The 141,944-nt window shown below is 40.0% G+C and overlaps 15 protein-coding genes, 1 long non-coding RNA gene and 1 other non-coding gene across 21 annotated transcripts; 10 read left to right on the top strand and 7 right to left on the bottom strand.

Annotated features, from left to right (window-relative positions):
• Window positions 1-2,909: 2,909 nt before the first annotated feature.
• Window positions 2,910-2,991, bottom strand: TRNAS-AGA (transfer RNA serine (anticodon AGA)). Its single transcript has one exon. It is a non-coding gene; the product is annotated as a tRNA-Ser (tRNA).
• A 36,593-nt stretch (window positions 2,992-39,584) lies between these two features.
• Window positions 39,585-40,035, bottom strand: LOC108054543 (MICOS complex subunit Mic10). The gene has a single exon (XM_017137545.3). The coding sequence runs from the start codon at window positions 39,923-39,925 to the stop codon at window positions 39,701-39,703; it is 225 nt and encodes a 74-aa protein (XP_016993034.1). The 5' UTR covers window positions 39,926-40,035; the 3' UTR covers window positions 39,585-39,700.
• Window positions 40,036-52,966: 12,931 nt separating this feature from the next.
• LOC108054575 (uncharacterized) lies at window positions 52,967-54,616 on the top strand. Its single transcript, XM_070218747.1, is given in 2 exon segments — window positions 52,967-53,008; window positions 53,010-54,616. Coding segments are annotated over 2 exon segments (1,608 nt in total). The 3' UTR covers window positions 54,576-54,616.
• A 2,211-nt stretch (window positions 54,617-56,827) lies between these two features.
• Window positions 56,828-57,757, top strand: LOC108054579 (cuticle protein 16.5). The gene is made up of 2 exons (XM_017137621.3): window positions 56,828-56,933; window positions 57,065-57,757. Exons 1-2 carry the CDS (start codon window positions 56,931-56,933, stop codon window positions 57,644-57,646), a joined length of 585 nt encoding a protein of 194 aa, XP_016993110.1. The 5' UTR covers window positions 56,828-56,930; the 3' UTR covers window positions 57,647-57,757.
• A 1,617-nt stretch (window positions 57,758-59,374) lies between these two features.
• On the top strand, window positions 59,375-60,993 carry LOC108054577 (basic salivary proline-rich protein 1). Its single transcript, XM_017137619.3, has one exon. The coding sequence runs from the start codon at window positions 59,459-59,461 to the stop codon at window positions 60,464-60,466; it is 1,008 nt and encodes a 335-aa protein (XP_016993108.2). The 5' UTR covers window positions 59,375-59,458; the 3' UTR covers window positions 60,467-60,993.
• Window positions 60,994-64,176: 3,183 nt separating this feature from the next.
• LOC108054574 (calphotin) lies at window positions 64,177-66,703 on the top strand. Its single transcript, XM_070218762.1, has 3 exons — window positions 64,177-64,284; window positions 64,359-66,157; window positions 66,269-66,703. Exons 1-3 carry the CDS (start codon window positions 64,192-64,194, stop codon window positions 66,510-66,512), a joined length of 2,136 nt encoding a protein of 711 aa, XP_070074863.1. The 5' UTR covers window positions 64,177-64,191; the 3' UTR covers window positions 66,513-66,703.
• Window positions 66,704-70,989: 4,286 nt separating this feature from the next.
• Window positions 70,990-72,194, top strand: LOC108054576 (pupal cuticle protein G1A). The gene is made up of 2 exons (XM_017137618.3): window positions 70,990-71,042; window positions 71,104-72,194. The coding sequence occupies exons 1-2, from the start codon at window positions 71,040-71,042 to the stop codon at window positions 72,112-72,114; spliced, it is 1,014 nt and encodes a 337-aa protein (XP_016993107.2). The 5' UTR covers window positions 70,990-71,039; the 3' UTR covers window positions 72,115-72,194.
• Window positions 72,195-73,670: 1,476 nt separating this feature from the next.
• On the top strand, window positions 73,671-74,099 carry LOC138913791 (uncharacterized). Its single transcript, XM_070218543.1, has one exon. The coding sequence runs from the start codon at window positions 73,671-73,673 to the stop codon at window positions 74,097-74,099; it is 429 nt and encodes a 142-aa protein (XP_070074644.1).
• Window positions 74,100-74,577: 478 nt separating this feature from the next.
• LOC108054578 (sialidase) lies at window positions 74,578-77,534 on the top strand. Its single transcript, XM_070218542.1, has 3 exons — window positions 74,578-74,641; window positions 76,377-76,471; window positions 76,533-77,534. Exons 1-3 carry the CDS (start codon window positions 74,578-74,580, stop codon window positions 77,532-77,534), a joined length of 1,161 nt encoding a protein of 386 aa, XP_070074643.1.
• Window positions 77,535-78,106: 572 nt separating this feature from the next.
• Window positions 78,107-79,159, bottom strand: LOC108054580 (prisilkin-39). The gene is made up of 2 exons (XM_017137622.3): window positions 79,048-79,159; window positions 78,107-78,621 (listed from the first exon to the last, which is right to left on the bottom strand). The coding sequence occupies exons 1-2, from the start codon at window positions 79,048-79,050 to the stop codon at window positions 78,256-78,258; spliced, it is 369 nt and encodes a 122-aa protein (XP_016993111.2). The 5' UTR covers window positions 79,051-79,159; the 3' UTR covers window positions 78,107-78,255.
• Window positions 79,160-80,831: 1,672 nt separating this feature from the next.
• Window positions 80,832-81,476, top strand: LOC108054540 (divalent-cation tolerance protein CutA). The gene has a single exon (XM_017137542.3). The coding sequence runs from the start codon at window positions 80,942-80,944 to the stop codon at window positions 81,449-81,451; it is 510 nt and encodes a 169-aa protein (XP_016993031.2). The 5' UTR covers window positions 80,832-80,941; the 3' UTR covers window positions 81,452-81,476.
• Window positions 81,477-82,178: 702 nt separating this feature from the next.
• Window positions 82,179-107,162, top strand: Prp16 (ATP-dependent RNA helicase l(1)G0007). 2 transcript variants are annotated; one of them, XM_017137567.3, is made up of 5 exons: window positions 82,179-84,063; window positions 84,423-84,616; window positions 104,843-105,755; window positions 106,252-106,393; window positions 106,454-107,162. In XM_017137567.3, exons 1-5 carry the CDS (start codon window positions 82,281-82,283, stop codon window positions 107,049-107,051), a joined length of 3,630 nt encoding a protein of 1,209 aa, XP_016993056.2. In that variant the 5' UTR covers window positions 82,179-82,280; the 3' UTR covers window positions 107,052-107,162. The 2 variants fall into 2 exon arrangements, with proteins under 2 accessions (XP_016993056.2, XP_016993057.1); XM_017137568.3 differs by lacking the exons at window positions 82,179-84,063; window positions 84,423-84,616 and adding an exon at window positions 94,304-94,322.
• l(1)G0469 (lethal (1) G0469) lies at window positions 85,284-93,117 on the bottom strand. Of its 2 annotated transcripts, none has more exons than XM_070219258.1 (4): window positions 92,119-93,117; window positions 88,411-88,589; window positions 87,788-87,892; window positions 85,284-86,934 (listed from the first exon to the last, which is right to left on the bottom strand). In XM_070219258.1, exons 1-4 carry the CDS (start codon window positions 92,756-92,758, stop codon window positions 86,902-86,904), a joined length of 957 nt encoding a protein of 318 aa, XP_070075359.1. In that variant the 5' UTR covers window positions 92,759-93,117; the 3' UTR covers window positions 85,284-86,901. The 2 variants fall into 2 exon arrangements, with proteins under 2 accessions (XP_070075359.1, XP_016993058.2); XM_017137569.3 differs by having other exon boundaries at window positions 85,285-86,629.
• Window positions 107,059-109,624, bottom strand: LOC108054552 (tenascin). Its single transcript, XM_017137571.3, has 2 exons — window positions 109,105-109,624; window positions 107,059-107,666 (listed from the first exon to the last, which is right to left on the bottom strand). The coding sequence occupies exons 1-2, from the start codon at window positions 109,568-109,570 to the stop codon at window positions 107,134-107,136; spliced, it is 999 nt and encodes a 332-aa protein (XP_016993060.2). The 5' UTR covers window positions 109,571-109,624; the 3' UTR covers window positions 107,059-107,133.
• A 557-nt stretch (window positions 109,625-110,181) lies between these two features.
• Window positions 110,182-112,464, top strand: mRpL38 (mitochondrial ribosomal protein L38). Its single transcript, XM_017137604.3, has 5 exons — window positions 110,182-110,402; window positions 110,474-110,629; window positions 110,695-111,052; window positions 111,678-111,976; window positions 112,031-112,464. The coding sequence occupies exons 1-5, from the start codon at window positions 110,252-110,254 to the stop codon at window positions 112,315-112,317; spliced, it is 1,251 nt and encodes a 416-aa protein (XP_016993093.2). The 5' UTR covers window positions 110,182-110,251; the 3' UTR covers window positions 112,318-112,464.
• On the bottom strand, window positions 112,325-120,306 carry LOC108054567 (inositol polyphosphate-4-phosphatase type I A). 3 transcript variants are annotated; one of them, XM_070218374.1, is made up of 9 exons: window positions 119,993-120,306; window positions 119,699-119,824; window positions 118,719-118,877; window positions 118,372-118,665; window positions 117,444-117,983; window positions 116,159-116,708; window positions 114,844-116,101; window positions 113,305-114,038; window positions 112,325-112,715 (listed from the first exon to the last, which is right to left on the bottom strand). In XM_070218374.1, exons 2-9 carry the CDS (start codon window positions 119,817-119,819, stop codon window positions 112,583-112,585), a joined length of 3,789 nt encoding a protein of 1,262 aa, XP_070074475.1. In that variant the 5' UTR covers window positions 119,820-119,824; window positions 119,993-120,306; the 3' UTR covers window positions 112,325-112,582. The 3 variants fall into 3 exon arrangements, with proteins under 3 accessions (XP_070074475.1, XP_070074474.1, XP_070074476.1); XM_070218373.1 differs by having other exon boundaries at window positions 119,699-119,821; XM_070218375.1 differs by lacking the exons at window positions 112,325-112,715; window positions 113,305-114,038; window positions 114,844-116,101; window positions 116,159-116,708; window positions 117,444-117,983 and having other exon boundaries at window positions 118,063-118,665; window positions 119,699-119,821; window positions 119,993-120,296.
• Window positions 120,307-122,280: 1,974 nt separating this feature from the next.
• Window positions 122,281-123,731, bottom strand: LOC138913866 (uncharacterized). Its single transcript, XR_011419735.1, has 3 exons — window positions 123,089-123,731; window positions 122,631-122,976; window positions 122,281-122,564 (listed from the first exon to the last, which is right to left on the bottom strand). It is a non-coding gene; the product is annotated as an uncharacterized lncRNA (long non-coding RNA).
• Between the last annotated feature and the right edge of the window lie 18,213 nt (window positions 123,732-141,944).

Here is a 141,944-nt window from a genome sequence, read left to right as displayed (position 1 = left end):
CGTGCATAGAAACCGTTAGTCCGGCCCTCGGCAAAATACAAGTAAATATATCCCAAAAAAAGGAAAGAAATAAAAAAAATGGAAAAAGAGGAACCCGGCTCTCCGCCCCGAATGTTTGTACTTTAAATGACATTCCGCAGTAAATTTCACGTTTATAGCCGGCACACAACAAATAAATATCAGGCGTTCGGCGGCAAGGCGGCAAGGGCTGCCAAACAATTGAAAGTGGACGAAAGACGAAAAACGAATAACGCAAAAAGCGGATGAGAACGAGGATGAGGGAATCCTGCTGTCGTCCTGCTGCCACCAGCTCAGGATCAGCAGCTCCGACCAGCAAAACAATAAAAAATGATTGCACAAAATAATAAAATAGCGGCGGAGGACAAAGGAGCGGCAAGAGCCCTTCTCGGCGCTTCTCATAAATTGAAATGAGTGAGAGCCATCGTCGTAGGATGCCGGCAATTCGGAGCTCATGCCGAAAGCGGTTATAAATCCACGATATGTGCAATAAAAATGTTAGGAAAAGCTGAAGTTTTACTGGCAACTGGTAGTACTAGAATTTTACTAGATAAATAGTATAATTAAATATTGAAATTAAAATATATATGTATATGACTTGATATCTTAGTGGTTTTCGGGAATTCTTTCCCACCCATGGCCACACGCTTCCTCAATAACTCTGTGGGCCAACTGGGAGTCAGGGTGGGGCAATCAACTATTCGCTTGGCCACCGACTGAAGAACTGAAGAACTGAAGTCCTGAGACGAACGTATCAGTATCAGCGGCACTTCATCTTGATTGACATGCGCATTGAGAGCGTTGACATAATGATGGACAGACCTGATCGCCGGCTGGTCTGCGTTGCTTGATCTGGCCGCTGGATTCGGACTGGACCCAAAACTGGGAACTGGAATCTGGGAGTTGGGAGCTGGAAGTTGGGAGTCGGCGCTTGGAGTTCGATATGCGTAATGAGAGGAGCCGCGGCAGTCGCGATAGCGGTGATTGCGGCCTTTAAGATTTTCCACAATATCAATTTTCATTGTTTCGGAGGCCTGGGACCCCCGTTTTCAGCCCCCTCTTTTCGCTTTGTCACTCACGATCTGTTCCCGATCGGTGCGATCTGCCCTATCTGCGATGACATAAATAGACGCCAATTAAATGGGCCCTTGATGGGACACGTTTTTGGGGTCCTTAAACTTGCGAAAAGCTGACCAAAGTTTTAAGCCATTTTTGGGAAGCTATCTAGAGGTAAGAAATATTTCTAACAGCCTTAAATAATTTATGAAAATATTATAGAATTATAAAAATATAAGGTGAAAGCAAAGGCGAGCAAATATAATATTTAAAATAATATTTATTAAGCAGAATACTAAGTTTAATCTTTAAATTTTTAATATTTATCCAGTTCAGATTCACATAATTTTTTTATTTATGTAAGTATATAATAAATAGGTTTAATTAATTTTAAATATGTAGGTGGAAAAAATAAAACACTGAACTTGTAAAGTAGAAACATCAATTTCGTTTTTTCAGCTTTGTGGAACTTGAAAAAAAATCTGTTTTTGAGCTTACTGTTTGCTGTTTATTTTTTTTGTTTGTTTCGAGAACCGGAATTGTGGCAGCCACAAAGTAACAGCAAAACGGAAATAATTTTACAATAAATTATATCAAAACGAGTCGTCGTCGCACACCCACAGCCACGCAAATATGACACAGAAAGTTCTGAAAGGCGGTGGAAGAGAGGGAGAAGGGGAGAAAGGACGAGAGCGGGACAGAACCAGTTTCTTGAAACTTTGCGAGACATAACGGCGTCTGCCAAAAAGGAAGCAGACAAAGTCCAACAACAACCGAGGCCAAAAGCCACAGTCGTAGGCGGGAAAAGGGCAAAAAAGTTGGGGGAGGGGAGAGGGCGTGGCGAACCGAATTGAACAGAGGGAGGACCCTCGAGAACTTTTGTGGCGACAATTTCCACGACTTTTCATACCCTAGATTAATTGAGCATTCCGGCAACGAAAGTATTATAAAAATCCATTAATTAAAACTTATCCATTAAGTAAATATTGGGTAGAATAATAATAGTTTTATAGATATACAAGACTTTTACGTTTTATAAAAACTATTGATATCATTCCTGTAAATAATCTTATTTTTTAGAATGAGAGGTTAGGTGGGAGCCCTTCTCGGCGCTTCTCATAAATTGAAGTGAGTAAGAGCCATCGTCCTACGATGCCTTTGTAAATCCACCGAATAGAATTGAAATTGCTAATAAATATTTGAAATATTTTCCAAGGGAAAAGTAAGTCCCAAGGGTATTCGGCTGAAGTTTTCGAAGCCAAGCCGATTTTTTGCCTTGCTCATTTCAGTCTGTTTTTGTGACATTCGGCCTAAAATGCCGGGACCTGTCGAAAACTTTTTCATCGACTTGCCGGAATTGTGAGTGGGTGCCAAGGTAAGAGTTTTTCCGCTTATCGTCAACTGGCAGGGAATTCTTTGTTGTACTTTATTTTATTTTACTTATTTTTCGTATCGAATATCGAGGGATTTGATGATATGCAGGCAACCAGATGGTGTAGTATTTACACAAATCTAACATTTAATTGGCTGATAGTCAGGAAATAGAAAGAGATAGTTACTCGAAAATTAATAGATACTTTGTGTCGCGAATTAGAAAGAGAAAGATTCCAATGATCTATAAATAAAAATTGGGAATTATAATTTATAATAGTTCCCAGAATATGACTTCGCCCTGCTGAGAATTGAACCCTGAATTGCCGATCTATAAGCAGAACACTTAACCACTAGGCTATCCAGCACCATAGAACACGATTACATATTGTGTTCAACTTGAAGATTGCCGTTATATAAATAGATTATATAAATAGATCCCTAAAAAATAAATCTATTATGATCGCAGTCGGTAGGATTCGAACCTACGCTCCCAGAGGGAATCTGATTTCTAGTCAGACGCCTTAACCGCTCGGCCACGACTGCTTGGTGGGAGGGTGTCGCGAATAGAATCTCAAGAGGTGGCAGAAAGCTAACCGGCTTATAAAATCATTGCAAATAGTATCTGAGAGATACGTATTTTTTATTTATTCACCTGTTTCTTTTTGTCTGGTTTTCCCAAAGATATGGTTCTTAAGACCATTTATTTGCTTATTAATAACTGTTTCTAAAAATAAAGTTCCCAGTGATTGGCAAATACGATAATTTTATGATAAGATACAGCTGAATGAACTACTAGAGACTCGAACTTTATTTACTTATTTATTTCCTGATTATTTTTTAGCTATACCTACTTAAGCTACGTCTATTTTTCATAATCTACATTTATAATGTTTGTCATTTATGTGAGAATTAAATGTTTTTTGTATGGGAATCAAATCAGATTTAAATATAACCCTTTCCCGTTTTGGCAAACTTAATTCAAATTTATTGGTTTGCCATTAAAGTGGGATCGTAAACCTATTTCGTTAGCTTAGATATATGCATATCCCCCCAATTTGCCCCACCTATCAGCTGTCTTTCGATGTCTGGTGCTTTGTCAGATTTTCTTATTGCGTGCTCTTAATGACACGGCTCCAATTAAAGCGGCGCACATTGTCAAAACAGCCGCCAACGAATTGAAATCAAGACGGGGCCCCACAACACCAACAACAAAAACTACAGCAACAACGAACTGGCGCAAGTTGAAAGCTTCAATTTACCACCCATTGTGCCTTATGGCAACTCTGGCAGATCTTTGGCAGACCCAAAAGACAGAAAGGAGACCACGGCGCATGCGCCCAGTTCCCCTTTTCATTTTTATTTTTATTTCCATTTTTATTTGTATTTTATCCCCCAATTGGGATATGCAAAGATCGAGAGAGAGCACCTGTTGCGGGGTCCTGAGGGGATTAAGCCATAGGGATTGATGCACTAATAAAAATAACAAATATATTTTACATAAAAATAAATAATAATAAATAATAAAATAAATAATAAATAAATAAATAAATAAAAATAAAAATTTAAAAAGTCCACAAGCTCAGTAGTAAGTTTACGATTGCTTCAGAATAAATGTATAATTATTATGATTTATTTATAATGAAAACTTTAGAAATACACACATACTTTATTACGTCAAAATTAAAAATCTAAATAATTTGTGAAAATAATATTTCCAGATTTATTAAAATAGTTCTCTGAAATTGTTTTACTTTTTTTTTGGCAAGTGTATTTGCGAGTAGAGAGGGGTGTGGGGGTTGTATAAAGTTGGTGGCGCGTGGGTTAAGCAAATTTCTTGATTTACGTTTTGCGGTGGCCAGTTGACAGGCAACGCGAACCCCGAAAACACCAGAAACACCAAAGTCTCGAAGTCTCTGGAGGCCCCGAAGCGAAGACAGCGGTTCCCCTTGATCTGGATTTGGATGTGGATGCGGACTGAGAGGACTGGGGATCTGTTTATGGGTTACATGCATATGGGCGACCCCTGTTACAAATTTTACAGCTAAGCAAATCGCTGGAATTAATTGCCCTGCGATAAGCAGGTGCCCCTTCAACATTCAATTAAGTTGTTTGCCGGATTGCAGGTGCAAGATGGAAACCCTAATCCATTTTTTTCTCCCTGTCCCGAGAAGAAGGTGCGAAATCCACGGCACACGGCAGCCGAAAAATATAAAAAAAGCCCCTCTTATGTCCGTTACTCAGAGGCATATCCACATAAATCGAGAGCCGCCGGATCCCCCTGTACTTCGAGTGCCTGAAATCCAGGACAGCTGCCCCTTTGCCACTGAGGTAGTCGCATTACTGGCACATTTTGCCCAGGGGCCACGCAATTTATGGATGCGATTAAAGGGGGGATTTCGGGGTGCAGCACGCGTCCCTTTACTATATAGTATCCATATCGCTGGGGCTCTTAACATTCCCCGATATCATCCGGGCCACATTCCCCAGGTCATTCCCCTCGTTGTTACATCACTTTTTTGTCAGCATAAATCGATTTATTGGTCTCCTTTTCCCCCGAAATTGTTCACCTTTCATCATTAATTTGTGTTAACTCATTTTATCCAAAAATGTTTGATATCAATTTTTGATAAATCGTAAATCGTAAATCATATTATAATTTTTCATCTTTTTCTGTGTCTTTAACCTATAAGAATTAGTTTTAAATACAAAAATATTAAATTAAATTCCTATTTTTGTCAAAAACCAAAATCCCCAATTTAAAAAAGTTAACAGTTTTTTGACCGAAACAATGGAAATATTGATAATAATATGGATTGTCATACCTTTCGGACTTCGTTATTGAATTTCCTACCGATTGGCATTTAAGTCTTGACATTTTAATTATTTTTAATTTTCCGCAAAAAATCATGAGGTACCCCCTTACAAAAAAATTAAAAAATGGCGAAAATTTTATTTTTCGAAAATCACAAATAAAAAAATTAAATATTGGCAAAAATTGTATTTTTTTAGGATCACCCGGAGACTGTCATGGATTTATTTATTATTTTATTATCTGTTCAACACAGTATGTATGTTTGGTGTAAGACCATTTTTGGATAAGTTATACCAAAAAAAGCAAAAGATAAAATTCATACCTTGACTATCCTCGATTAAGATCCAACTATTTAACGGTTGAAGTGAATATTCTTGAATAGCAACGCAGATCCTTTCTCTTTCCACCTGTTTGACTTTCGCATTTTCCACGCAGACTGCCTTATCTCATCTGCATTTGGTTATCTTATCTCGAAGCCTAATTTGTGCTCCATTTTATCACCCTGCCGGCCTAGCAAATCATCTTCCAAGATTCCTCGCCCACAGGCTGCTGCGTCAGTGTTTTCCCCCGATTTTCCTTCCTCTTTTTTTTTACTGATTTTCCTATTTATTGAAGGCATCGACTGCCAGAATGTCAAATGCACGCAACACCAGCCAAATGCCATTAGCTTCTCCCCGAGTTTCGCCCACTTTCCGCTGGCCAACTTCACTCGGCCTTTCTCTTTCTCCGTCACCATCTCCATTTCTATCTCTGTCTCCGTCTCTTTCTCTGTCCCCATCTGCCGTCTCTTTCACGCGCCGCACGGCCCATTACGCTGTCCATTTGAGTGGTCATTATAGTAAATTTGATTTGGACTTGGCTGCCTTGCTCAAGCTGGAACACTTGGCCCGGCCGGATCTTCACTGGAAAAACTTCAAGGATCGTTTCATAACATATCTTATGGAACCCACAGGAACAACAAACTCAAGGTGACTTAAAATGATTTTTTAAATTAACATAGTAGAGTAGGAAAAATCGAATAAAATAAGAAAATAATAATAAAATGAAAAACTATTAAATACAAATTTGCAAACGAAACAAAATAGTTTATTTTATTTTGAAATAAATGCAATCTTACTATAAATAAAATGGAATAATAATATAAATATATACAAATCCCTGCTCACTGTAAAAAACATTGGAAAACTTAAGATAAAAATAATTACCATGTTAGAACGCATTTCTCGCAGTGTAGAACAGCCTGGGCCACATCATCAATAGCCAAGTGACACAGCTGGAGTGGCCAGGGGGAGTGGGGTGGAGCAGGGGCGCCTGGGCTGGGACATTGAGAGGGGGAACGGGGCTGCGGCTGAAATATCGAACACGTAGTTAATCAATCCATTGGTGGTCCGAAAACACGACGCGCCAGCAATTACTGTTAACTGGATTGTTGCTGTTACCATTCCTCAGCCTGCTGTACGCACTTATCACCATGGGCGGCGACGGAGGGTGGCGGAGGGGGGAAAGGGGCGACCCGGCGAATGGAATTGCCAACTGGCAACGTGGGCGGCAACATCTCTCACAGTTGGCAACATTCTATTTTCCAATTCTTCCGAAGACTTCGTCTTCCTCTTCTTTTTCCGAACCACTGCAATTAACAAAAGAGCTGCAATTAAAACGGTTTCTGGGCCACATTTCATTGATGACAAACGATTTCTTCGAAGTAATTATATTGTTACATTTAAAAGATCCAAATAAAAAGAGAAAATATAAGAATATTTTTGAATTTATATATTGTTAAGATCAAAAATGAGTAAATGTTGAGAAATATGATATACAGAAATTAATATTGTATTAATTAAGCTCTGTTCATAAGGGGTTATTACCGGGTATGTAGTTTTTTCCTCCACTACATACCTTCATATCTCATAGACTGCCCTGCGATTAGATTAGTTATGCCTGGCTAAGCAAAGACGCGGATTCCGATTCCGATTCCGAAGAGGCGGCACCTTGAAAAGGAAAGTGGGCGTGGCCAGGTGCACAACATAATTGCAGGGGCGTCGCGGGAGGGGGGTTTTAAACACTTTGCATACACACGAGCGACGGGCCTTTGACTGCTTTGTTGTCGCGTTTCGCATAATTACGCGCAAAGCTCAATTCTAGACTTAATTAAAATTATTAATACCAGAGGTGGCCCAAAGGGGGGTTGTTGGGGGGTTGTGGGCTGTGGGCTTGGCCATGGAGGCGCGCAGAAAATGCGTTCAGGCGGCCGGAACTAATAATGCCGTGCATGCAAAGCGGCTACTGCCCCGTCAGCGATGACTGCGTGAGTTGAATTCGTGCTAGAGATGGCACTGCTGCACCGAGAAAAAATCTGTTGTCTTTCCAAATATATGCATACTATTCTGTAAAGAAAAATGGCAAAAACTGCTTGAAATCTAGAGTTGCAATGGAGTATTTGTTAAAATTAAAATAGATTTTTAAAAGTTCATAATATTTGTGCTTTTTTTGTGTTTCAGTCATTTGCTTAGGTTTTAAAAATCTAATAAATACATTTAATATTTATTATTAAAATATTTTAATTAGTTTTCTTGATTTAAAGTTCTTAAACAAAATTAATGAATCTGTAAAAGGCTATTTACATATTAGGGCCAAAGTGTAGGTGTGATTAGTGTATTTGCTCAAGGGTAATTAAGAACTTCTTCTATAAGTCGAATATTACCAGGCCTTTTCCGCCCACATTTGCATGCCATCTTCAGGCCTTTCTTTCTCTCCACTCTTCTGCAGATCATTCTTCTGGCGAGTTGCAGGCTGCAGGTTGCAACCGGCAATCAGCACGCAATTGCGAAATGTTTGCCTAATAGAATCCCATGTGCGCATCGCAGCTCGCATGCAAATTGCGAACAATTATTCGAGGAAATATTTTTTGTGGCCAACAATTTAGGTTTAGATTTTCATATTTGTGCGGTGGGGCAGCTCACAGCTCGCACACATCGTTTTTATTTTTAATAGAAATAATTGCCAAGATTGGCAAGAGCAAGAAAGTGGTCAAGACTCGCACCTGGCGAAGATCGCAAATCGTCGAGATGTTCGCACTTCGTAATTTGCGGCTGTGTCGCCCCATAAATTTGATGCCCAATTATTGAAATTACATTAGATGTGTGCGTAATTGCCCGGCAACATTCACTTGCAGCAGTTTCGGTTGGAAAACGGAAAATGGAAAATGGACCCTGGCAACATCGGGTTCGCTTGTCCAATTAACACTTATGTCATCAGGATGGCCGGTGGATCGTTCGAAAGTGCGATTTTCGCCTTACTTACTGCCCGATAATTGCGCTGAGTGGGCGTGGCGGAATGCGTTTGCCAACCAGCAGTTAGCCACATTCAGTCGCAGATCGACTGCAATTTTCTGTAAAGTAAAACGGAAGTGTCGTACGAATAATGTTCGCACATTGCAAAAAATGTTAGTTTGGATTTTTACAAGTCAAATTATTTTTGGACTTAAAAAAAATATATAACGGCCAATAAAAATTTAAAATTGTTATGTTGATCGTTGAATAAAAGTTCTTAAAACAATAAAAAATTTTAACAATATGTTTAATATAGTTCAACGTCCCACCGTCAGGTGGCGTTCGCCCAGCCTACCATACAAAAAAGGAAAGAGAAAGACAACTCGAGCTTGTTTATTCATTAGGTTCTGCGGAAAAACGTGTTTAATTTGTGACAAAACGAAGCGAAAACGAAATCTCCCGACAACTGACTACAGACTACTGACTCATATCAGTATCGGTGGCATCTTCGACTCAGCCGCGGCGGAGGCCCAGCCTCCAATGGCATTTTATCCACGGTGGGGCAATAAAAATTTATGAAGCCAGCCAGGGAGAGAGGACAGGGTTCAAGCTTAACCCATTAAAGGCCAATGATCGTAATAAACGGGCAAGCCAAGAGCTACTTACCAAAGTAATTGCCCTGGGAGGCTTTTAATTTGTAATTATAAAGCCGAGTCGTCGTCTTCAGTCCTGTTAACTTTTTTATTTATCTGTTAGGGCTTTGGTTTAATTTAACTTACAATGAACATTTGCTAACAAATTTTAAAGTTGTTAGTGTGTATAAAAAAAAAATAAAAGGTTAAAAAAAATCATATTTTTTGTTGAACATTTTGAAACAGATCGTGTGATTTACGAACGATACTCAATGGGTTAAGCCTGCGGAGGGGGTGTTTTTGGGACTTCTTCGATGGTGCGTACAACTGCGTCAACTTCTGAGGCTGCTAAATTAATAAGAATCGGGCGCATGCATTGGAAACTCGTTTCTCAACACAGCCCACAGCCCGCCCCCCCAACCACCGGGATTCGGCGCCCCTGGCTTGAGCCTGATTCGAGTTTGAGCCTTGGCAGATGTCACGACGCGCATTGTCAAACAAGCCCGAAAAAAGTCCAAGCCAGGCCAAGAACAACAAAAGCAAAAAGACTCCAAAAATACAACAACAACACACACTCGTACACACAAAAGCTGAAAAACAAACGCAAAGTTTGGAACATTTTTTCGCTTGGCAGCCACCAAATTGTAACATAAATAGACTGGCAAAAGTTAGTTAGTGGAGTTGAGGTACACCGTTAAAAAAGGGGAAAATTAATGGACGTTTTTGTATATTTAATTTTAATTTATAACAATGCATACTGCTTTGTGAAGAATTTTAATCAACAAAATATAAGGTTTAATAAAATATTATTATTGGTTTGATAAGCCCATTTAATATTTGAATATTACAAAATTAAATGATAATTAAAAAATACGATTTTATGAAATATTTTTTTTTGTTTTTCATTATATTTAAGGATGACAAAATATAAGATCTTCTATAAAATATAATTGAAAATAAATTATATATTTTCCCCTGTGGATGAGTAAGCACTTCTAGGGAGAAGGAATAGTGCCAGGGACATGGGTGCGGGTGATGTTAAGGGGGGGTGTTGGAAAGGGGGGTTGTCTCCTCCAAATGCTGCTGCACATGCGCAACAGCAACAGCGACTGCTGCAACAGCAACAGCAACGTCGACGAGAAAAGTTCAACATAGCTTGTCGGTCTTTGTGGCGACCATGAAAAACGTGACATTTTTATGTTGCAAACTTTAAATCTTTCATATCAGAAAATGAAATGTTGCAATGCAATTGACTGCAACAGCAACAGGGGCAGCAGCAACAACAGCTCTGGCATTTCCAGTAACAACAACAGCAACAACCATTCATGTGCACATGTTTCTCAGTGCTTTGGCATTTTTTTGTTCTTCATCTTTGGTTTGGGATTTTCGTTGGCTGCAGGTTTTGCATTCTGCCGGAGCTTCATTCGAATTAATTTAGCAAAAGACAATTGTCAGTACTTTCCATCTCATTTTCAATGGAGATTGAAAAGGAAATAATTAAAGAAAGGTGAATCGATGTTTTAATTTTGGGATATTCGAAAAATCTTGACCGAAAAATCTATAAAGTAAAACATAAATTTGAAAATAATATTAATAATACGATTTAGAATAGCTTTTATTATTTAACGACTTGTTATTTATTAAATTCGAAAAAAGACAAGCATTTAAAACTATCAAGAAAGCTACCTCCAATCCAATACCAAAAAAACCTGTGGATTAAATGAAAGAAATGGAAGCAACACAAACACATCTTCCTTTGAGCTGTTATTAGTGCAGAAAAAGCGAAAAACGAAAGAGGCTTAAATCAAAGGTAAAGAGCGGATAAAGTTGGATCAAAAATGTGCACAGAGCCAGTGAAATTTGCTCCCTTTTCCGTTCACCTTCATCAACTTGCTGCATTGATTAGCAATTCAATGCAGATGAAAATTGGGAATCGATGGAGTGGGAAGCTGTGGGTTCAATTCGGGCTTTCCTCTGTCGGAGACATTTAAATTATGCTGGCTTTTTTCGTTTCCCTATTTTCTATTTTTTTTTTGTGTTGTTTATTGCGGTACATACATATGTATTTTTCGGTTTATATCCCGGGCCCCACGAGCTGTTCGATTTTGGTTGGTCAGCGCATCGACACGCATCTATATCCATATATCCATACATCCATATATCCATATGCATATGCAGTACACATACGCCCTGTGGGCCCACCATCCACCCTCGCCATACAGTTTCTGCTGATTTTTTTCGTATTTTCCTTTTTAATTACAAAGGGAAACAAGAAGGATGCAGCACTGTTTTCTCGCTCTCTGTATATATTTTCCGGTGGGTGGCTGCTTTCCTTCCTTCCTTTTTTTGGGGGGTTTCACTACTAGTTTTTGGGTGGTTTCCGCTCCTCTGCAGTGGCAATAATTCGATTAGTGCTCGTGTCTATTTTCAGCCTCCTCTTGCTGTCCATTTTTTATATTCCGAGCCCCCGTTTTCCTCCCATTTTTTTTGTTGTATTTTTTAGAATTTTCCCGGGAAGAGCTCTTGCTGCGCCCAACAGTTTTTCCAGCTTTCTGCTTGTTTTGCCATTTTGCCCACCCATATTTTGCCTTTGTTGCCCCGGCAAGGATGTTGCATTCTGCGCTGCAGGACTCTATCGAAGCGAGGACACCCGCGCCTGGACATTGGTCATCATTCATCAAAGTGAAATGTTGATTTAGTGCCCCGAGCTGATGCCACCAAAAAAATAGGAAAAATAGAAAAAAAAATGGAAAACAGAAAACAGAACGTTGCAAAAATGGGCAGCCACCAATGGATGTTGCACCTCCCTTTCTTTCTTTTTTTAGGGTGGCTTTTAGGGTGGCTGAGCCTGGTGGCGCCATTTTGTAGCCTGCCGCCGACTTTGTTGTTGCAGCATGTGATGAATTGGTGCTGTTTATTCGACTGCAAACATAACCAGCATGTGCAGCTGGGGGCGGAAGGGGCGGAAGAGGCTGAAAGGCGGGAAAAGCGGGGGGCGTGGCTGTGGGTGGGCCAGGCGGTTTAGCTGCTTCTTGTTATGCTTTTTGATTAGCAGCGAACAGAACAGAAAAAAGAAGAAATGGCACAAGAAATAGAAGAACTCGGAGTAGAAAGCAAAATTAAAATTTTCCAGGACATGTGTGTGTGTGATGTGATGTAAAAAATATGCAAAAATTGAAAATCAGTCGACGGGGAAATGCTCTTTGGAAAAATTAAGAAATTAGTAAATTTAAATAAATTATTAAAATATATATTCATTAGTATTTAAATATTTGAAGGGCAACATACACCTGGAAAAATATTTGTAGCATTTAATTAAAGCATTAAAAGAGTATGTAAATATTTGAAATACTGTGTGCGAATGGGAAATATTTGTAGCATATTATTAATGTCTGACTTTTAGGACGTATGACTTTAATTTCATTCTTCTAAACTAAAAAGCTTTTCTTACGTCCCTTTTTCTGATCCGCCGGTTAAATTTAAAGGTAGGTTTGAAATTTTAAAATGTCAGGGAATTTAGAGTTAAAAGCATTAAACCATTAGTAAATATTAAATTAAAATACATTTAAAATATTTTTAATTCTATGTTAACTCTTTGACTCAAAAACTGTAATCTCTTAATCCCCATGTTGTTTCGCCTTTTCAATGGACTCCCATGCGCCTGATACTCTGCAACACTGCCCCTATACTCTATATTTTTTTCGCAATGCAACAAATTTTTTCCCTCCATTTTCATTTTCATCCTTTCTTTGTCCACTTTTTTTTCGGTGTCCTGTTTTCCGAATACGTGTGTGCGGGCTCCCTCGCTCCTTCGCCGGCCAATCAGATCGGCGGAGGCGGCCGCATGTGAGGGCGTGGCAATGCAGGGCTATACCGATATCGAGCTATAGATGCCGCAGATGTTGGACCCCCTCGATGGGGTCCCTTGGGGAGAGGAGGGGGTTTAAAAAAAAGGAGAACCGATGACGAGATGCTGGACACATTTACATGGGAGTAGGGTAAAAAAGAGGAAGGGGGTTATTTGACAAGCTCCCTGGCATATTGATTGAACACTGCCCGCATCCACATCCGCATCCGCAGCCAGGTGAAGTCCACCTTTTTCGGATTTTCCACGGATTTCCCTTGTTTCATGTCCATGGCGAGTTCTTTTTAATTAACGCTAATTCCAATTACATATTTCGTTGTTTGATTTCGTCGGGTCACCGATTGTCGCTGCCAGGATTTAGATATACAAGTATTTCTGGTCAGGACAACAGGGAATTTTCCCAGATTTAAAGAGAAGAAAAAAATAGAACAGGAACGGTTAATCGCTGCTAAATTCCTAAAAAATCTAAAATAATTAAAATCATTATTTAAAATCATTTTTGCGAAAGATTCATATTTTTTTTTGAATTTTTCCCATTTTATTCGCTTTTCAGCAAGTTGTAGGCGCCATAAACTCGAGGATCGCTGGGGATCGGCGTGCAATGCGAATGACATTCGTTGCACTATTTTTTTGTTTTTTTTTTTTTGGTTGCGCTGCTCTTCTTCGCGTTGTTGTTATGCATTCCAATGGCACTGGGGATCGTCGAAAAATGCGCAGATTTTCGTTCAGGAGGGGGGTGGAGTTCTTCTCGGGGGGAAAAGGGGAAAAGGGGGTGCGGACAAAAAGCGCAGGCGGGTGGGCGCCGTTGGCCCCATCGCGAGAGCCAAGAACGTAAAGCATAATAAAAAGTCGTGCCTTACGTGCAGCAGTTGGGAACCCCCTCCCCTCTCTCGCCCACCGCCTTAACGCCCCTCCCACTTCGCCCCCGCCACCCCCTCATTCCACCCACTGCGACCTGAAAGCAGTTGCTGCACAGGGTATCAAGGGTATCTTCAATCCCAGTCTATTGTGTAAAATATAATATATATATAATATATAACATAAACTTCTTTGATTTATTTATTCTTTAAAATATTATATATAACCAATTGGAAAGGTGTTTCCTCATCGAAATTCTCATAAAACCTTCATAAATATTTTACGCGAATTCTTTAGCACTTTTTCCGGTAGGTTCATAATTTTAAAACTTTAAACAAATTTTATACAATACTTTTGAATTTAAGAAATTGATTTTAGCCATAGATATAATATTAATATATTAAAAGACACATTTTATAGGTATTTCCAAGTCGCTCGCTTTAATTTCTTCTATAATGCACTCTTTGCTGTTGTCTTTTTTGTTTTTTTTTTTTGGTTGCCTAAGCAAAACATTTTTAGTGGCTATGGCCAGAGCCCCCTCGCCCCTGCCCCGTGCGCCCCTGCCACCCCCTCTGCGATTTGCTGTTTTTCCGTTTTTTATGAGCGTCTTAAGGGCACGCACGATTTTTTGTGATTTTTGCGTGGCGCGTTTCACCGCGGCAATGGGCCTGGTTCTCAGTTGCAGTCCGCAATCGTTTTGGCCCCGACTTGGCCAAGGAAAAAATAACGAAAAACGAAAAAGAGGAAAACCCCCGACCGCCCCGCCCATGTGCGTTATGTGGCACTGATTACCGTTGGCTGCAAAAGCGAGCAAAAGGTCAGCGAAAAGCGCTTGAAAATGTTTCCTGGGCATCGCTTCGAACGCTCCGAACGCTTCGCAAAATTGAATTTAATTTATTTCGCAGTCGACGCTGGCAGCGCAATGATTACGATGATGGGCAGCGGATCGAGGGACTTTAATTAACCGAAATGCTTACAGCTTTCATAGCTTGCATCTCATTTCCCCGTATTTCTGTGGTGCTTTTAATGCAAAAACCATGTTTGGGTTCGGTCAGTCACTAGTTTTTCGTTCCTAGGTGATTGCACAGTCCCTGTAACATTTACTTCTTATTCCAAATAAATTCGACACTCGACAGCAGAACAAAAGTGTGGCTAAGGGAATTGGCTTAAAGGCAATCTATTATATATAACATGCGCGTATCCACGGGGGGTGATATGGGTGATATATTTTTGTCAAAAACCAAAATCCCGAATTTACATCGAAAAAAACAGTTTTTTGACCGAAACAATGGAAATATTGATCCAAATATACAATGTCAAACCTTTCTGAACTCGTTATTAAATTTCCAATCGATTGGCATTTAAACATTTGTGATTTTATTTATTTTTAATTTTTCGCAAAAAATCATGGGGTACCCCCTTATAAAATAAATCAAAAATTGGCAAAAATTTTATTTTTCCAAAATCACACTGAAAGTGTCATTAATTTAATTATTTTTTTCTTATATGTTCAAAACAGTATGTATTTTTTGTCTAAGACCATTTTTGCCAAAGTTACAGCAAAAAACAAAAAGAAAAAAAAAAAATTTTTTACCACATTTTTTTAATAATCTTTTATTTACTCGGAATAAAGCACTCAAATTTTTCTTAAAACTCGAATATCTTTACTAAAATGATGTCTTTAATATTATTTTTTAACAAACAAAGTCTAAATCTTACAAATTTTAATCAGCTTATATTAAGAGAAATGATTTGAGGCTTTCGAGTTTCGTTGGTCGAAATTGAAGGCCTTTGGGTCTCTGGTAATCCTGTTGGTACACCTGCCGGGGACAGAGTTGCTAAGAAGGTTTAGGATCTGTTTCAGGTGGGGAAGCTAAGGGAAGGGAATGTGGGCGGAATGTGTGTGTGGATGGGCCGTTTCAGTGCCGGTATCTGGGGGCTATACGACAGTACAGCAAATGTGAATTTAGTTGCCACCAAAACTGCAATAAGCCGGCTAAAGGGGAGCCAAGTTTCCAGGGGGAGAAGTGGCAGAAGGACTCCGAACAGGACAACGTCATTGCAGTCATTCGGTTGCCCTTACCGCTCACAGCTTTCCGCGTCTCTCTCATTTTCGACCACACGGAAAAAAAATATAAGGATAGCTATGTTACCTATTTCAAATTCATAGAAATAATGTTTATTTAAAAACCCATTTTACTGGAATATTTCTTTGATATTTTTGAGATCCTCAGATTAATGTCTATATAACTAAAACGTACGAGTAACTAAAAAGTACGAGTTTTATTAAACCGAAATTAAATACAAATTGTATTTTTAATTATTATTATTATTGTATTATAATTATTGTATTCACTGTCATAAAAAATCTAAGTTAATTACCAAAAAAAATGTATGTATCTTAACTAAAATACTTCACTTTTCTCAGTGAACAGGCATTGTTGGTCCTTCGAGCATTCTTGTAATCCTGTCAGAGCACGTGTGTGTCCCACCCACCCCTTCCTTGCTTCACCACCAAAGCGAAGCTGGAGTCCTTGCATTTTATTTTCGTTTATCATTTATTTACTACTCAATTTTTCTACTACTTTAGTCGCGTTGCTCTTCGGGGGAAAGGGGGTGGTGTGGCTGGGTGGGTGGTGCAAGGTGGGTGGTGCGGCCCAAGTTTATTTCGTATGCCAAGTAACGGCAGCTCAGTGCAGCTGTTGTTGCACGCGACTTTATCCTTCAAATGTCCTTGCGTGCGTTGCAAACGCCGACGACCATTTTACGTGCCACGGCTCCAGCCCCCCAAACCCCCGAACCCCCTCCCTTAGTGCCACCCCCTTGGCCTGTGGATTTTAATGGCTGCAGCAGCCCTCGGGGAGTCCCCGCAGTGTGCAGTGCATCCACATCCTTGCATTCGTGATGCGGCCGGCTTGGCCCACCGCCTTCTTGTGCCCTTTTGTCCCACAGCCCCACAAAATCCACGGGAAAAAATAAGAAAATTTCCAAAAAAATATATTATAGGATTTAAGCAACATTTCGTTACAATTGCTAGTAAAATAAAAAAATCAAGAAACAAATTTTAATTTAACATTTACATTTAAAAGAGAAGTCCTTGTTTTGGTCATGAAAAAATTATGTATACGACGAGGTGTCCACTACAAACTCGTAAACAAATTCCTGGACCAAAAAATAGTATATTTTACCAAGTATATTTTATTAAATATATTTGGTATATATTTTAAAAAGAATATTTTATAAAGCATACTTCATAAAGATATTTTTATAATGCATGTTTTATCAAATATATTTTATGAAACATATTTTAAAAAGTAAATTTTACTAGGTATTTTTAGGAAAAATATTTAATTTAATTTATGTTATAAAATATATTTAAATGAACTATTATTTTCTCCCTGTGTTGGCTCCTCGTCGCCATTTTAATTTTGCCTGCTGCACAACGTCGAATTTTCTAATCTTGTGCGGACTACGGCTCCCCAGTTGCTGCCTCGTCCTCGTCTGCGTCCTTCTCCTGCAGCTGCAGCTCCTTGTGGCTCCTCTTGTTTGTTGCTCTTCGGTTCGGGGGTCGCAGCATTTTGGCGCCAGAGGTCGTTTAGAGGACTTTTGCCGCAGGCCTTCTGCTCCCCGCCATCCCATTTCCCGAATGCCACCTCACCTCGCTCCCTTGCTTCCCTCTATGTGCGTGGCTCTCCCTCATCCTGCGTCCTTCGTCCTGCGTCCTTCATCCTCCGCCCAAGATGGATGACGTGTCAGTGGGAATTGATGATGCTGGGGCTGGCCAGAAAACAAAAATGGCGGCTTCCTGCAGGAGAAGCAGGGGGCGTCCCTCCACCTTCGTTCGGCCACGAGGCGTATGAGTGATGCAGCTCTGGCATCCAATCCCAATCCCCAATCCCCAGTCCTCCTGGCCACGATGTCACCCACAGCCGATAGCCGAGGGAATCTGGAAGGCAAAACTGCCACAAAATCCACATCCCAAATTGAAGGGGTTTCAATTAATCTTTAGAGTTTTAAAATACCAAATCGATCGAAGGAAATATTTTAAAGTTACCAAATATATTATGGATTAGACTTGTGATTTAAATACAAATTGAATAAATTTAATCTTAGTAAAATGCAAATAAAGATCCTTTATTTTAGCTTAGAAGCTGGATTAAATTCTATATTTGATCTATAAATTGTTAATTTGACAAATGGTGCCATTGGCAGATGATTTTTTCACAATCTTAAGACATTTATATTTGGACATCAAATTTCTCTTTTATTACCAAAAATTCTATCGCTCAAGATAAAACTGTAGAAACTGTCAGCAGAGGTTGACAGACCCGGGTCATCATTTTGGCCATCATCATCGTCCAACCTAGCAACCTACGAACACAGCTCCGTGGAAACTTTATGGCCAGGAAAACAATTTGACGATCGCCTAGACGGCCACGAAAAAAAGACTAAACACTGAACAGCAAGACTTTGCTAGCCGGCCACAAAATCCAATCACAAATTGCCAGCGTCGTTCAATGTTGTTGTCGTGGTCATGGGCACAGCAACAACAGCAGCAACAGCAACAGCAACATCGCTGCACAGCGACAACATGCGGCAAGATGTGCCAAAAGCTTTTTCGCCCAACTCTCTGGTCCGATTCGATTTCCCACTCGAGTGGTGGAGCGAAGCCCGCCCGTTGTTCAGTTCCTCGTCCTGTGTCCAATGTTGTTGCTGGACTCGCCATGGTGCCATCGTGTTGCTCCGGGGACAAAGCAGCAACAGCAACAGCAACAACAACGGCAACCTGCGATCATGGGGCTCATGTTGCGCGCGCGTTTCCACTCACCTGGCGAGATTTGTGCCAGCAGACAAGTGCGACATGATGTTATGTGTCAACAGCTTAATTCGCAGCGAGACGAGAGAGAGAAAAGTCGGGATCGGAATGGGTACTGGGCACTGGGAATGGTACTGTATACCATACAAATAAATATATATATATATATATATTTTGGAGGATAGAACGCGTCGTTGTCGTCGCCCCGTTGTCCAAGATCCCAATCTGAAATCTGAAAATCCCAGCGAACCGAAACAAATCCCAATTGCCAGCCCCGAAACGCACACAATTATTTATTATGCTCCGTTTCTCAAGGTGTCACCGCAGTCTCAGTCTCAGTCGCATCCCCAATCCCAATCTCATCCTCATCCTCATCCTCTTTCCATTTCTTCGGGAAAAACGTGGAAATACTGGGATGTGAGACAGGGGACATGGAACCGAGTGAACTACATGGAGTTCTCTTCTCGGCGAGGTGACAGCCCAGTCAGTTGGACAATGACAAGTTGGTCAGGAAAACATTTCCCCAGATTGTCTGACCCAAAAACAAACTTTATTTTAAAAATCTAATATTTTACCTTATATATGATATGCACAGCATACAAACGATTTTATTCATTTTATAGAGCTTTTTAAGAAAATCATCTTAAAAGTTAAAAGTAATAAAAAAATAAATTTTTACAAAATAGATAAAATAAATAATAATACAATTAAAATACTTTAAATTTAAATCATTAATATTCTGTTATAAATGCAATTAAACTTCCTTAGTTTACGATTCTTAGGTTTAGCAAAAAACCCATTTAAATTAAATTAAAACTCAACAACTTTAGACGGAGAATAAACAAGTAGTTTCAACCCAAATAAAGCAATAAAATGAATGGCAGTAGTTCCCCTGTTGGGGATCCAACATCATATACCAATGATCTTTGGGTCCTTTCCTCTCCTCCAGTATTTTACCTCATCTTTCCTTCCGAATCGCCATCCTTCCTGTCAATTGCCTAATTAGTTGGCAACATTTTTCCCACGCCCACGCAACTCGAACTGCTGAGCCACTTGTCTCCCACAAATCGCAATGATCTATGGGGAGAGAAAGAGAGGACCAATGGCCTGGCGAAAGAGACGGGGATAGGTCATGGACGGACCAAATTTGGCAGCTGAAAGGGGTGACAAGGAGGGAAGACATCAACATCGAGCCAATTGCTGGGGAAATCAAAGCACGCTACTTTTGAGCCAGGAAAAAAAAACAAAAAAAAAGAGTAGACAGAAGACTGCGCGAGAAGAAGGAAGAGAAGATCCGTGAAGAGCGGAGAATCGCGGAGAGCCAACAATAAAACTCATAAATCAAATAAGACAAAAGACTCGGGGCGAACGCAGGACACGAAAAACGAAAGCTGGCGTGCGTCGCTCGCTGCCACTCCCCCCAAGCCCCGTGCACTGAGAGAAAATCAGGGAAATCCAATATTCAATAGGAATAAAAAATTTGTTCATACAGTTACTATGAAAGAATATTTTATTTATTACTTTCTCAAGGCTTTTAATACATTAAATATTAATATAAAGATTTAAATTTGATTTAGTTTAAATAATAAAATATATCTAATATAATAATTCTTGGTCCTGGTTTTTTAAGAGATATTTGCTATCACTTGAAATAGATTAAATAATCATTAAAGGGTTAAAAAGTAATAAAATCATAGTCCAAGGGCTCTAAAAATATTTTTGTAATTTTAAAATATATTAAATAATCATAAAAGATTAAAAAGTGAAAAGGTTTCTTGGCCTCCTAATTTTTTTGCGACTGCACTTCATCGAAAAGGCAGAACAACGCAATATTGAGCCACGAACTGCGAACAATGGGAGCAAATAACTGGCAGGCATTTCGCAGTCGCAGTTGCACTCGCGATCCTAGTCCACATCCACATCCACATCCACATCCCCATCGAAAGCCAAGACGAGGCTAAAAGCTGGCGAAGAAGACAACATAGACGTAGACATGGACATAGATGGTCTCCAGATGAGTCTCCCAGCGATGAAACACGAAGCGGAGGAGCAACATCCATCGACCGCCGACCGCCAACCACCGACCACCGAGGCAGCAACAGTTGCTCCGAGTAGTCAGCGATTTTCAAGGTAAGACAAACACCTGGGAGAGGGATGGGGAGGAAGGGATTGACATGGCCAAAACGCCAAAACGGCAATGGGGAGCCCGATCAATCGAATATCACGAACTCTGGATACACTTGAGGTTGAAGTCTGAAAGGGAAGGAGCACGGTAGCTTGAAGTTTAGGTTCCGGTATCCCAAAGAAATTTTTGGAAATTTTCAGCAACACAATATTTAGTTATTTAGAAAGAGATATATTCATTAATTATATCCTTTTTTATCAGCAAAAATAATTCTTAAATGAACTATTAAAAAAATATTGTATACCTTATAATTCCAATAAGCTTTAGCATTACAAAAATTACACTATTACACAATTATTGCAATAAAGAACTATTCGAGCTATCTGTAAACCTAAAAAAAAAATCTTATTTGATTTTAATTTTATAATAATAATTAAAGATGTTCTTTAGAAGCGAGAATTAAGAAGGACTGTTGTGTTCATCAATATAGAAGCCCCGAACTCAAAGCTCATGTGCAATTCAAAGCAACCTCTGACATTTTAGAGAACAAAAGTCACCAAAATGATGCGCAAGTGTCGCCCCGAAACCCAGAGAAAGATCGAGGGCAGAGGACTATGGGAATGGGCATGGTAATGGTAATGGCAAGAGGAGGGGGAATCGGGATCGGTCTCGAAGGCAGGGTTTTCGGTGGATCCAGAGTCAAGGGCACTGGCACCGGCTGCGATTGCGATTCCGAGTGGCCAGCGACAAGATGAATTTCCAGCGTATTTCGCTTTGTTACTTTTTGGTTTCATTTCGGTCATGGGACCCAGCTAGATATATATATATATATAAATCTCTATATATATAGTAAATATATAGAAAGATTTTTTTGGGCGCTTCGTTACACAAAATCACGAAGCGGATCGTGCACGACTATTTTGCGTGAGCTGAGAGCATGATCAGCACTCGACTTGGGTCCTTTTAGTTGGCTTAGGCCCATGCAGCTGCGACCCGTTTGCCGTTTGCCCAACTTTAACTTCGATTCCCCCTAGAACCCCTTTACCCCAATATATGTATATCCCCCCAGCGATTCACACTCCTTCGCCTGCGGACTGGCACCTTTTGGGCTTTTGACAGTTTAAATGGCAAGAAATAGCAAAAACGAGAGCCACCAAATTGGTTCTGTAATTTGAACTGGCGAGGATTTCGGGTCGCCAACCTGGCACACGTTCAAAAAGCAGAAGAGGGCAGGGGTTATTTGGTTTATTATTAAGAAAAGAAACACAAAGATTTATAGAATTTAAAAACAAAAATTTAGCCAAATTGCGCATAAAATATATACTGCAGAGTAATTAATAGAAATTAAATTATAAAATATAATTGAAGAAATTCGAATAAAATACAACTTATGAAAAATCTATAATATATTGTTTACTATTTTATTTTTTGCAAACTATCTACACAGTTTTCTTTCACTTTTATTTTCTATTTAATATCGTTCCACATTATTTTTTATTTTATTAAAAAACTTTTAGATAGAAAAGCTTTCAGATAAAAAACTCGAATCTCGCCAAAATACAACACTTTGTTTTATTTCTCACGCCTTGAACTTGACCAGTGGCTTTGACCTTTCGCTGACACAGAGAACCCGGAGTCCCGATTTCAGTGGGGCTAATAAAAATAGCATCATGTTGCAGTTGCAGTTGCAATGGATGTTGCTGATGTTGCTGCTGCTGCTGCAACAAGAACTTGACACGACGACACAAGTGCCAGGCAGCGCAGTTCGCGTCGGCAGAGTTAATGAACATAAGAAATTCGTTTACATTTTTGCCATTTGTGCGAATTAGAGACAGGGCGACAAGGCAACTGTGCTTCTGCTTCTGCACTTTTATTACAGCCAACTAACTAGAAAACAACAGTGGCAACAACAACAAAAACAACAACTACGACCTGAACAACTTGCGCTTGTCAACGGAATTTCAGTTACCAACATCCTATTCTCTTGACTTGACTTTAAGTGTGGCCATATCAGAAACGCATAATTGAAATAATTTTGCAAATAATTATTAAAACTTTTTAGATATTTAATAAAAATATACTTATTATTTTTGTTGTTATTTATTTATAAAAATTAAAACATTTTTCGTTATTTCATGAACAAATCCTTCCTGCTTATGATTTTCTCTTTGGTTTAGTGTGACCATATGGATCCAATATAAAGAACTGCTCCGTTATTTTTGTTAAACACTTTCCGTTCAAAGAGGTACAAAAGGCACTTCAGTTTATAGAGAAGAAATATGTTTAGAAAAAATGTTCACCTGGGGCGGGCCACCCAAAATCGAAGTGCCCTTTTCGAGCCCACCTTCACACCCAGTACATCGATATACGTGAAACGGGAAGCGAGATACAAAAAATTAGAAGCCTTGCGCCTGTCCTGTCTGCAAAAATGCTGACTGAGGCAGAAGAACAAAGGCGATTTCGGATTCTGGCCAGGAGATGTCGGCAGGTGCCGAAATGGGGGCTCAGTGGCATGTATTGGGGGATGGGTGGCGGTGGCGAGGCTCCACTGTATGTGCAAGTGTTTTCCAGTTGATGTAACATTACTTTGAAATCTTTTGCCGGGCAGCCAAATGAAAAGCAAAGAGAAGATGTTTGCCGCAGCCCAAAAGAAGCAAAAGCCCAGATCGGCCAACAAGGGACTCCTAGGCGATTAACCCACTAAGTGCCAAGTGTTCCTAATTTACTTTTAAATTAAACGTAAACATAACATGATATACATCAGAAACTGCTACTATATAACCAATCTTACTAGGTTATTTGTAGTCATATATTAAAAGATTGAAAAGTGTGGTTAAGTGGAACGCTTCCTCGAAATATTTCCGAATATCGGTTTTTGTTTTTAGATATTTAAGTTAGCCCGTTTTGACAGCTGCTTGAACTTGCCGTTTAAAATGGGCTTTATTTTATAATTATTAGATTAAGCATTGAATACAAAATTAAATATCTACACCAGTTATTTGATCGGCTTTTCGACCATCGGTGCTTAATGGGTTAAGAGGGGCCTTCGAGTGGGGTTTTTTTTCAAGGGGGAGTGACGGCAGTTGAGACAACGGATATGGATACTCGGCTTAATTTCACCAGCGCTCTGTTGGTCAACTGGCCAAACAAAGTTTGCCTTCCTTTTTTTTCTGTGCTGCGGGGGTTAAGGGGGGCCAAGGGGGTCAAGGGGGCGGCCGAGAAAAAGGGGTGTGGCCGGGGGAGGCCTGGGCGATGCACGCGAAACGCTTCGCTGGACAATGAACAAGCGAAATTAGAGAATGTAAACAGCGAATTTTATCCTGTTCGCTGCTTTGCCAACACCAGCAGCCCCAATAACAACACAGTCGAGGTCAATTTGATAGCAGCTATTGGTAAAAAAGATATTATTTTAAAATCTATTGTATTAAATTATAAATGATAAAGTAAAAAAAAAATAATAAAAGTTTTTTTTGTATTAATTGATTTATTTAAAATACGCACAGTGTATCTTTAAAAAACCTGTATTAATTAGTTTAAAATAAGTTTAGATGCATATTAGATTGTTATTAGATTATTATATATTTTGGAGATAAACCCTTGACCTGGGGTGTGGCTATGTGTGTGCCACAACAAGATGAACAAGGCTCCAATGAAACGTGGACCATTTTTCTTTGTCCTGAGCCTGGGGACCTGTCCGAGGAGTGAAAGAGAGGGTGAGTGAGGGGGAGAGGGAGAGGAAGACAGCAACAACGGCGCCAGTTGACACGTCTTTTTCCTTTGACAAACATTTAAACAGGCGCTGCTGCTGCGGCGAGCAACAAAAACGAAAACAATTACAAGCAATTCAAGTTCCACCTTAACCTTCGACTTAACCTCCGGCTATAAAACAGCACACAACAGCAAGAAATGCACTCTCTAACGTCATAACAGTAAATTAGCAGGAGCCTTGAAAATGCGGGGGAGTGCGTGGTTAATACAAAATGGGTAATTCTAATTCCAAGAAGTCGTGCTTTTCCTAGAATCTTTTATATAGCCTTTTTTTGTAGAGAGGCTATGTGTCTTGAAGAGGTTGAAGCAATTGAGTAATTAATAGTAGAGTTGGTAAAACGATCAATAGCGTAATCGATATTATCGATACTATCGATTTCTTAAAAATTTAATAAACATCGCTGGTTTAAGCCCATTATCGATAGTATCTAACTATTATGTTTATAATTTTCGATAGTATCGATAATATCGATAGTAGCCACTATCACAACCCCAATTAATTGCTATAAAAATACTACAAATAATTAAAGCCCAAGATGAACTATCTATATGCATATACGATGGCCCATGTTTAATTGCTATAGACTATTTTGTCCTTTGAGGATGGGTGATATTTTCTTTGGGGCCGTGTGTTTATAGAAATCCCTGACTAGACATAAAATCCAACGTATATAGAGCGAACGGCAGACAGGACCGAATAACGAAAGCATTTCGGAAGGAAATCGAGGGAGGAGGGGATAGGGGGCAAGGACGAGGCCATTGTTAGCGGTTTCCAAAAGCCACCCACCACCCACTCATCTGTCCGCATTACGTCTAACGGTTTGTCGGTCTGCTGCCGCTTCATCAATTCAGTCCATGTCCAACCAACAGAAACAAAACAGGAGTGGCCCAAAGGATCGGAGATTCGAGATTCGAAATTGGAGATGGAAATGGAGATGGAAATGGAAAAGGAGGGCGGACGACATTTCCACATTTCCATTTGAATAATTTAGACATTTTCGTTGATGAATAACCGAAAGCACATTGATAGATATTCGCTACACTCCTCCATCGCCTCCATCTGCCCATCTTCCCATCCGTCCAACCTGAACGAGACCATATATCCATATCCCCTATATACACACACGACTGTCTGTCTGGAGTCAAGTGGTTTCGGGAGGGAGTATGGGGTTGGGACTCTCGAATACTCGAATACTATCCCATTCTATATACAAATATACCTACGCCTTTGTGTCCAACTTCTTATTTCTCGTTTTGGTCAACTTTCGGCGCTTAAAGCCATCTCCAAATGAATTTTCCGATGTGAGGCAACTATTTAAAGTCGAGACGGTCATGTTTTCAATTAATATTCAGTTATTGAGTTTATAGAGCGGAAATTGTTGGAGTTAATCAAAAATTGCGGGCCAAAAAATCAAAACTAACTAAAATTGTAATTATTATTCGGTTATAAGTTAGATGAGTGGGATAAATTGGAAATTAAGTTGGAAAAAATCCACATGTAATCTACGTTTTAATTTCACATTTGCCGTTGTTCAGAAAAACAAAAAACATACACCACCCACTTTTCACACTCTCCGCATTTTTCATCACGATGGATTTATGAGACATTGTCTTGTTGAACAACGGCATTCGGCAAATTGTGGCCAACTTGATTGTGAAATATGTGTGTTTATGTTGTTGTGTTTATGCCCAGATCGGTTAAGTTGGTAAATTAGTGCGCCTAGTTACATGTTCTGGGAATCCAATGTTCTGGGTGGGGTGTTTGGCTTGTAATGAGCCAGCGCTAATTAATTTGTATAATGTGCTGACTGAGAGACGACCACTGATAAGTGGCCGCAAACATACGAAGGCACCTCCCACCCCCCTCGACACCACTGACCAGTCGCCTTACCTATTCAGAATTACACAGAAAATAAAGGAGAATTTTTTAGGACTTAAAAAGGTAAGTACAACAAAGAAATCATAGTTAAAAATATACTAGATACCAGATTTAATAATAAATTATATAAAATCTTTACTTTGTAGTATTCATTCAATACTATATTTTTTCAATAGTTAAAATTTAATACTCATCTTAATCTTAATGTTCATTTTAATATATAGATACGGGTTTCGTTTCTAAGACACATTTTCTTATCGGAGTATTTTTTAGTTTTGATTTCATAAAAAAAAAACGGATATAAAAAACACCAGAAAATAATACCAGAAATAGACGATTTTCTTTACTATCAAATATTAACTTTAAAATTAAATAAACTCTTCAAGCACCCATTTATTCTCAGTGTGGCGACCAATCAATTAGAGGACCCAAACACCCGACTGCCCCTCGAGGTTCGCGTGGTGCGAAGAGTAAAACGTTTATAGTGCGTGTAATCAGCTCTTAACTATAATTTATAAAACTGCATTTCTTGCACCCGACTTCAGCCCCGCTCCTCCCCTGCCCATCATTCCCGCCGGGTTAGTTCGCAGTTTAGCGCGAAAAATGGGGGAAAATAACGCATCGGCACGACGGAAGCAATAAACTTCTGTATAATTAAATAAAATAAAATTAAAAATGTTAATGAGCTCCGGCTGAAAGAAGAAAGAGCCGTAGAGCCGTAGAAGGGCAAAAGAAGAGAGCCCACCACACACCTCACTCTATAATCATGGGCAGCTCTTCGGATCCGAACGCACCGCTTCTCCAGTCCCCCGTATTCCCCAGTTCCCCCAACCATCCACCATCCAGCAAACAATTTAGCGTGTCTCTTCATATTATATCATTAAAATTAATACGAGTTTAGCGTGCCGCAAGTTATTCACTTTGGGCCGCTGTCAAAGTGCGTCTACCAATGCGATCCATTGGCCCTTACCATTCCCATTCCCATTTCATTCGGCTACTTACTATTACCACAAGAGCCCCATTTTTCGCCACTGCGTGTTGCCTAACTAATGGCAGTGACTGTGTCTAACTAGCTGATTGCAACAGACAACGATCGGATTAACACGCCAATTATTCAAACTAAAAATTGAAAAGCGAATCGCTTAGAATCACTGTCGAATTACATAATCACTTAATATGCAAAGTAAAGTTATTCTTAAAAAAATAATTATTTTGGAATAGTCCGAATTGAAGTATATTTTTATTTACTAGGGATTAAACCTCGGACACACATCTTTAAAAATTAAGAAGTACTAGTGGTAGTATTAGTATAAATATTTTATTTCCCAATCCCCTTATAGTTAATCATTTATTTATTATTTCCTATATGTACTTTCCTCGACTCCCGGCCACACTAAACTGGAATAAAGCGATGATCGTCAGTTATGCAAATCAGAAACTGTCCACAACTTACCGTCTTATCCTCTTTATATGTTTTTCACCTGGCGGGCATTGTTGTGGTTATTTTTTCGGTTTTTCTCCTTCTTTTACTTGTGGCCTAACACGACACTGACAAATGTTAATCCATTAAGGCCCTGTCAATGGGAAAATCTGTCACAACAGCGAAGAAATTGGAGGGGGGTCTCAGCGATGGCAAAGCGTATTAGTTACGAGTCCTGAGAGTGCATCTTAATTGGTGCAAGGTGCACATCCCCTTCCATCCCAATTTTTAGCGTTCTTTCTGCACAGGAAAAAAGTCAAAAATCCATATACTGAAGATTATTTACTTAAAGAAAGTTAAGAAAATATACTGTAAAATATAGCATATTTTAATAAAAAATAATACATTAAATACCAAATTTCCCCCAAAAGATATGGTCTATGTACCACTAAATTAATTAGCTCATTAAAAAAAATCCGAAATAATATTTAATTTTTCTCTGTGCGGGATTTACAGAGACAAATGCGAATGCTAAACTTGGCCAACAACAAATTGGCAATCAGGCCGCTTTCCATCGCTTTGCCCACTGGGCAGGTGTTGGACAACTTAATGCGAAAAGGCGAGTGAGTGAGCTTGGTGTGGAGCACTAGGGTGGAGTGAAGTGGAGTGGAGTGGAGGGAAGCTGGCTAGGAGCTGCGTAGAGCGCGTGCCGTGTAAAATTTTTTAAGTGCCTGCTCATTAATCGTAATCGTCTGAGGCCCTGACCCCTTCTACTCGGCTTGTGTCTCTGCTTGGAGCTCTGGTCCAGCTCCTTTGACGGCTGCCGCTCCTGTTTCCCATCGGCCAAGTTCTCGAAATCGCTTATTTTGGCTATCCCAATTCAACTGAATTGCAACACGTTTTTATAGCGAAATAATAGTTGAAATGTATATAATAAAAAAAATATAAGATCATCAAAGGTAAAACCTTGTAAGTCAACCCATAAGTGTGCTACTAAGCATTGAATTAAACGCGAATTCTTCAGTTTGCATTTTTCAAAGTATGAAGAAAAATAAAAAAGTTAGTATTTTTTAAACAAATAATGTCAAAATGATACGATTTCAAAAAAATATTATATCGACCAGCCATTTAAAACTATATAATAAATTAAGATTACATTTTGCAAGTCTACCAATCTTTGGAGCAAACGTGAATTCTTTAGTTCTGCATGTACCGAAATAAACTCCACTTATGAAATTATTTATCCGAATGATAAGGACCTACATTTAAATCCATTGGAAAATAAAGGGGTATTAAATTACAACTCTCATATAAGTACATTTTACGAAAGTGTAACTCAGAATGAGTTCTTAAGTTACTTGGCTGAGCTTAAGCCAGCTATTTTTGCATGTTCGGATCGCCGGTTGACAAAAATGGGAGGGGGGTTCGGGATGGAGGCACCTTGTCTAATTGCGAACTGGATAAACACCAAGCTGCCAGCTACGCCTCTTTGTCATTTGTCAGCGTTCGTTTTTAGGTGTAAATATGTTAATGAGTGTGAGTAATTTCCTAGAATTTCCTGCCACTCGATTGTCGATAGGCAAAAGGCGATAGGCAGGCGCAGGTCTTAATTGGAATTGGAATTGCCGGGTGGCGTATGACGTATGCCGGCGATTAATTTCGCTCTGTGCGTAATCAAGTCGAAAATTTATTGAAGTTGCAATAATTGCGCCAGCGGCGAAGGAATTGTCGGCATCGGCGCCACAGGGTTAAGGGGGGCTTACGTGGGGCCAAGGGGGGTGGCTTAGGGTTAACGCAGTAGCGATGCTCATTAGAAAAGCTTGAAAAGCTTTCGCCTGCGTGCGTTTGATTTGAGCCGCAGACGATGACGATAAAGCTTCCAACACTATCACAAATCGGGAGGAAAAGTCCTTAAAATATGATATTTCTAAAAAAGAAAAGAAGTAGTAATAAAAGCCAGGAAAATCTGAATTTAACTAATATATTTGATAAAATAATTCATAAATTCATATTTATTTTCTTTTTTTATTAATTGTATTTAAGTAACTAATTCTACAATTTTAAAAAATAAAGACACCGCACATTTTCCTCACTGTACATCCACTTCGCACTGCTTAGTGCTCAGTTAAACACCATCAGGCGTTTGTAAGCCCCCCTTCACCCCGTCTGTGGTTTTTTGGTGGGTCGGGGAAAGGGGCAGATGTCATGTTTCATGCATGAATTGTAGCATAACTTTTGTTGTTCTTGTGCAATCGAGTCAAGTGGCACACAGTCGCGCTAAAATATGCCGCATTTTGTGTTTGGGGCTTTCAATCAGGATCAGAAAACCCCCCTTAGGCCCCGCCCCTTTTACACCACAACCACCGCAATACGCACTTGTGTGCTTCTTCTGATTGCCAGCGAACTTTAATTGGGATTTAATCCTTTAATTTAAGGTCTAGCAATTGTAGTTTGAAATACTACTAATAATTTTTTTTAATTTTGAAAACAAATTATTTTGTATTTATTTCCTCTATTAGAAATTACTTAAATTCAAATTAAATTCTTATATTATTTTTAGAATTACTTTTCCGACCAAATTTATTACAATCTTGACTTGTTTTGGAGAAACCTGACCTGTGATATCAAGACCTTCAGCTTCAATGGAAAATACTTATAAACCGCCAAAGCCAAGGTCCCGCTTGCCATTATATATTTTCCTTATTTTTTTCGGCTGAGCTAGGTCAGTGATGCATTTCCAATAGCCTGGGGGGCCAGCAGTTTGTCTGGACTTCCCCCACCGATTTCCAGGCCTGGCGTTAAATTTATTACACGAAAAAGGGGACCCAAAAAATAAAACGAAAAAATAAACCCAGAACCACTTGAAGAGGAATTAAAACAATTGCATGCTTTGCATAATTTTTGTAAACAAAGTGGCGGCTCAAGAACGGCGAAAAATAAATGGGATGGGGGGCTTGATTTCTAAGGGGGGAGTTCCTGGGGGGTGGATCACCTTAAGCTGCCAAGAAACGCGCGAAAATGCGAATTAATCCACAGCCCGACTTTTGCTTTGTTTAAGCTTCGCTGATTTGGATTTTAGCCACTTTGGAGTTCAAGCCCCCTTCCCCGATTTTCCCCTTTTCAGACTCGCTATCGATTTACCAAATCAGCTAAGCCACCCGCCAGCAGTAACTGAAAATCCACGAGGCCCTCTCCCTTGACTCCGTCAGTTATTCAATTTTTGCCATTTTATCGCTTCAACATGGAAAACCTTTTAAAATCACACACTGCGAGAAAGGAGGTGCACTTTTGGGAGGTGGGGATGAACACTGGAAAATAATTAAGTTAGGGTACCCACCTTTAAAAGAAATTACAAAATCAAAGTATTGAATATTGATAGGGAAATATTAAATACAATAGTGCACTAGTATTGTAAAAATAATAATTATTTTAAAATCGAAAAACTTATAAAAAAAATAAATATGTAATATGTTTTGTATTATTTTTTGGTAATTAGGTTTAACGAACATACGATTTACATATGCAGATATTTATTGTTATTTTATCATATATTTTTCATTGTAAGCATTAAGTTTCAATTTCTTTTAGTGCAGGGCACACATGGCCTGTCAGTGGGTGGTTGTGTGGGCTGAGCCTCTTATCAACTGTTATCGATAGGCCAGAAACTGAAACCGAAACCGAAGTCACAATCCACAGCAGCCGAAACTGAGCCAGGAAGTAAGACTTGTCCAGAATCCAGAAGTTGGGCCTGAAAAGCCTTCCTCCTGCCACAAACACACACACACTCACACGTTGGCAGCACACACACTTTGACAACTATAATTGGCTATAAAACATTTTGGAGAACCGTTGACTGACATTTCAATAGACTGAAGAACTGGCTAAAAAGCCAACCGACAGAACCAAAAATTTTGCGATCTGGGAACGAGGAAGGTGGAAAAACATAAAAAAACAGGAAAATAGGAATTACCTAAGGATCCACAAAAAAATGTGTTTAAAAGGCTAAAAAAAGTTGTCAGTTTCTTTTGTAATTTTTTACAATTATATAAAAATAATATATATTTAAAAAAATATATATAAAAAAAAATATAATTCAGTTTTCTAGAATAGCACACTTAAAATATTCCCTACCCACCTTATGTTTTGTTCACACTTTACTCTGTTCAAAGGACACGCACTGTCACGCACCCTTAAAAACTAAGGCCCAGCCCCCTGCTCAAATTGCCCCCTCTACTGCCATGCCCCTTTAATTTCCCATTGATGCACCATTATTTTGGTGAAAACTTTTCAATTAAATGTTAATTATACGAAATTGACATTGACCATTATGACAGGTTGCGGGTAGTTTTGATACCCCCCCTTTGGCCCAACGCCCCTGGCGGCCACTTGAAAACTGCAAATTTAATTTAATTGCATTTCATACGCCCATTTGGCTGCCACTTTGAGGTTCCTCGCGTTGCTGTCTGTGCAACACTTGACTTATTTAGGCACCGAAACGCTGAAACGCCGAGAAAGAGACAGCGACACGTCGCCGAGAAAGAGAAGGAGATGGAGACGAAAGGCGAGGAGGACCCCTGTTCGCTTTTTGTTTGGCGCAAAATTTTAATTGCCTTGCAACTGGAAACTGAAAGCAGAAAACTAAAAAAAAAAGTTAAAAGAAAACTGAAAACAGAAAACTGGCTACTTGCGACGCGCTCGGGCTAAATTTGGTTACCTTTTTTTGTTGGTTCTCAGCGAAAAAGCGGCTTGCTTTAAGCGTTTTGCCGCTGCGCTTCGCTGACTAGGTAAAAAATAAGAAAATAATAGTTTTCCAGCAACAGAAACATAAAAGAAAATAAGTGGTCAATCTTACTATAATAAAACTTATAAGAATTAGATAATATTCTTCATATCCTTATCCTGAATTCAATAGGTATTATCTATAAATTTATAATTTTATCATCAAAAGAACAAAGTACAAAAGAAAAATTCCTTAAAGTGTATTATAATAATATTATTACTATAATAATATTTATCAAATAAAATAGATAATATCGTTAGATTGCTCATTAAAAGAAGGATCAGTTAGAGTTAAATTATTCATAATTAGTGTGCTCTTTAAAAGAAGTAATGAGAGAATTTAATTCTATGAGTGTTAATTGCACAACATTACTAAAATAAAACTTACCAAATAAAGTTATAATTTCCTTAATTTTCTCATTAATCAATTTTGATTTAATTCCCTTAAATATTTAGTAAAATGATTTAAAATATGTAGGAAATCCCCGCAGTTTGTTTTGTAATATTTGTAGCCCCGCACTGAAAACCTAAAGAAAACGGAAGGCCCAAATTCAAAGGCAGCAAACGCAACAAATTGCGTCTGAAAAAGGTGCGACAATTTAGACGTTGTCGGGGTCACCAATTAAATAGGATGCCTGGGTCCTTGCCACTGTCATTTCCAATTCCCATTCACATTCTCCGCCCATTTAAACCGATTGTCACTTGATGCAATAAATTGAAATTGACCAAAAGCGTGCGGCAATGTGCTGTGTGCAACTTGCAACTCGCAATGTGCAACGTGCGACGCGTATCTTGTTGCAACTCCGCTGCAAGTGTCGCTCGTTTCGTTTCGTATCGTTTTGGTGTGGCTTTTTTTATGCTGCCGGGAATTCGGTTTCTGTTTCGGTTTCGGAACTCGCTCTCAGTCGCCTTTTTTTGGGGCTCGGCTTGACAATAAATGTCAACACTTGGTGGTCGCTAATTTATTTGCGCGCCCGATGCGTTCACCACATGAGGTGCTTTCCCATGGTGACTCCATCGATTCGGGGCATCCAGGGTTATTCTGCTGGAAAAAGAGTTCCAGACAAAATTACCCTGAATTTTAGATATTTAATATCTCAGCCCTACAAGTTTTATTTATTTTTTAATTAGCTAGTTATAAATCAAATTTAGAATTATTTATTCAAAATAAATTTAAAAAAAAATATCATAAATACAATTATGCCTATTAGGATTATAAACCAATTTTATCTTCTAATGTTCTCTACATATCTAAATAACTAAATGCTGTGCGCCCCCAACGGTTTGGTTTTTTTTTTTTTTTTTTTAAAGTTTAGGACTTTGGTTTTTTCACAAAAATAGCAATTTTTCCTGTTTGTTTTTTGCTGTAACTTGGTAAAAAAATGGTCCAACGCCAAAAATACATACTGTTTTGAACAGATAACAAAATAATAAATAAATCCATGACACTTTCCGGGTGATCTTAAAAAAATAAAATTTTCTCCAATTTTTAATCATGATTTTTTGCGAAAAATGGCCAAAAAATAAAATGTCCAGGTTTAAATGCCAATCGATTGGAAATTTAATAACGAGTTCGGATCCATATTTGGATCAATATATCCGTTGTGTCGGCCAAGAAACTGTCATCATTTAATATTTTGAAACAAGCATATTTTATCGTTTATATTTTCCAAATAATATATTTCGCTTGTCTAACATTAAAGCAAGGAGCAAAGGGTTTGTTGCGCGTCTCTTTCCCTCCGCCCCCTTGCCTACGCACCGTCTCTTTTGCACTCCCGCCTGCCGTCTCTTTCCCTGGAGACTCGCCCACCTTTATGATGAAGGCCAAACAAGTTGAGGTAGGTTAATTTTATTGGCCAAATAAGTGGGTATCAAATTTAATGGACAACAGCGCTCGGTGAAGCAAAAGGCAGGGATTGGGGTTTTCGGTTTTTAGGTTTTTGTTTCGGGGTTGAGGATGTAGAGCCATCTGGAAAGTGGAGAGAGGAAAACGCGCAGTGCATAAAGCGTAAAAATGAGCCAAAATAAATAAGAAAGCCGCCAACGGAGCCACCAAGAAGTGGAAAAACTTATTTTGCCGCCGCCGAAAGAGACAACAAGGGGGCAATAGAAAGAGACTGAGAGAGTGAAGTTGACGGCCCTTTGATTGATTGGTTGGCAGCGGAAGCGTGACGTCACAGACAGCACATACCATATATTTTCACTATCCGGAAAATGGAAAATCCACAAACAAATTAAAATGGCAAAATGTTAATATGAATTTAGGGTCTAAAAAATTTAAATATTCCATTTTAGCCTAGAAAGAATGAGTTACTTACTTTATTATATCTTTTACAAAATAAAAAAAATATTTGAATAAACTTGTTTAATATAAATGTTAGTAAAAACAAATAGTTCAAGGTTCGCATACATTTTTGTTCATGCAAATAATATTTTGTGTGCCGAAAAAAATCTATAAATCGGTTTCAATAACAAAGGATGAAAGAAATGGCCAACTACAGTGATTTTCTCACTGCAATCGCGGCAATTCGCAAAATTCGTTTGCCATATGTTTGTGTGTGCTGGGAATTACCTTAACCCACTTTCCACCCCCTTTTTGTTTTTTTTTGCAGCTCCTTTCAACCACTTCCCCCACTGATTGCTGGCCAATTGCCTTTGGACCTGGCTCAATGTTGGTTTACTTTACTTTAGTTCAGTTTAGTTTATATAGTTTGGCTTTGGCTTTGGTTTGCTGGGCTGCCATCTACTAACAAGCCGCCTCACGAAATTCTTCCGCAATTTTCACATAACTCAACGGGGGCAGTGGGACGGGAGAAGGGGGAAAAGGGGAGGCTGGCAATTTTCACGCTGATTTCTCCTCAGGTTTTCCACTCTGCGTATCAGGATCGTGTGATCTGGCCCCTCGGAGACGAGACGCATGATCACGTTGGGCTTACGCATCATTTAATGGGTTCGTGAAGTGAACTTGTTGTTGATGGAAAAGCCAAGCTCCGAGTTCCACGTTCCGAACTAGAGAGGGATCCTAAGCTTTATGGCAGCAGAAGAAGCCGAAGAAGCTGAAGAAGAGTGCTCGGGCACCCACCAACTGGGCATACAACTTTATCACTTGCCCACAAAATATCTTCAATTGGTTCCATTAAACTTAAGCTGCGATCCCTGAGCACGTTTCTGCAAACTCGGCTCCATGACCGCCACCTAACCTCCTGCCCATCCACTCGGGCTACACTGGAAATAAAATATTTCCTAAAAGGAAATAAAATTACTAAAATAAATATGACCCCTAATTTTAAACATAAAACTGGAAAAATAAAATATTAATAAAAATAAAGCTAGAAATGTTCTTTATGTAAGGATACCTAGTTGTAATATTAAATATAAATATTCCATGGGATTCCCTTACTGTATGTTTTGTGTCATTATATTAACAGACAAAATATTATTATTACATATAATAAATATAAAAATTCCTAGAACTACTTTTTAAATTTATATACCAATTTAGGGTTTTGTTAATTAAGTAAAAAAATTTCTCCAAAAATCAGAGCCAATTATTTTCGTTGGTGGACTTTAGCCGTCCTTTAACCCCGCACTTTTTGGCAGTGCACATGGTGCGGCTTCCTTCGTGCGTTGCCATCATCATCGTCATCGTCATCCACATGGCCGTGGTCGTGCCCAAAATTAACCTGACCAGGGCATGATCATGAAAAAAAAGAAAAAAAGGAAAAACAGGGGGGGAAAAAGAGGAAAACGCAGTCCGAAGCTCGCTATAAATTCTATTGGCGTATCTATCTACACTATTTCTAATTTGGGACTCCCCGTGAGGAGTGAGGGGTGAGGGGGCCTTTGTGGGATCTCGACTGGATTAGCTCGCAGCTCGGTTTGGCCAATTTAAGTTTAAGTGCTTTGGTAACAGTTTCGCGCTTTCGAAACTTGAGTCGTGATTTATTTTCCGCTCGGCCTCCTCCGCCTCCTCCTCCGATGGTGAGGAATGCCTCCTACTCCTCACTCCAATCCGAATCCTATGAAAATGCTCCTCGCGTTCTGTGGGTTTTCCTCAAGTGCCGTTTTTCACGCCACGACACGCAATCGCCGCGGCCCGGGTAAATTAGGAAAATTGATCTAAATTTTCTTGGGAACCTTTGCCATTCCGGTTCGGTTGGGTTCGCAACAAAAGGGTCGCTGGTAATCAGGCATATGCTGCTTACCAATTTTCTTACCGCTTTTTTTGTTTTTTAGGGGGGTCCCCACTGCTCATCAACATTTTGACCAATTAAAATTCAATAAAAGTCCAGGCAATTCCTGCGAAATGCGAAATGCGAAAATGAACTGCGGTCTTATCACTAAATTGCGAATCTCCCGAACCAAATCCAAATCCAAATCGGGGGCATGACTAGGAGCAATCAGTACAGGTTCCATGTAAACAGTATCGGCATCAGGGAGCCGGGGAACTGGCAACAAGTCGCAGTTAAAATCTTTGCCGGGTCAGCGACAAAGTCAAGTGCAAGTCGCAGTCAAAAAGCTCCAAGCAGGCGGCTCCTTCGGCTGGAATACACTTGAAGAAAAATCACTAGGCGTCAGCTTCGCCTAAAAGATCCACTTTAAAAATATATACACTTTTTTTGACAGCTTACAAAAGGTAAATATAAATATTAGGTAATTGCTAACTAATGCTTAACTTAAACTTTATTTTCAAAGTTCATATTCCAAAAAAAAAGAACATCATTTTGTAAATAATAATGCATTAATTGATCAAAACAATAATTTATATTTCCTGCAAGAAATCTGTAATTTCGTTTTGAAATGATTTTCGCCCAGTGTATCAGTAGCCAGGCAGCTATGGTGCAGTGTGGCATGCAACCTGAACTTGCAGCTCGTTCGGTCGTCACATAATCTGCTCCAAATCAAAATTGCTTATTAAACGTGGAGAGCGCGAGAGCTTCGAGTCCCAAGAAATGGTCTTGGCCACTTGGTCTAGGCCTAGGTTTTTGCGGGCTGGGAATGGGATTGGGAATGGGTAGATAGACCTGGTCATATGCGATCTGGGAACTAGTTCTTATGGAATTTTGTAGAAAATAACTGAACTGAGCTATTAAATCATAATTTTATACCTACTTAATTACTGTAGAATATTAACCTATTTATGTAAAATTCTAAAATATTTAAAAAAGCCCCTAAGCCCACTGATAACTTTTTAAATATTTTGAAAAAAAATAAACAAATTACTACAAATCATATAATTATAATAAATGTGTTTGGTATGTTTTTTTTAGTTTTTAATTTTATTTTATAACTTTTGGGTTCACAAAAACTGAACCGAGATGATCTGCTGCAGACTGCGTAGCTGCCAAAACGAATCTGTCGCCGAATCGGATATCGTGTATGTCGTATATATATATGGCCAAGGTAGTGGAAAAGGTGGAAAAGGAACGGCAATGAAAAATTGCTGCCGAATTCTGAGCTGCGGCGAGTGGAAGCCACGGACAGAATCCAGTATCCAGAATGCAGAAGACAGAATACAGAGTTCGAGTCGATCACGATTGCCACTCGAATCGAGGATCGGGGACTGAGGATCGGGATTGTGGGGATTGGGGAGTGGGGAATGGAGGGACAGGGACTCGATGGAGGCAATGGGTCTTCGACTATCTTGATGGGCATGGGATGCGATGCGATGCGGCGCTACAGGCTCAACTGAGCTGAATTGAGCATTGATCGACGATGACGATGTCGACAGGAACAGTGCTGACAATTCAGCCATTTAATTTAACCAAAAATTGTAAAATTGGAATTAAATAAATCGATTTAAGAATTAAATGTCTCCTATGGCCACTTTTTTCTATTGTTAAATTTTTTACCACAATAAATATAAAAATGAAATAAAAGAAAAGGAAAAGAATTATGTAAAAATATATAATCTCTTCCTTAAACTTACCAAAAAAAATGTTATACTTTTCAGATTAATATATTTTAATTTGAAATATATTTTTTGGTTTAAAATTATTCACTCATTATATGTTAAATATTTATTTGAAGTAATGGATAAAATCCTAGTTTAAAATTCTCGTCGAATATATTTTTTAGCAAATTTACTAATAGCGGAATTTACTTTGAAATATAATTTTGCAGCACCTTTTCGGCTGCACTAAAAAAAGGCTTGCAGATGGGTTTTTGGCGTGAGGCAACGTGCAAAGCTGCCAATGAACCACATCCAGCCTGTGGCCGCGGATCTATCTCAATTTCTACATTTGACCTGTGAACCGTAATGGATTTTGTATATATTATAATTGCCGACCGTGCTACACAATCTCTCCTCCGGTTTTTGACTTCTCCTTGGCCGATTGGCCGATCGTCCGATTGCCTCGGAAGCAGCCCGAATTCGAAGCGCTGCCCTCCTCGACTGTAGGATATCTTGGCAAATGGATCGCGAATAGCGATCTTTCCGAGAAGAAGGCCAGTTAGTTGGTGGAGTGCCGGGGGTGCAGGGAGGGAATTCCGGTGGACTTGTCGCATTAGCACCAGCCAGCAAACGGGACTAGACTAGATTTATTGGGCCCTTGAACGATCGCCAGATCGGTGAACATGAAAGAGCAGCTTAAGATGACCAAAAAGTAAAGGAAAACCCAGGTGTTGAATGCCACGAAGATTGGCTTACACATATCACTTGTTCCAGATCGCAAGAGGATCATGATTAGACTGTTTTAAGGCTTTGTAAATGATGGTAAACCTTATATATATTATTTTACTGTATATTTATTTATTTATATATTTATTTTATTTGATTACTTTTTTTTTACCTATTTATTTTATTTTCTTATTTATTTTTTAAATTATTTCTCGTTTCCTTTAGTTATTTGATTAATTATTTCTTATTAATTCACTTTTTACTGCTCTAATTTAATCCCACATCCCCAATAAAAAAATGGGTTTCCCTTCATTCATTTACTCAAATCGTTCCACATTCCAAAACAAACGCAAGGGATTAAACCGTATTTGAGCATTCGTAAAATCCATTGTCCACTTCTTTGCTCGCCATCACTTCTGCGGGTCAAAGGTCACCTCGTTGAGCTCCTTCTCACAGCCCCGGTAGGCCATGCCCACGCCGAATCCGGTGCCCAGCCAGACGGGCCAAATGCGCCTCCGGAAGAAGAGCAGGGTGACCACCGATCCGATCACCAGGCCTCCGAATCCCTTCACCAGGGAGTCCGACAGACAGCGGTTGAGGTTCTCGCGCAAACGATCTTCGGGGGCCGTCGACATATCCACTCTACTTCACTGCTGCCGATAATAGTTAATAGATAATTTATGAATTTTTGTTTTTTGTTTCGCTGCCAGATATTGCGACAATAACCAAATCGAATTGACAATTGACAAGTACTGAAATGTCAGGGAGCACTGCGATGATTACAATTTAAATTCGAAAAGCCTGGCAAAAAGGCCACCTTAAATCCATGCAGAAATCGAACTAAATTCCTGTTGCCACATTAACAGCTCAGATGAAGAAAATCCGGGATTATAGTTCCCCTTTGCCACCCTGCAGGCACTTAACCTTGTTCAAGCAGCCCAGCATCAATCGATCACGATCGATTTCGGCCAAAATAGATAATAATCGATACACACTCTCCAGCTCAATCTTCGATCGATGGCCACCTTATCGATCTATATGGGCATGCAACATGCGAGTCCCAATCCCATTTTCAATTTTTCCGAGTAAGCACACAGAGAAAAAAGTTATTAATATAGTTCTTTATTTTTTGAAAGAAAAAAAGGGTTAATTGTGATTTATTATGGAAAAACTACATATAAGTTGGGACTTATATTATATTTTTGTTAATAACAAATGTGGTTTGCTATTGTACTTTTTTCTGAGTGTGCAGCTTAACTTGCACCTACAATCAACCATTGGAGTTTATCCCCGACTTTGAAATTTGGCCTCAGTTTCTGCCTCGGTTTTCAGCTGGTTAGCTGGGTAATCATGTCAGCATAAGGCAGAATACCGCAACATTGTTTTTATCGATATGGCCCAAACACTGGGTAAATGCGGAAAAGTAAGGGAAGCGATGGAGGTTCCTCCTTTAACAAGTTCCATTCTATAGAAAAATAATATGATATCATGAGAGATGATATGATATATATAGGTAGATGTCAAGACATTTAAAATTAATATAAAATACAAATTTTACTAAAACTTTTAACATTTAAAATTCTGTGAATTTCATTTCGCCACAAAACAATGCAATAAAATATTTAATGAATTAAAGACAATTATATTCATCACAAATTGAATACCTAAAATTCTTTCTTTATTTTAAAATTAACTTATGTTCAATTTTCAATCAATTTTACTCAATTAAAACAAACGCTATTACTTTTTCCATTAATATTATTTACTTTTATGGAGTAGCGTATCGCAGCGACTCCCACCAAAAACAGAAATGCCGCCGACTGCTTGGGAAAACACAGCGCCGGCAACCGTGTTGACGTGTTAAGTGCTTTTGGCCAAGAGATGGCCCCGAAAAAGCTGAAAAGGCTGAAAAAAAGAAAAGGCAGCAATTGGAAAAAAGACGACGACTGAAACTCCGTCTGGTCTTCCACTTGCCTGGGCTTAGGCTATAATTTCAGCTCACCGCCCACCACTTTTTTTCTTTTCGCCGAGGCGTTTTTGGGGGCGCAACGGAGCTTAACTCGAAAATTGCAAATTCGGGTGTTCAATCGAGTCAAATCCTTTTCTATTACCAACTCAGCCGCTGCGCTGCGCTCTGTGTTTAAAGAAATTGTCGGCCTCATGAGCAATTTAATGCCTGATTTGCCTTTGCCTTTGCCTTCGCCTTTCCTTGGGTGCGATTTTGGTTGCATTTCTCCCAGCCACGTAGGTGATTCCCCTGTTTTGGGTGTTGGCACAGTTTTTCACCCGCAAATTTTCCCCCAGGAAGGACGTAAATATTCCAACTGACCAACAGAGTTAAGTGTTCTTATTAATGGGGTAAACCATCATTGAAAATATAATTTTTCTTTTAATTATATTACCAATTTAATATATGAGAAATATTCGTAATAGAGCTTAAAAAAATATAAAATATATTAAAAATATTCTGTTCCAAAACTCCTTATTTAATTATACTGAATTATACTGATAACCTTATTTAATACTCTTCATCTTACAGCCGAAATCTGTTTAAAATCCTCGATTTTCTGCGTTGGTCAGTTGCTCCCCAGCAAATTGGCCAAACTACTCAAGATCATAATGAAGACATTTATGGACCCGCGAACGGATTCAATTGTGCGGCATTCAACAATTTTTGCAATCAATGCGAATCGAACTAGGAACGGGAATAATGCGATGGCCCCAGGGCACTGGGCGCATCTGTGCGTACACCTGCAGTCACAATAATAGCAGAGTTCCTAAAACAAAAGAGTTTTAAAAGCTTTTAAAATGTTTAAAGTAATTTACTTGTTTTTTAAAACTAAAACTAAAATAAAATAACTTATTTATTCTAATAATTAAAATAAACAATGAATGAATATTTTCCAATTAAAAAAAGACTATTTTAAGATAGTTTTTAAATGTACATTAATTTGAATCGATTCTTGTAATGTTTTTAAAATAGTTCACTTTGGCAACTCTTCGGAAATTCTTTTTTAAATATTTTTAAAATACTTCTATGATTTTCGTTGATTATTTTGATCCTACCTGTAGACCAATATGTGTGTGCGTTGGGTGGGTGTCCCTACAGCCGATCGTGCTCCCCAAGAACGGAGAATAGGGGGGGTTATCCTCCACACAGAACAACTCAATGAGGCACATGCAAGTCAAAACATCGGAACCCAGTCTGGGTTTTCAGTTTTGGGTCCAAGCCCCAGCCCGCTGGGCATATGGTTGCCCGCTCTCATCAATTCCGACTCGGGGGCCTGTTTTCTTCATTTTCTTCCTCTTTTTTCCTTTAAGCCCAGTATCTGAGTTTGGTCCACGTTCGACTGGGCTCATTATAGATGCAGCGCCGATTTGTTTTGTTGTCCCCCCATTTGACTTTGAATTGATAGCATCAGGCAGCGTCCAACGTCCAACGTCCAGCATCCGACTCCCTGCCCAGTTTTCCCTCTCCAGCTGGATTTTCCTTTTCGCCTTTCCTGCCTTTAAGATATATAAATGTATTTGAACAATTGAGTGTGCTGCGCATGCGCTTGCCCAGTGCAAATATTTTAGATTCGCATAAACTTTGCATAGTTTTTGCCAGCTTTTTTTTACGCCTGCACAGTGGTTGGAGGTGGGGCAAAAACGATACATGATTTAATTAGTTCGAGGGGAAAATAAGACAAACGAAAATTAAAATCAAAGAGCTTAGCAAACTGAAGAGCTAAATATAATTTTTAAAATATATTCCTTGAGCTTGAAATATTTGGGTAAGATTTTTTTTTTAATATTCAATTTTAATTTAACACAAACAAAAAACTTTAATTATTTTAACATTTAAAAATAGACTTTACCTTATATTAAACATTTATTTTTAAATTTTATTAAGTTTATTAGATTCACTGAAAAACTATTTTTGAAATAATTAAAAAAGCAATAAACATTTACATTTACATTTATTGTAAAGATGTGCATTTATATCTACCTTTTTATTTATTTTAATCATTATCCCACACTATTTAATTGGATAATAAACGTTAACGAGTTGCAATTTAGTTTTGAGCAAAGAAAATCAAGTATTTAGGGGAATTCGCATTCGCGACCACTGTTTTTATGACTGCGTATGCCGAGAGTTGTCCACGCACTCTTTGCACTCACTGTGGCTGCAGTTGTTCCCGTCCCTGTTCCCCGTTCTCCGTCCCCCTGTCCGTTTTCGTTGTCTTCACTGTGGTGCGGTGCCTTGGGCTGCTTAGCTGCGCATTTTTATTTAACATATCATTTAAAATTCATGTAAAACACATGTAGCTGGGCTGCGGGCTGCTTTGCATACGGTGGGCATAAAGTACGAGCCGGCGGACAAAACGGACAAGCGGACAAGTACAGGGGAAAAAATAATTGAAAATATATATAAATATTAAAGAAAAATAAGCAAACAAATAAATATTTTCACTAAAGTGTAATTTATTTAAAATAAACATTAACATTTTACAAAAATATTGGTTTTACAAAATACAATTTGAAGATGCCCAAAGAAATTAAATTAAAGGTTTCAGAATAGGAAAAAATTATTTAAAATATCGCTGATTACTTTTCTCTCAGTGTACGGACGGACGGACCGGAGGACAGTGCAACGGACACATCACACCCAAGCGCCAGGAGGGATCGCTTTGATCGGGTGGGTGAAGGGGGTGAAGGGGGGTGCATGTAGGTCTGGCCAGCGAATTCATAAGCAAAAGGCTTGTATCTGAAGTCGCATATCTGGATAGGCGAGGATATAGAGCTATGGGTTCCTTGGGCTTGGGTTCCTTCGACTCCTTGGTTGCTTGGCCGCGATGAAGATGTCGCTTGTTGCTTGTTGCATGCTGCATTTAATTTGTAAACAAAGTCTTTAGTTTATGACTTGAAGTTTTATTTTAGCATATCTAGGCTCCTCCCGCTAGCATTTTGTTGGAAAATTTGTAAACAATTCGGAATTCCAGAACGCATCATTGCCAGCGCGATTTGCATATATGTATGTTAAGATCTGAGCAGTGGGATCTTTTAGCCCTGGTATACCATACCATACCATGCTATATCTGCAGCTATTCCAGAAGCCATTGTTAAGGCCTGGAGGTTGACCTTTTGGCCCCCTCCGCCGTTAGCCGTGGCAGCCGTAACAAATCAGCAATGACGTGGCCCGACACTAAATGCAATTTATAACACTTTTTTCCCTGCTTTTTCCCTGACTTCACTGGCTTGGCTGGCTGCTTCTTCCTGCGAAGATTGTCAAACAACTTGACTTAAAGGCAACTTAACGAGCAGCCCCGCGATGAACGATGAACGATGAACGACGAACGAGGAAAGACAACTTCATCATGGGGTCGACGTGGTCGCTTCAGCTCTTCAGCTCCTCAGCTCCTCGGATGCTGTCATCAGCATCAACACACGATGGACCCGTGGTCTCATGGACACGAGGAGAAAAGAGCGAAGGACGGAGGAGCCCGAAAAAAGCCATCAAAAGCGTTCAGCCAGCGAACTTGAAAGGCAACCAAAGAGGAAAGAGGCTTTCACTTGCGAAACTCTAAAACAAATTGAATGCTCTTTATTTATGCTAAATAATTAGGGTGTTGATAAGGTAACTTTAGATTAAATTAAATTAAAAAAAAATTGTAAACTGGAATCTAATTTAATAATAGTTTCAGAAAACGTTTAACCTTTGGTTATTCAAAGAAAAACATTTTTAAACTGAAATCTAAAATATTATAGTTTCAAAAAACGTTTAACCTATTATTTATTTTTATTTCGATTTTGTATTTATGTTTACGGAATAAATCATAAAGTTTTGAACGCAGACATTTTCCAGATCACTTGTGCTCTTTATTCGATTTTAAGACAAGTGTTACTTTATAATTAGGGCTATATTTCTTAGTTCTTCCCACTGCACATAACCCAGAGTGCACTGCGGGAATATCAACCGATTATTGCTTGACTATATATAGGGTATAAATGGGTATATCTCCGCCCCACCCCTTTTATACCCTTGCACAGAGCCTCCCACGACAGCGAACTGCACTTGTCTGGGGCTTGGTTTTTATGAACGCTTGGGCTTTAAAATAAAACTACCGCGACTTTCTCGTCTCTTTCCCCCTCATTTCACCTCTCACTCCCCCACGGCTTTCTCTGCCAAGCACATGAATAATGCAAATGCCCGAGAATGCGAGAGGAGTTCAGATATCGACCCAAAAAAAAAAGAGAAAAGATATAGCCTTTACACACATATACAGTTAGGGGAAAAAATTCATATTATTTGTAGTATTTTTTAGTATTTTTGTAGCATGTTGATAGTATTTTTCTAGTATATTTTGTATTTATAATGTTATTTTATTTTTCCTTCATACAAAAACTATATACATAAATATAATAAATAAATTTAAAATTAATCTAAAATATTACAAATATGTATTTCTAATTTGATTTATTTTTTTAAGGTTTAACAAACTGGCTTTAACTTAATGATATTTTTTTACAGTGTGGTCGCAGCTGGGCTTAATGCGCCATAACTCGCCAACACCCACACACTAACATACACACACCAACACTCACAGGACACAACCAACACAAGGACATCGCATCTCATCTAATATGACCGCCCGTCACTCATTAAGCCATCGCTGTCGTCCGCTCTTTATTGTTGTTTATATTCCTATATAGAAAATGTTCGTAGCCGGCGGTTATCTGGGCCCAGGAAATTGCGATTTTTCATTTCAGTATTTTGCTTTTTATTTTCGGCGAAAATATCTAGAAAACGAGGGGGTGTGTGGGCGATGTGAGCGCATCAAATTTTGTCAAATTTTTCGTTGCCAGTCTTGCATTATTTTAGCAAAATAATTAACACGAACCATCCATCCAGCCATCAGTCAGTTTGCTTCAGAGATGGCTGATTTATAAAGACGGCAAAAGTCCTTGAAACTGTATTTTCTTTATGATGCATTTTTTTAATAATATATTTTGTATACTAAAAAAACTAATTATTTCACTTATTTTTATTTGTGTAATAATAGAGAAACATTGCGATAGTTATAACTCAAATCTTTAAATAGGCACCTATAATAATATTAATAATATATTTTTAAAATTAATATTAACTAAATTTAATATTATATTTATTTATATTTGCATCCTAAATTATGGCAGCACTGTTTTATGGTCCCCACCATCCTGGTTTCTCTGCCTTGAGGCCTTTATTTATGGTCCTTCCTAAGCAGCCGCATTATATGCAACATTTTGTCGCCTTGTGATTATTTTTGGCATTCGGTGGTCGGAGGGTGGGGGGCGTGGCAACTGCACCTCATTTCACTTGATTGCTTTTGGGCTCGAGGCTTTTGCCAAGTTGATTTTTTATTTCTGCCTGTCGCCGTTTCAAGCCATCATCATCATCATCTTAGGACCTGTCTTGTCTCCGGATCCAAAGAGATGAGCTGAGATGGGACCACATGTGCACGTAATATTTTAGTGTCCTTTTACTTATGCACCACCCACAACCGCACTATTTCCCCCTTTTTGTCCCTTTGATATTTGCTTAATTTTTAATGGGCCAGCCTGTAAGTAGGCAGCCATATTTTTTTTTATTTTACAACCTCAGCCACTTGGTTTAATTGAAAGGCGGGGGCCTTCTTCCAAGATAGCAAAGTCGCCAGTCCAAGGCAAACAATTTGCTTTAGTGCATCGAAGAGATGACGAAATCCTGAAAAGTCAGGCTCAACAATAAATTACCTACTTTTAGGCTGCATTTCGAAATTAGCCAAGAGAAATTATGTCATCTTATGGGCGGCCCACTAAAACCAAACTGGTTTCTAAATAACTGGTGGCTAAATAATAATAAACTTGTTCAATAAATATATAAAATTATCTTTGTATAATAATATGTTTATTTTATTCAAATGTTTATATTTACAATGCATTTAATTGATTACATATATTTAACACGACTGCCTTTGCTTTGATAAGTACCTTTTGACAGTTTAGAAAATTAATTTCTATTTACAAAATTTATTTATATTTTACAATTCAATTATTCAGATAAATATAATTTTAAAAAAAAAACTCTTTAAAAGCTAAGCAAATGTATTACTTAATCTTACATTCAAATATGCATGGCCAAATTCAATTACATAACTTAAAAAAGGGCATTAAAATATATTGTACTTAATAATAAAATCATAAATACGGTTTTCCACTGGCGAACAACCACAACACGACTTTAAATTGGATCCGCTCCACATCCATTTCCAATTATCTCAACACATCTAAAAAATAAAGCATTCATAAATTAATTAGACATAAGCCACAGAGGTTTTCCGAGAATTTCTGCAGAGAAACAAATTGATTACCAGCGTGTGTTGCTCAAAAAATTATATAATTAAAGCAAAATTATGCTAATAACCGATGGCACAAGAACACGGGCTTATGGAGGTTACCTCAGTGGGATTCCCCGCACAAAACGAGTGACCAACGAAGACTAAGCCGCCTTCATAAATCATAATGATAAATACTTGGCGAATTTTCAAGTGTGTGAACACAAGTGTCGGAAAAAGGTAGGGAATCGAAAGCATCTTTTCAATATCGAAGAGTGAATGCTCTTTCAAATTTTAAACTACTTTTTATTTAATAATGAAGAATTTAAATATGAGGACAAAAAATATTACAGAAATTTAATAACAATCAAATAAAATTGAGTCACAAAAACAATAAATTATTAAAGATAAAAGATATAAATAAAATTGGGACTGAGACAATATCTTTAAAAACAAATAATTAAAAAAGAATAAAAATATTAAAAGGTGTTTACAAAAATACATGAAAAGTAGGATATTCAGACAACAGCTTTAAGGTATAATAAATAAAAATAACAACAAATATTAGTTTTGCGATCTTGGGCCAAACTTATGCAGTCATCTATGACTACATTCAGTGTCCCAAGCTAATAAGCTCTTTTTGTGGTTTTTGGGGGAAAAATAAAACACCAAAAAATCCCCAAAATTGCAAAGTTAGAAAATCAATATATAAATAAATAATAAAATCCATAGTCTATATGTAAGAATAGCTCTTAAAATCTATTTGCTTCGGTTTCCCACAGCTGCCAATCATTTTCCGATTCGACTCACCCAATTGCGCAGATCTCTCGCAGAGCGATCGTAAAATCATTTGACAAATTGAATGACATTTCGCGACACAATCACCGATGACAGCAGAAATGCCACTAATTATGCCAATCAGGGGGCATCTCAAGTGTCGCATGGTAAACTTGATTTTGTAATTACGGGCGAATTACGCGATCGCAAAAGTGGTTTTTCACTTCCATAACTTGTTTCGGGGTCCAGTTTCAAGATCCCCTTAGTTTATGGAAGATGTCACCATGATGGCTTTATTGGGCGGGCAAATCAAATATATCTTGCCGCCAAGAAAGAAGTTTCTTTGTTCGAAGTGCGAACTGTGCACAACACAATTGTGGGCTAATTTCGCTTTCAATACGAATTTAATTTTAATTAGCGCGCTCTGGTCGTAAAGCTACCACCTACTATCTACTATTTACCCATTTGACTGATCTCAGCAGACGACTTCCTTCGATCGCCCTTCACTTTCGCGCGATTATGGCCGTAAAAACAATGATTAAAATTTTAATTCCATTTCGTCTTGGACTCTGACACGTTTCGCACTTGGCGAGAAGGTCAGGGTCTGCGAACCGAATTTAACCACCTCATTTTTTGGCAAGTAATCAAACAAGTAATAAGATCTCGCCGGCCATAAAGCCTTCGCCTTCGATTGATCGCCGTCGTTTTTGAAGTAGTATTTGGAAATTTAATTAAGTAGCATCCCAAAAACATCAGCACAACTGTGACTGAGTTTCCCGGTTTTGGATTTTCTGAGCCTCAGCACATTTTCCACACCCGAAAGGCGGTCACCGCGAATGACAAACGCTTAACAAATTGCGAGCGCCGTTCTATGCGCTTCTCATTGTGTTTACCTGTTTACCTGGCTAATTAAGCCGTGAAGCTGTTTGCCTTTCGGCAAATCTCTGGGAATTTACGGAACAAATAATGCGTCTTACATTCATGCTGATCTAACATTGAGTTTTCAACATATATTTGCAATGCCTCAGAAAATGCTAGAATTTGACAAACAGTGGAGCAACTTGAGTTGAGTGGCGGAATTATGAATGCTAATGTAGGGGCGCAGTCGCCACTTGAAATGCTTTCGATACGGTGAGCCACAAAGGGAAGTTAGGGTTTATTTACTTGATATTATTAATATATAATATATTAACCAAAAATAGTAATATAAATAAATCTTATAAATAATCATTTTTCACACCGAAGTGCTGACAATATTATTATTAATTAATTAACTTCATATGGTGTGGGCCATTAGATTAATGTTCTTTTCCACTTATAAATTTGCAATGCCAACTTATGATTTACGGATCAGATTGAAGATTCTGATGCGGGCTTTATACACGCCCACGTCCGAAGATCGCCAAATGGGAGTTGCCCAAGAGCATCTGCACAACATGCAAATAGCGTTTTACAAAATCCTAAACAGAAATGCAATTTGGCAAACGTTATTTAAGAGCTCACCGTGCCTGTCTTATTTAAGCGTCGTATTTTTGCTCATAACGATCGCTGGCGGCTAAAAAGACTCAAGACGTGGCCAAAATACATGGCAAATAAGTGTGTACTACATGCATGTGTACCCCCGAAAGGGGGGAGGGGGTTTCGAGGTGTAAAAGGGGTCCAGCCTCTGTTCGCAGTGTTGTTGCTGTTGGGCCAAACAATTTGTCGCTTTTGTCGCTGGTTCCGCAATTGTTTTTTGGCCGCTGCCGAGGGCCGAGACGAGACCCCGGGCAAACGTTTGCCATCCTCAAACAAGCGAGCTGCACAAATATTTGAAAAGCCCCGGCGGCTACCAGAGAAGAATCAACTATATCAGAGTTGAAACCGAAAGTGTGTGGAACATATACCTAGTACAGAGGAAAAAATGACAAAAAAAAATTTTTTAACTGTAATGACATCTTATTACAAATATATCTCAAATTTAATTTTTTTTTTTTTAATTTTGAAGTTGTTTTACAAATTAAGTCTGAAAACTGAAAAACTACAAACTGTTTTTATTTAAACGATTTTTTTTTGTAGGTGTAGGTTTTTCTTTTTCTACAATCGAAAATAATTGAGGGCTAAGATCTCCCATCTGATGAGATCCACACCCCTGTTAAGTCACCAACAAGTTTGACTCACCAATGCTTAATCAATATCAATAAATGTACATAAGTATACCTACATAAAGACATTCGTTCAAACTTGATCTATTGTTTGGCAACAAAAGAGAAAGAACGAAAACAAATATATATATCCAAGAATATAAACTTAAAATCTAGCCATAATTATAAATCTTTAGTCGCTCAACCTGATTTTCGGACAGACTCTGACATTTGTTTTACATAAAGGCCATAAATATATATTTAAAGCTTGTATTTTATTGTGTTCTTCTTTTTTAATTACAGCACTCAAAGCATAAATTTTCATAATTAAACCGACGTAAAGCCAACAAAGCAAATAAAAACTGGACTCCAGACAAGGCAAAGACTATTTTCAGGCCTACTGTTAATGTTCAAAACAAGTTTGGCAGTCGCCGAAGATTCTCCGCCACTTTGGGTGATTCACACTTAATTCGGTCTGAACAGACAGTCGGTTTTTGGCCAAAAACATTGGCCAGACCTACAAAATTTGCATTCTCTAAAAATATAATTCCAGATATTTTAGAGCTAAAAGTTGGACGTCAAAGGATGAGGGTCTGTAAAAAAAAATCTGATCAAAACAAAGCTCTTCAAAATAACCCGAATAAATTTGTAAAAATAAGAAAAGAAATGCTAAGAAACAGGCTAAAAAAGTTATGCTAATTTTACATTTATTTAAATAAGAAGCCTTAATTAAGTTAATCTTTATAGGCAATCATGTTTTTATCACAATCACTATAGATTTTGTGTATAAATTCAATTAATTTCTGGAAAGTTTCTTAATTTAATGTTATAAATACCAAAAAAAGAATTTTTCTAAGTTCATCTAAATTTACCCACAGATACATATATATTATTATCATAAATAAACTTCAATCAAAATATTTGAAAAGCAGTTCACTCATTAGCATAGGTATGCAAATTATGACTACGAATTAATTATATTAACAATTTCAAGTCACTCAAATGGTGCAAATTGATTGCAACTATATGGGATAACCCTTGATATACATAGATATTTGATTTATTATTTTTTGATAATTTTGAAACACTTTATTTAATTGATATTACTTATAATAACTAATTAAGGAATTATATTATTAGCATTTATATAGCGCCACCATTAATAACTTCAAACATATTTATTTGGTCATTTTTCATACAATTAAGTTATAAGCTCCATTGACAGACCATCTATTTTCATCTTTTTTGACAAAACAAATCAGTAAACAAAAATCCGATTTGGCATAAACGAGTTTTGAATGCTTCCACCCAGTTCAATGTTCCTTAATTATTCTAGATTTCCGTGAGTGGTCAAATGAGGCAGCAAGCAACCACTAAAAACCCATTGAAATGCTCCACTTCTGCTGATCTTGGCTGCAGATTTTGCACGTCCATTATGAATATCAGTAAATTTATTAAGCCAAGCTAATTTCACCGAATGATAGCCATAAAATCAGCCGAACTCTTTTTTAAGCGCATAAATTCATCCATAAAATGTAAGCTGAAACTTTATATAAAGGTTGTTTTTGATAATTCATTCAGCACGGTTGCCCAAAGTTGGCGTAACTAATTATAAACTGGATATATTTAGTTGGCACACTGAATCACTTAAAATGAATTAAAATGATACCCACTTTATTTTGGCTTTATTACTTGACTTTTGCGGGGTATGCAACGAGTCCGTTCTCGTGCCGTAAAAAGCCAAAAGTGGTAGTATTTTGATCGAGCATCTCCTAATAGGCGGCATCAGTGCGAGTTTAAGCATCCATCGATTGATTTCCCCAAGCCCAATTAGCAGATTCATTGGCAGATTTAAGACTCTTGGCCAAAGACGGCAAACTGGTTGCCGGACCAAGCCGATTATGACACCACCCCAGTGAACTTGTCAGGCGCTAATCAATAACTCCATTTAGCGAGCCATTGGAAGGATGGAGTCCTACACAGGCAGAAAAAATAGTGTCTTATGATAAAAATAAAATTCTATTGCCTGGAAACGCTCATAAAACTTTTTAAAGCAACCAAGAACATTTTATAAGTTTATTATATAATAATTATATAATTATTCAGTGACGGTTAGTAATATTTTTCTCGCTGTGTACCAGCCAGACGACAGTTTAATTGACGGTAAGGCCAAGGCGCTCGAACCCTCCGAGGTTCTAATCAAGTTGATAAGATCGGCACTTTTGTTATGCTACCTATGCAAATTTGCAAACCCAAAAAAAAATAAATAAAAAATATAAAATATAGAAAAAAACAGGCAGATGGGCAGACAGAAATTTCGGTTGGAACCAAATCAAGCGGAGATCAAAACAAAACTCCAATTAGCATAGGCCCATAATCTTTTGTGGGTATAAAAACCTGAAACGTCCCTCTTCAGATCAACAGACTCGTTTCAAACATGGTAAGTTTAGGTTCTAGGGGGAACCACCTGAATACTTCCTTCACCGCACCCATCTCACCCTCTAATCCCTATCTACTTGCTCCGCCTGCAGAAGTTCTACGTCTTTGCTTTGGCCTTTGTCGGCCTCGTCGCCGCTGACGTCAGTCACCTCAAGTTGGGCCTGTCCGCCGATGGAGGCTATGGACTCTCCGCCTCTTCGTCCGCATCCTCCTCTTCATCTTCTTCCTCGGAAGTAGTGCCAGGTGGTGATGCTAGCTCCTACCAACCCGCTGAATACACTCCCGAGCACTTGAAGGCTGCTGAGGTTGTTCCTGGAGGCGACGCTAGTTCCTACCAACCCGCTGAATACACTCCCGCCCATCTCAAGGCTGCAGAGGTCGTCCCTGGAGGTGATTCCAGCTCCTACCAGCCTGCTGAATACACTCCCGAGCACTTGAAATCGGCTGAGGTCATCCCAGGAGGTGATTCTAGCTCCTATCAACCCGCTGAATACACTCCTGCCTATCTGAAGCAGTCCTCTTCTGGCACTTTTTCTGCTGAGGATGCTCCTGGTGCAGACTCAAGCTCTTACCAACCCGCTGAATACACTCCCGAGCACTTGAAGGCTGCTGAGGTTGTTCCTGGTGGCGACGCTAGCTCCTATCAGCCCGCTGAATATACTCCCGCCCACCTCAAGGCCGCTGAGGTCGTCCCTGGAGGAGATTCTAGTTCCTACCAACCCGCTGAATACACTCCCGAGCACTTGAAGGCTGCTGAGGTTGTTCCTGGTGGCGACGATAGTTCCTACCAACCCGCTGAATACACTTCCGCCCATCTCAAGACTGCTGAAATCATCCCTGGAGGTGATTCTAGTTCCTACCAACCCGCTGAATACACTCCTGCCTATCTGAAGCAGTCCTCTTCTGGCGCTGTTGCTGCTGAGGTTGTTCCTGGTGGCGACGCTAGCTCCTATCAGCCCGCTGAATACACTCCCACCCATCTCAAGGCCGCTGAGGTCGTCCCTGGAGGTGATTCTAGTTCCTACCAACCCGCTGAATACACTCCTGCTTATCTCAAGCAGTCCTCTTCTGCCGCTGTTGCTGCTGAAGTGGTACCTGGTGGAGATTCGAGCTCCTATCAACTTGCTGAATACACTCCCGTTCATCTTAAGGCCTCTGTTCCAGCTGCGATTGGAGCCAATACTTATGCACCAGTTCCTGCTGCTATTGGCGCTGATAGCTACACCCCCGAGAAGTTTATTCCCCAGGCCGATCGAGAGGCGCACTACAAGTACGTCCAGGAGCAGCAGCAGCAGCAGCAGGAGACAGTTGTTCCCGGAGGAGATTCAAGCTCTTATCAGCCCGCTGAATACCAGTCCGTTGTTGTCCAAGGCCACCAGCCCGCCAATTTGATCGCCGCCTACGTCCAGGGACAGGCGCCCACCGTCATTGGAGCCAACACTATCACTCCTGCCCATCTCTACGAGGAGCCCGCCTCTAATGGCATCGAGGAGTTCAATCCCGAGACCCATGTGCCCGTGGCCATTGGTGCGGACACCATCACGCCTGCCCATTTACTGGGAGGTCAGGATACCCAGTACGCCTCTAACGGAGGTTATGTCTACTAAGCTTAGTTATTAAGAGCCCCAGAATCTATTTACTATAAATATATATGTATTTTTTTTAAAAACATGGTATCTACTAATATTTATATTTTTCTGGGAAATATCTGAGCATTTAATAGTTGCCTTTAAGCCCGTTAGTTTCCTTTTAACTGTTTCGAAATACCTGCTTTGGGGTCATCATTTCCCGCAATTTGTAGTTCTCGGAATGGTCATGTTGAATTCCCCAACTGCAGTCCATTAACTCTTAAACTTGCATCAACTTGTCGTCATGCTTGGCGTTGCCGGCCTTTTAAGACTTGATTTACGGCCACACTGAAAAATAATTCAGCATATGAAGGTAATTCAGCATTTGGAATCTGTATTGTATATAAAAATGGATTTTAACTGTGGACCGGTTATAAATTTCCGCTATGATCTGTAAAGTATTTATGCTGTATAGTTACAAAGTTGTTGATGATTTTCGCTTAAGAATGATTAATTCAGCAATTGGAAGTTTACCGTTTCCAAGTACCGCAATTTATTGTTATTACTGTGCTGAAATATTGATATACGATTTTTCTGGGTGCACCTTTCGTGCGTTAATGATCGCTGCATTTCAATTCAAGTTCAGGGTTGCCCCCTGGCGGACGCAAGATGTGGCATGGCATCGGGAGTAAAAGTTGTTGCTTATTATGTAAAGACCGCTCGGGAACTCGTAACTCTACGTCGGCTCTGTTCTCAAGGCCGTCTTCTGCCGGCTTCTCAGATGGCTTTAAGTATATGTTTATGGCTTTTTAGAAAGTGCGAGTGGTGGATCTGTTTCCGAACACACGACATTCTGTGGGGGCCATCAATCTAGACGAGTGTCTCGGACGAGGCCAGAGATCTGAGACCAGAGATCTGAGAAATGGATCTCTTTCTGGCCCATTTCTGCGGTTAACTTTAACGCTTAACCACCGCAATGTGGCTAAAACGAGAAAAGGTTGCGTTGCCTATAATGTGTTAAATTGAATGTTAATTAGTGGAACCCCCAGTCTTTGTTCCCCTCGGGAAGCTTGATTGAAGACCCCACGAAAAAGGTGTCCCAAAGTAGTTCACCCGCCGACGAAAACCAAAACCCGTTGCGTCGATGGAAAAATAATATAGGTATAAGTATAAGTATTGTAAATGAGACAAACCCGTTTTGCGTGTGCGATTTCGTTTGGTTTTATGTTAAATTTAATTTTTATGTCATTTTCCGTTTGCTAGCTTTGCTTTATATATTTTTTTTACCCCCGCCCCGATTAGTGTTGCCCTTTTAGCCATTTTATTGCCAAATTCCAGTAAAACAATGTGGGTGGATTGGAGTGTAAATTATTAATTAATTATTGTTTTCAATCTCCCAAAAATATGGTTATTATTATTTTAACGAGCCTTTGTGCCACATGCATATTTAAAACGATAGAGAATTGTGTCATATTTTTGGCTTGTGTGAAAAGGTCAAAATGGCACTTACATAATTAACTTTAAATACTAACCGAAAAGTCATTTTTACTTTAAATATTATTTATTAGGTTTTTTTTTTTAAACTAAAATTATTTGTATGCCATCTTGACCTTTGCACACTAAATATGAAAATATTAGAGTTTTCGCCAATGATTTGTTTTGTTTTTTTATATTCAATAAAATTTTAATATTTTGTTCGCCTTATGTAAATATTAAACTTTAAATATTAAACTGACAAACAAATTATAGAGTTTTGTACTTTAAATTTAAATTCTAGTTTTATAAAATATGAAAAATTGCTAAACAAACAAATTGTGTTTAAATTAAGGTATATCAAATTAGGCACATTTTTTTTTCATCGCCCTATTGAAATATTTAATATTTAAATACATAACATAAATTGTATATTCCTCCAAGATGTGTAAAATTTAGAATTTTTTATGCAAAAAAATTTTACATAAATGAATTTAGTATTTACTTTGATTGCATATATTTTACATATTTTTCTGCATTTGCTTGAAATATTTTCTACCACTTTTCTAATTTGTTAGAATTTAAAAATTGTGGTTTACAAACAAGTTAGCTGTCAAATTGTGTCTGAACTTCAGGCACCTCTGGGGCCCCGCCCGCTGCTGTTTGTCTTGAATTTATGGTGGCGACTTCTTCTTCTTGGTCCGCTGGTGGTTTCAGCCTCCTCCTTGCCGTCTTACCGCCTTACCGTCTTCCCATCTTCACCATCTGCCGCTGCAGCTGAGCCCAGCTGAGCTCAGAAACCGGGGCTTTTCTTTGGACCGGCCGGCCGCTATAAATTGAAAGCCCGCTCTAGGGACCGGCATCAGTCGCAGCCTCTAGCTCATCCAGCACAGTCGCTTCAAAAATCCACTTTCAATCAACATGGTCAGTGAAGGATTATATAACTAAAAAAAAAAAAGAAATATCAAAAAAAAAATACGTATAATATTATTTGAATTTTTTGCTTGTGCCCTATAATGTGTTAATGTGAATTGTGTGTTATATCCTACTTGCAGAAATTCCTCGTTGCCTTCGCCCTGTTCGCCTGCGTGGCCGCCGATGTGAGCCACCTGAGCAACGAGTACCTGCCGCCCCTCCAGAACTCCTACGCCGCCCCCTCGGTGAGCTACTCCGCCCCTGCCGTCCAGCAGACCTACTCCGCCCCTGCCATCCAGCAGACCTACTCGGCCCCCAGCAGCGAGTACCTGCCGCCCGTGCAGACCTACTCCGCTCCTGCCGTCCAGAGGACTTACTCCGCCCCGGCCGTCCAGAGGACCTACTCCGCCCCCTCGGTCAGCTACTCCGCCCCCTCGGTTAGCTACTCTGCCCCCTCGGTTAGCTATTCCGCTCCTGCTGTCCAGCAGACCTACGCCGCTCCCTCGGTCAGCTACTCCGCTCCCTCGGTCAGCTACTCCGCCCCTGCCGTCCAGCAGACCTACGCCGCCCCCTCGGTGAGCTACTCCGCCCCTGCTGTCCAGCAGTCGTACGCCGCCCCTGCCGTCAGCTACGCCGCCCCCTCGGTGAGCTACTCCGCTCCTGCCTCCGTGGATGTGGGCACCCAGTACGCCTCCAACGGCGGCTATGTCTACAGGAAGTAAGCGACTCGAAATCGAAATCAGAGGATGCTGAACTGAATACGAAACAGTGTAAATAACTACATACTGCCCCCAAAATTCACCATCAATATTTTTTTTTCGTATTGTAAACTTTGTTAACAATGAAAATTAAAAGAAAAAACAATAATCCAAAGAAATATGTATTTGAAATAAGGGTTGGGAATTGATGAAGTCGACACTTAACAAATAGTAACCAAGATAATAGTTTTTTTCCATTTTTTAATTATTTGGTTCATCATTTTTAGCGAAAAGTGGTCATATATAAAAGGTTTCCGGTTTGAATGCCAATCGATTGGGAATTTAATAACGAGCTCATCGAGTCATGACACTCCATATTGGGATCTTTATTTCCATTGTTACGACCAAAGAACTGATATTTAAGGGTGAAAAATATGGATTCGAAGTTTCGACAAAAAAAAGTCCTTTTTTATGGTTTTTAAGTCGTAGCTTGGACAATTCAAGGTCTACAGCTAAAAGACCAACTGTTTTGAACAGCTAACGACCTGTACTAACGAATCCCATCACTTTCTTGGAAATTAATTTTTTGACCAATTTTCGCATTTTTGATAAGGGGTTACTCACAATTTTTTGCAAAAAATGACAACATTTAAAAATTTCTAGGTTTGAATGCCAATCGTTAGGGAATTAAATCACGAGTTCAACAAGGTACGACATTCCATATTTGGATCATTACTTTCTTTGTTACCGATATTTTAGGATGGAAAATACGGATTTGAATTTTAGACAAAAATAAACTATTTTATGCGGTTTGGCTTGCCAAATATATTTTCTATTCTTGTTTTGGTTTTGTTTTGTTCTTACTTCTTCCTTAGTCACAGCAGACCATAAACATTAAATCATTGTCCAAAATAGCTCTTACTTCTTAAGCTAGCTTAAACTGAAACCAATAAAACAAGTACATATTCTTTCGAGTGGCATCAATAACTAATGTAATATTTAAGTGTTTCTTTGAGTCCATTATTTTCCTTCTTGCATTCAGCGTACTCAGCTGTGTTGTAGACGAACGCCAACAACACTGAAATTTGGTGTTATCTATGGCTTAATATCAAATGTAACGCAAAGCTTTGATTAACCCATTGTGCTTTCTCTTAGAGCTTTGATTAAACTTGGAAGTTGATACTAACTTATTTCGCAGCTTTTCTGCTAATTTTAAAAAAAGCTTTAATTAAATAAAGCTTATTAGCTTATTTGCTTCAATCTGACTTATTCAACACCGTTATTCCCAATTCATAGATTCCACATTATATTTTTTTTAAATAATCCATACCTAAACTAATTTTATTCCCCTTTCAGTTACTAAATATTGTGCCAGTTTTTCGGTGTTTTTCTTGTGCCTAATCAACACTGACAAATGCTTTAAAGTTGTCATTTGTTTTCGACTAAGAGTTCATGGGTTCACCATCACTGAATTGTAACCTGTAAATAATCGTATATTTGTGTTTCTTTCTTTCGCACCTTTTCAATGCTAAATTTGGCACTCCGATATCGGTGTCTTATTTTATTTATGTAAAATCCGGCCGCCAAATTAATTTTTATAGTTCAATTTTGGCACTTCCCCTCGCACCTTCGATCCACAGATCGGCGACTATTTATGGAACCTTTTGTGCTGTGATGCAAAGTCAATTTCCGTTCGTCGAATGGGAAAGTGAAATGAGCGGGCCGCGATTTATATAATCAGCTGTCTTATAAGTGCGGATTTCGGGGCCCGTGGCCACATAGTTACCGTGGAAGCCGTGGAAGCTCCCAGAGATAAAGCCGGACCACCACCTCGAGATGATGCAGCTATGGGCTTTTTTGGTCCTACTTCTGCCCCTTGCAAACGGGGATGTGAGTCACCTGCTGCCCAAGGATTACATACCGCCCAGTGCGGCGAAACAGGCGGATGAGGCCCAGGAGATCCAAAAGGATCCCTCTGGCTTCTATCCCTCGAATGGTTTGCCCCTGCCACCGGGCTATGCCATTCCCACGGGCAGCAATGTTCCACCACCGCCCGTCCAGCCACCCAACTTCCCCCTGCCCATCTACCCGCCATTCTTTGGCTTCGGTGGCGCTGTTCCTGGTGAGGGAGTGGGTCCAGGAATCGGTGGAGGAGGAGCAGGAGGACCTTTCCCGGGTGGCCCACCGAATGCCGCTTTCCAACTGCCTCCAGGTGGCGCTTTTCCCGGAGGTTCTTTCGGTCCTCAGGCGGGCTTTCCACCTCAGGGAGCAGGCTTTCCACCACAGGGAGCAGGCTTTCCACCACAGGAAGGAGGCTTTCCACCTCAGGGAGCAGGCTTTCCACCCCAAGGAGCAGGTTTTGGCCCACAAGGACCTGGCTTTCCACCACAGGGAGCAGGCTTTCCACCACAAGGAGCAGGCTTTCCACCACAGGGCGCAAGCTTCCAGCCCGGAAATGGCTTTCCACCTCAAGGACCTCCCTTTGCGCCCCAGCCAGGACCTTTTCCACCACAAGGAGTACCCGGAAACGGCTTCCCGGAATTCCTGACCAACCAGGGACTTCCGCTGACCAATGCCCAGGGTCCACCGTTCCAGGGATTCAATGTGCCGCAGGGCTTCGGAGGACCTTCAGTGCCCGGAAATCCCCAGAATCCCTATCAGCAATTTGGACCTGGCTTTGGAGGACCCGCTCCACCGGGCTACTCCGATGAGGAGCATCCGCCAAAGGAGGAGGAGCCCCAAAAGGAGCATCCCCATCCTCATCCGTTGGCCGATGATCCCAAGAGCATGGCGGATACCGTCTATGCACCGAATGGCGGCTATGTCTACAAGAGGGCCAAGTAATCCCAGAGGGCTTTATAGCCCTATGGGAGGTGCATCAACAACATGTTCATTATAAATTATCATCCATTTTTTTGTCTTGTATTTTTCCGCTTGTGTTTTTATTTATTTATTTGCTTTGTGGCCATAAAAACCGACGACAAGCAGACAGACAAAACGTTTGTCTTTATGCTAATCGAAGTCAAAGACTTTGCCAAAAAGTCTGACTGATAACCATAAACGAGACAATCTATCGCCGTGATTGATACACATACACGTATGTCTTATGTTTTTTGTTTTATGCATATCCCAAAGCGGCCAGACATCTGTTCCATAAATTATGATGTCTTCAAAAGACTTAAAAACGAATAAAACCTGATGATTGGGTTGGGTGTGGACCAAAAGCTTAGTCCTAGGGTAATTATGCACAGCTTATTTATGATCTACAGCCTGCATCCCTAAAGGTTTATTGAACTTCGGACATTTGTTGTGTCTTAAGAGCAGATTAAAATAGAATTAATCGATTGTTAGATTGGGCATAATAATAGGGATTAAACAAATGATACAGCAACAAAAATGATTATACTTTTCAATTAAAATTTGATAACATATCGGTTTTTTTTTATTAACTTACAATATATATATAAGTGCTAAATATTCCACCTTTAAAATGTTTTGAGAACTATGCATAAGAACCTAACTCAGTTTAGTGATGATGGAAATAATAGTTAAATTCATTCTGGAACAAAAAATAATAAATAAATAAAATATTAAATATATATATATATATTCATACTAAGGTAAAAAGTATAAGTAGTATATCTATCAAAATATACCTTCTTTGTAGAAAAAAACAAACAACTCGAAAAGATTGTATCGTGCTAAAACCTTGTAATCATTTTGTAACCCCAAAAGAACATACAATTTAGTAATCGATTAATTAACTGCCTTTCAACAGAGGTTCATTACAAATTGACGTCACAGAATGGCGTAGAAAAAGAAGTAGAAAACCAAAAGCTGACCTCTCAAAGGGCGAACATAATCGACTTAAATTAATGATAGCTGTAAAGTCTGCAAAATTCTAAGAATCGTCTCGTTTATTTTTAGATTCTCGGTTTTTGGTTTGGCCAAACTAGTTTCTGACGTCAATGAGTTTCCCTTACAGAACATCTATAAATTCTAATTCTTATTTTCTAACATGGGAATTAAAAAGGGGAATTTTTCCATCGCTTTAATGCAGAGCTATTCAATTCCCAAGTTTAGGCATTCATTTCAAAAGACATTCAAAAATTATAACAAAAAATACGATTTAGACTTGAGCCAGCTCGAATTGATTTCTATTCATCTTTTTTTTATGTCTTCACTGAATTATTTATATGTGCTTTTGGCTATGTTGTTGTTGTGGTTTGAGATTCGGTAAACACATTTAAAAGCTTTTATGCCATCTTTTTCATGAGTGTTTGGAATACTTTTGGCAAAAAGAAGAAAATTACTTTTGCTCTTTTGTCCGGGAACGAAGGTGGGAGATCTTTTGTCAGCTATTTTGTTAACACGGTCTTACATCAGTGGGGGAATTAATTTATTAAAGGGTCGCCCACTAAGATGATAATTGTTTTTAAAAATTGTGCAATCTTTTTGTACCTTTCCAGCTTTAAATAAAACGATTTTTTGCTAATCTAACAATTATTTAATAATAATAATACATTATCAAAAACTTATAAATCCAATAGAATATATTTATAAAGATATTGGTTTGGTATTTACTGGTTTGGCCATTGCATTCAACCTTTAAATTTTAGGTGTAGTTATTTATAGGTATATAGTTAGAAGATATACAATAGTTCTAAGAAAAATCTATTAAATAAATATTAAATTATTTTAAGTTTAAGTTACCCAATATTATAAGAACTTCTTATTGTTATAATTATTTTAGTATAGCTAACTAGGAATCGCCGATCTCGAGTTCCATAAAGCGTTTTTGCAGCTTTTAACCTTAAGCCATTTGTTGTTTTTATGCAAATCGAGCTGGGCTTTCGGATGTTACCCCCGTTGGCATATCCAATTGGATTTAGCCAGCAGCTTGTTGCAATTTTCGCCGGACTCCACTTGAATATTCATCGGCGAGCTATAGCCATTCGGATATAGAGGTTGTTCGCACAGCAATTAGTCATAATTAAGCCAACACTGTGCCCGCGGTTGTCGGGGGCCCTCAACTTGACATTTTCTTTTGTGGACCTGAACCTTGTTTTCAATTTGTCACTTTTCTGGGCTCTTTATTTTCGTGAGGCGCGTGCGACAGCTGCAGAAGTTCGCATTCAGATGTGGCCTCCGAAGATCCGCATTATTTAATATTTTTATGCCTCGCTTGTAAGACCATAAAATACGCTTATCATAATCTCCGCGACACACGCCTACGAGATAATATAATATATCCATATCCATATGGAGATCGGAGATGGGATATCCCTCGGAATCGAACAATCGGTGGCCACTGATTACCAATAACTTATGGCCCATTGAAAACGTCCGAAGGTTGGACACATGTCTGCCACCGAGTGAGATCTCACTGGTTGGGTTGTGGTTGGGAAATCATCGGCCTGCCTCTGAATGGTGGGCCCATAACCGATTAACATCTTGTCATAAATTTCAACCCGAGGGCTAAGACAATGGACGAAAGTGCAAGCCATTTGGGAGAATCACAGCTTCTATTTGGACAAGAAAACAAATAATAAATTAAATTTCTTAATTTTATTTATATTATGCTGAAGTAAGAAAATGAACCATAAATTGTACTCATGCAAATGCTGAGCAAGCAAATATTAATCATTTTATTCATTATTATTATATTTTCCATGCAAAGTCAAAAATCTACTGTAAAATTTATTATTTTTTTATCATTTTTGCAGATCAATTGGACAAATTTAAAACATTTTTAAACACTTCGGTATAAAACACTTTTTCGTGAAACATTTTTCGTGAAACATATTTAAGAACCACAAATATTTCTTATTTAAAGAGTATAAAAATAATTTTTTTTTTGCTTAAAAATAGTTTTATTATTGAAATAGTTATTTTACAAAACAATAAAAATAAATTAAATAAATAAATTAAAATATTTAACAACGCCTTTAGTCTTACACTTAACTGTAATGTAAAAATCTAACAATCTCACCAGATAATGCACCTTATATCACCTATTGAAAACACAAGTCAATGCACTCAAGTTGAAGTGCCTCAGGTGTCAATTGGCCAAATGGACACAATCCATGTCAACTGGTGTTTGATAAATATTTGAACAATTCGAACACACTTTGTTTTTGACTTGGATGCACTGAAAGAAAGAAGTAATTAAAAAATAATTCCTGCAACCATAAGTTGTACCTCTTAATTCAATGAAATTGGTGTCGCTTTTTACGGACTTTCAGTTTGAAATTTATATAATTTTCGTGTGGAATTTCCAGGCTAAGAGTCCTCAGAAAAAAAGCAGAAAACCAAATACACATTAAATTTTAATGTGTAACCCATAGTCGGTCGTTTGGTGGGCTGTTTGTTATCAAACGGAGTCTCTTGGCGAGTCGTGCTTTTGGCCATATAATAATCCGCACCGAAATGAGATGTGTTTTGCATGATTTTTTCATTGTTGGCCATCTGCATTAGCATTCCCCCCGCTTTTGGCCATCTGGTATTTGGTATTTGGTATCTGTTGGCTCGGGCATCGCACCAATTAAGGGGAGAGCAGCCAACTATAAATGCAGAAGGCATCTCCAAGATGGTCATCAGTTAATCGGTTGCGTTCGCTCGGTGCACTTCTCCCTTTGATTTTTGTGACCCCAGTGAAGATGGTAAGTGGCCATCTCAAGATCCCAATTTTTTGTTCAAGTGATTTGTGATATGTGATATATGTTTTTGTTCCCAGAAACCCTTTGCCTTTGTCGTTGTGGCTGCCCTCAGCCTGTTGTCCGCTGTCCAGGGACGTCCGGGTGCCAGTGGATATCTGCCACCCCTTCCGGTCAAGGAGGTGTCTTCCGCCGCCCCCAACTTCCAGCAGCTCATCCAGTCGCAGATCCAAACGCAGCTGCCCCACATCCAGACGCACGTGGAGTCCATCCAGGCCTCCATTCCGCTGGCCAGCTTCACCATCCAGTCGGGCGGCCAGCAGAGCTACCAGCAGAGTGCTCCTGTCTCGGTTTCGATCCCAGCTGCCGCTGCTCCTGTCTCGGTTTCGATCCCTGCTCCTGCCCCTGTTCCCGTGGAGCAGCCCCTGCCTGCTCCGCAGGTGATCTACGAACCACCCAAGCCCATTGTGGCCACGCAGACGGCGGTGAGGAACGCCTATCTGCCACCCACTCCAGCGGTCCAACAGCAGTTTGTGCCCTCTCCGGAACCAGTGGTCGAGACCGTTGCCCCACAGCAGGAAACCATCACCACCACTTACTCTGCTCCCGCTCCAGTTTTAGTTCCAGCTGTCCATGAACAGCATCAGGTGATCCAGCAGTCTTACTCTGCTCCTGCTCCTATCACTCAGCAAACTTACTCTGCGCCTGCTCCTGCACCTGCTCCTGTTTCTGTTCCGGTTTCTGCTCCAGTGGTTCAGGAACAATTCTACAGTGGTCCTGCTTCTGCTCCAGTTGCTCAGCAAACTTATTCTGCTCCTGCTTCTGCTCCAGTTGCTCAGCAAACTTATTCTGCTCCTGCTTCTGCTCCAGTTGCTCAGCAAACTTACTCTGCTCCTGCTCCTATCACTCAGCAAACTTACTCTGCGCCTGCTCCTGCACCTGCTCCTGTTTCTGTTCCGGTTTCTGCTCCAGTGGTTCAAGAACAATTCTACAGTGCTCCTACTTCTGCTCCAGTTGCTCAGCAAACTTATTCTGCTCCTGCTTCTGCTCCAGTTGCTCAGCAAACTTACTCTGCTCCTGCTCCTATCACCCAGCAAACTTACTCTGCGCCTGCTCCTGCACCTGCTCCTGTTTCTGTTCCGGTTTCTGCTCCAGTGGTTCAGGAACAATTCTACAGTGGTCCTGCTTCTGCTCCAGTTGCTCAGCAAACTTATTCTGCTCCTGCTTCTGCTCCAGTTGCTCAGCAAACTTATTCTGCTCCTGCTTCTGCTCCAGTTGCTCAGCAAACTTACTCTGCTCCTGCTCCTGCTCCAATCACTCAGCAAACTTACTCTGCGCCTGCTCCTGTTCCTGTTCCTGTTCCGGTTTCTGCTCCAGTGGTTCAGGAACAATTCTACAGTGCTCCTGCTTCTGCTCCAGTTGCTCAGCAAACTTATTCTGCTCCTGCTTCTGCTCCAGTTGCTCAGCAAACTTATTCTGCTCCTGCTTCTGCTCCAGTTGCTCAGCAAACTTACTCTGCTCCTGCTCCTATCACTCAGCAAACTTACTCTGCGCCTGCTCCTGCACCTGCTCCTGTTTCTGTTCCGGTTTCTGCTCCAGTGGTTCAAGAACAATTCTACAGTGCTCCTACTTCTGCTCCAGTTGCTCAGCAAACTTATTCTGCTCCTGCTTCTGCTCCAGTTGCTCAGCAAACTTACTCTGCTCCTGCTCCTATCACCCAGCAAACTTACTCTGCGCCTGCTCCTGCACCTGCTCCTGTTTCTGTTCCGGTTTCTGCTCCAGTGGTTCAGGAACAATTCTACAGTGCTCCTGCTTCTGCTCCAGTTGCTCAGCAAACTTATTCTGCTCCTGCTTCTGCTCCAGTTGCTCAGCAAACTTATTCTGCTCCTGCTTCTGCTCCAGTTGCTCAGCAAACTTACTCTGTGCCTGCTCCTGCACCTGCTCCTGTTTCTGTTCCGGTTCCTGCTCCAGTGGTTCAGGAACAATTCTACTCTGCTCCTGCTCCTGCTCCAGTGCAGCTGCAGCAATCCTTTGTGCCAGCACCACCTGCACCTATTCAACATGTCCAGCAGCCATCCCAACCCATTGTGCAGTACTCCCCACCGGCGGTGCAACAGCAGGTGACCTACACCCAAACCGCTCCTGCTCCCATTTCAGTTCAAGTTCCAGTTCCGGTTCAGAAAGCCGAGATCGGAACCCATTACGCCGCCAACGGTGGTTACCTGTACAAGTAGGATGCTTGTGAACGGACCCCAGCGGAGGTCCGAACTCGCATCGAGTTGAGGATCGAACGTTAATCGCTGATGTGTTCATCTGAACTTAGTGTTACGTAGCCAATTTCTAGCACATTTTTTTATGGTTATACAATTTTTGATGTTACGCTTTTGTTAATCAATAAACTGTTTTTGTTATATAAAAAAATAAATATTTGAATATTTTATTGATAAGGAAGTGGTGAAGCAATCGAATGACAGTGGCTATAATAAATTCATCTAATTTAGTAGGCTAGCTAATGGGATTTGCATTTGTGTTCCATTTAAAGTACCTACTATTTAATAAATGTAAGTATTTCTCTTAATTTTTAGTTAAATTATTACAAGTGATATTTACAACATGGTTAATAAATCGCTAAATTCCTGAAATTCCAGTACCAATCGTGAAACTCCATCTTATAATGAGAGACTTAAGTTATGACAATATCACAAAACGGTAAGATCCAAATTATAAATCACCTCAAAGCGGTTTTTTGTTATAATAAATTCTCAAGTACACCCAAAAATATGCGAGGCACGAATGATATACATATGTATGTGCGTATGTAAGCACTATAGAAATAGTAAACACCGTTATAGTGGATTCCATTAAGCAATTATTCTTAGATAAATTACCCAAAAAGTTTCAATCTCAAACTAATTCTTTTTTAAATTTTTGTTTCAGACCGTTTAGTATCATTAACAAGGACCGCCCATTCACTTACACATCTTATCGGATGGAACCCAGTTAGTACGAGTAAAATTGTGATGACTATTTTTTTTTTGGGTGGGATACGGTTGGCTGCTACCGCCACCGCCAGCGGGGGTGCAACAGCCGGTGCAACGGGCTGGCAGAATAATACTACCATGGCCAGAAATAATGCTACAGGCTGCTCGACAGGCTGCACAACAGGCTGTTGCAGCCCTGGCGGCTCAACACGCTGATTTTCTAGAACTTGGCGGCGCAGAATACGGTGGTAACAGTGGCAGTGTTGCAAACCAAAATTCGAATGCAAACATGCTACTGCGCCCAAGTGGAAGGGCCGATGGAGAGTTTTCTTCAGCTGGATTTAATTTAGCTAAAGAAATGTTGATGGATTTCTCGGAAAAAATTCCGATTCGATCGTGGATATCCCAATGGGATAATATATCCGCGGGATAAACTTCCGTTTAGCTCCTACGCCCAATTTTGTTCAAACTTTCCATATTGACGTGTTTTTGGGTCCTGATTACGGGATTGGGATATCTCAAAGTCAAGACGGCCGAGTTGTAACAGGCTAGGTGTAATATAATGTAACATGCTGTTTGTATTATTGTACTTTATATAAATGCTAGCTTTAGTTGTAATATTAATGTTGTTATACATAAGTTTATATGAACAGGGCAAGGAAGACAGTGTAAACCGATTTTGAACTTTAAAAAGGCAAAATAAAGAACTTGTGAAATAATTAATAAAACATCCTGATACAAACGCACTGCCTTTAAGTTTGCTGATCAGCAAAACTCTGCGCTGGGTGTCCGACAAGTTGTACAACGCGGATATATTATCCCATTGGGATATCCATGATCAAATCGGAATTTTTCCGAGAAATCGATCAACATTTCTTTAGCTAAATTAAATCCAGCTGAAGAACGTTGGCTGGGAAATGTATAAAAAAAGTATCTTTAAAAACTTCTTAGCCAGAGGATGAAAATAGATATTGTAAAATTATACCTACTAATTATCCTACACATAAATTATTTTTTTTGGAAATCATGCAGCCCGGGCATCGATGGATATTGGTTGGCTGCAGCACCCAATGCCGCCAGGGCCAGAACTGCCGCCAGGGCCAGGGCAACAGGCAGTGGCAGGGCAACAGCCAGGGCCAGGGCAGCCGGTGCAACGGGTTGCCCGAATAATTCCCATATGGCCAGAGGAAATCCTACAGGCTGCTCAACAGGCTGCTCGACGGGCTGCACAACAGGCTGCTCGACCGGCTGCTCAACCGGCTGTTGCAGCGCTGGCTGCTCAACACGCTCAAGAGGATGCTCAAGAGGATGCTCAAGAGGATGCTCAACAGGATGCTCAACAGGATGCTCAAGAACAGGCTGTTGCTCCTGCGACTGGATCTTCTTCTTCTCGGCCTCCTGCTGATCCTGGAACATCTGCTTGAGCTTGGCATTGGCACCCTCGTTCTTGGCCTGCAACTCCTGCTTCTTGACGGCCAGCGACTTTTGCATCTCCTCCACCTGCTCCACAGTTTCAGCGATCTTATTCAAACCCACATTGAGATGCAGCTGCTGCTCCTCGAGATCGCCAGTCGCCCCGGAAGTCCCTGAGATAAGGGGTTTTAGCCAAATGTGGTAAGTGTATTTTAATTTATAAATTTATTTCTCAACTGGCACACGCGGCGTATAAAGGTCTAAAGCTGAAAATATTTTGTATTATAATGATAAACTTTTATTTTGCAGAGCCAAAATGGCCTGCCCTGCAGCGCACCATAATCCTGGGAGAGGAAATGATTGACTCCCGCCGCTACCATACCATTGTCACTGGTAGCGGGTAGCGGAAGGTTAAAGAGTCACATGCTTTCAATTAAAGACGTTCCACAATTTGTCCTCCATGATGAGCGGCATTGGTGCTGGAGCTCTGGCTTACGTTCTTTTTTTTGTACTTTTGAAGAGTGGTTAATATTTAAATTTACATCCATTTCACCTGACTTATTTTAAAATCGGTCGAATTTCTTTTCTATTTATCCCAGAGCCTTTGCTCACCATCTTTATGGCCACAAGGACTTTATCCGTAAAATAGTATGTCATTTTTGTACTTTGTGTTTAGCTCTTTTTATATGTTTATGAATTAATATTACGAAAAATTATGCATTTAGTTGAACGATACGGAAACGAGAACAGAGACTTGGGGAATTGTAAAACAATTAAGCACTCCTAAAAACCCCAAACATTTATATATAGTACAAATGCATAAACACGAACTTTGCCTTACAAATCATCATTGCCAGATCGCTAGAAATTGAAGGCCTTTTATAGGCTATTTCTCTAATCAGTGGTATTAAAAATGAGAAATTTTTACCGGTCCGGCATCCCAAACAGCTGAGAGTGAATAAATGCATGAATTCTCGGCTGTCGTATAAACAGGGGTTATTTCTATTTTGCGCTTTCAAGAAATCGTGATTGCTATCGTATAAACATAGTATATGATTTTCTTAAGAAAACTATGCCGCATTGTGCGAAAAATATAACCCTAATGATCGGTTCATCTGAACTTAGTGTTACATAGCCAATTTCTAGCACATTTTTTCATCGCTATACAATTTTTGATGTTACGCTTTTGTTAATCAATAAACTGCTTTTGTTATATAAAAAAATAAGTATTTGAATATTTTATTGATAAGGAAGTGGGGAAGCAATCGAATGACAGTGGCTATAATAAATTCATCTAACTTAGCTGACACATTTAGTTGTGTTCCATTTAAATATTTTTCAATCATAAATAAATAAAATAAAATAATCTTTATGTAAATTATTACAAGTGATATTTAAAATATGGTTAACAAATCGCTAAATTCCTGAAATTCCAGTACCTATCGTGAAACTCAATCTTCTAATGTGAGACTTGAGTTATGGCAATTTCACAAAACGGTAAGCAGCCAAATTATAAATCACCTCAAAGCGGTTTTTTGTTATAATAAATTCTCAAGTAGAAACATTATCATCTAATAGCTAAATTGAATTTCAATACTGCTGATATTTATTGATGCTGCTGTAGGGAATAAATTAAGAGTGATTACTGAACTCCAGCCAGAGTGTAATAAGGAGATTAATTACTTTAGCATGGGAAAGGCCCAAAAAATATATCATTGGGTTTTTGTAAGGGTTACAAACTGCACTATGGAATATATATAAGAAATGAAATCTCAAGGATGCTCAAAACTCCGGGCGACATGTAAGCCATTGTTTTCCAGGTAAATCCCCAGCAATGATTAATGGCCTAACTGTTCAGAACTCGGCTCGTATTGCTCTTCTTCGAGGGCTTTTGTCTGTGGACTGTAGCTTTTCGATTCCGCCTTGACGGACGATGAGTAAGTGACGGAACCAAGCGACTTATGAATGGAGTTCAATAACGAGTTTCGCACAGCCCGTGTTTGCAATTTCTCATGTACACCATTTCTACCCCTTTATCAACGCCATCATCTCCGATTCGCGAACAAAATTGGATTCAGATTGAGAATCAAAATAAGAATCAGAATCAGCAGGGGAGTGGAGAAAAGTCGGAATATTATGGCCGACTAATGAGCTCCGCTGGACGAAATGCCTCATTATTATGGCTCTTTTATTTTCGAATAGACGATATAGTTTGTGTGGCGGTGCTTTCGGTGTGCGTTTGTTCTGGTTTTCGTAGCGCCTTTTGACATTCGTGTATCAAGTTGGCCAGACATTTTCGGCGACTATAAATAGGCGGCTTAATGGTGGAGAAGGTACTAGTGTTCTCACAACTTCGGTCCCAGCAACATGGTGAGCTCTCCAGAGATCCTCAAATTAATTCCAAATATTAATAATAATATTTGTATTCTAGAAATTCTTCGCCGTCCTCTCGCTCGCCCTCCTGGCTGTGGCCTCGGCCGATGTCAGCCACCTGACCAGCAACACCTACCTGCCTCCCCACGCGGCCGCCGCCTCCAGCAGCTACGAGTCCTACCAGGCTGCCCCGGCTGCCGAGACCTACGAAGCTCCCGCCGCCGCCTCCACCTACGAAAGCGAGTCCTATGCCGCCCCAGCCGCCTCCTTTACCAGCGAGTCCTATGCCGCCCCGGCTGAGACTGCCTCCTACGCCAACGAGGGAGCCGCCGAGGAGACCTACGAGCAGCCCGCTGCCACCTACGTCGCCCCAGTGGTGACCAAGTCGTATGCCGCCCCCGCCGCCGCCTCCTACTCCTCCTACTCCGCCCCCGCTGTGGTGAAGACCTACTCCGCCCCAGCTGTGTCCTCTTACTCCGCCCCCGCTGTGGTCAAGACCTACACCGCTCCCGTGGTGACCAAGGCCTACACCGCCCCCGCTGTTGTGAAGACCTATTCCGCCCCAGCTGTGTCCAGCTACACTCAGGCTTACACCGCACCCGCCGTGGTCAAGAGCTACTCGGCCCCAGCTGTCTCCAGCTACACTGCTCCTGCCGTGACCACCTATGCCGCCAAGACCTACACCGCCCCCGCTGTGTCTAGCTACACCGCCCCCGCTGTTGTGAAGACCTACTCCGCCCCAGCTGTGTCCACCTACACTGCTCCTGTGGTGACCAAGGCTTACACCGCTCCTGTGGTGACCAAGACCTACACCGCCCCCGTGGTGGCTAAGACCTACACTGCTCCCGCTGTGGCCAAGACCTACACTGCTCCCGCTGTGGTGAAGACCTACACCGCCCCGGCTGTGTCCACCTACACCGCCCCCGCTGTGTCCTCTTACTCCGCCCCCGCTGTTGTGAAGACCTATTCCGCCCCGGCTGTGTCCAGCTACTCCGCCCCTGCTGTGGTCAGCAGCTACTCCGGATCCTCGGGCACCGTCTACGGCTCCAACGGTGGATACGTCTACTAAAGACTGCGTCCCGAAACGAAAGTGATCATGCGACGAAACCTTTTTTTTTCTTACAATAAATCGAATGTAATGTGCTAAAACAGAGAAGGCTTTTTATTTAGATCAGCGGCTTAGATGGGGAATGTATCTGCCCCTCTTACGGATGAGCTATCTAAAATAATCTTTACTGCGTACGTGTGCGTCGAAACGCTAGCAGCGCAACGGCAGAGAAACTGCCTATTCCGTGGTGGCCACCACTGATATAAACCAAAAAGCGATGGAAATATGAAATATTATAAATAATTCGTATTACCTGGAAATTTGTGGTTGCATATTAAGTAAGTAATAAAAAAGTTATTTTCATAATTTAATGCATTAGTCACCATACAGAATAGATCTTATTTTATTCCTGACTAATCCTAGTTGGTTGAGATAGAAGTTCTGGTTTGGCCAGTTCTAAGATGATAGTCATGCGGGGATGTCCCAAGTGACTTACTCGATTTAGCATATGTACATCCGGGAGTAAACAAAGACATCTTTTATTCTCTACAGACAAAAGCCTTGTTTATAGATTGAGCATATTATCTTCTGCTTTGGGGAACCCAGTGGTCTAACAATTTAATTTAAATTCATGATTAACTTAGTAAGGATTTATTTATTTATTTGTTTAAGATAAAGTTAAAAATTGGAGTGTTACGATTGTTATTTAAGAATAGGTTTAATCTATTAAATCCTTATGATCAAAGTTAATAGCACAGCTTCCAACTATTGAACATTAAACTGGTATTAAAGAAACGCAGAACAAAAGCTGCTTTTATTTCACTTCGCCTCCTTTAAATCTAATAAAAGTGTCATTAAATCGCAATATCATAGTCAATTAATCCGAAAAACCACCTCTCCAAATCTTCCACCAAACAAGCCCACGAAAATGTGCTAGAAAAATGTTATACAAATCTAAAACCATTGCGATAATGAGTTGAACGAAACAAATCAAGAGGCCATAAAATACGAATATCGAGCAACATGATAAATAAATGCGTCTAGCAAACATTTATTTGCCATTAAAAGCGGAGCTTATTAATTATACGGATCCGAAATCCAAACCGAAATCGTGCAACTGACGACGTGAATTTATGTCTGTCGTCGGGCGAGTCCCACTCTATACACTTTATAAACTCTACACCCTATACGGATATATATGCCCATGCCCATATGGCGAATTGTATGTCCGAATCTGAATTTGCATTTTCTGTTTGCCTTTTCCTCAGCCGTTTCTCTTGTGAATGGACCAAAGTGGTATATATATATATATACAAATATATATAAGCTCAGTTCGAGTGCGAAATCGAAATCGGGTTAATGTCCAAAAACTTGTTATGCAGCAAGCGAAAAAAGGAAGGAAGAAAAAACAATGTTTCCAGCGAGCAAAACAATTGAGGAGCTCGCCAAGAATCAGGCCATTATTCTGGGAGGAGAGAGCCTTTCCCGCAGCTCAGAATCCCAGCTGAGGATATAAAAGAATGCCGCAAGGCAGGAATCGGAACTCAGAATCGAATCGATCGAGTCATAAGTCAGTCATGTCGACCAGGTCAAGTCATCATCTTGTCATCTTTGCCTTGGCGCTGCTAGCTGCTAGAAGTGGCGCCCAACCGGTGAAAAAAGGAGTGGAAATGGAGCTGCTAAGTGGAAAGGAAACAGAAGCAACAACCACTGAGCGACCCCATCTCGTCATCGAGGAGTTGGAACCGATGAGGTATCACTTTGTCACCGAGCATCGACCCACTTCTATGGGGCAGAACTACTATCTAAAACCCGGGCAGTTGGTGGGAAGCGTAGTCCTGGACTCGGACAGCCTGCAGGTGCGACACGAACAGGACGATGGCAAACCGGTGGCCAGCAAGCACAACATCCTCTATGTGGCCTATGCCAAGGATCTGGTCGAAGGACCAGGCGTTAATAATATTACGGTTACTAATAATAATAACGGTACTGTTATTAATAATTAACATGTTCTTGAAGGGAACTTTTGTAAATTGAAATAAATGTTATGTGATTACAGTATACAGACTTTATAATAATGGTAAAAACCTTTATGGTTTTTCTCAATGGTACATTTTATATAGAGCCTCAAGAAAAAGTGATCAAAAACTATAATATTTTTGCCATTTAGATATTTTTAAATATTTATAACATACTTTCCTTGAATTGAGAAAACACCCACTTGTTATACACTCTCTGATTGAATAACATTCAAAATATATAAACTAATTTTTTTTTAAATACAATGATCGCTCTAACACACCTCCTTTATGCTGTTATTCCACTACATTGTTCGGCTCATTCATTAGAACAATTTTTTCTCAGCCTATACGATTTTACGTAAGTGCGAGCAAGACAGATATATGTCAGCTGCAATGACCAATTAATGAGCAAAATTGTAAAAACCGAAGGCCACCATTTTTTTTTTTTTTTTGTATGAGCAAAATGGAATCTAAAAAGTACAATTTTGCTCATTTATTAGAGCTACTGCTCTACTGCTCGCACCTACGTAAAATCGTATGGGCTGAATTGCTCTAATGAATGAGCCGAACATTTAACACATATGTATATTAAACATATTAGATTGAAATTAACCGACTATCTGCACGAAGATAACTTGATCCAAAAGAATCTCTGTTAAAAATGAACCCCCACTGACTATTCACCCTATCCAAGTACGCACATCAGAGCCAAAAATTAATTACTATGTTTTTTTATATATTTTTTTACCCTAAGACAAACGGGTATGTTGACTTTGAGTTAGAAGTAATTATATTTATTGACTCGAATTTAGAAAGATTATATAAAAATTATAGTAAATTCCAATTATAATTTTTTGGTACTTAAAATTCATATTTTACCAATAAAAAGCTCTCATATTTTCATACTTTTTTTTATTTCTCATAATCGCATTAAGAAACAAAAAAAAACAGGTAGTAAATTAAGTGCTTATGATAACAACTCAGCTTCTTTAACAGTTATGGCGATAAATTGTTCAACAATAAATTCCCCCCAATGACTCTGACAATTTTATGCAAATTGCATGACCATATAGACCTACAAGGGTATTTTTAACATCTACAATCATCTTATCGCCATGTTTTTGTTTAAGTTTTGACCGATTTTTTGTTTGTTGTTAATTTCAGCGCTCTTTGCATTTAGTTTTAATTATATAAACGCACGCAAAAGACATAAACACTTGGGTACAAGCAAAAAGGTGCCTTTGACCATTAAGCCCGATTCCGATTTTCATTTCGAAATGTGTGGAATATAATTAATGTGTGTGCGGTGAGTAATCGTTGCTTTAGGACGCGGGCTGTCATTGCATGGGGGCTCTCGATTCGGAATACGAATTCGAAATTCAAAATTCGAAACCAATACAATCCAATACGATCCCCAGGTCTCTCAGGAACCCAAGGTGTCTGGCCTCTCTTTTTTTCGGCTTAGATTGGATTAGCTTGGATTGGATTACCTCCAGCCACGAACTTCTCACCCGCGGCACATCGCATCATTAATTACTCTCGGCGACTTCCGAAATGGACAGGGCTAAAAATAAACGGTCAAATAAATAGAGTCTACGACATCCTCCAAACGCGCTATTCTTAATTGGCACTCAGCAACAGGGTTGGGAATTTGGGAATATAATCCTCAATCCATTTTAATCTAAATGAAAGAAGCCTATAACGTATATAGAATAAATAATTATTTTATTTAAACCCAAAAAAAAGTTTAAGCTATAAACCGCATGTCTATTTGGAAAATTACTGAATATTTCATGTTAAAGTATGTAAAAAATATATTATAGTAACTGTAAGCAAATAAATATAGAATAATTACAAAAAAATATATTAGACTTAAACTGTTTAAAACCTTTTTTTAGTTAAACATACGCTCGAGAAAAAGATTTAACTTAAGGTTTGTGTTATAAATTAAAAATATAAAGAAAAAATATAGTAACTCATTTAGCATAGCATTTTTTTATTTTTTTAGCTGTACTATTTTGTGTAGACCAGTGTTTTTTTGGACCAACAGCAGCCAGCGAAACTACGATCATCGGAAAGACCAAAACCATTGCGTTCTAATACTACTAAGTATTGCTTTATTTTTTGCGCTTCACTTCTTTTTTTCTTCGTTTCTGTTTTTATTTTCGTCTATTTTGTGTGTGCGTCTTTCGGGGATTGAAAGATTTGTACTCACCTGCACACCCATTGTTCGGAGGTAAGATACCAATTCTCCTATAAAAGTGTGGGCTCGAGTCTACGGAGGCATCAGTTCCAAGTTCCCAACGAGCTGGAACAGCAGCTATCCAACGCTTGAGAACCAAGAATCCATTAAGATGGTAAGTTTTTAATAGTGACTATTAATTTTTGGTATTCACACTCTTAATATTTTCCTTGCAGCGCTCCTTTGCAGTTGTGATCTTCACCCTGGCCTCTGTGGTTTTGGGCACTCCGCTTAGTAACTCCTATCTGCCCCCGAAAGTGGGCGCCCAAAGTGGCTACAACGCGGCGGCCTCCAGTTCCTTGGGATCGTATGCAGCTCCTTCGGGAGCCTCCTTTGCCCGCAGGACTCACTCGGTGGTTTCAGCTGCAGCTCCTTCCAGGCAGTACTTAGCTCCAGCTGCTTCCGCATCCCATGGATCCTACTCCTCACCATCCGTATCCCATGGATCTTACTCTGCTCCATCTGTATCCCATGGATCCTACTCCTCACCATCCGTTTCTCATGGATCTTACGCCTCACCATCTGTTTCTCATGGATCCTACGCCTCACCATCTGCATCCCATGGATCTTACTCCTCACCTTCTGTATCTCATGGATCTTACTCCTCACCATCTGCATCCCATGGATCTTACGCCTCAACATCTGTATCCCATGGATCCTACGCCTCTCCAGCTGTTTCTGCATCCCATGGATCCTACTCCTCTGCCTCCCACACCAGTTACTCCGCTCCGGTGGCCGCTCCCTCCAGGAAGTATTTAGCTCCGGCAGCCTCATCCCATAGCAGTTACTCCGCTCCCGTGGCCACCGCCCACAAGAGCTATGCTGCAGTTGCTCCAGCCGTTGCCCATGGAGGTTCATCTCATTCCCAAGGCTCCTACGCTGCTCCATCGGCTTCTTATAGCTCCTATTCCGCTCCAGTTGCAGCTCCTTCCAGGCAATATTTGGCCCCCGCTGCCTCGCAAAGGAGTTACAGCTCCGTGGGATCTGCAGCCTCATCCTCCCATGGCACATATGCCGCTCCAGCTGCCGTCTCCCATGTGAGTTTCTCCAATGGCTCGAGCCAGGGATCTAGCCATGGATCTGGCCACGTCGTTCTCCAAGGATCTGGTCTGCGATCTGGCCACAAATCGGGCTCCTACGCTTCCAACGGCGGCTATGAGTACCGCCTGAGGCATTGAAAAGGGATCTCTTCGAAAATAATATCGATTCAATTACATTTTGTACCTACAATTTTTTTTTTACTATCGAAATAAAGCTTAAAATGCATGAAACAAAGATTTTAGATTTGACTGAAAGAGGGAATATTTCGAAAGCTATATATCCATATATACTTCAAAGGATAATTAAAAACCAAAAAAAAAATTTTTATTCAACGATTGTGTCAAATTGCGTTCCTAAGTTATTAGCACTTCTTAAGGGAAAAATGTATATCTTCAAATTTGTTTGATTTCTTTGCTCACAAAATATTTTAAATTTCAGAATTGAAAGATATTAAATAACACCTTGAATATCAGAAATACTGAACAAAAAATTACAAATAAAATTGTTTTGTAATTACTAGAATTTGTTTCTAGGATTTGCTTAGAGTGTAGAAATTAGTTAATTTTCTTAACCGAATTCTTAAATATTTTTATATTTCGAAAATTTTATCTGCGAGATATTCCTCTTTTGTGATAGAGGATTTACGGTGAATACCCTTCTATAAATCCAATTCCGCCCAAATTAATACACTGCACAATGTATATGTTAATCACTGTATAAAGCATTCAAAAGTATTAATAGCCATAAATTGCACAAAAAAAGTTGCTTAGCCAAGGCAAAAAAAAAATGTAGATATAGGAATATATAGTTGTCCGCTTGCTCCATTGTTGCTGGCCTCCCAGGATGGGTGGACATGGCCTAGTAGACGTAGCCGCCGTTGCTGCCGTACTTGGTGTCCAGGCCATTGTATCCGGAGTATCCCGAGTATCCAGAGTAGCCCGTGTCCGCTGGCAAATAGGTGCGCGAGGGCGTCGAATAGGTGGTGTACTGTGGCACCGCGTAGCTCTTGTAGGACGAAGAGACGATCGGCGAGGCGTAGCTGCCGACGCCGCCCGAATAATATCCAGAGCCACTGGAGTACGATGGATATCCGGAGGAGTAGCCGGAGGAGTACCCGGAATAGGCGCCGCTCACGGGGGGCAGGTAGCTGCGCGACAAGTGCGACACATCGCCAGCACAGAAGGCCAACGAGGCGGCCAGGATTGCGAGGACGGTCATGGAGTTCTGTGGAGGAAAAGTCATTGGATTAAAAAAACAACATCCAGAAAAATTAAGAACAAACAAATGCCAAGATTTATTTAAAAATTCATATTCTCACTTTTTTAAGAAGAAAAGTTCTTGAAATCAAGACGAAACTTCTCTCGAGTAAAGTGATCTTGATTTTAAGAAGAAAGTAGTCTTTTCCCATTTTCAAGAAGAAAAGTTCTTGAAATCAAGGCGAAACATCCCTCGATGAGATGCATTTTTTGCAAATTCGAAAGTCTGGTTTCATTGCATACTTTTAGCGATTTTTATAATTATTTGAATATTTTCAAATATTTTTAAATATTGTCCGGCTCTCGATATTTTTAAATACAGAAATATTTTTGGTAAACTATTGGATCTTCTTTATATTTCGAAATAGTTTTAAGTCCTGCCACGATCACTTACCATTTTGAGAATGTTTTGAGACAGATACTGTTTGTTTCTTGAAAGGATTGAGGCTTCTATAGCTTCTATGTTTGCACCGATTGGACGCCGACGATCAACTGTTGCTGATCCATGGGCCGGCTCTAGTTTTTATACGCTTCTAAGCGCGAATCGCGATGTGCACCCCAGATACTTTACAACTGATTTTAACGCCTTGGCGCGGACATGTCGGCGGACAGAGCCCATTACTCAACGGGCAGGGCAGCAGGCAGCAGGCAGCCGGACAGAAGACAGAAGACTGGAGTATAGAGTCCCAGCAGATCCGAAAAGTTCGTCATGTTCGCGCTGTCAGCTCGCCGCGCGTTCGATGTCCCACGACTCATCCGGCAGAGAAGCCCCCGAAATTGTCTGGCCGTGGAAAAACCACGTTCGCCTTATAGAGTGCATACACTGGGAGAAATTTGATATTGCTATTATTTTTTCATCATACTGGGAGACTAGATTTCTTCGATTTTACTTTTATTACTTGGAATTAATAGAATCTAAATTATTTATATAATTATCTTTTTAATTATGTTTGAGTATTTATACAATATTTCACTTACAAATTTTATTCATAGCTTATACCAAAATAGATAAATAAATCAAAAATATAATATCAAATAATTAAAAATTAAAACAAAATTCAGAGATCAATGTTGATTTTTCTTAGAATTAAAAAAAAAAAATAATGTATCATTTTTTTAAGGATATTATAGATACCAAAATATATCCAATAAATTAAATCTGATAAATTGCATAATTAAAAAACGATGAAATTATGTTAAAATTTTTTCAAATATACCACTTTTTTTAAATCTATCGATTTTCTCCGAGTGTACTCCCAGTTTTGGGTTTGGCATTGCGTTAGTTTTGTTTTTACGAGTGCGGCACGCCCCCTACGGCGTGTGAAGTCGAACTCGCACTCGCTCCTTTCCTTAATTATACAATTTGTGAGTGCTCTTCTGGTTTCTAAGCAATTCGGGTTTTGTCTCTGATTTTTTATGACATTTCGCGGTTGAGTTTAGCTGAACTGAGCTGAGCTGTGTAGACGGCTAAAGCGCTTTGGTCTTGTTTATATGTCGTCGTTCATAAATCTCGCGGCATAACCGTTATTAATTGTTGCAATGGGTCATCCAAATGGGCAGATGTTTCTGTTTCGGTTTCGGATCCCGCGGTTTCCCACTGCAGTATTTTTTGGCCCGGAATTTCTCGACACCGCTGACATCATGGCCAGCCAATTAATCACTCTGTATTTGGTGCAATCCTTTTGCGATATTCAACAGATATTTGATGGTCGAGTTTTTAAAATTTGAATTGATAGTCGCCCAGGCTGATAAAAAAAGTTCGGATCCATGCACCTAGAAAAATTTGTTTTCTTTCTGTGGGCTTTTTAGAGTAAACTCATTTTTTATACCCTCTTGATTATAATTTTGTGATTTAAGTATTTAAAATTGAATAGTCATAGTAGTGAGTAAAAAATACGTATTGATTAATTTATTTTTATTATTTATTTTTAAAATAGCATTTTCAATATTTCATGAGTGCAATCTATATTGCATAACAAAAATTTGTAGAATTTCTTAATTTTGCCGGTAAATGTTGGGACCTGCGTACTAACTTATTTTATTTTCTTATGTATATAACATATATCTTAAAGATGAATTTATTTTTTTTTTAACTTTTAAAATTTACTCGTGCAAAGGGACCCTAAGGGTTTTTAAAACTCCCCCTGTTTGGCTTGAAAATAGCTATCCGCCAGATGGCCGCAGTCTGGCAACGCCAGGCCTTGACACACGTCGCCTTGTTTGTTATTTTGATTGCATTTCGGCAATCTTATTGCAATTTCGCCTTCGTTTCGTGCCGAACAAAGTGCATGTGGTGGCTGCAATATCGCAGCTGTGCAAGGTTCTTGCCCTTTCGCTGGTCGTTGGTGCGCAACCTGTTGATCGCGGCCAGCGTCACGAGCGTCGTCACAATCCGCCCGGCATTTGCCTCGAGCAGTTCAGCCTCCTCCAAAATGAGCGAATCAGGGGAATCCTACGTAGCGGGCAGCAGTTCGGTGGCCTTCGTCACTACGCCGGATCGCGAATCGGCCAGGAAGCTGGCCCGCAGCCTCGTGGAACAGAAACTGGCCGCCTGCGTGAACATCGTGCCCCACATCGAGTCCATCTACATGTGGGAGGGCAAGGTCACCGAGGACAGCGAGTTCCTGATGATGGTCAAGACGCGCACCAGCCGCATCGACGAGCTGAGCAAGTTCGTCCGCGAGAATCATCCCTACAGCGTCGCCGAGGTCATCGCCCTGCCCATCCAGAATGGCAACCCGCCCTATCTGGACTGGATCGCCCAGACGGTGGCGGAGAAGGCGGACAAATCAGAGTAAAATCAATTAAATGCAAATAAAGAACTTGAGCAATATGTTTTTTTCGATTTTTAAAACTCTTTTTAGGCGCCAAATAGCTAAAATATGATTTAAATTGGGCTCTATATTTTTGTAGCAGTCCGGCATCTCTGGCTTAAAGCTGGACAAATTCTGGCCTATATTAAATTTCAATGAAATACGATTTATTTCGTCTTCTATATAAAACCATTAATCAATACAAATTGTGTAAAAAGAAAACAAATTTATTTATTCTGAATATTCCAATATGATTAACAGTTTTGGGAGCCACAGAAATTGCTTTAAATTCCATGTTACCTAAAATAAAATCACAATCTATTTTAAGTCTGTACTTAAGCTTCTTTATAAAACTTTTAAAAATACAAATTGCTTAAAAAATAAAGCAAATTTAGTTATTCTGAAATAATAAGCAAATATTTAAGCGTTCAATCCAATATGATTAACAGTTTTGGGAGCCACAAAAATTATTTTAAAGAATATGTTACACAAAATAAAATCACAAAATATATTTTTAGTTTGTATTTAAGCTAAGTTATGAGCCAATGGTGATCCTAAAAAATAAATTTTAAAAAATTATTATTTAACAGGTCTAAAACCAGCATAACGAAAGCTGTGACTAAAGAATTTTCTAGCAATTTCTAGTTAGACTGGCTGCACCGAATTCCCGCAGGGTGGCAGCTTTGGCGATCAGCTGTTAGCCGGCAACGCCAACGCGAGTGAATTGAGTGGTCTTCTTATTTTAGGGAAACGAGGAAAACTTTGCAAATAAATCCAGCTAAGAGCAATTGGAGGAGAAAACCCACTAGCAAGGATGCCCTCCGACGACGAGGAGGCCGGCGTCCACCGGCTGGAGGGCACCGTGGGCCAGGAGGCGCGCGGCGGCCTGGTGATCCGGAAGCCGAAGGACGCGGACCACAAAACCAGGTCAACTGGTGGCTTCAAGGTGCCGCAGGGATCGCTGCTGGGCCTGGACAAGCTGGCGGCCAAGCGGCGCGCGGAGAAGGAGCGCTCGGAGCGGCTGATTTCGTTCCAGGACAGCGAGTATGATGATGGAGGAGGAGGAGGAGGCTCCACTCCCCAGGGATCAGGAGGCTCCTCCACCAGCGAGTTTGCCTTCAAGAAGCCGGACACCAAGAGCTTCGAGAAGCTGCGCGGCCAGCTGCGCGAGCACAAGGACGAGACGCCCTCGCACACGGGCGGCGTTTCGGAGAAGGCCAGGGAACGCTTGAGGGAGCACATCCGGCGGGACAGGGATCGCGGTCGCCCAGTGGCGGCCAGCAGCTCCTCCTCGGAGGGCAGAGAGCGGGACAGGGATCGGGACAGGCGGGAGCGGGACAGGCGGCGCCAGCGGGACAGAGGAAGAGATCGAGATCGAGATCGGGATAGAGATCGCCGGAGCAGCCGTAGCAGCCGGGATCGCTCCATGTCCGAGCGCAGCGTGCACACGCCACGGGAACCGGGCACTCCAGGCGGCAGCAGCAGCGGCGGCGTCTCGAACAGCTCCTGGGACGAGGAGGAGGAGGGAGGCCACCGGAAGAGCTCCTCCTCCTCCGACTGGGACATGCCCACGCCGAGATCGCGTCATGGCAGCCAGTCGCGCGACTGGTCGGCGCGTCCCACGCCGGCGCATCGCTACAATCAGTGGGCCCACGACCGCAAGCGCAGCGGAGCGACGCCGTGGGGCGAGGATCCCGAATCGCTGGACCTTTGGGAGGAGGAGCAGCGGCGCCTGGATCGCGAGTGGTACAACATAGACGAGGGCTACGACGACGAGAACAATCCCTTTGGCGGCGGGGCCAATTCCGAGTATTTCCGCAAGCGCGAGGAGCAGCTGGAGCAGAAGCGAACCAAGAGAATCAGCGCCCAACAGCGGCAGAATAATCGGGACAACGAGCTGTGGGAGCGCAACAGGATGCTCACCTCGGGCGTGGTCACCTCGATCAGCGTGAACGACGATTTCGATGAGGAGGCGCTGGAGCGAGTGCATCTGCTGGTGCACCACATCATACCTCCGTTTCTCGACGGGCGGATTGTCTTTACCAAGCAGCCGGAGCCTGTGGTGCCCGTCAAGGATCCCACTTCGGATATGGCGCTGCTGGCGCGGAAGGGCAGCGCCTTGGTGCGCACTTATCGCGAGCAAAAGGAGCGCAGGAAGGCGCAGAAGAAACACTGGGAGCTGGGCGGCACCAAGCTGGGCAACATCATGGGCGTCCAGCGGCCGCAGGACGACGAGGACGCGCGCTTCGACAAGGACAACGACACGGCCGACTATCGCAAGGACCAGAAGTTCGCCGACCATATGCGCGACCAGGAGACGGGCGGCACCAGCGACTTCTCGCGCAAGAAGACCATCGCCGAGCAGCGCCGCTTCCTGCCCGTGTTCGCCTCGCGCCAGGAGCTGCTCAACGTCATCCGCGAGAACTCGGTCATCATCATTGTCGGCGAGACGGGCAGCGGCAAGACGACGCAGCTGACGCAGTACCTCCACGAGGACGGCTACAGCCGGCGCGGCATGATCGGCTGCACGCAGCCGCGTCGCGTGGCCGCCATGTCGGTGGCCAAGCGCGTCTCCGACGAGATGGACACCCAGCTGGGTAGGAGAACTGCACTCATTATAGGATAGGATTGATTATAGATACAAAGAATCTATATTTTTTTAAACTTAAATCTTATTTTGTATTTTATAGAACCATTTCTTATTGATCAAAGTTCGCTAAGCATCCAATTTAAGTAAGAATTTTGTATAACAATTTATTTTTAATCCAAATTCGCCAAGAATCCAATGCCTAAAATACGTTTTTGCATATCATCAGATAATTTTCTTTTTTAAATCCTGTCTCTATTTGGTTTTAAACTTGTCCCTCTGTCTATATAATAGTACAATATTACTTTTGTTTTAAAATTAAGCTCCTTAATTGTTTCCTATAATAATCCCCACTCGTTTCTCTTTCAGGCGAGGACGTGGGCTATGCCATTCGATTCGAGGACTGCACCTCGGAGCGCACGGTCATCAAGTACATGACTGACGGTATCCTTTTGAGGGAGAGTCTGCGCGATCCGGAATTGGACAGCTACTCGGCGATCATAATGGACGAGGCCCACGAGAGATCCCTCTCCACGGACGTGCTTTTCGGACTGCTGCGAGAGGTGAGTGTTCAAGAAATCAAAAGATAAGAATATAGTATGTCTGATTTGGATGAAAAGGTCCCTCTAAAATAAGGCTAAAACTTCAAGCAAAACCCCCTCAAAATAGAGCCTAAAAATTATGGATTTTAGTGATATTTTCACAAAATTTATTCAATAATATCGATGATTTTAAGTGAAAACACCCACTAATAATCGAGAAATAGCAAACTGTCGATATTTTTCAAGCTCTTACTTAAAACGTTAATTAAAGTCCACTAATTTAAAAATATTGAAATTTTGTATATAGAAAGTTTAGGTTTTAAAATCACAGCTACATGTTTATATTATTTAAAAATCATAGCCCTACTTTATTTTCTGGCTTAACTTCACATTCGCTTATCTTCAAAGGGTAGAAAAATGATAAAAATGAAAATGGGTCGGTCAGAAACTGAGCAATTCAATTAACGTTGAAGGTGATACTTTTATCTACTCGATTAATAGAGGTACATTTACTATCGCTAGCAATGTCAAGGTGTGTACCGAAGTATCATTTAATAATTCTGAAGCGATCCATTTAATAGCTCGTTAAAGTATTATTAAAGAAATAAACACAGATCCTTAAACTTGAGACTTACGTTGCATATTTACCTGCTATTCCTTAACAGGATGCCCAATTTTTCCAAAGAACTCGTTTCATTTTGTTTTATCCGTTGGTAAACATTTAATAATAATATAATAATATCAATATAAAGCATTTTACAAACGTTTCATATTCAAATTTCCTCACATTGTCGAAATGTATATAAGACTACCATAAATATTTTATAAATTGCTTAAAAAAGACAAAACTTAAACAAAATAAGTAATAATGTATATATAGCTTACGAACTACCGTTTTTTACTTTACTTTTTTTATATTTTCTTTTGTAATTTTGTAAACGTTTTTCTCATTTGATTTTCGTACTGTAAGAGTTCGTCGTTTTTTTCAGTCCAGTTTCCCTATGTACAAAAATATTTTTGTAATTTTTGCTTGGGTATTCTGTTTTTCTGATTTTCTGTTTCGGTTCTGAGTCGTCGTCTTGGGGTTTGTCGGTCATAAAGAGCTAAATACATAACGAAACATTTCGAATGTTTTGATTGTTTTACAATGCTAAATTATTATGCTGGCTACGTAGAGTTTTCGCTTGATTTTCGCCCTTTTTGATTCGGGCTTGCATATATGGTATATAATAGATCTCTTAATTACGCTTAAATAACAAAGAAAACAAAAATGTTGCCTTGCAATATATATATATGTATGTATATGCTTGCCATTCACAATGTATAAATATATATAATAATGTATACGTATTTAATCACATGGGAAAAAAAAACAAAAAATTAGGACAAAAAAAACAAACAAATATTTAATAAGTCTTTTCGAATTTCACAGTGTGTGTTGTGTGTCTCTCTCTCTCGTTCTGTGTCATAAATAGACAATTGTAAATACAAAAGTATTTGATAAATTGTAGCTCGAATTGTGGCTCGAGTTGCAGCAGCTTTACAATCATGGGCGGGACTGTAGTAGTGTTGTGACGTATGACGCATGTTTTGGATTTCTTGCTTTGCTCTGCTTTTCTTTTAAATATTTTAATTGAATTTTTTTCGTTTCAATAATTAATACTGCCAAAAAAGCCCTCCGTCGCCCTGATCTAAATTTTCTTGGCTATCTTTGCACTTAATACGTATATTTGCATTTGGTTTTTTCCACTGCCCTTGGCGTTCTTAAGCCATAAATTATCTTATCATCCGAATTTACTTTAATACTTGTTTGCTGTAGAAAATCGTTCTGTGGTCTCTACTCTATATAATATATATTATATATATAGGCATAGGTATAGGTATATATGCTTGAAATGGAAAATCAAGAGGGGCTTTCTAGTTGGAGAGTTACTAGAGTTACTTGGAGTGGGAATAGCATTTCTGCCGATTATTGAGCACCAACAGCATGCCCGCATTCATGCCCACGCTGCCCCATTTCACGCACTCCGACATCTGCAATATAGATTCGATTGTAAGACACAGAGTACAAACAGAAATACGTACGTATTCTCAGCTTGGCGATATATATATGTATATATATGGTATGATGAAGAGAAGGCTTGGCCGGAATTAAAGTGCCGGAAGAATCGAAAAACAGAGAGATCGATCTCGAGCCCCATTCCGAAATTCACTTTCGCCAATTTGCAATTTCTTTCCTTTCCGCCAGATAATCCAGTACAATTTACCCAAAACATCGAGCTTGCTTAGAACACACACACAAGGTCTCAACGTATGTGGGCTCCTTGAATCCGGAAAATCTAAATGAAAGAAAATCAAGAAGAAAAATATCTCTCTTTTGACGAAAATCGAAAATCGCAGAAAGCAGGCCCAAGATTTTTCGCTAGTAACATTAAATGGGCAGTTTGCAGTCTCACAGAAATATATAGGTATATAAAAAGATATATACATAATACAAAAAGTAATGCTTTTTCAGTACTGTAGCAAGATGATCGATCGTTTCTCTAACGAAATGTGGGGAAAGTGTGTGTGTGGGTGGTGTTGGTGTTGTGGATGCATTTTTCAGAGTTTCTACGGGTTAAATTGTGGAAATTCTCATCTAGGGTTAGCATCTCTCTTTCTTTTTGTTTCTGGCGAATATACATAAATGTATGAGCAAAGCAAGCATGATTTCCAAAGAGTCGCGGTGATGATGGTGCCCTAGTTTCCTCAATGCGTTCTTTTTAGTCCGTCTTTTTTTCTCACAGTGCATGCAGAGTGTTCTGAGTGTATGGTTTTGGTCAGTATGTTTGGTTTTTGTGTTTTTACATAGCTCTTTTCTTTTTTTTCTAGGTTTTTCATCTGTTTTTCATAGCTTTTAGCTGCTGCAACTACAACAATCAATGCATGTGGTTGGTTGGTGGCTTTTTGGGGGGTTTTTTGTGGCTTTTTTTGGAGGTAGTGGAGGATCAGGAGTAGCAGGAGGATCAGGAGTAGCAGGAAGAGGAGCAGGAGGAGGTGGTTGTGGCAAATTTTGGTTTCTGTGTCGGCGTTTCATTAGCATTTCATTTTCTTTTCTTTTTTTTGCTCCGGGCCTTTTGCTTTTTTATCGCCGGCTGGCTCCGCTTATCAATTGATCAGGTGCAGCAGCACGTGATTGGCACTCGTCGTTACCTGTCGCTTCCGCAGATCCTGCTGACGACTTCCGTATCGACACCAGTAGACGAAATGCTTGTTATTGTTCCACAGACTCTGCTTGGCCTTGCGCGCCACCGACACCTGAAAATAAGATTCAAAAAGGGTTAATCAGCTGATTTTTTAATTAAGAATTTTAAAAGAAATCTATAAAAAATCTAAACTGCTTTTTAGAAATGCAATTATTTCAAAGGGATAAATCATCTGTTTTTGGCATAAGAATTTAAAATAAATTTTTTTGAAAAAATATAATATAAAATGTAATATATAACAAAAATTTAAGTAAATATATTAAATTTAAACACGATATAAGTAATGGAGTAATTATGACAGGTCGATTCCATATTGCACACATAACTTTTAAAATTGTATTCATATCATTAAAAAAAAAATATTTTTAAAATTTGTTTAATATTTCCATTTGTTTTAGTAATTTACTAATTTGGTTTTGTTCTACCAATTAATTACTTTACATTTTCCCTTAAAAAATAGGTTTAAAAACCTTATAACATAATTGTAATCCCTTGGCTTAAATTTAAATTTATTTTAAAATAATTTACTTAGTTTTTTAAGGTTTTTTTTTTTTAATATTCCAAACCCACCTGATTGCGAATGTCCTTTTCGTTGTGCGGCACCTTCTCCTTGTCGGCGAAGTTATTGATGCGCAACTCCCATCCGTGGCTCCAAATGTCCGCCAGCTGCATCTTGATTAGTTTGTATGTGCCATTCTCGCGTATTTTCACAGAAAATATCTCAATGGTCTCGGGCTTGGGTTTATTGTCTGCAATCGAATGGGATTAGGAGAAATAAACATTAATTTAGGCAATTTGGGATTTCAATTTCCCTGGCAATTTACCAGAAACCCCAGAGAACAGGTGCATCTGCTTGCAATTGCAATATTTTGTGAATGTGTATGCATAAATGCCCCAACTCAATTCAGTTAATATTAAAATCAATTGATTTCAATTATCGATCATCAGTCGAAAGATTTTTCACAGACCTGCCAAGAATATTGATAAACTGTGAGCGACAAGGTGAAAAAATATTTAAACCATATATGGTTATGAAATTTTCTCGTAAACAAGGTTTTGGTTTTTCCTGGTATTATATGTAGCTTTAGGAACTCCTCATTCCGAATTCGGGTGACATAATGGCACACATCACAGGCAACCAGGATGATGATCATGGGGTGCTTAACTCTTTTGCTCAAATTGCTGATTACACAATTCGTTATAGCGTTTGTGATTTAACTGTCATGCAATAATTAGCACTCCTTAGTATTTTACACTCAGCCGCCTCTGCTTCTTCCTGCTCTAATGGCATTTTTCGGCTTAATACTATTATATGTTGACGTTCATTTGTAGCCATGTCCATCCAATTTGCAGGCATTTAAAGCTGTTTAGATCATTCAGTGGGTGGCTGACTGAATGAGTTGTTTGATTGTTGTTCGTTCGCAGTATTTTCGAAAGCGAATTCCCATAATTCCCATTATCTTACTAATTACACTCCATCAAAAACAGATAGAAAGGTTTGGATTTGGGTCGAAAAAAAATGGTAATGCATTTTCAGTGAGCTCATCTTAAATTATAATAACTTTTGAATGGTGTACAGTAAAAAAGTTTCTTTTAAATCACAATAAAAGTTGAAATTATAATGAATGGTAGCAGTTTTTGTAATTAAAGTGATCACTGTAAAAAAAGAAGCCCTGTCACCTGAGCCCCTCAATATATTTACGGATTTAATGCATGTTTGCCTTTGAATAATGCTCTCTAATGCAAGATAATCAATCAAACTTGATACTGCCCGTCAGATTCGAAAGAAAGGGTTGGTGAAGTGGTGTGGTTGGGGTAGGAGTCTTTTTGTCATATGTATGGGGCCATTGTAAATATCGTTGATAAGCACGCATGCGCAATTTAGAGCTTCGATTCGTGGACTCTTTAGCTCGTATATATAGTATAAATTACTATAATAGTAATCGGACAAGTGCGGGCAATTTGCCTTTGGACAATAATCAGTGGCTGGCCAAGTGCCATGGAAACCCACCGATTAGCGCCAGAATGCAGCGTTTTATTGATTGGACAAACAGCACTGCACTACTGAGCTCTTCGGTTGTCCAGAAAAGCCCCATTATCACGAATATTTACATATGCACATATTTGTCACATACAAATCAGGTTAAAATAATGGTTTCCAGGCACGGTCAGTCATTATCTTCAAGGTGAATCGAACAACGCACATGGCAACCTAAATTCTTAGACCCATTATAAAGGAATCAATCAAATCAAATCAATCTATCATTGTCTCTTTTGGTATTATTTTTTCGGTTAATTTGCAGGTGCAAAATTTAATATAAAAATAATAAATATTTGTTATATTTAAAATTGTTATTTGTTATTTTATCATTTAAAAAAAAAAAATTTTTTTTTAATATTATAATCTATATTTTATATCTTTAAATTATGTGCTATTTTTGTGACCCTGGCTGTTGCATATATTTATGCCAATGCACAACTCTTTCTCTCTCGTTCGCCGCACGTGTGGTGGGTTATAGGCCGGCTCACGAGATGCAACAATCGTGTGGGCGTGGTGGGTTATAGATGTGGCTGTGCAGCCAACTCACCACTTGCCACCCAACTCACGCACACAGTGAAGACCCGGCTGCGCAACCACACATACATAAATACATATATCCATAATCATAATCTCGCTCGCTTTCAACTTTTCACCTTCCCCTCCTTTCCCTCCTTCACTTCACAGTTTTTGTTGCTTTAACCACTTATCAGTTGTAGCGCGTCTCCACTGTACTCCACTGTGGGTGCTTTTAGTACAGTGGGAAATGTGCGTGACTTCAGGCACATGATGCAAAAGTGTTTACATTTTTCGAACTCTTTTTTGTTGCCTTTATTTCTTACTTTTTTTCCGTTTCTTTTGTTTAAACTTCGTTTTCATTTTCTCTTTTTTTTTGCTGAAAAGTTTGGAATGTTCTAGCATCTGTCGGCGCAGCATTGTGAATGCCCTCTGCCGACGCCGACTGCGCTGCCAGCGTCACATTTGATAAGCTCCTTGTTGTTATTGTTGTTCTTGGATTCTCTTTGCGATTAGATAATATACAGCCATGTTTGTAGGTGTGTGTGATGTTTGTTTATTGAATGACATTCTACAATTCCAACATTCTCACCCAAAAACCCATAGATTAGCTTAATGACTCTCTGACGTCTGAAGTTTTGTGATTAATCATCAGGTAAAAAGTTTGGTAGGTTTTCTTGAAGAAGAAACTACAGTGAGGCCTCAACTAGTTAAAAATAAAACCCAAAATTATTGGGGATTATCGGGAGAATTCTGTATGGAACATTTTAAAACCCTATATCATTTACGTGGGGGATTAACATTTTTGTTTCTGCAACTCCATACACAATTGCCTTTGCATTAGTCAAGCCATGATAATAAAAGATAACGAAAGAAATTCACAAAGAAATAATAAATCCCAGTAAAAATGCATGTGATCAGGGGAGTTTAAACTAAGGCTATTTGCACCTACTGATTTAGTACTTGGCTAAGTGGATGGATTGCATATGTATTTAGCTAATAGATAACTCTACTACAGATGCGGATTTCGTCAGAGTACGTAAGCGTAAACATTTTTACCCCTTTTTCTCGTATCTCAAATATACGACCGTTTTACCTTGCCCTTACCTCAACCTAAAATCGTAAAGTCGCGATTATTTTCCCTTAGCTAAGAGTTCATAGTTTTATACAAATTCTTGAAGAATTAAAAAATTACTAAATACTTTAACAAAGTTATACACCTTTTGTCACTTAATCATAAAATGATCTCTGTATAGTAAAAAATTAAATTTTTTATGAAAATTAAAAAAAAAAGCTTTTTTAACCTATTTTTTGTTTTGTTTTGTTGTTAATGGCATTTTAACCAAATTTTTGGTTGATTTAATAGTAGTTACTTATTAAATAGATATGGATTTGATTAACCTGCGCATTTAATTTTTAATGGAATATTATTTACTTATCAAAAAGATATGAGAAGTGTAAATATGCAATTGACCTGCGCATTTAGTTTATGGTTGAATATTATTTTCATATCAAAAAGATATGAAGAACTGTAGTTGATTTTTTTCCGGGTGTTTCTGTTGATGTTTTTTTTCTCTAGTTGATTTTTTCTGAGTGTTTCTGTTGATGTTTCTTTTTCTCGCTCAAAGAGTAGGTTCTGTTTGAACTTTTTTTTGTGTATTTCTGTAGGTTGTTTCTCCTTGATTTTTTTCTGTATTTTTTTTCCCCCCACACTTTGCACTCACCTTTGGCCACCTTGCAGAGGACGATGCCGTACCAGGAGGCGACTGGCGTCTCGTTCTCGTCCTGCGTCTCCAGGAAGCTGCTGCCGTTGCGCGGGATGACCAGCCGCGGTTTCGGGCTGTGGTTCTGGATGTGGATTGGTGGGGTGGTGGTGCTCATGGTGGCGATGGTGGGCAGGGGCGGTGCGCAGTCGAGCTCCTCCAGGGCGTCGACGTCGCCGTCGTCGCGGTCGGCGGCTGCTGCGGCCGCTGCTGCTGCACTGGCCGCCGCTGCCTCCGCGGCGGCGCTGCTGCGGATCTCGACGACGAAGCCGCACTCGACGACGGCGCAGAAGATGCGCTGCTCCTCGGGCTTGAACCACTTGGATTCGCGCAGCTTCTGGACGGCCACGCTGCTGCCGAAGGTGACGCCGGCGACCTTCTGGTGGGCGGTGGGCGGCAGCAGCAGCCGCTGGCCTGTGGTGGGATTCTGGTGCTGCTGCAGTGGCGGCGGCCAGTTGGAGGTGGGCGAGCTGGGCGCCGATTGGGAGTACCCGCCGCCGCCGCCGCCGGTAGGTGGAGCCACCGCTGCCGCCGGCTGGTTGTTGTGCCCCTGGAGGGGCCACCATTTCAGGGAGCTCACAAAGCTGTTCGAACGGTTCATTTTGTGGGTTTGTGGGCGCAGGTGGGCGTGGGCCCCCAAACTTTCACTCGACCAATGAATAAAAAAAATTGAAATTCACTTTTCCGCGCGTTTTCCGGAAAAACCTCTTTTTGGCGTTCGCTTTAATTTGTCTCTGTTTATTTACGCTTCGATTCGCTTCTTTTTCTGTGCTTCTGTTTCTTTTGCTTTTTCTCGGCTTTCAGTTTTCAGTTTTCAGCCACACTGCACGAAGTTCGAGTTGTTTCGGTTTTTGGGTTTTGGCTTCTGTTTCTGGCTTTTCGTGTTTTTCGCTGCTGCTTTTCTGGTATTTCGCCTTATCCGCTCGTCGGTTTGCTTTTTACAAATACAAATGTTTTCGGGCCACTCGCTTTATATTGCTCTGCCCGAGCTCTGCCCGCCGCTCTGCCGACTGCGCTCTCTCGCTCCGCTGCATTCCGCTCTCGGCTTCGCTACGCTCTCTTTACGTTAACAGTGCGAGAGAGAGCACGCTGTAATGTTGGATTTCCTACAGCATAGTGGGCACAATTATTTTTTCTGGTTTTGAAAACAAGCCTTATGGGGTAAAAAGTTAAATAGTAACAAAAAATGTACTTCTATCACTAAAAATACTTAACCACAAATGTTACTAGAGAAATCGGTGTGGAACAAAAATAATAATAACTAAATACTACTATTAGCAACATTTAAAACTACTATAAATTCCAATTTGATATGGACAACAACTACTGTTCGCTGTAACAGCCCATTCGCATTACAGCCCATCGAAGACGGCAAAAATAAACATGAAATTCGTGCTTACATCGCCACCTTATTAATGTCTTCTTTTACACAAATTGTAAATAAACCAGCATGGATCAGTTTTTCATTTATTGTAATGTTGTACTGGCAAAATATAAGTTTTCTGAAAAAATATCTTTAACATTTTTACCTTTTCCAATTATTATGCTGTAAATCTTTTTATTTTGTGGCTATTTATTAAAATCCTTGATTTTCAATCAGAAATGATTCACACAGATTGCATTGCAGAAAAGTATCCACAAAATAAAACCGTTCTCAATGCTATTTATTTTAACCGCAACTGTATTGTTTATTGCGGATTTTGTGAATAATAAAATAACATAAATACGAATAGTTATAAGATTCAGACACCCGAGGGACTTGGTCTAAAGATAAATAAACGGAGAGCGGAATTATTTATAACCGAAGCCGGTTTATTTCGGAGAGAAATCTCGTTTTGGGGCTCTCGCTCCTGCTCCTCTCTCGCGTCTTCTTGAACCGTGGTGAGTATGGGAGCTCTTTTCGCACAATGTGCATTGCAAATTATCTAGACAATTATCTATTTCACGGCGATTGAGCTCATATTTCGATCCTTGTTGGGATCGTGGGGGCTATATCGGTATCCTTCGTGAGGCTGATTTATGGTACTTTCGGGTACCGCGATTGTAATCATTATTAGTTTGGTTTTGCTAACGTCGCAGTTGATTGTCACGAACCAACAGAACCATCACTGAACCCCACTTCAAGCACCCATTGAACCGATTCGCCAATACGTCACACAAACCAGGTAAATTGATTGATGTGAGGGTTTATGGCTTATTGGTTAATGGTTTGTTTTCGACATTGCTTATTGGGCAGATCCCGAGTCCCGGGATCCCAGCTGGGACATGTGATCAGAAGCACAGGTTCTTACAAACACTGGAAAAAAAAATGCCTGTCAATTGGCATTTTCTTTACACAGTCAGAATAATATGGTATTTGGTCTCGATTATATCAAATAACAAGATGGAAACCCCAGGTCGCTTTTGCCCCACCCTTGCCTAGAAACAAATTTTTTCTACACAAAATTCGAAATCATTTTCTTTACCTTCCGGCTTCCGCTATTTACATACATAGCTTTCTCACTTATACTAAAAGTGAAAATATAGTAGTTCCATTGTTGATTTTCTTTGCGAAATTGCAGAGAACCAAGAGAAATGATTGATACAAAAATCGCAAGTTTCGGAGCACCTAAAAATAAAATTGCCCGCTTTGAAAATGGGAGCACAGATGATATTTATATTTATAGCAACGCTAGAATATTTCGCTTGTGCAAATATTTAATAGTGACGTGTTTGGTTGTCGGTCATATTAAATTCACTGTTCACAACTCGAAGATAAATTTAGTGAACCTTTTTCTACTACTTTCTGGGACCAAGAGAAAACTTTAGGTTACAAATGCAAATAGAAAAAAAAACGTAATTTCCAGAGTAATTGGACCTGTTCGCAACTGACACATAATTACCTTGAAATTTCTGCAGTAATTAAACGCAGCCAGAGTCAACAACCACGCACATTAGTTAACGAGCTTTTCCCCACCCAAGTTCTCTTGATTTTTCCTATTTTTTTTTTTGCAATTTCAAACAATGCAGTGCTTCACAACAGGCTAATCGTATTATCAGATGGCCAAAGACCCCGTGTGCCCCCTCATAAACTATCGCGGCCCTTAAGTAGTGCAACTACAACACAAAAGAGAAAATGTGGAATTTTTATACCCATTGATAGTTGACTAGGCGGGGTGTATTGCATTCGAGCGATATTATGTGTAGGTTTAACTAGAAGTCAAAATATATTTAAACTAATTAAAAAAAAGCTTTCTCGTCATTCTTGACTAGTTACAGATGATACATATATTTACTTATGTTATAACTTATAACAAATATAAAAAAAAACTACCTTATGAAAAAAAATTTTTTTCTCATCTGATGATTTTTAGAAAAGTTAAGATGGGTAATCTTTTTCTAAGAGTTCCGTAAGTAAATGATTTTCTTTTTTAAAAAAATTACTCTTAAAAGTACAAACATATATTAAGATATCATAGTTTCGAATTGAGGATTTTCCAATAATATTTTTCTCTGTGCAATGCTACAAAACGCTGCATCCAGTGGATCGATATCGAGGATGGGGGAAAAGCGACGAGTTTGAAACTTTTCGTAGTGACGTAGTCGCAGTCGCCAAGTTTGATTTCTCAAGAGTGCGTGTGAGTGTTTTTTGTTGTATTATTTTCGGTTATTTTTTTCTCGCAGAGGAGAGTGCGTGTGTGCGTTGTCACGTACAAACATCGGAATCGGTTCCATTCGACTTTGGGAGGGGGTCTCCGAGGGGAGAGAAGACCGAACACCCGACTAATTTGACCCATTACCGCGGCTGCCAAAGCTTTAAACTGGGCCAAAACAGCAAAACAGCCAGCTGAGGCAACAGAATCGAGAAAATGTTTCGGGTCAGCGTCTTTTCATCGGTTTTTTTCTTTGGGTTTACTAATTTATTATACCTTATTCTTTGTGAGATACATGGTAAATATCGCAAGTGGTTGGTAATTTAATGCTATTACAAGCCCAATTAAATACCTAGACATTTATCGGCCAAGGATATCGCTTTATGGTATGCAAATGCTATTTATTATTCCTAGCAAACAAACAAATTTGATAGATTCTGTGATAATGAGTAATTTTATGCCTGCTAAAAATATGAATGAAATCTATTCTATGTATAGCGCAGCTATCTTTAAATTGTTTGCCAAAGAACTTATCATTCGTGGTTATTTAATCTGGATCTTCATCGTAGAAGTAGTTCAAATGCTCTGCTCATAAGGTTATTAACATTTGTAGGTTTATTGAAAAAAACTTTTTTCTTGAAATAAATGGATTTTAATGATTAAAATATTAATGATTCTTAAAAAAATATTTTTGTTGATTTAAGAGCATTTTAAGTTCGACTTGGTAGCGTATTAGTTTATTTTTCGTGTCTTGTTTTCGTTTCAAGTTTTTCATCTACTCTTTTTACAGTCGGCGTCTCGCTGCTGTCAGCTAAAAATAGATTTTGCAACTCGCTGTTTTTGTTGTAGATTGTTTACTGCTGTTGTTGTTGCTGTTGTTGATTTTTCTCCATATCTATTTATAGTTTTAACCTTGGCTGTCGGCGGAAAACGTCGTGGAGAATTTGAAAAGTGGCGAGTGGAGGATTGGGGAGGCAGGTGGAAAGGGGGGAGGGACTTGGTTATTGTCTATTGGCGGGATGTTCTGGGCTTCTAATTAGCGAAGCCGGTCCAGTACAACAACCCCCCTGGCCCACAGACCCGACATATTTATAGTGGGGGTCAAAATAATAGCACTTTTCATAAATATTACTTTTCATCAATATTACTCTAATTTTTTTTTAGTTGTAAAGGAATTTTTAATATTTTACACCTCTTAAATATGTAGTTTTTATTACTATTTTTATTATTTTTAATATTATTATAATTTAAAATGATTGTATTTAACATATTGTAACATATTTTAAATGTCCATGATTTACTGCCTTAGTTGTTTTTTTGTATATTTATTATTTATCGATTGATTGCTATTATTCTGACCGCAACTGTGTCAGTTCCCCCTGCCAACCACCTGCAGTTTCTCTAATTGCAGTGCATTTCGCTTATATTTATGTACCTTGCAGTCTTGTTTTTGCTCTTCTTGTTGCAAATTGCGCAATCAAATTGAAGGGGCATGTGTGTGTAGGTCAGTGCCTCATAGAAGATACTATTTTTTGGCAAGAGAAAAAATCAAAATTTTAATTTAAACTTTAAATAAATGTAAATAGTTTAAAAATCAATATAATATTATTTGTACACCTTAGGGAGATAATTAGGCTCTAACACGATTCTGTTTTCTTTTATTTTTTAATATTTCTGCCAGACTGGAGTGTTTTTAAATTCTAGTGAAATTTGATAAGATTGTTTAACACTTTTCTTGCAGTGTCACGAACATGGGCTTTTGTATATATTTCGATATAAAGGGTATTTAAGCAACGTCACGTTTTCTTCCCAGTCATGTGAATTTATTTACTTGCCATCGTTGTCTGTAATTTATTTTAAGAATTTGTGTGCTGGTTTTTGAAGAATTTGAGTACTTATTTCGAGTATTATGTACTTATTTTTGAGTGTATTTGTTGATAAGATAACAGTTACTCACAAGGGGACTGATTCAGCATTTTGTGGGCGCTTTTTTTTTGAATGGAAGTGGAAAGAGTATTTCCCTGGCTGCTTAACATTTCGTATTTTTGTTTTTCCTTGCGCAAAATAAGAGAACAAGAAATAGCCACCTGAGCTGCTCGAACCACCTGTATTTGTTTACCTCTTTTGTGGTTGCTGTTGTTGTTGTTGTCGGTGCAAATGCACGGGTTGCATAAATAATTAAATAAAAATTAAAAACAAAAGAAATATAATGAATGAAAATCGAATAAATAAAACTAAGTTGGGGAGCTTAGACCCAAATGACAAATGGAATCCGCCTACGTGCGCCAATCTATCCATCTACTTAGGAATCCACTCGCTTATTCACACTGCCTACTATCTATCTATCTACATATCGACTATCTAAATACATAAATACATATATCTATTTGCATGCGGAGTATCTGTGGCAACGAAACCCAAACCCGTTTCGTTTCGTTTGGGGACTTAAAGGCTTCGTTTTGCGCATTTTACCGGCAAATGCCTTCGCAATCTGGTAATATCCAGACTTTGAGCTCCAGCCAGACCTCAGACATCCGTTTCGCCTCCACTCTATTCTTCTATATTCTACTTTTTTTATATTTTTGTTATATATTTTAGTTCACTTTCTTTTGTCTACACAACCCAAAAAGAAGTTTATAAACAATTTACCGGATATGTCCCATTTTTTTCTTTTTATGACTAATGGTATTCAAATAGCATTAATAAACGGTATTCCATATTAATTTCTCATATAAAGACTAAAACCTGTTGTTACATTGTAACCGTTGTGCACATAAATGCAAACTGGATTCGATTGCTCAGTTGGATTTAAAGAGCTGGTTTACCTCTTTTCATAGAGTGTGTGTTTTTTTCTTGGCCTAAGTTCGTAGTTAAATATAGAGATAATCGTCTGGAACTGAAGTAACTTGGCAAGGAATTTCAAAATGGGGGTTTTTAATTTAAAAAAAAAAAATTTTTTTTTAATTTATAGATGTATAAAGTGGGAAAATTGTATCGATACTTATACATAAACAAAGCTGAATTATTTTTATTATTAATCTATTATTAATCTTAAGCTACAAGAACATCAAATATTTTTCTTTCTGTGTTTTCTTGTGGTGGGCGGTAGGTTCTTCATGGGTGATTGGTTGGTTGACTGGCGCTTCAGAGGGCGACAATCCAAAGTTCAAGCCCGCGACCCTCTGATGGAATTTATAGATATAGGTATAGATGGGGGTAAACAAACAAATGATGAGGATGAAGGTATGGTCAGGGTACGGGAACACTTTCAATTGAGTGCCTGTCTAGTTCGTCTGTCAACGGGAACGAATAACAACAACGGCATTCACAATGTGCCCCAGGTCAAAGCTTTTCAAGCTTATTTGATAGAAAACGCAGAATTGAATCTCGAGACGTCAAAAGACAAACAATAGGTAGATCCACCCTATAAGAAATAACATCCCCATTCCATAACGGTTTTAAAGAATGGATCTTAAAATAAATGGATCTCAACCAGTTTTAAGCTTTCAGTTTTTATTGCTACCAGTGTTAAAAAGAGAGAAATAGTTGGTAAATGTAAAAAAAATTGTTTTATCCTCCTAAGTTAAAGCTTATGACCCCCTCTCGGCCCCCTCTGCCTTTTTTTTTTAATTTATTTTTGATGGCTATTTTCAGACATTTTATGGTCATGCAAACGAGACACGAGCACAAAAACAAAGTGAAATAAAAGACAATTCAGACAGATAAATGAAAATATGCTAAAAAGAGTTGTCGCTCAATTTGTGTTTTTGTTTTCGGTTATTTTAACAGCAGCCGGCGAGACAGAGCCGCTTCCTGGTGAAAAGCGAGGGGGGATTTATTGGGGGGACTTTCGTATGGCGGAAGGACCTGTTTAACAGCTGTTTGAGACCCAATCGAATAATAAAATAAAACGAATAGCTACACTCAAAAAACTGATTAAAGGATTTTTAGAAAAGAAAAGTTGTTCCCCAAAAACATGTATTTATGTTTATTAATATTATTATTTGTGTCTATTTATGGTTTTTCGTAAATGTTTTTCCTAATAATAATCAGAACTTTTTGGAAATAAAAATAGTTGCAAATAAATCCCAAAAACATAAAATTAATTTGTTTTTATGAGTGTAGAATTGAATTATTTTTTATTTCGCCGGCTCTCTCCTTTTCTTATGCTCTCTCCCTCTTGGGGACACTCTCTCTCTCTGGCAATCTCTCATGTTTTCTCTCTCGCTGGTTACAGTGTATTCACCTTCGCCATCTGCAAATTGAAGAAAAGTTTGTTTATTTTTTATTTTAATTTTCTGTTATCTTTCAGCTTTTGCACACAACTTGTTGTTTGTGGGCGACGAGAGTGCCAAAATGAAAAAATGCAAATTCAGTTCGTGACTGTTTTGATATTTATTCATTGAAATTTGTTGACTTGCAAATCGCATGGCACTTTTTCGAATATTCGCCTTTTGTTTTCTTTTTTTATTTGGCGGATTTTTGCTGGTTTTGTTTACATCGTGCGCTTCGCTCGGTTTATTTGTTTTGCTCGTAGTTTTTTGCCAAAAAGCCATAAATTGCTCTCTACTACGTCACAAACACACACACACACACGTGCAATTTGTTGTTGTCGCCACACCTCCAAAAGCCACCAGCAACAACAATAACAATAAAAAAGCATCGTATACTCACCACACTGCAAAACTCGGTTCTCTCTCTTGCGGATTCTGCTCTCTTACTCTCTCGCTCTCAATTGCTCACTCAGGACTTTCGTCCCCTTTTCCCCCCTTTAATCACCCACTTTTCCATTTTTTGCTCTCAAAAGCAGTAATTTTTTTTTGCTTTTTTAGCCGACTTTTCGAATAAGAATTTTACAACTTTAGCAGATTGCAATATTCCTAAAAAGATTTTTCGGATGTTGAATGATCATAAAAGATACAATATGTTTTATTGCTTTAGCTGTTTATTTTAGGGGTTTTTATAAGTTTTGTATTAATTGAAATTATTTTAAATATTTTTTAAAGGTTTCGACATTTTATCGTATCAACTCCTCGTAATTTTGTTAAATTTTATTATTTATCTTTACTATTATAACCAATCCTAAGATTATTTCATATATTTTATTTTTTTTTTAATAAAAAATATAATATATAATACCTTACATTATAGGTTATAATTTATATGTAAAATATCTGACTGTACATATTATTTCGCACATTGTTCAGCCAACCGTATCGAGTATATTTTTCAAGTCTCGCCGGGATCAGTGGAACTGAGGTTCATCAGACTCGCATAACTCACGCGCCACCCACCAACTCCCACCGCCCATAAACCCCCCTTTTTCCGCCCACCCCAAATCACCTAGCCAATGTTCAAATTCGCATCCAGCAACCTCGAGAGCAAAACGTTTTCGCCTCAATGCAAACGCTCGGTAAATTGCATCTGCGGCATTTATAATTACCAACATACAAACGCTCGTACATTTGTAATTTATATTCGAATTTTTTTTTCTGTTTTTCTTTTTTTTTTCTACGCATAGAAAGAGATATATACACACGATTCCGTTGGCGCCAGGAAAACGTTTGCCTGAATTACAACAAGGCTGTTGTGTTTTTGTTTTTGGGGGCCAAATGCCGGATCTTCTATAAGGCCAAATAGTCGAAATAATAATCAATAATAATGATGTCCGAGGTTCAATCCCACCCACTAAAGACTTCAACTTAGGGCAAAGAGTTCAGAATGGATCCCTTAATATATCCCTTTCCTCTAAAAGCTAGTAAAATTTAATAAATTCACAACAAGGCAAGCAATTTAAGTTATTTAGACAAAATACACCCATCCCATCAAAATTTTGGGTTCTTAAGTCCTATGCTCGCATGCTTGTTTACATTCCTCAGTGTTTGTTTTTGCACCATGCAAATGGATTGTTGTCATCTTGAAACTTTTTGGCAATGTGCCGATGAGAAGTGAAATGAAATTAAATAAAATTCATTTAAATTCGTGGCATTTTTGATTGGCAAAAGTGCATGCAATTTCCTGCTCAATATCATCAACATAAGCAAATAAATATTTTCAATCCCCCATATTGATGGGTTCTTTTTTCGCTTTTGTTTTTCTTTTTATTTTATTGTGGCTTCGTTTTCATTCTTGATTAAATGAATATTTAAGGGCATTATCTGCTTGAATTATATTTCGTTTTCTCGCCAGCTTCCTGTTTCTATAATAAGATCATGTGCAAATGAGATATGGAATTGTGCAATTTGTTTACATTCTTACACCTAATGGGAAAACAAAGTGCATTCAATTATTTTGATAGAAAGAAGAGAAGTTTAAACTTGAGTGGTCTTATCGGGATCTAAAATTGAACCGAACCCATACTAATACTAATATCAATAGAAATATAGGTGGCGCTCTAGCTGATATTATTTTACGACTTCGATCGAATTAGTCGCAATATCAGTGGGTCGACGAGTACAATGGACAACTCATGCAGATATAGAATAAGTAGAGTAGAGCTCGTGATCTTAGTTAGTCACGGCTGATGCGACTGATGAAATAATGCCGAAACGATCCCCCTCCTGGTACTCCTCGTAAAGTCGAAAGAAACGGAAAGTTACCTCGGTGTACGTGCATTTTCATACTATTTGCACTCCTATCAGCTGGCCTGAATCGCATATAAATACGAAAGTATTAGATTGTATTCTTAGTTTAGCCCGCTTGAATATATTCTTACAATGCCTTACTATACAAATTCAACGCCTGATTAGCGGGTGGGCTCGTAAAACACATGACCACAGAGACGTTAGTTTAATCGGCGACCTTGAGATAGTGATTGGGAAGTGAGATAAAAGACAATTAAACGACGGCGTCCGGAAATTGGGACTTTTAGATAGTGGTACTCGCAGAAATAGAAGTGCAGTTAAATGGCATTGTAAAAGTATTAATTACCTTGCACTTGAAGAACAAAGTCCCGAGCAAAAAACCTTTATAGCATGAAAAATATCCCTAAGTTTCAATAAGAATTCAAGTTTTATACCCTGTGTTGATTACATATCTTAATATTTTATTAATTATTTATTCGATATTACCGAATTGCCACTGTACTTGTTGGATGTTTATTTACCCCATTATGGTATTGCGATTATTATTATATGGTGATTTATATCCGTGCAATATCTATTGAAGAATTTCGCTTATATTGCCAAATGAGCGATAAGCATGCATGCATATATGCATTGTAAGTTTATCGGTTATCGCACTGACTATCGTAATTACCGTTAACGCCCACCTGACGTCATCTGCCGAGATAATGAGATAGTGAAACCGATGTTACTGTTACTCATTATTACTGGATTCTCTGGATCTCCCTTCAATAGCATCATAAATATTGCGCACAGAAACGAACCCTGTTTGTATGTATGTTCCATAAGTACGTATGTACATATGTAGGTCTTTTATATGCAAGTAGATAAGCTGCATAATAAACCGCATTACGAGTGGGTTGCGAATTGTGGACCTGTGGGTGGTGGGTTCCATTGGACAGGCGAAAGTTCTTCTAATGCGCAGTGGAATTTGATTTCAGATTTGGATGGTAATCGGTATGAATATGTAAAATGTATGTAGGATGAGTCAGATCTTCTTATTCCGAAACCCTTAATGTTAATTGTTTCTAAGGGTGAAGTTCATTATTCATAGATTTTAGGATCTCTTTCAAGTATGGATCCAAAATTAATCTCAACCTATTAAATATCATCTTTGCTCCCTTAAAGAAAAAAACCATATAAAATCCCCTGAGCTCTCATTTTTCAACCGATTTGCTTGGGTTTCTTGGATATTTCTTTGAAAGCGCCTACGTGTGTGTTGTCACGTCCGCCTTGAACTCACCTCACCCCAACCCCCCACCCACAGACCAGAGAATTCACCACGAGCCGAGTCAAAAGCCGAAGTTTACAAACCCGAGGACTTAATTCTCTTTTTTTCCCAGCTCATCCTTTTTTTTTTTTTGTATGGTGAGTTCGCTCAGTCGCGCTCTCCGATTTCACCTCTGTCCAAAAGTTACTTGTGGAGGCAGGACTCGCTGAACAAAATTGCGAGAACAACTCGAAGAATCTCGAGGATTTCGTACCCAGTACTTGTAAAATCAAGGGGTATATTTGGTTTTCTAAAATTATAATTATAATATTTTTTGTTTTGAAAAACCATCTGATATCTTTTCAATCTCGGGATAAATAAAGATATAAAACTGCTTTTATTATATCATAAATTTGCATTGATATACATATGTTAACCATCTTTTCTATACATAATCTATCAAAAGTTCAATAAATCCCAGGGTATCTTCTAGTCGGGCTACTCTATTTTCTTAAGGACTCCTAGTCACTGAGACGCCTTGACCCACTGCAGGGTCAACGACTGCAGCGCAAAGCTGGACGGGATGTGGGTCACATTTGTAACTGTTAGCCGCCTTTTGGACCCCCGCTGTGCTTCATCGCAAAAGTCCCATGCCAAAAAAGGCTTTTATTCCCTTCCCTTAGTTACGTGTGTCCTACTAAAAAAACAGTGGGACCTTAATATCACGTAAAAATTGTATTGGATCGAAAAAAAAACCTAACTTAAAACTTGGACATTTAAATATTTATTCACCAGGGAACTTCTGAGAATTTTACATTTAAATAGATTTAAAAATTTGGCTAAATTAAAAAAACCCTAACTTAAAACTTTAGATACTTATTTAGATACTTTTTCACCAGGGAACTTTTGAGAATTTTGGGATGGGGCTATAATATCACTTTGCAAGGCCAATGTTATTTAAACTTAATTAAAAATAGTATTACAATAAAATCCTAACTTAAAACTTAAACATTTAACTATAAAACTACCACAAACTTTTGAGAATTTTGTATAGCTAATTACATTTAAATACATTTAAAAATTGTCATGAATTTAAAAAACCCTAACTCAAACCTTGAGCACTTAACTACCATTTCACGATGAAATCTTTACATTTTCGGGATGTGACTCTAATATCCCCTTTGCAAAGCCAACGACTAACCCAAAGTGACCTATTCCAGATTGTGGCCCGGCGACATGACCTCAAGCTGATCGTGACCTCCGCCACGATGGACTCGACCAAGTTTGCGACCTTCTTCGGCAACGTGCCCACGTTCACCATTCCGGGGCGGACCTTTCCCGTCGACGTGATGTTCAGCAAGAACACCTGCGAGGATTACGTGGAGTCGGCGGTGAAGCAGGCGCTGCAGGTCCACCTGACGCCCAACGAGGGCGACATGCTCATCTTCATGCCCGGCCAGGAGGACATCGAGGTGACGTGCGAGGTGCTCGAGGAGCGGCTGGCGGAGATCGAGAATGCGCCCCTGCTGAGCATCCTGCCCATCTACTCGCAGCTGCCCTCGGATCTGCAGGCGAAGATCTTCCAGAAGTCCGGCGACGGGGTGCGCAAGTGCGTGGTGGCCACGAATATAGCGGAAACCTCGCTGACCGTCGACGGGATCATCTATGTAATCGATTCCGGCTACTGCAAGCTGAAGGTCTACAATCCGCGCATCGGCATGGACGCCCTGCAGATCTATCCCATCTCGCAGGCGAACGCCAATCAGCGGAGCGGTCGAGCCGGACGCACTGGACCCGGCCAGGCATTCCGCCTGTACACCCAGCGGCAGTACAAGGACGAGCTGCTGGCCCTCACCGTGCCCGAAATTCAGCGCACCAATCTGGCCAACACGGTGCTGCTGCTCAAGTCACTCGGCGTCGTCGATCTGCTGCAGTTCCACTTCATGGACCCACCGCCGCAGGATAACATCCTCAACTCGCTGTACCAGCTGTGGATCCTGGGCGCCCTCGATCACACCGGCGCCCTCACCACGCTGGGCCGCCAGATGGCCGAGTTCCCGCTCGATCCGCCGCAGTGCCAGATGCTCATCGTCGCCTGTCGCATCGGCTGCAGCGCCGAGGTGCTGATCATAGGTAAAGATGATTTTACTATCTGGTGGAATAATGATTTAGGAATATATTTTGAAAGTTTCACAAAGGAATTTTGAGTAATTTAGAAGTTATACACGTTTAAGGACTGGAAATGTGTTTTTCAAAAAAGTATTACATCGATCATTGTGAAACTTTTACAGAAACGTTTCTAATAATATTACCCACTATATAAACTTACTTTTTATTAACATTTTTAAATGAAAGAATGAAAAAGTAACTTTTGACTTTAATGGATTGTTATTGAGTTCAAATATATTTTATAGGTTTTGATATTTAACTAAAATATTTCTCTATAAAATAAACTCATAATTAAGGAATCTATATAGCGATAGGAATTTTTTGTAAGCTACATAATCTCCCTATAAGCTAAAAAATGATCAAAAAACAAGCAAAATTACCTGTTCTATAAGAATATTTCCCCCTAAGATCTTGAATACTAGTATTGATTCCTTGTTTCCCCTTTTGTAATCCAAAATAGTGTCCATGCTGTCGGTGCCCTCGATTTTCTACCGCCCCAAGGGACGCGAGGAGGAGGCGGATGGCGTGCGCGAGAAGTTCCAGGTGCCCGAGTCGGATCACCTGACCTACCTGAATGTCTACCAGCAGTGGCGCCAGAACAAGTAAGTTACCCAACAATCCCCGCTAGAAATCAAACTAATTCCCTATAATTCCACCCACAGCTACAGTTCGTCGTGGTGCAACGAGCACTTCATCCACATCAAGGCGATGCGCAAGGTGCGCGAGGTGCGGCAGCAGCTGAAGGACATCATGACGCAGCAGAATCTGAGCGTCAAGAGCTGCGGCACCGACTGGGACATTGTGCGCAAGTGCATCTGCTCGGCGTACTTCTACCAGGCGGCGCGACTGAAGGGCATCGGGGAGTATGTGAATCTGCGCACGGGAATGCCCTGCCACCTGCATCCCACGTCTGCTTTGTACGGACTGGGAACCACTCCCGACTACGTGGTCTACCACGAGCTGATCATGACCGCCAAGGAGTACATGCAGTGCGCCACCGCCGTCGATGGCTATTGGCTGGCCGAACTGGGACCCATGTTCTTCTCCGTTAAGGAATCTGGACGCAGCGGGCGCGAGAAGAAGAAACAGGCCGCCGAGCATCTGAAGGAGATGGAGGAGCAGATGCTGAAGGCCCAGCATGAGATGGAGGAGCGCAAGCAGCAGGCGGCCGAGCGAGAGGAGCAGCTGGCCGCCAAGCAGGAGATCGCCACGCCGGGCAATGCCACGCCCCGCCGCACGCCGGCCAGGATGGGCCTTTAAATCTACATTATATTTTAAATTCAACAAGTTTTTGCTATATTTTTTTTGTGTTTTGCTATACCCTTTGTATAATCTACGTATGCTAATAAAGAATCATTGTAAACTGGAGAAGGAGAAGGGGTAATAGGAGTCGCTTTCCCAGGGCGCCACTCTCCACGAAGATGCACCTGTTGTCCTCCAGTCGATGGGTTTCGCTGCAGCTGCATTCGCCGTATTTGCAGACCATTGAGGCAGCTGGAACTGTGAGATTCTCCTGGGAGATTCGCTGCATCCGGCAGTCGCCATCGTGGTGACAGAGGGCGCCAAAGGGCACGATGGGTTGGCAGGTGATGCGCTGCTTCTCCTGCTCCTGATCCTCCTGCTCCTCCTTGGACATTTTAGGATAGTAGGAGGCCCCACAGACGCAGAGATGATCCAGGCAGCGGCCACCCGGGCCCAGGTGAATCTTGCATGGCGAACTGTGCTCGCAGCTCTCGCCGAATCCGGAGCCACCGATGCACTTGGTCATGTTGTGGTTGTGCACAAAGTGCGCCGCACAGCCGCATTTGCCCAACTTCGTGAGGCAAATCGAGGCGCCACAGCTGCCACAGTCCTTGTCCAAGGTGCATTTGGATTCTGAGGAGAGAGGAATTGGGATTTTATTACACAACAAATTTATATATTTAAGTGAATAATGTTTTTTCGATATGATAATTATCAAAATTGGGATGGCACTCATTTACAGGTAAATGATATTATACAATTTTGGAAAATATGCCATATTCTTTTAATATTTCAAGATCTTTAAAAATATGTAAATTCTCTAAAATTTAAATCCGAAATTTACCGGAATTTTATAAAGCATTTGAGATAATGTTTTCTACAAAATAATTTAAATAATTGGATTTTTTATTGGCCTAAGATCGCAGCACATTTAATTTCCTATCTGAACATTTACGTTTTTTTATTAACTTGGCCTCAGATTGATAATTATACCCGTTACTCGTAGAGTAAAAGGGTATATTAGATTCGTGCAAAAGTATGTAACAGGTAGAAGGAAGCGTTTCCGACCCTATAAAGTATATATATTCTTGATCAGGGTCACTAGCCGAGTCGATCTAGCCATGTCCGTCTGTCCGTCTGTCTGTCCGTCTGTCTGTCTGTCTGTCTGTCTGTCCGTATGAACGCTGAGATCTCAGAAACTACACAAGCTAGAAGGTTGAGATTTTCCACACATATTCTTTGGCTTCCTACGCAGCGCAAGTTTATTTTAGCCGAGCGCCACGCCCCCTCTAACGCCCACAATCGCCCACTAACGATTTTAAAATGGGTCCTGCGCCCACATCTTTAAAAATTTCCGAGAAGTATAAATGCAATTTTGTTGTGTATATTTATACCTATCGAAATGTAGATGACATTTTTCAAATCGGACCATTCATTAAAAAGTTATACGCAATCAAAATTTATATATCTATCTCCCTCGCACTCCCTTTAGCTGAGTTACGATTATTAGTCGGGACACCAACCAACAGCGTTCGCACTCCCTTTAGCTGAGTGACGGGTATTAGATAGTCGGGACACCAACCCGACTATAGCGTTCTCTCTTGTTTTAAAATGAGTTAAGCTCGATTCTCGATACTTTAGATGAGTCATCGGCTTCTATGATTATAAAAAATAATCCTTTTTAAGGGTTAAATTTTAATATAATGTTTCTGTGTTATTTGATATCGGGGATCGTAATTATTAGAAGCAATATTAAAAAGATTCTAAGTAATCAATTTTTTTTCGTAAATAAATACAATAAAATTGACAATTAATCATTATTTCTGAACCAAGTCAATTAAAAATCTTAAAATCATAAATTTTAAAAAGTTAATTTCATTATTTCTGAACCAAATCAATTAAGAATCTTAAAATCGTCAATATTAAAAAGTAAATAAAATGAATAGAAAAAATATTCCGATTTTAAAAATAAAAAAATTTTTATTTTCGGTTCCTGATGAATAAATATATTTATCTTTGGACCTTTGACAGAAAGGTAGCCTAATTAATTAATTTCTCGCAGTGTACTCACGCAATACGGCCAGGCAGTGGCCCTTGTGGAGCTCGAAGTTGGCGGGACAGAGGCACTGGCGGGCGGAGCAGGAGCTGAAGCGCTCGGCCAGCTGGCACTGCCGCTGGAACTCGCAGGCGCCGCCCAGCGGGACGACCGCCGGCAGGCAGCGGCGCCGATCCTCGCTGGGCACGAAGCCCTGGGCGCAGAGGCACTGCTGCCACTTCACGTGGCACAGGGCGTCCGGCATGGGACACGGACAGGGGCCGCCGATGATGTTGGTCACCTTCTCCTCCAGTGGCGCACAGGCCACCCGCTCGCCGGAGCCACGTGCCGTGCAGACGCAGGTGAGGTCCACGCAGCGACCCCTTTCGAACTGGGCGCACTGGGCGTCCGAGGTGCAGGACAGCTCCAGCAGGTCCTCCGCCCGGAAAACAGCCGGAAGTCCAGCCAGCAGAATTAGGATCCAGCTGTGCATCGCCTGCATTTCGGTTGATCTTGGGTCGATTCGATGCACGTTGGACGACTGCGCTGGAAATCAAACCGTTACCCGTGGACCGCCAAAAAGCTCGACTCGAAAATGGGATCAGATTAAATCAGTGATGTCATTTTAACCTTTTTTCGAAACCGAACTCTTTCCGAAAAGTGCATTATAATTATAAGTATGTCAGAAAATCATTATTTGCGAACTTTTTAATTTTTAGTTTGAACAAATCCAAAATTTAATTTCTTACCAATTTTCGCATTTTTGATAAGGGATGACATCATGATTTTTTGCAAAAAATTAAAATGTCAAAATTTTAACACAATTCGATTCAGAATTAAGCAACGAGTTCAACGAGGTATAACATTCCAAATTTGGGCAATTATTTCCTTTGTTTCGGCAAAAAAAACTGGTTTTTCATCATCATTTTTGGAAATTTTGAATTTTTTGCAAATTTTTGAATTTTTGATAATGGGTACCATCATAATTTTTTGCTTAAAATATATTTAAATATTTTAGATACATTTTTAAAAATCGATTGCAATTTACCGTTAAAAACACCAAAAAGCTTACTTATCGATGGCCATCAGCTGACTGACAGTCTGGCAGCGTTGCGCCGTTGGTCTGGTCTGGCAACGCTAGCAAAACGCACTAAGAAAAACGCTCAGCTAATTCCAAAAAACCATGTCGTTTGGTAATTTATTAATGAAAAGCGGCCTAAATCCGGGCGTGCGCGGTGCCCAGGCGGGCGTCCTGGTGGCGGCCACCCGGCAAGGACACACGATCCGCGGCAAGGCGCCCGGCGTGGCCAGAACGCTGGAACAGCGGGTGCAAGGTAGGCGGCACATCGTTGATGTAACCATTCCGGTGGTCATTTTTGGGTTTTCTCCTGTTTTTCCCCCTTAGAGGAGACTGCCAGGGATCCCGAGGTGTTGGCCCGCGTTAACATCGGTTTCCCGCAGCTGAGGGATTCCCGCTCGGCGCAGCTGAAGACGCGACTGGAGCATTTGAAGGCGCAGCGGAGCAGCAAGCAACTGGAGCAGCTGGCGAGGAGCAATAAGTGTAGGTTAAAGATCAGGAATCCAGGGGAACAGCGTCTTATCATATGCCCAATGCTTCCCCCCTAGTAATCATCGACCTGGAGCAGGTGCAGCGCACGTATGTCAAGACCACCGGGCAGCACGATCTACGCCTGCTGGCCGATCACTACGGCATCTTCGAGCATCTCTTCGGCAGCGCCTACTTTGTGCCCCGCGTGCCGCTGAGCATTGCCCACCAGCTGGCGGGCGACCGGCTGGCGCCCGTCTACAATGGCAACGTGATCAAGCCGGCGGAGGCCTCCCGGGCGCCGCAGATCAGCTTCGATGGTCGGGTGGATCCCATTACGGGTCAGGAGGCAGCTACTCCTAGCTACTGGACCCTCGTGGCCAGCAATCCCGATGCCCACTACACAAATGGCCAGGCCGAGTGCCTCCATTGGTTCATGTAAGTTGGGTATTTCTTGACTTAATCTTTGACTCATAAGTTATTCGGAAAATAGCACACTCTGTAAAAAACTTGTGTTATTAACATGTTAAATGTCAAAGTGTTAGGTTCAACAAAAAGTTATTGACATGTGTGTTAAAAATTGTAGCTTACCTATATGTTCTAATATGTTAGAAACATAAATAACACACACAGGTTATTTGTGTTATTTACACGACGTGTTTTTTACACAACGTGTTTTTTACACAACGTGTTTTTAACACAATGAGTTTTTGACATTAAAACGTCAGAAATATATGTTGAACCGAAAAATTCAGGGTTTTCTGTAGTTGAAAAAATGCATATATGCCTTAAAACGGTTAAAAATAACAATTAAGATATCCTGTTCCCTTCGATTCGTTAATGTCCATTAAATTTAATTTAATTTGTGTTCAAAACAGTCTGTAAAAACCACGTCGTGTTAATAACACATTGGGTAAAAACACAAGTGTGTGCCAACAATTATTTTTCACATTTTAACACGTTTGTCAACAACTTTGCTCACACTGTAAAATACAATTTTACATGTTTTTAACATGTGTGTTAAATTCCGAAGCCTGCTCACAACTATATCCTCTTTTTCCAGAGGAAACATACCCAATGGCCAGGTGAACGAAGGCCAGGTGCTCGCCGAGTATCTGCCGCCGTTCCCGCCACGCGGCGTTGGCTACCAGCGCATGGTCTTTGTGCTCTACAAGCAGCAGGAGCGCCTGGATCTGAGCCAGTATCAGTTGGCCAAGGAGGACTTTAGCAACCTGGAGAAGCGCAGCTTCAGCACCTTGGACTTTTATCGCCAGCACCAGGAGCAACTGACGCCCGCGGGCCTGGCCTTTTATCAGACCAACTGGGACGAGTCGCTGACGCAGTTCTACCACGATGTTTTGAGTGAGTAATCCTCTAGTAGCTAAGCCTGTACTTATAACTCTATATCCTTTATAGAACGCAAGGAACCCGTCTACGAGTACGACTTCCCCAAGCCCTATTTGGCCGACCAGAAGTTCTTCCCGCTGAAGCAGCCCTTCAATCTGTACATGGACAAGCACCGCGACCAAAAGCAGCTGAATAAGGAGTACCTGGAGCGCAAGCTGGCCAAAACGCATCCCTTTGAAGGGCCGGAAAAGCCGCTGCGCTTTCCCAATGCCCATGCCATACGCGATGTGCCCTCCTGGCTGAAAACTGAGATTAGGAAGCAGCGTTTGGGCACTGGACGAGTGCAGGATTACTAGATTGTTGTTTAATAGTGGTTAACAAGTTTTGGTTTCTCTTTATTCACTGGAAGTACATGCCTCAAACGGGAAACTACCAACTACATGGTTATAGCCTAAATAAATATGGAGAATCGTGTGATGCGTTAACAATTGTCCGGAAGATAATCCTTGAATGTGCTAATTTAATTAGTTACCTACGCAATTACTTAATCGCTGTATTTTTGCTTTGCTTGCCTCGCATTTTTGGCACACTTGTATATTTTTTTCGTAATTAAGTACTCTTCTAAGTCTGCGCCTTGCCGTAGCTGCCCACTGGCGGCCTGTACATGGCCGGCAGAAAGGAGACCTGAGTGCGATTGAAGGCATACTTTCGCTTGCCGATGTTCTTGAGTACGTTGTCCATTCGGGTGCCCTCACTGAAAAGGAAGGAGAACCAATAGTTAACTATAAAATCTATATAATCCATATATGGGCAATTCTCTGGCGTAAAACTTGAAGAAAAACACATATTTCTATATGATTTTGCACTGATATTTGATTTTAGTTAGATGAATCCTTAACTAAGCTAAGTAATTTGAGTTATTTCCAGGACAATACCTATTATATGGACAAAAAAGTGGCTCTTAAACGGTTTTTGACGTTAAGGTTGCAGAAAAACCACTAAAAAATAAACCACTCAATATTTTGAATTCAAACCAAATACATTTTAAAGAAGAAAGAACAAGGAACACTTTAAAGTTAACTGCATTAAAATATTCCTTCACGTTTCGTTACAATCGAAAGTTAAGCAGCAAGTCAAAAAAGTCACTTCTATTGGTGTCGCGTGCGAAAGTCTTGGTTTTTTTTTATATAACTTAAAAATGAAAAATATCCCAAAGTCAGCCCTAGCACATATTTTAGTGCCAATCAAGACCTTTAATTTGAGCCTAGTGTCAAAAGAAAAGAAGTACTGGAAGATGTGTTTCTTTTACCAGAGAATTGCCCATATGTATAATCCAAACCCACCTCCTCATTGTGCTGAGTGCGTAGGGCACGTGCTTCGCGGGCAGCTGGAACTCGCGCACCAGGACGCGACATTGCTCCAGGGTCACCGCCATCCCAGTGCGATCCTTGGCGCTCTTGCACGAGGTGAACCGCAGGCCGTCCATCAGCCGACAGGCATCCTCCGCCAGATGCAGGATCTTCACATTCTTCGAGACATTTGCCCGCAGCTGCTGCTCCATGAAGCCCAGCAGCGACTGCAGCGACTCGCCGGCGTCCACGGAGCCGAGGCCCAGCTTGCGATAGCGCCCGAAGTACTGGCTGAGTCGCAAATAGTTGTCCCAGTTGGAGCGGTGCTGCTCCCGCGTCTGGCCGAGCGTCTCCGCGAAGCTGGCCTTCTCGTTGATGCCGATGTTGAAGAAGACGGGCGTGATCTTGAAGGCGATGGAGGTGCCGTTGCCGGGCAGCGAGTGCTCCGGCACGGGGAGCTGAACCTCGAGCGACTGACGGGATCCCGTGATCCTTGGCATGGGCGCCATGGCCGCCTCACCCTGCGCCCGCACCAACTGGAAGCTCACGGCCGACAGGTCCTCGATGGCGATGCACATGTCGCTCCACATGTCCGCCTCGTTCCCGTACAGCGTCAGCAGGCCCTCGAAGTAGGCCAGCGGCCCCAGGTCGCGCAGCATCACCAGGTAGCCCATGTCCAGCTCGCTGCCCCACAGACGCAGCATCAGGGAGCTCACCAGAGCGGTTAGCTGGAAAGATTCAGGGATTTTCTATTAGAAAGTGGTTACATAGGGTAGAAAGTGAATAGGATTCCTCCTCTGAATCCAAAAATAAGTGTAACTTTTTGGGTGCTTTAATTAGGAATTTCTCCCTGAATAATATAGTTAAAATTAATATCACTATTTTAAGGTTAAGATAAATAAGAACCCTCCTTAATTTAATGAAACTTGTATCTTATCTATAAAATTCTTAATTGCCACGCGAATTCTTAAGTCCCCTGCCCTATTCAAAACCTTTCTGTAAAACTTAACTGTTACATTGAAAGTATTTTAAATTTGCTAACCACTCAGTTAGGTAAAAAAGGTTACCTATTCAGGTGATATGCCTAAGAATTTATCTAATTCCTAACGACCCTGTAAAAAACCTCTTTAATTAAAAAATGTTAAAAATATTAATACGTAATGTCTAGTTAAATTTAAAGGAAATATCTTGGCAAAATATTATTTCTATTATTAATTATTAAATCCTGATTATTTTCACGCGAATTCTTCAGTACCTGTCTGATTATTTCATTTTAACCAATTACTGTAGTCATATAGAATTTTAAAAAAATTCAAAAAATTACAAAAAAAATGTGTTCTTTAAAACTACCCGAAAGTAAAGTGGATCGTTGGTTTAAGCTGAAAAAAATAATCAATCAAACAATCTTAACTGAGGCACTCTATCAAACAAAAACAACTTAATAAGGTAATAAAAACTTGTGACGAACCTACAAAAGTAGTGACGAAAAATGTACATTATTACATTTAACTAAATAAATAAAGGACCACTTACCGCCTGTGAGAAGCAGACGTCCCTGCGGTACATGATGCTCGCCTGCAGCCTGTTGCATCGCATGTCCTGCTGCAGCCGCTGGACGGAGTGCATCAGCCGGGCGGTCTTCAGCAGGCGGTCCATGGCGTGGCGCAGCTTGCGCATGCTGGGCCGCAGCTCCGCAGCCCAGTCAGTGGTCATCGAGAGGTCGAGGCCGTCGGTGAACTTGTTGCCCCTCTTCGCGGGCACCGATCCGCCTGGCTTGAGATCAAGATCGAGATTCGGTGGCTGCTTAACTGCCGTCGAGGGAGTGGCAATCACATCCGGCGCCTGTTGCGGAGCCACTGCGAATCCCTCGCGCTTAATAAGCGCCTTGGGATGACGCAGCCGGATGGCCGGACTGTCGCAGCGGCCGCAGAAGAACTTGAGCTTGCTGACCAGGCACATCACGCTCGCCTCGATGTTCAGCTGGGTGAGATCGAGGGGCTCCGGCTCCTCGGTGGGCCGGTAGTAGTTGGCCGACGGCGAGGAGCTCATCAGCTTGGTGTCCAGGAAGCCAGCGGATGGCTGAGGCTGTGGATGCTGTTTCTTTCGCCCAATCTCGTCCAGATCGATGAGCTGCAGCACGGCGGGAGGAGCAGCTGGCTGGGAATTCCAAGCCACAGGCAAGGATTGATATGTAGCCTCTGACTCATCCTCATCCTGCTCCTCCTGGTTAAGATCTCCGCCCCTCTCCAGGCTGCGCAGGTGATCGTTGTAGCACTTGACCACATGCTGCAGCGAATCGATGGCCCGGATGTCCAGCGAGCTGCAGGGAGAACTATTGCTCGGATGCCAGCTATTCGAGCGCATCAGCGGCGGCTGTCCGCGTGGCCAGAGATCCGGTGGCGCCACCACCGGCGTGGCAAAGTCCTCCAGCTCCGGTGACTTGAGTTCCAGTGCAGTTAGCTGCTGGGTGATCTTGCGGAACGGGGACATCGGCTCCATGAGCACGTTCTCCGGCTCCTCGATGATGCGATGCCGCTCGATGAAGGCCACCGCCTCCTCCACAATGCTGGGCTCCCAGATGTTGAGCAGGGTGCGTGTGCGGGCCACCATTTGGTTGCACAGCGGCATCATGTCCTTGGAGCTGCGCCGACTGGCCAGCTGGAGGAGCTGGGACATCAGCTCGACAATCTCCTTGCGCAGCTGCTTGGTGGCCTGCACGGCATCGTTGGCCGCCTGCACTTTACAGGCGTTGCTCTGCTCCAGCTTCCAGGATTTGCTCTCTTGGAGGAGTCTAAAAAGGATAGGAAGTATTAGAAATGTAGGATAACTAAGTAAGTGATTAACCCACTTGATGAGCCCGCCGCACTTGCGACCCTTGGCATCGTGGCGCGTGAAGGCGCCCACGGTGACCACGTCCAGAAGGCCACGTCGCTGGAGTGTGTCATTCTGGGCCCACATCCGCTGGACATGCAGATTCACAGGGAGAAACTCCAGGGATTCGTCCGCCTTCGCCGAAGATCGCTTGAAGTAAACGCCATCGCGGGCCAGCTGCTGGATATTCTGCTTGGCCTGCGAGTAATCCTTGAGCAGGCGCAGGTGCTCCTCGAGCAGGTTCATCTGCCGCCAGCGCCACTCGCCGCTCAGCTCGCCCATGCCGGAGATCTCCTGCAGCAGCTCCTTCTCGCGCTGGATCCAGATGGAGAGCAGCTGCTGGGGCAGCTGGCAGCACAGGCGCGACTCGAGCAGCGTCTCCTGGACGCTGATGTCCGCTCCGAGGGACGAGTGCAGCCGGTAGGTGCGCAGGCGGGGATTCGAGCACACGCGCTGCAGGCCGCACTGCTGGGGAACAAACAGACGGACGCCCAGCTTCGGCGGCAGCGACTGCGTGCGGCGATGGACTGAGGGATCGAATGAGAGGATGATAGGTTAGTCTGGAAATTATTGCAGTAAATTGAGATCATTATATATATTTAATAATAATATTAATGACTCAATCACATTACTTGTTTCCATGATTCAGATTAAACGCCCATTACTCATTTAATAAGTATTTATCATTTTGAATTAAGCAACGCTTCAGTTTCAGACTCATTCTGATTAAAGAAACTGAAGAATTCGCGGTTACTAGTTAGAATAATATTTATATTGTTTTATATGTTTTATATGCAGATGTTCACTTGTTTCTCAACTATGATTATTTTTATAAATCAATGTATTAGTATTAGTATTATTCTGAGTTAAGAACCTGAAGAATTCCCTTAAATTAATACCTATATTGCTATTTTAGCTCTTTCTGTATGTATATTTAACACAATGTTTTTAACTGGTACGAAATAATAATGGGAAATATTTAAAAAACTCCTATATCTTATCCATATTCTTTTGATTTGAAAAGCTAAAGAATTCACGAGTACTTATAACGACAATTGGAATAGTATCTAAATGATACGAAAAATATATTAAAATTATGTTTAAAAATAAATAATTAGTTAATTATCTTACTTTTTGATTTGAAAACTAAAGAATTCGCGGTATTTAAAGTATCTAATTCCGAAATAAATCCAAAATAATATGGAAATTGTATAAAAAATATCACAATTTTGACCCTAGACCAAAGCAGTACTCCTTCTCACCTCGTCTGCCACCTGTGGTGGCTCCTGGCCCTGTTCCTGCTCCTCCTCCTGCTCCAGATCCTTCGAAAAGCTGCGTGCTGGAGCGCGGCGGCCCGTTGCCCGTCGACTGGCCGGGCTCGACGGCGGCGTCGGGCGACCAGGAGGCCAGCGTGATGAAGCCGCACTCGCCGCGCGGCGAGGCGAGCGGCAGGCGCAGCCGGCTGGTGTCCTGGATGACGCCCAGGGCCACCTCGGCGTGGCCCAGCGGCAGGGCGGTGAGCGTCAGCCGCTCGCGGACGTCGAAGACGCTGAAGCGCAGCCGCGTGGCCGCCGAGAAGCCGGCGCTGCGCTGGAAGCGCATGGTGCACAGGAACTGGGGGCTGCGCGTCCGCTCCTGCAGCTCCGTGCGGGCGTGCTCCCGCCACAGCTGGCAATCCTCGCCAGCGGCCGGCAGCAGGGAGCACACCACCTGCGGATTGGGCGGCCGGCCCATCGTGTCCAGTGGCAAAGTGTCGCAGGAGAGCGCCGTCTCGCAGATGGGCAGCTCCGAGAGATCGAGTTCTGGAAGAGAGAGCGATTAGACCAGGTGATTCGGGGGGCAGAGCAAGGAAGCAGCTAACAAATAACAAACAACACTTAATTCCGTTTAAATTCATTAGCAAAACAAAGTTTATTCCAGGAATAAATTCATCCTTTTGTTTGGTTCCATCACATGGATTAGATTCACCTCCGTTTAAAAATAGATTAATAATATATATGGAATCAAATGGCCAAAAACCGGATGTTTGAGTGCATGGAAGTGAGCGAGAGGTCGCTAGATTGCAGATGGTGAGGATGTGGTGATTGGGTGGACATTTGGTTAACATAACTAAAAACAATAGCGATCTCCGCGCCTCCTGATTGTTGGGTTTGGTTTTTTGGTTTTTGGGTTAGAACTGTATAAGATCACCTTCAAACGGCGCCACCTGCTGCTCCATGGTCGCCGCTGGCTGCTCCGACTGCTCCGATTGCAGCTGCAGCTGCTCCTGGACCTGCTGCTCCAGCGGCATGCCCAAGTCAATGTGGTTGCCCATGCTGATGCCTCCTCCGCTTGACGGGCGGCTCTGGGCCACAATCTGATCCTTCAGCTGGCGTATCAGCTGGTTCAGCTGCTCGCTGGAGGCCTGCTCGATGCACTGCACCCAGGAGAGGCGCTCGGCCGACGAGCGGCTGATCAGGCGCTCCGACGAGCTGTCCTTGAAGTCTGCAAGGCAAGAGGTTATTAGTTTGGTTCGGTTTTAGAGCCCATCCACTTACCTAGATCGAAAACGTAGCCCTCGGGCTCCCGCTGCTCATTGTGGATGCGCGGACGACAGTTCTCCAGCACTAGGAGGCCCGCCACCGGCGACTTGGGGTCCTTGTCCTTGAGGTAGAACAGCAGATTGCCACGCAGTTTGCACCAACGCTCAACTCGAACTGTGGGCGGTGGAATAGGTAAGTACATGTATATTATATACTAGATTATATTACATTATATTATAGTATCATAATTATCATGAGTATCTTATGATATGGTATGATATTTATGATGTCTAGCATATGTATAATGCGTATAAGATGGTCCCTATATACCTATGCTTTAGTATTCATTTTGATATGAGAAGCTAAAGAATTCACGAGTACTTTTAACGACAATTGGATAAGGATCCAAAATGATATGAATAATATATTGAAAATATGAATAAAAATAAATAATTAGTTCATTTTCTTACTTTTTGATTGGAAAACTAAAGAATTCGCGGTATTTCAAGTATCTAATTCCGAAATATATCCAAAGTATTGAAATTATGTATAAATTTGAAAAATTGGTTAATTATCTAACTTTTTCATTAGAAAACTTAAGAATTCGCGGTATTTAAAGTGTTTAATTTTGAAATATATACGAAATAATATGGAAAGTATAAAAATTATCACAATTTTGACCCTAGACCGATTTTGTTGAATAGTTGAGAACTCCTTTGCTTCTATGATAGTTTCTATATGATATGTATGGTATGTATGATATTATTACATGATGATATTATGATATGTATGTTATGATATATTGAAACTATGATATTATGATATGTATTATAAGTATGATATGTCTAGCATATGTATCATAAGTATAATATGCATGACATGTATGATATTATTAAATGATAATATTATGATATGTATAATATTATTATTTTATATGATATGTACAATATGTATGATATGCATGATATGTATGGCATATAAAGATATAAGGATACCTTCGCTGGAGCGCCAGAGGAATCCCTCCTGGCGGTCGGTGATGATGAGCAGGCCCTCCTTGTCGAACCGCGTCGCTGGATTGCTGGCCAGGGAGTTCAGTTCGGGTTTGTTAAAGCGCATGGCTACTGTACATAAGGTATAAGATATAGGATATATATGGAATAAAGATAGTTATAATCGTAGAAAACCGTAGATGGAGAGGCACGTCCACATATCAATTATTTACGGTTATTACACACGTACATATGTGGGCGTGGTGCTCCACACACACACACACGGTTAGAGATACACACCTCCTCCTGCGCCTCCTCTCTTTGCTCTCCTTTTTTTGGTCCTGCGACCTCGTTACTTTGTTGTTGTTGCTGCTGCTGCTGCACAGCTGGCGGCGCTTCCCCGCCCCTCTCCACTCGCCAAGCAGCCTCTCTCATCCGTCGCTCCCCGCGGAGTCACTTGCTCCACTTGGCCAACCTTTTAGTGTGCCAATTACTAATAAATTATTTAATTATTCTAAAATTTGGCAACAAGATAAGAAACTGCCTGCGCTTCTGATTGGAAAATATAAACTCTGCAGTTTGGCAGCGCAGACAGTGTTGTCAAGCGCCGTTGGAAAACTAGAGATGGCACAGTCACTGGCGTGAGTCGTGAGTATCAAATGGAAATTTTTAGTTCTTTACAGTGGGAATTGAAAAATAATAATACTATTTAATAGCCTCAAGAACTTTACTTTTTGAAATGAAAAATGAATAAAAGATTTTTTAAAAATTAAGCTCTATTTCAAAGAGTATTCGATTCATATATATCAGAGTTTGGTAGAAAATTGAACCGGTGTATTTGTCATTAAACCATTTTTACATAGATTACATTTATCTTAATATTTTGTTTTAATACATTTTACAATACATTTTCGATTGTCGCCATCTAGCGGCACAACTTTTTTATTACTTCAAGCTCAGCTTGAAAGCTGCTATAAAATCAAAGCGCCAAACTGTGGCGCCCTCTAGGCAGCAAATAAATGGTACTGAACTATAATTTAAATGTTCACACTTTAAAGAATGTAAACAAACCGTTCTTTAATAAACGGCCCCCTAATTAAATTATGTGCTCGCCAAATACGTAAGTCTCTTTTTTAGTTCCTTTGGCTCCTTGTCCTCAATTTTTTTTTGTAATTTCCTCTGGACTTTTCTAGAACATTATTATCATCACATATATCTTTGTTAATAAATAAGTTGACTGCATTAATCTTTTTATAAATATTTATATTTGTTTTATATTTATACTTTATATTTATCTACTTGTACAGAATACTTGTGACGTAAAAGTTGACATAATAGTAATAATTTAAGTACATTTTATTTTAAAATTTTAATATTTGCTTCTTTTTTCTAATCAGTTTTTTGAACATTGGTCTAAAACAGCGCTCGGCACACACATCCGATGACATTTTGCTTTATATATGTGTAAGTAATTTGCACTGGGCAGTTCATCGATGTGTATGTGCAGACTGCTGTTCTACAGTGTCCGAGAGAGGCAGCGGATGAGCAGAGCAATTCCCTATGCTCACTTAATAGGACGCTGCCGACCGCTGGTCTAAAAGTATAAATAGGATTATATTGTTAGCTCTTCTCTCTTTTTCGTGCACAAATTTATAGTTAAGCGTTAGGCGGTCATAAAAACGCTGCTGGTGATGTAAAATTGTTCTATACTTTTTTTGGTAGGGGAACTTTTGGTGGGTTTAATCGCGGCAAACTGTCCAGATTGGTCCGCCTTCAAATTTGCCAGCAGCACACCATTTTCGAAAAGAATCAACGATGAAGAACTGGGCTGAAGTGAAGGAAATAAAAGCAACAGCTGCACTGAGAACAAATTTAACCAATTGTTGTAGGATAAACATTAATTTTGAATGTGGAACCCTTTTGTTTTGATTTTTAAAATATAAAAAACATTTTTGATTGTTTTTAGGAAAGGAACTACAATAAAAAAGTTATTTCGTTACCTAAATTAATTTTATTTTTGTTAAGTAAATAATTGGATTTTCGTTTTTTTTTAAATTTATTCATCAAAATTGAAATATTTTTACAGTGCACAGGGCAACAAGAACAATGATTGCCATTTATTCGGACTGACTGGTGGGCGGTGGTGGCGGTCAGGCGGTGGGCGTGGCAGGGTGAACGTTTTTCAAGTGTGGGAAGCGAACACTTTCGAGGCACGCACACACGCATAAATGTCGCTACTTTGCAACAAAGTGTGTGTTCGTGGTGGGCGTTAAGGGGGCGGGGTCCCTCTTAAATATTGGAAAATATTTCGACATGCAAACGCAAAGCATCCCATTAAAAATTTCTATTAAAATTTGTGGAAATTCAAGGGAAAATAATTATGTAATTAAAATATCCTTTGAAAAAATTGTCAATGTAAATGCAATTAATTTTTAATATGCCACTTTTTAGACGTAAATAAATCTAAAAAAATATTAAGAAGCTAGCTATGCATTTGAATAATTTTTTTTTACTTTTTTTTTAAATACAGGATATTACCAAGTCGACTATAGATAAATCTGAAAATTTGGACATATCTCTGGAATGACAGGCGCCAGACTGCGACGAAATTTAACTGGCTTTGGCACCTGCCGATAGTTAGATACCTGACTTCTAGGCCGTGGCATAATTGGTTGCCACAGGATGCAACTCAAAGATCCTGGCTGCTCTTGTCCATGTGCAGGACACAATGGCCACTCTTTGGCTTTGCGGCCCAGAAAAATGTTCATTAGGAGTTAAAGAGGATTGCGAGTAATAGGATTTCCTGGCCCAAAACAGGAATGCAAGAGTTGGGTTTTAAAGACTCTATTGTTAGCTAGTGAGTGTATTCAACCTGCAAATATTGGTATTATACTTGTATTGACATTGAAAAATTATTTTATTTATATCTTCGCGTCACCTCAAATAAGATATTTTTTCCAAGAAATCGCCTTTCGTTTTCACGACGGCTTTTCAATTTGTAATTCCAGCAAATTGCCGCTTTATTTCGGCTTTTCTCAGGCAATTACTTTATTTTGATTGGCCATTTAAGTTTGTCTAATTAAATTGTAAATTGCTTGGAAGTTCTCTTGTTGCTCTTCCCCTTATTACGGATATTTCTTATATTGATGGAACATTTAAGTAAGTTGAGGGGTCTGGTTTTTAGATACCGGGATTTCAGTTTTTGACAAAAATGGGAATTTTTCTTTTGGTTTTTTTGCTGTAACTTGGCCAAAAATGATCCTACACCAAAAATACATACTTTTCTGAAAAGATAACAAAATAATAAATAAATCAATTACACTTTCCGTGTTATGTTGATTCACAAAAAAAATTGAATTCAAGAACGACCTAATTTCGAAAGCGAGATTGTTTTACCTTGAAATCGAAACCGATTCGATATGGAAGCCGAGAAGGCTTCTTTTCCATATCGAAAATACCCATAGTAAAAAGTATTTTATATCTTTTTTAAGCTAGATATTTAACCCCTAAGAATTTGCTGCCCCACTGGGTCCTATCGTTTCTATTGTTGTTGTTGTTGAATCTGATGAATGGCGTTGTTGAATATTGTTGTTGAATATCGCTGTTGCTGGCTTTGCTGTTTGGTGCTTTTAACTGCTTAAATTGATACAATTAAGTGCCTTTCGGGGTTGTTTATTTATTCACATTCTTTATTATTTTTCGCTTTTCTTTTGTGGAACCCACCCACCTCTTGTGGCACTTTATTTATGTGCCTGGATAACAATAAGTGAAGTGTTTGCCCTTTGGGCAATGGTCTGTACAGATTTTCGACGCTTGCCTCGCTTTATTTTCGGATTTTTTTTTTGTATTTTCCTACTTTTTTCTCTGTTTGCCCAGCCTTAATGCTAATTGATTTATGCCGCCTCCGGGGTGGGCGTGCCGGGTTGGCATCAAAAATGAGGGTAGCCTTCCAGCCAGTGGGGGGAACTTGTCACATCGGGCCCAACAATCGAATCGAAATGAAGCGAATCGCGTGTCGAATTTCACACCAGGAAATCAAATCGAAATTGATACACTCCACAATGGCATGCTATAGAAGGATTGAGATGAGAGGGTTTATTTTCTGAGAGCTCATATTCATAATTTATAGAAAATGGGTAAAATAGTGTACAGAAAAAATAGAAAATAAAAATAAATCATACTGACAATAATAAATGATATACTAATACAAATTATTTTAATAGGCAATTTCATTATGTTAAATTTCTCTATAAAAAAAAGTATTAAAGATAATAATAAAAATTAAATAAATATATTTGGGGTTGCATAGAAAAGAATACAATTTATTTGAAAAGCATATATATATTTTTATTAGTGTATGCGTATAGCTTCGACAGCAAAACAACTATTATTTGAAATCATCGAATGTATTGACATCATTCCGTTTAGAATTTTTTCCAACATTTTATTCGCAGCCGCATTTCCGGTGAAAATTGGACTCATTACTCGAAAACTGTGGGAAAACAGATGAAAAAAACTATACATTTTTGCCAATTAAATATAAATAATAAGTAAATAAGCCCACAATTTTACGGAGAAATTTGCTAAAATATTTTGGCATTATAAATATATTAAATTCAGCCACAGAAAGTATTGGTAAAACGATGATTTTCTTGTTTTCTGTGTATTTTACTGGAGATACATTCTTACAAATTCGCAGAACATCATTATATGTTGTAGACTCTCAAAAAACGTAGATAGTAAGCCCACTGTGCGTATGCGTAATGCCTTGTGGCATCCTTGGTTGTGGGTCGTGTTCTCAATTCCTAATGGCCATCGCAACTGCCTAATTCTCTGTGCCTGCCAGCAGGTCCGCGCGTTGAATAGGCCGCTCTTTGGACGCTTTTGTTACATTTAACTAATGCATTGTGCCCACGCATAATGCCAGCATCCGAACGGACAGGACATCGGGGGACACGGGGACACAGGGACACTGGGATGTACGAACACAGACAGATGGGCACAGGAGCAGGGACAAATGGACGGACGGACAGCCATACGGACAGATATACATATGTATACGGACACGATGGGCGGCCGTTGTTGCACAGTGGGCACGAAAGGCTGGTTAATGGGTGCACAGAAAGAAAAACACTACGGCTTTCTAATTTCTTTAAAAAATCTATACCTATAAAAGCTATATTTTTTTCACTATTTTCCCGATCCTTTCTATTGGAACTTCAAAACTGAGAGCCTAGTTTGCGTAGAAACGGACAGAAGGACGGACAAAATCGATACTATTTAGTAATTGATTTTCTGGAATACCATTAAATACTCTCCACTGTACCAGCATATACCACGTAGATCCAGACCTGCTTAAATTTCCGTTCAGCTTTTCCGCCTGATTTTCCCTACCACTTTCTACGGTTTACAAAATTCTGTTTCTATTTTTCACTGGTGCTACCATCCTATCATTCGCATCCCTCCAGCCTTGGCCACAATTTCCATCTACCATTTGCTTCCATTCATTTCAATTTTAATTTACAATTATTGGCTGCCCTTGGTCTCTGATGGTGCTCGCCATTCGCCATTCGGCATTCGGAGGAACAGAAACAGGAAAAGGACCGACAAGGAGCTGCGCCCAAAGGATTCGTGGCACAAAAGTTTGGCCGCTTCATGACAATTCCTCTTCGTTTTCGGTTATAAAAGGGGCCAAGTACATGACCTACCAAAAAGTGCTGTGAACCAAAAAACCGAAGCAAAACAAAAAAAAAGTTAACCAAAAAATGGAAAGCTATCGACTGTGAGATATCCAGTATTCTATAAAATTTATTACTCAAGTAAAATAACTTTCTAGAATATATGTAGATTTTATAGCTTTTCGATAAACTGAGATACATGCGTTACCTGAAAACGTTTCGATTTAAATACCATATACAATAAACAAACAGATCACGAGCGTACAAAAATATGCCCTTGCTATCGAGCGAGTACCGTATAAAAACAGATGGAAGCCCCGAAAAATGTTCAGACTTTATTCGGCGGCAGAGGCGCCTGGTTGGAAGATCCTTGTTGTCCTTGTCGTGTTTTTTAACAAACATATCATTGATATTTGCGCCGGGCATTGTCATTGCTGTTGTAGCCGGGCGCTTGTAAATGAAACTTTTTGCCCAACGACATTGAAAGTTACGAGGGGCCTTCAATTTGAGTTGCCAACAGAAACTGCTCTATAGCCCCCACTTCCATCCCCTTTCCCTCCGGAGCCTTTTTTGCAACCCAAACTAAAGTCCCGAAAGAGATAGAGATATCGGCTTATGGGTGGAACTCAGGCACAGGTGCCTGGAAAATCTCCTTCCGATTTCAGCAAAGAGTAAACAAATTAAGTAATTCATGATAAATTTGTAACTTGTGCCATGATTATTAGAAGCGGGCGAATCGGGGGGTGAAAGCAAATCATAAGGGCTAAGTAAATACTAGGAAATATCTTGGGTTTCCATGGCTGAGTACAAGTTAAAGATGTGGAAGTGAGTTATTTGCATTACGCTAAATAAGTTGCTTCTGGGAAAATATTACATTTTACACACGAAAGAAGGAAACTAATGTTCCTTAGATTTGCCCACGAATATTTAAGCATATATTTTTCTCAAACTTAATGAGAGAAATCTCTTAATTACCTTAAATGGTAACTTTCATGTAATTCAACAAAGATGATAGTTTAAATTATACTGATGTAAATTTCTGGTTATGCAATACGCATATCACTTTAACATGAAATACTCATTTTGTGCTACTGATATTACATAATGTACAATCGATCTATGTTTCATATAGATTGTTTTTGGGTGTAGCTTTCTAATTCTGAATAGTTTCCAGTACCAAAGGATACATTTAAGGAAAAAGCTTTCGACTTCTTAATTGAAAATGATAACAAAATCGCGAATCAAAGGTGGATCACTCAAAGGACCTGTTTCCTTTGTGGATCCTCTCGCAGTTCCTTGGTTTCGGTGCACTTGCAGCCAAGAGCTGACCATAAAATACCGAAAGTGGAAACTGATGAAGCCACCGAGCAGGGGAACTGCCTTTGACCCTCTGAAATTTCGCCTGCTTTCTGGGTGTTTTTTTTTTTTTTTGCAGCTTGCCATCTCATTATTAAGAGGGCAACGGAAAGTGACTGGGCATGACCCAAAGGTCTGGCGCCTTCCCATCGCGTCCCCATTACACGTTTCTCTGCTGGGTCACCCGCAATCCGACCCAAAGTCCGCCACCCCCAACAACCCCCCTCATTCGCCCCAAGGCCGTCTTTGGTCCGAATTTTCAGTCTTGCTCAGTTTTCCGTTCCCTTTTCCGCTTTTCCCTTTTTTCCTTGGCCCCTCGCATGTGAGTGTGTGTGTATGCTGCTTATTAAGCGCCCAGTGCGTGAGTGTGTGCTTGGGAGGCGGTGGGCGGGGTCAGTGGCGCTTTGGGGGGGGCTTAACCCCTATATTAAAAATAGTAATACGGTGATATAATTTTACAGCGATTTGGAATTAAATAATTATAAAAATACTAAAAGTCAGAAAAAAGCTTATTTTTAGAAATTAAATTATTACATAAATTAAATATAAAGACCCAAAAAAATATATTTAAATAAAAAACCACCAAAATAATTACAACATATCTACGTTCTTATTTTGGATCCAATTATAACTAAAATTGAATAAAATAGTATAATAAAATAGAAAAAAATAATACAAACACAAACTAAATAAAAATACCCAAAAAAAAATGTTTAAAAACAAAATAATAAAATAGTTACAATATATTTTTGATCCAACTAAGTGTTGGAAAATAGATAAGTAATACTGATAAACCCATTACCATGACTTCTAAAACCCCCCTTATTTAATCCAGCCGACGCCACTGGACTGGGGGTCATACATTTGAGCGCCTGCCTGCCATAAAAACAAATTTAATTTACGTAATTTCCAGTGAATGTCTACATCAGTTTCAGTTTCAGTTGGTTGTTGTTTGAAGTGCGGTCGCTTTGGGTCAGCGGTTGTGGATTGTGGGTGGAAAGTGCGGACGGAAGTGGGTGGGTGGGCTGCCAGCTGAGTAACTACCCATTAACCCCTCTCCTCTCTGTGCAAATAAATGTAAATTGTTGATTAATTTTTAATAATGCTCATAAAAGTTGAACAATGTTGTTAAGTTGTTTGCCCGTGGTATGTGTGCGTGTGTTTAGCACCAAGCAACCTCTTGACCCTCTTGGAGAACCCCATCCATTCACCCCTTTTTTGGGCTTCTTAATTGCGTTAATAGCCGCCGAATGGCGACATTTTGATTTCCAGCTCGTGGGGCTTTAGTGGCACCGCGTCTTGGGTGTTGAAATCACCTAAACACCCATTGACTTTGGAATTATAAATGGAATACCCCATTTACCCAAATGGCTGCAGTTGTCATGGCGAGGGTTAAAGTTGGTCGTAACTTACTTTTAACTATTTGATTATTTGATGCTTGTACAAATTTACGGGTTTCCCTATTAAATTGTGGGAATACTTTTTGCTTTGCTGAATTTATATTGTTGGTTTTATTTGCATTTAATGATTTTATTGTTAGTATGGTTGTTAAACCATCTATCGATGGTGGTCACTATCGATATTATCGGAAATTAAAGAAAATACAAAAAAAAAATATAAAGGAAAATTATGGAAAAAAATAATTAAAAATTTATGCTTGTATCATAAAACTTATGGCGAAAAAATGATTTAATTTAAGTTGTATTTTTTAAGCTTATATTATTGAATTGGAGAAACTTTGTATTCAATGATGAACCTGTTGGCGTACTTTTCTCGAGACTCCACAAAAGTTAAAATGAAAGTTGGGCCTCTGGTTGTGTGGCACATTTGCATGCTCAATCTTCCGTTTCACTTACACTACCTTTCTGTTCATTCTTTTTTTGCCGCACTAATTTGTATGCAAGTTTTCCGCACGCCTTTTTGTGGGTGTGTATTTGTTGTTTTCTTCCAGCCAACTAACTGTCTCTGCGATTTGGTCCCGCCTTCAGCTGAGCCCCAATCTTCTGGCCTTCTCTCGATTATTTTGTGGCAGTCCCGGCTTTACTATTTTTTTCCTATTTACTGCATATGTTTAATATCTGGTTTTGTTTATTTATTTATAAAATATTAAATTAAATAAAAACTAATCCCAATCCCAATCCAATAGGTCATGTCATATGTTATGCCAGTCTATCAAAATGAAAGTTTTTTTTTCAACGGAATCCGTTTGTCAGTTGCGTTACCTTTAAAAAAACTATTTTCTAAAATTCAAACTAAACAAAGGATATCCAAGGGTCGTAATACTTCACTATACTGTTTTTCCTTACTTTATTTTGCATTTAGCCCGACGTCTTCTTCTTCTCCGGGGACTCCTTCCTGTTCTTGTTTTTGCTTCTGGCTGCGATGGCCACAAACTGCGTGCAACTTCAACTTAATAATACAAAAAATCTGCACTCTTATTATGCCATCAACAATAAAAACAAGAGCCCGAGAACAAAAACAAAAAACAAGAACAAAAACAAAAAAAAAACAACAACGACGTCGAGGATGCGGCAACAATAACAAAACAAAGTTTGTCGCTCTGCATGCTACAGAAAAAAAAGAAAAACAGCAAAAAAACATAATAAAATAAGAGCAGAACAAAATTGCAGACGCAACTTTTAAAATTTGTTGCTGCCTTTCGCTGGCCGCGACAGGACAACTTGATGTCCTTGTCTGCTCCTGACGGAAAAGTGGGCGGCCTGGGGGTGGTGGGCCGGAAAGTGTGCACACTGAGTGAGAAAAGTGGAACACCACTGGCCTGGCGTGGAGTTCATTTGAGGAGCTCCGAGTTAATGGGCATGTCCGGCTCAATAATTGCCATCTAAAAAGGTTTGCAAACAAGTTAAAAAATTTCCAACTTGCTTCACTTAATGTTAATTTAATTGAAAACTTAAAATAAATAAATAAAAATAAATGCAATTTGTTTGAAAAGTTGTTTTGAGTTTTTCTTTAATTATTTAATTTGACGTTTTATTTCTTTAATTTTCGATGGTATCGATAATATCGATAGCCAAAGAATTATTAAGAATATTTCTTATAAAAATATGTAGCTACTTTGTATCCTTTTAAAATGTGAGTTACATATTATAAATATTTAAATGCATGCCATCTGAAAATAATAATTTTAAACTGCACTTCTTTTTTTTGCGAATTCACACATTAATATTTCAAAATTGTATGTGGGATTTTAATAATACTTTTTTTGATACTTAATAGTTTTGAAAACATTACAATATAGTTTTTTTTTAGTTCGGTTAATCTTTTGTTAGGTTTGGTACGGCTTGCCGTTGATGGCGTCACGCCTGCGCTCGCCCGTCGTTAACTTAAGTGAGGTTATGTCGGCGTCTCGGGGAGTCGGGCGTAATGATGACGTCAGAGCGGCAGGAAGTCTTCATTGCAATGCGGTGCGTGTTGACTGTTTTTTGTTGATTGTTGGCCCAGTGACCCACTTGCAATTTAGCTGCTTTCAGCCGGCCGCTCCCCGTGTGTTTTCCACAAGCCACCCCACCCCGCCCCCTGGATTTTCCACACCTCCCCCACCTCCACCTACCCGCATCGGAAAATCTGCATTTGCAACAAAAGGCGAAGGAGCCGCCATTAAAATGGGAAAAACAGCTTGGCTCGTCTTTGGACTTCATGGGGCATCTGTTTTCTAAGAGAATTTAAGGGAATTTTCCGCAGAAGAGCGCCTGCGCCTCAAATCTACGCTGTGGTGAAAAGCTTACTTACCACAAGCTTTCCGAAGAGAACGGTTCACGCTTTATTTGCTAATTAAACACAATTTTCTTTCGATTTTGGTCCACGTTGCGTATGAGTGATTTCGGCAAGAAGCAAGACGAAGAAGAACTTTTGAGCCGACCTACACTCAGAAAATGAATCGCCCTGAATTTTAGAAAATCGCCTATGGATTTGCTTCACTGGCGATTTTTTTCTTTAAAATAAAAAAATTTTCTACTGGTAAAGAAAATTTTCTTCCAATTAATCAAAATTCATTAAATTCAAGAAATATTCCAGAAATATAGAAAAAAATCGCCAGTAAAGCAAATCCATAGGCGATTTTCTAAAATTTTTTTTTGAGTGTACTAATTGCCCCTTGTCCTTTTGTCCAAAAAAAAAATACACATGGGAAGCACTGAAGAATTCGGATGAACAATATATTATGGGCCATTATGGCCAGTGGGATTTTCCGGGGAAATCCTTTCGGATCCCCTTGACAATATCGATGGCCCAAACTTTCGCCCATCGTTGGGCACTTTAAAGTTCCCCCTTGGAAAACCGAAAGTTGCCCGGCAAAGCCAAACAAGATGGAACAAGTGGAATCATTTTTCTTGTTTGCCCTCAAACTTTCGCCGGTGCTCTCGTCGCCCGGCTCGAGTGTTTACTGTACTGGCACAACATGGCTCAAGTTTTCCAAAAGAGGGATTTTCACTAAAAATGTGTGCAAATGCCAGCGGGGAAATGGGTAAGATTTCGCTTTTCAATTAATCGCCGCTTAAAGTGCGGCTAATGCACTGTAAAAAATCTATGAGTTTTCGCAGGCTAGATTTAGAAAGGTTTGCTAGAAAAAAGTTGTTGTATATATATATTTTTATTAAAATAAATTATGATGAATACACCCAAGAAAACCTTGATATGAAACGGTATCAATTTTGTCTTAATATGCGGCATATCAATTATTCCCACTCACGAATTTTATTTCGTCATATTGCTTATTGTTCTCTTTTTCGAAGTCAGAGAATCTCCTAGAGAGAGAAATCGGAAAAATAAAATAATTTTATATCAATTTTACCAGCATTACATGGTACAAACGATATGCGTGTAAGTACCAGAGATTTACCATGCGTAAATTTTGGTTTTTTTTGTGTCTGTAGAGATTAGAAATTGTTTATCATCACTATATTATCTCTGAATATTCATACACCACCTATTCTTACACTATATAATTATATTAGAGAATAAATTAGAATTTTGTTAATATTAGGTATGGTAATCATATTATAACTTTATATTTTGAGTTATTTTTTCCAGTACCTCCAGTAATTGCAATCCTTAACGCCATCGTAATCTCAGCCTGACCAATCCAATCCCCCGTCCTCCATCTCTTCCAGTTGCTCAAACAAAAGGAACAGGAACGCTTGTTCATTATGTTTGATGACGTCCGTGAGGCTGTTGTTGCTCAAAGTTGTTTGCTTTTGGCAAGCTGTTTGTTTATTTAAAGCAATTGAAAATTAATTAATTTACTTACGTAACCGAAACTGACACAAGAGCAAATAAATGTGCAGCACACACAGTGCGAATAGTTGCTGCCGTTCGGAGCGATGTTGCTGCTGTGCAGTTGATGTTGCTGTTGTGCAGTTGATGTTGCTGTTGTCAGTTAGCTAGACACTCACACTCACACAGACGGAGACGGAGACAGTGACATATACATGCACATGGACTAACACCCATACGAAGACAGTGGAAAATCTCTGGCAATGACAATGGCAGCGAGGCGTTCAACTTGAAGTTCTGCAGCTGCAGCTGCCAAGTGAAATAAGCACACAGCTCGGGAAATCTGGGCAAAGTAAAGGGGGCGGGGCGGGGGGCGTGGCAGCGGTTAGTTCTTGAAATTATTATGAAGCACATCGGGCGAGGCTAAAATGCCACTGCATTAGGTGCAAATGAAGTTTCGAAAATGGAGCGTCAACAGAAAAGTCGAGTTTGCTTTTCCCTCAAGATCCGCAAAAATGTGTCAAAAAATCCAGAAAAGTGAAAAATAAATAGAGGGGAATTTTTGTTCGCTGGCAGCGCCATCACAGCTTGCCATTTTCCAGCTATTTATTTTGCAGTTAAAAATTGCAAAAATGTGGACTTTCATCAAAGTTATCTTTTTTGCTGGCGGCTTGCATAATTTTCCACTTTTTCTATTAAATACATTTGTATGCAGCCAAGTTTACACATCAAATAATTAAATATAATTGACGTTTAAGGCTTATCTATAATTCGATTAAATATAAAAGGCTATTTAATTCTTTTATATAACATTAAGCTGAACAAGAGTCAAGTGCTGCAAACTAAACAAGTATAAGCAGATTACGAAAAATTATGAAAGAGGCTTTGTTTGATTAACAAAGCTTCTGCATATGCGTTTATTAAATTGATGTCTGGGATTAACTTTGGTACGTAAAATATAATAAACAATTGAACAGTTTAAGCAATTTACAGCTTTGTTGCTGGATTTAATAAAAAGTAATAGAAAATATAAAATGTGTTGTGAAATATGGACACGAACTTTTTGTATCGAAAATTAATTCATTGAAACCTTTAAATAATTTTAAGAGTGTGCGATTTATTTCGCTAAAAGCAACAATTCCCATTTGCATGTTGGGGTTTCTAAAAATGTGACTTGCATTTAAAGAGGTCATATATGATTGGTGATTTCAATGATTTGGGGATTTGTTTTCAATAAAAGTACTGACAACAAATTTTAAAGTGTGAAATTATCGAAAAAGATAAAACGACATTTCATCCCCGTTTCCGCAGATCAGTATTGCCAAAATTGTTGGCCGCCTTGGACCAAAATGTTCGCAACTGTTTGTCTGTGATAGTTTTTCCGTTACTTTACTGCGACTTTCTGCAGATGATTTGCATAAAAAGGACTGCAGACGAAAACCTGCATGCGAATAAAGGTTCCTGAATCAAACCCGATTTTATACCCTTCCCAATGGTATTATTAATTTTTTATTGTTTGATGTATTTATACCCGTTACTCGTAGAGTAAAAGGGTATATTGTATTCGTGCAAAAGTATGTAACAGGTAGAAGGAAGCGTTTCCGACGCCATAAAGTATATATATTCTTGATCAGGATCACTAGCCGAGTCGATCTAGCCATGTCCGTCTGTCCGTCTGTCCGTCTGTCTGTCTGTCTGTCTGTCTGTCTGTCTGTCTGTCTGTCTGTCTGTCCGTCTGTCCGTATGAACGCTGAGATCTCGGAAACTATAGAAGCTAGAAGATTGGCATTTTGCATGCAGATTCTAGGAATTCCTACGCAGCGCAAGTTTGTTTCAAAATGGTGCCACGCCCCCTCTAACGCCCACCATCGCTTATATACGATTTTAAAAATTTTAATATTTTGGAAAAGTAACAAGAGAGAACGCTATAGTCGGGTGCCCCGACTATCAGATACCCGTTACTCTGCTAAAGGAAGTGCGAAGGAGATGGAGAAAAACTTTGATCCGCCGTAACTTTTTAACGAATGGTCCGATTTAAAAAATTTTTTCTACATTTTGATATGTATTGATAAACACCATAAAACTGCATTTTTACTTTTCCGAAATATTGAAATTTTTAAAATCGTATATAAGCGATTGTGGGCGTTAGAGGGGGCGTGGCACCCTTTTGAAACAAACTTGCGCTGCGTAGGAACTCCAAGAATCTGCATGCAAAATGTCAATCTTCTAGCTTTTATAGTTTCCGAGATCTCAGCGTTCATACAGACAGACAGACGGACAGACGGACAGACAGACGGACAGACGGACATGGCTAGATCGACTCGGCTAGTGATCCTGATCAAGAATATATATAGTTTATAGGGTCGGAAACGCTTCCTTCTACCTGTTACATACTTTTGCACGAATCTAGTATACCCTTTTACTCTACGAGTAACGGGTATAAAAATGCAGTTTTATTGTGTTTATCAATACCTATCGAAATGTAGAAGAAATTTTTCAAATCGGACCATTCGTTAAAAAGTTATGCGTGATCAACGTTTTCTATCTCTATCTCCATCTCCCTCGCACTCCCTTTACCTGAGTAACGGGTATCTGATAGTCGGGGCATCCGACTATAACGTTCCCTCTTGTTTTATTTTCATTTATTTATATTTAAAAAATAAAAATACAAATTAAAAAAAATGTTCTATAATTTTAAGGTTAAATTATTTGGATCCATTGTAGTTTTGCTAGAGCGAGACACAAGAAAATGTGTGAGTGAGATGAAAGATTCAAGCGTTCATGTTTTTACCACTGACAACCGACAATATAATATACTTTTCCAGGTATACAAATGTACAAACGAATGACATCGAGTGGCTTCATGTGATTGTTGTTGCTGTCGCATCCACCCCGTTTGTCTTCTTCTTGTTCTTCATCCTGTTCCTTTTCTGAATCTAGCTTCTTAGCTTTGTTGTTGTTGTTGTTTTTGCTGTCCTTATTGTCGCATGACAAAAGCTGACGCGTCATCATTATCTATTGTCTTGCTACATGGCCATGTTGTTGCTGCTTCTGTTGTTGTTGTAGCCATAAATGTCGGGTGTTGCCAACAATTGCAAACAAGTCAGCAGCAACATGAGCTTTTGCAACATTCGCCACCTGCTGAGATTGTTGCTGCTGCTGCTTTTGCAAGATACACAATTTTTTTGTGTGTATTTATTACCGTACGAGTATTGCATCAGCTTTTTAGTCGAGTTCCAAATATTTAATGCCTCGTTGAGATCGTAGCGTACTTTATATTTTTATATTTTTTAAATTTATATTTTTTCCAATTTTTCGTAAAAAAAACACCATTTAAAGACTTATAGAGGCACTTAAAAGCTTTCAAGTTTTTTTTTTAATAGAAGGAAGTTAAGAAAAGGTTGTAGTTCTAAATATATACAAAAGTAAGTACATACATCAAGTAAATTTAGAACTTTTTTTGTGAATTAAGAGCCGGTAAATTAAGTTACTGGAAATTCCGTAAGTCATTTACAAGGCAATGTTAAAATAATACCGTAAAAAATATTCCACGCAAAATGTACAAATGCTTTAACTATTTAATAAAATAAAATATGTTAAACAAATATAAAAGTATACATATTTATATATCGAGGCTGGATAATGACTAGCAAACTAGGCTGGGGACTGGGGCTTAGTTACTGCTTTTAATTTAGTTCACTGGCTGTTAGTCGGGATATTCAGTCAGTCAAGGTTCAAATGAGTTGAAGTCGAGAAGTCGAAGAAGTCGAAGTCGTGCCTCTGACAGTCGAGAGTACGTGCCGCTTGAGTTGCCCTGTCCTGACGTTTGACTATGCTGATGTCTTCATCCGGCCCCCTTTCCCGCTTTCCCGCTTTTCCCTTTTCCACACCCACACCCACAAACACACCAATATACCATATACCATCGCATGCTCAATTGTCTCATTTCATTGTGTTGCGTGTGTGTGTGCGGGCATAGACCAAAAAAAAAAAGAAGAAAAAAGAACAGAAGATTCGAGGCGTAAGGAAAAACTATGGAAAAGCGCAGCCGCTTTTCCACCGCAGGCACGCACACTTAGACAATGGGAAAAGCGGAGGAAAAGCGGGGGAAAAGCGAGGAGGGGACGACAGTCGGACAAAGGCAAGTCAATTTAATTTATTTTGTCACTTTTGTTGTTTGACAACGAATTGTTGCTGCTGTTGCTGTCGCTACTAGAGTGACATGTCAGTGGCACTTGGCCGCCCACTTTTCCACACTTTCCACCCACCTTGCCACTTCCCACCCCTTGCTTTCCTCACCCTTTTGTCTGCCATTTGCTGACGCATTTAAATTTCTGTTTGCATTGACATTCGACAGCGATTGACTGACATTCGGTCGGTTGAGGATGCGACTGCCACAGGATTCCACAAACGGACTCAATTACCCAGCTGAAGAGCAGTCGGGAAAGTCGGAAAAGTCGGGAAAACGGGGGAGAGCCAGAAAAGCGGAAGAGATTGCTGGCAAAGATGGTTGGTCGATGGCCAAGGTCGAAGAAAGTTAATTACTGCGCTTGCAACTCTGAGGTTTTTTCTGTTTTCTGTGCAGTTTGATCTCCTTTCATTTTATAAATACCAAAATATCAGATAAAATAATTAGATAATAAATAATTTACAGGTCTTTCTTTGACAGCCATCCCGAAAGAAACAAAAACGAATTAGCATATAAATGCTGTTTCTAGTGTCTAGTGGCCATTAAATTTAATTTGGCAGCGCATTCAAGCGCACGCGAAAACTGCCAGCAAAATTGTAATGCACAAATTCAAATGGAAATTGATTTGATTTTCATATTCTGTCCCCGGCCATGCGAAATAAAATATTTACAATTTAATTAAAGTGCAAAGCTGCCAAAAAACATGATGGGCAAAATGTCGCTGCCCACGCTGCGTATGAGTAATGTTCGCTTTCCACCCCCCAGATTACACATACGCAACGTTGGGCTGTCACTGCGCCCTTTTCGACCATAGGTCACCTCTTTTGGACCTTTTCGGCTTATGACTTATGCAGGGAAAAAAATCCAGGGGAAAACTTTCCAAACTTAAGGCACTCTAATAGCTGCAAGTGCAACCCACGGATGGGAAAAGTGAAAAAATCGAAAAGAAAAGCGGATTCCGCCTGGGTTTTATGATTCACGACTGCTGACAGCATCATCGATTCTACTACAAATTTAGCCAGAAGTTTCGACTTGAATTTATGCACTGCATTTTTGCGACATAACTTTTACTTTGGCCCACGGCATCTGAAATTTTTCCTTTTTCCCCCATTGTTTTTCCTTTTTTTGGACTCTTTTTTTGCCCAGCCAACTGGTCAGTCACGTTCGCAAATTAAAATTTCAAAACATTCCCATTTCGAATTCCAAAGCCACTAAAGCTAATATAACACTGGCCTACAAGGCTTGACCTGCGAAGTTTTGAAAAAAAATGGATTTTATTAAAAAAGTTGTCTTTGAGCCATGCTAAAATATATATTAAAAAGAAATCCCTTAGCTCGCTAAACTGCAGTCCATGTTGGCTAGTGTAATTCGTGATGCTTCCGCATTTTGTGCCCAAGAAATGAAGCAACTCAAGGGGAAAGGTTGAAAAGTCAAGACGCTTGATGAGGGATTTTTATTTTTTCCGCAGGAACTGGAGTTTTCATCATTTTGGTGTCTCATTCTTTGGCTCATAAAGCATTAACACGTCCCTTTTTTTACTCCGTGCTTTTCTACGCCATTATTCCTTTGCTAGGAAGTTTGTGCCTTTCGCGCCCCGCAGCGCATAAATTAATAAAGTGTGTAATTACAAAGTTCATAAACTTCGCAAACGCTCATCTGCCATACATGACCAACAGCAACAACAGCAACAGCAGCAACTTGAGCAACATGAACAACAGCAACATCAACCAGGGACACGGCAATGTCGCCTTTTGTTTTCCTGGAAACAAATTCACAAATTTGGACAGTGTGCTCGGAAAATTTCTTGGCTGCCTCAAGGAAATCCGCTTAAAATTAAAGGGTCGACAATTATTTTATAAAAACTATATTTTAATATATTTTATTAAAAAAAAATGCAAATTACTTAAATATATTCTGTTTGTGTTGCTTACTTGTTGAATACCCATTTTCCTTACATTTTTAACCCGAGTGGCGGGGATTTGACCCCCATTAGAGTTGTTTGGATTTAAAACACGTTTTTCCAAAATAATGGAAAATTATTTATTCTGTTTAATTGAATTGCTTAAATAACCTGAATGAAAATGGAAAAATTTCTTTAATTTTTATATGTTTTATAAGATCATATTTATTTTGTCTGGCCTTCGTGACAGCTTGCTTAACCAAAAATTCCTTTTGTTGCTGCTGTGGCACTCAATTATTTCATTTGGTTACACCCATTTACACCTGCGCCCCTTCCCCCTTTCGACCCCCCTTTCTAGCCTACAGCCTTTGAAGCTCGTTCGGGTCTAAAGGTGCGAATTGTTCGCCATTCTGCATATTTTATGAGCTAATTAACTGACACACGGCTAACGGTGGCCCATTGGGAAATTCCCTCCCCCTCCCCCTCTCCCACCCCCTATGTTCCTTGTACTTTTGCTTCTTCTTCTTCTGCGCCAGCTGGTTTTAGATTCGGGTAAATAATAGTCATAAAGTTGTGTATTTTGTTATTGTTCGTGCGGTTTCTGTGGCGTTGGCAAAAATGTGAACAAATATTCCACACGGGGCCAAAAAATAAAGGTGGCAAAAGTGGGAAAAACACCGGGAAATTCAGCTTGTATCTCTCTAATTAGCACAAAATACCAACATATAAGGTATATACATAAATAAGAGGAAAAAAGGTGGACGGTGGTGGAAGGCACTCACATTGTGACAGCAACTAATAGGTGCGTAAACGATGTTTTCCATTGCATACTTTGCGGCGACTTTGGGGATACTTCCGGGAAAATTCTTGGGAAGCAGAGGAGAAAGAGGGGGAAAATGAGGGAAAGCGGGGGCTCACCAAGTGACATGACTTTTCTGCTGAAGCGTGTTCATCTTTCTTCATTTTTCCCCCCAACAGCTGGCTCTTTCTTTTCTCTGCCACCCACTGCCACCCTCTTCCACCGCCCACTTTCACCCCCTGGGTGCGCTCGTTATGCGCGTGCATGTAAAACATTTCCGTGTTTCCGCTACAAAAACTTTTTTGGCTTTTGCTTTTGTTCCAAAAACACCCTATATCATGGGTCTATCGGTTTGGGTCTCTGGATGCCAGGCAAATCGGATGATTGATCGATAGGTTCGAAAAGATCGATAGACTTAAATGCAACCCTCAAAATAATTGGCTGCTTTTTCAAATTTATTATGTGTTATTTGTACTTATTATAAGTTAAATTTAAATAATCTATTAATAGGGAAATTTTAAGTTATCGGATTTTAGGAAAAAAAGTTAATTTTTAAGTTTTTAATTAGGTTAACGTTATGATTATGAATTTCAGCTTTCGAACCAGAAAATTCTTTTACAAATTGAATTTTCACAGCACCCCCAATGTTTTCCCAATTATTTTCCTACTGCATTCAAGTTTCGCTTAGCTACTTGGTGGATTTTATTACAATTTTTATCCGCTGCTCAACATTTTGTATTTTTATTTCGCTGTTGTTATTATGGCTTTTGGCATGGCATCTGATAAAGAGAGAGAGAGAAGGACGTACTGGGTGCGAAAGAGAGGAATGGAGAGCTTAACATAACATCGTAAATTTGTGTATAATTTGAGGTTTTTTCTTTGCCAAACAACAGCAGTGGCAACAACAACAACAACATGGATGTAGCACCTAGAAAAATTCCCTCCCCCTTTTAGGCACTCCACTGACTCCCTAAAACCCCCCTGAACCCTCCCCCCGCAGACATTGTTTTGTGGGCAAATATGTAATTTAAATTAATTTTTGTTTTTTAAGCTTTTCATAGACGATGTCTGTTAATAAAAGGTTTTCCACCCTCCCGTTTCCACCCCCCTGCACCTGCTGCCGCCACTGGTTCCACCCCCCTTCGCGCCCCTTCCTCTTGGTCTCCATCTTGACTCAAACTTTCTTCATATAAAGTTTTTGGCAAAGTAAGCAAAAGATGCTGGCATTTTCTTCTGCTCCGCTTTTCCCCCTTTCCGCCTTTCGTGATGAAATTTTTGGGAGTTAACCAGCCCAACAACACCACCTTTTTGCCCCCTCTCAGCACCACCCCCTCCTATCTATGATGCATCTCTGCGTGTGTGTGTGTGTGTGTGTGTGCAATGTGGGCGTGACCATGCTGGCAATTGTATAATTTTCATAAATTACGCTCCATTAATTTCTAACGCACCACGCCCCCTTTCGCCCATTTCGCCCCTCCATCATTCAGCTAATGCAAACACTTCAAGGGGGCGGGGCAGAGGCGCCAGGGGCGTGGGCGGAAGGGTTCACAGTGGCCCCAGAAAACGCTTATCAATCTGCATGAAATTTCTGGGCAAACATAGGAAATGGAATGGAAAATTTGAAAGAGTCTTGAAGAGCATAAAAGCGACTTATTAATTTGTGAAAATAATGTAATTTCTTAAAACGAAAGTTACGGCTCTAAAAACGTAATTTAAAACTGGAAAAAAAACTAATTTTATACTATATACTATTTTATACTTTTTTATAAATTTAAGACAAAAGTCACGATTTAAAAACGTAATTCAATTTAATTATTAAGATTGTAAAAAGATTGTAAATATTGTAAATAACGGCAAATAATATTAGGAAATCATAATAATGTTTTATAATATTATAAATTTTAACTTAAAAAATGTTTAATTATTTTGTTTAATTTGATTTAATACTCTAACATATTCGCCCCACTGTTCTCCTCGGTAGCCGGCTGCAGTTGGCCACCGCATTTTTAAGCATTAATAAGGCGGCCACATTTTTCTCCCCGGATTAAGTGCACAGTGGGCAGTGACTTCGATGTCAACGCTGGCAGCAGCGCAATCAAAATTATAAATTACATATTAAGCTGCCCCGCCGGCAGTAATTGCCCTTGTCCTTCTTTTCAGCTGAACCCCCATCATTCTACCCATTTCTCCACCCACTTCTGTCCCCATTATCAGCGTCATTTGGAACACTTAAACTTTTGCATTAATATCGAGGCTCCGGAAGACCCCAGGGATGGGAATTGCACCCGCCAAAGGGGCGTGGCACGGCCCCTTGGCCAGTGACCAGTTAATTTGGCTCATTTATTTCACTTGGCTTTCGGGACTGTGGGGATTTTTCCCAGTCAAGGGTTGGATTTGGATAAATTATCGTTGGCCAAGGGGAGGTATTACACGAGAAGCGGTTAAGCAAAAATGTATATGAATAAAGGTAATGGCAATTAAGTTGTTATAGGTGAAATGGTTAAGATATTTACTTCAAGGAAGGATACTCACCGAAATGGGAAAATATTTAAGACCCACTTTTAAAATAGTCTTTCACATATTTCGTTTATATATTTATCCCCATGTTGTCAGTTATCAAATGCAAAATGAAATGAAAAACAGCTGTTGCTGTCGAATTAATCTGGAATCGGTTATCATTTAATTAAAGCAATCGAGTCAATCGGTGGACAATTTAGGCTATGCCAATCGGTTGGTCCTCCTGGACACTCGGCCGACCAATTAAGTGCCGTGTTTCATTCTCCATCCTTTCCGCCTCCGAAAGTAGGCCAAAATAAATAGCCCCGAAAGAAATCGATGAACTGACAGGGTAAATCGAATTAAAATTAACATTTTCCACCCGCCACTTTGTCCCGGAAAATCGAAAATCCCCATGTCGAATGCGAAAGCGAATGCGAATGCTTTTCCCTCTCAATAAACTTCATTAAACCGATTTCAGTTGGACAACTTTGGTTACAATTCGAAAATTCGGTGGAAAACGATGGGGGTAAAATGGGTTAACCAACATTTATATATGCATGTGTAAGGATTCCATCAGTGCGATGTGTGTGTGTGTGTGT

The sequence above is a fragment of the Drosophila takahashii genome, chromosome X, assembly GCF_030179915.1.
Source record: "Drosophila takahashii strain IR98-3 E-12201 chromosome X, DtakHiC1v2, whole genome shotgun sequence".
NCBI classification, from domain to species: Eukaryota; Metazoa; Arthropoda; class Insecta; order Diptera; family Drosophilidae; genus Drosophila; species Drosophila takahashii.
This window is presented reverse-complemented; position numbering and strand designations above follow the sequence as displayed.

Excerpts from the sequence above, each read along its gene's own strand:
- LOC108054552 (XM_017137571.3), bottom strand. The coding sequence starts at position 109,570 with ATGCAGGCGATGCACAGCTGGATCCTAATTCTGCTGGCTGGACTTCCG. Across the intron at positions 107,667-109,104 it reads CCACTGCCTGGCCGTATTGC|AATCCAAATGCACCTTGGAC; the intron begins GTGAGTACACTG and ends CTCTCTCCTCAG.
- LOC108054574 (XM_070218762.1), top strand. The coding sequence starts at position 64,192 with ATGCAGAAGGCATCTCCAAGATGGTCATCAGTTAATCGGTTGCGTTCG. Across the intron at positions 64,285-64,358 it reads TTGTGACCCCAGTGAAGATG|AAACCCTTTGCCTTTGTCGT; the intron begins GTAAGTGGCCAT and ends TTTTGTTCCCAG. Across the intron at positions 66,158-66,268 it reads CCAGTTGCTCAGCAAACTTA|CTCTGCTCCTGCTCCTGCTC; the intron begins TTCTGCTCCTGC and ends GGAACAATTCTA.
- LOC108054540 (XM_017137542.3), top strand. The coding sequence starts at position 80,942 with ATGTGGTGGCTGCAATATCGCAGCTGTGCAAGGTTCTTGCCCTTTCGC.
- mRpL38 (XM_017137604.3), top strand. The coding sequence starts at position 110,252 with ATGTCGTTTGGTAATTTATTAATGAAAAGCGGCCTAAATCCGGGCGTG. Across the intron at positions 111,053-111,677 it reads GAGTGCCTCCATTGGTTCAT|AGGAAACATACCCAATGGCC; the intron begins GTAAGTTGGGTA and ends CTCTTTTTCCAG. Across the intron at positions 111,977-112,030 it reads GTTCTACCACGATGTTTTGA|AACGCAAGGAACCCGTCTAC; the intron begins GTGAGTAATCCT and ends TATCCTTTATAG.
- LOC108054577 (XM_017137619.3), top strand. The coding sequence starts at position 59,459 with ATGATGCAGCTATGGGCTTTTTTGGTCCTACTTCTGCCCCTTGCAAAC.
- LOC138913791 (XM_070218543.1), top strand. The coding sequence starts at position 73,671 with ATGTCGACCAGGTCAAGTCATCATCTTGTCATCTTTGCCTTGGCGCTG.
- LOC108054567 (XM_070218374.1), bottom strand. The coding sequence starts at position 119,819 with ATGCGCTTTAACAAACCCGAACTGAACTCCCTGGCCAGCAATCCAGCG. Across the intron at positions 117,984-118,371 it reads GCAGGTGGCGCCGTTTGAAG|AACTCGATCTCTCGGAGCTG; the intron begins GTGATCTTATAC and ends TCTCTCTTCCAG. Across the intron at positions 112,716-113,304 it reads GCACTCAGCACAATGAGGAG|TGAGGGCACCCGAATGGACA; the intron begins GTGGGTTTGGAT and ends CTTCCTTTTCAG.
- LOC108054578 (XM_070218542.1), top strand. The coding sequence starts at position 74,578 with ATGGAATCTAAAAAGTACAATTTTGCTCATTTATTAGAGCTACTGCTC. Across the intron at positions 74,642-76,376 it reads GCTCTACTGCTCGCACCTAC|TGTGGGCTCGAGTCTACGGA; the intron begins GTAAAATCGTAT and ends CTCCTATAAAAG. Across the intron at positions 76,472-76,532 it reads ACCAAGAATCCATTAAGATG|CGCTCCTTTGCAGTTGTGAT; the intron begins GTAAGTTTTTAA and ends TTTTCCTTGCAG.
- LOC108054543 (XM_017137545.3), bottom strand. The coding sequence starts at position 39,925 with ATGTCGACGGCCCCCGAAGATCGTTTGCGCGAGAACCTCAACCGCTGT.
- Prp16 (XM_017137567.3), top strand. The coding sequence starts at position 82,281 with ATGCCCTCCGACGACGAGGAGGCCGGCGTCCACCGGCTGGAGGGCACC. Across the intron at positions 84,064-84,422 it reads CGAGATGGACACCCAGCTGG|GCGAGGACGTGGGCTATGCC; the intron begins GTAGGAGAACTG and ends TTTCTCTTTCAG. Across the intron at positions 106,394-106,453 it reads CAGCAGTGGCGCCAGAACAA|CTACAGTTCGTCGTGGTGCA; the intron begins GTAAGTTACCCA and ends TTCCACCCACAG.